Source organism: Ranitomeya variabilis, chromosome 2, assembly GCF_051348905.1.
Source record: "Ranitomeya variabilis isolate aRanVar5 chromosome 2, aRanVar5.hap1, whole genome shotgun sequence".
NCBI lineage: Eukaryota > Metazoa > Chordata > Amphibia > Anura > Dendrobatidae > Ranitomeya > Ranitomeya variabilis.
Genome location: NC_135233.1, coordinates 224,723,868 through 224,868,046, shown reverse-complemented (window position 1 = coordinate 224,868,046; position 144,179 = coordinate 224,723,868). Strand labels below are relative to the sequence as shown.

Below are 144,179 nucleotides of genomic sequence, written 5' to 3'. Positions count from 1 at the left end.
CCCATCTGACAAAGCATCATTTAGCTCAGATCTTGTATAATTTTTTTCAGTCATTCATTATTTGTGTGACTTTAGTCAGAATTTCCATTTTGCTTTAGTCTGTTGAAAATTTGGGCTAAAGTTTTAAGTTTGAAGAGCCCAGAAGTTAGAGAACTACTTGACGGGAATCAGTTAGCAGGTTTTTGCTATGAATCTGACACCACACCACCATGATGTAGTGACAAAAACCCTGATTGCAGCGATATGTCACTTACTGGGCTATGTGATACTGTTTGAATAAAATAGGCGTTTTGTGCTTCCTCCTGCTTCTTTATGTTACCCCCTCCCCCACCAAAGGTTGACAGCTTTCTGTCAATATACAGTGTGCACAGAAAAGCTGCCAATCAGTGGTGTGGGTGGGGTTATACAGGGCTCAGCATTCCGAGCTCTGCTGGATCTGCAGCAGAGAAAACCATGATTTTATCACAATTGCTTCACCCAGCAAACTAAGTGATACATTGCTGGAATCAGGGTCTCTAGCCCTACATCATCCTGCTCTCAAATGGAGTAGCAAAAACATGATCACATATTCCCTTTAACTTCTTATCTTTCGTCAGTATAGATGACTCTTTAGAAATAATGCTCGAGATGTTCATATGTAATTATCGGCATATTCCATCCCATAGCTGAGTGGCATGCACGTATGCAGTAGAGCACTATGATCGTCAGGTTTGCCCCTTCCCCATGGTGGACGTGTTGTCTGGTTCTGATCACCATCTTTTCAAATTTTTCACAGGTCATAAGGATGTGGATACGATTGAACATGTCAGGGACACTATGACCTACGGGCAATATGGAGAGTGAGGAGAGAGAGGAAGTGAGGACCTTGTGTGAGGCCTAAGGCAGCAAGGGACTACAACACAGCGCAGAGAGGAAGTCTTCCAACCCCACCTGGCTAGGGGGATTCCTGAGTCGCTTCCAAGCCGTCCGGACCACACCAGCACCTGTGATCCGTACCAGGGCCGGACTGGGACTAAAATTCAGCCCTGGCATTTGAAGTTACACAGGCCCACTTGTCACATGGTGACTGTATAATATCTTTGTACACTTGTAGGCAGGGCCGGTTTTAGGCAAAGTGGGGCCCTAGGCAAAGTTTAAAATGGGTCCCCAAATGCTAACATATTGCACATCACACAGAAGCCTTTCTGTTGTATTTACGTGCGCTGAGTTCAGGCCGCTAAACGAGTTTGATCGACAATACTGAAGTTGTTCAACGCTTGTTTCCCGGCCTCTTTCCACCAGCTGAGGAATAATGATGAGAAAGAACGATCACTAATAGATCACCATACAGTATCATGTTTTCAGCAGCACATCTACAGTTTACACTGGCAATGTGCTGCTGACAACAAGGCTTTTTGTTCCAGCAAAAACAATCCGAATATGCAGCATTTTACTTGTTTAGTAAAATACACCCCATAGTCCTCCATATATTATAATGTGCTCCATAGTCCTCCATATAGTATAATACACTCCCTATAGTCCTCCATATATTAAAATACACTGCTCAGTCCTCCACATAGTATAATACACTCCTCATAGTCCTCCATATAGCATAATACAATCCTCATAGTCCTCCATATAGCATAATACAATCCTCATAGTGCTCCATATAGTATAATGCACCGCCACAGTCATCCATGTAGTACAATTCACTTCCCATAGTATAATGCACCCCATAGTTCTTCATATAGTATAACGTATTCCCCATAGTCCTCGATACAGTATAATGCAGCCCACATATAGTATAATGCAGCCACCCCAGAGTATAATACAGCCACCCCAGAGTATAATGCAGCCACCCCAGAGTATAATGCAGCCACCCCAGAGTATAATGCAGCCACCCCACAGAGTATAATGCAGCCACCCCAGAGTATGTAACCCCCATAGAATATAATACAGCCCACCTCCCCATAATATATAATGTAGCCCCCCATAGAATATAATGCAGCCCCCCATAGTATATAACGCAGCCTCCCCCATAGAATATAATATACCCCCACAATAGTATATAACACAGCCACATAGTACATAACATGGCCTCCCCCATAGAATATAATATACTCCCCATAGTATATAGCAAAGCCCGCATATTATATAGCACAAACCGCATAGTATACAGCACAGCCTGCATACTATAGCACAGCTCGCGTAGTAGATAACACAGCCCACACAGCAGTATTCAGCACAGACCACACAGTAGTATACAGCACAGACCACACAGTAGTATACAGCACAGCCCACGTAGAAGTATACAGCACAGTCCACACAGTAGTATACAGCACAGCCCACAGAGTAATATATACAGCACAGCCCACAAAGTAATATATACAGCACAGCCCACAAAGTAATATATACAGCACAACCCACAGAGAACTATATACAGCACAGCCCACAGAGAACTATATACAGCACAGCCCACAGAGAACTATATAAAGCACAGCCCAGAGTACTATATAAAGCACAGCCCAGAGAGTACTATATACAGCACAGCCCAGAGAGTACTATATACAGCACAGCCCAGAGAGTACTATATACAGCACAGCCCAGAGTACTATATAAAGTACAGCCCAGAGAGTACTATATACAGCACAGCCCACAGAGAACTATATAAAGCACAGCCCAGAGTACTATATACAGCACAGCCCAGAGTACTATATAAAGCACAGCCCAGAGAGTACTATATACAGCACAGCCCACAGAGTACTATATACAGCACAGCCCACAGAGTACTATATACAGCACAGCCCACAGAGTACTATATACAGCACAGCCCACAGAGTATTATATACAGCACAGCCCACAGAGTACTATATACAGCACAGCCCACAGAGTACTATATACAGCACAGCCCACAGAGAACTATATACAGCACACAGTAGTATACAGCACAGAGCACAGCCCACAGAGAGCTATATACAGCCCACAGTAGTATACAGCACAGAGCACAGCCCACAGCAGTATACAGCACAGAGCACAGCCCACAGAGAACTATATACAGCCCACAGTAGTATACAGCACAGAGCACAGCCCACAGAGAACTATATACAGCCCACAGCAGTATACAGCACAGAGCACAGCCCACAGAGAACTATATACAGCCCACAGCAGTATACAGCACAGAGCACAGCCCACAGAGAACTATATACAGCCCACAGCAGTATACAGCACAGAGCACAGCCCACAGAGAGCTATATACAGCCCACAGCAGTATACAGCACAGAGCACAGCCCACAGAGAACTATATACAGCCCACAGCAGTATACAGCACAGAGCACAGCCCACAGAGAGCTATATACAGCCCACAGCAGTATACAGCACAGAGCACAGCCCACAGAGAGCTATATACAGCCCACAGTAGTATACAGCACAGAGCACAGCCCACAGAGAGCTATATACAGCCCACAGCAGTATACAGCACAGAGCACAGCCCACAGAGAACTATATACAGCCCACAGCAGTATACAGCACAGAGCACAGCCCACAGAGAACTATATACAGCCCACAGCAGTATACAGCACAGAGCACAGCCCACAGAGAACTATATACAGCCCACAGTAGTATACAGCACAGAGCACAGCCCACAGAGAACTATATACAGCCCACAGCAGTATACAGCACAGAGCACAGCCCACAGAGAGCTATATACAGCCCACAGCAGTATACAGCACAGAGCACAGCCCACAGAGAACTATATACAGCCCACAGCAGTATACAGCACAGAGCACAGCCCACAGAGAGCTATATACAGCCCACAGCAGTATACAGCACAGAGCACAGCCCACAGAGAACTATATACAGCCCACAGTAGTATACAGCACAGAGCACAGCCCACAGAGAACTATATACAGCACACAGTAGTATACAGCACAGAGCACAGCCCACAGAGAACTATATATAGCACAGAGCACACAGTAGTATACAGCACAGAGCACAGCCCACAGAGAGCTATACACAGCCCACAGCAGTATACAGCACAGAGCACAGCCCACAGAGAACTATATACAGCCCACAGTAGTATACAGCACAGAGCACAGCCCACAGAGAACTATATACAGCCCACAGCAGTATACAGCACAGAGCACAGCCCACAGAGAACTATATATAGCACAGAGCACGCAGTAGTATACAGCACAGAGCACAGCCCACAGAGAGCTATATACAGCCCACAGCAGTATACAGCACAGCCCACAGAGAACTATATACAGCCCACAGTAGTATACAGCACAGAGCACAGCCCACAGAGAGCTATATACAGCCCACAGTAGTATACAGCACAGAGCACAGCCCACAGCAGTATACAGCACAGAGCACAGCCCACAGAGAACTATATACAGCCCACAGTAGTATACAGCACAGAGCACAGCCCACAGAGAACTATATACAGCCCACAGCAGTATACAGCACAGAGCACAGCCCACAGAGAACTATATACAGCCCACAGCAGTATACAGCACAGAGCACAGCCCACAGAGAACTATATACAGCCCACAGCAGTATACAGCACAGCCCACAGAGAGCTATATACAGCCCACAGCAGTATACAGCACAGAGCACAGCCCACAGAGAACTATATACAGCCCACAGTAGTATACAGCACAGAGCACAGCCTACAGAGAGCTATATACAGCCCACAGTAGTATACAGCACAGAGCACAGCCCACAGAGAACTATATACAGCCCACAGCAGTATACAGCACAGAGCACAGCCCACAGAGAACTATATACAGCCCACAGCAGTATACAGCACAGAGCACAGCCCACAGAGAACTATATACAGCCCACAGTAGTATACAGCACAGAGCACAGCCCACAGAGAACTATATAAGGCCCACAGCAGTATACAGCACAGAGCACAGCCCACAGAGAGCTATATACAGCCCACAGCAGTATACAGCACAGAGCACAGCCCACAGAGAACTATATACAGCCCACAGCAGTATACAGCACAGAGCACAGCCCACAGAGAGCTATATACAGCCCACAGTAGTATACAGCACAGAGCACAGCCCACAGAGAACTATATACAGCCCACAGTAGTATACAGCACAGAGCACAGCCCACAGAGAACTATATACAGCCCACAGCAGTATACAGCACAGAGCACAGCCCACAGAGAACTATATACAGCCCACAGCAGTATACAGCACAGAGCACAGCCCACAGAGAACTATATACAGCCCACATCTCTTCTCTTCCTCCCCTCACCTCCTCCGAGAATGGCCCCACAGTCCAGAAAAAAAAAAAACTCTCCTCACCTCTCCTCGTGCCCAGCGTTGCTTCCTGGTTCCTGCTCCTGTCTCAGCAGCTGCAGTCTGCCCGGGACACAGCAGGTGCGCGATGATATGACGTCATCGCGCACCCGCAGTGTCAGAGGCAGAGCGGGGAATGATGGGAGAGGAGCGTCTGTAGACGCTCTCTCCTCCATCATTGCATTCAACTGTACCGGCGTCTATACGCCGGTATAGTTGAATGCGACGGCGGGGGCGGCGGATTGAGCGGCCCACCACTGGCACCGGCCCTTCTGGCATTTGCCAGAAGTGCCCTATGGCCAGTCCGGCCCTGATCCGTACCCTGTACTGTGGCTGCCTTACACCAGTAAAAAGGTAAAGAGACTGCAACCTTGTGTCTAATTCTTTCTGACACTACTCCATCTTTATCTACTACACCGGGAGCCTTGGTGACCCAGCTTCACCTGTGGGAAAGTATACCATCCCTGCTGCCATAACAACACCCCAGTGGACCCCTTTAAGCAGCATCGGTCATCCCTGACCGAATACCACAGGTGGCATCATGAACATATTTTATATACTTTAATTCCCATTTACTTCAACCCCTTTTATTGGACGCCCAGGGCCATGGACCTGGTCACTGCCACCGTGATACATCCCTTTAAAAACCGGCCCGGTACCGAGTACCCTAAGACCCTAGTGGGGCGCGCCAGTAGGAACTAATGATTGAAGAATTTACTAAGTGTCTTGAGAAGTCAAGATCCAGCGGTTTGAAACTCCTGGAAAAGCTCCTCAATCATCGTCATATTTACCCTGGTCGGAGGGTTTGTCATTGGAGGTGAAGTCATGGAAAGCAGCAGAATTGCACATCAGTAGGGCGGGAGGAGATGGAATTTCAGTCTTGGTAGCTCCATATCTCAAGGCTTCTTGCCACCAGCTGTGTTTCTTTGGGACATACACCTAACTGGCTGCGATATTAGACAGTTTCACCTGCTGTAAATATGAGAATGTTACTCCATGTGCAGATCAGATGGTATTGTAACTACTATCAAATGCATCCCAGGTGCCGGGACAGAGACATAATATTATCTCTGACAGATATTGGAGGAAAATTTGTGGGAAAGGGTGAGATGAGGAGATGTTCTGGTTTTGATATTGGTAGCATGCAACTGAGCGCAGAGTCAGGTGAGACCATTAAAATTTCCATGAAAGGTCTACCATTCTCTTAGGAGGCTCATTGTGAACTCTCTGATGAGGCAATTTTCCTTAAAAATTAACCTTTTTTTTATTTTGTCAAGTGTGAAAAGTTATGAAACTTTACAAATCACTTTATTAGGAAATTTGTCTACATTCTTGCAAAAAAATGCATGTAAGTGGCTTCCAAATCCCATTTTTCCCCCAGTCTATTTGCTGACTTCAGCTACACTGATATCAGAATGTACTCATGTAGAGTACAGATTATGGCAGTAATCGGTCAGCACCTGTGTACTCCTGAGTGTTCGGCTTCTGTACTGGAGGCCCGGAATAGTTTGTCACTAACTGAGAACGTCTATGAGCTAGAGGCCAAAGTGGTTTGTCTTTAATGGAACAAGCCTGTCTTTGAACCAGTCACGGAAGAAGACGTCACCCGGCTCCTCACATCTTCTCGCCCTACTACCTACACCAGTGACCCTATTCCCTCACATCTCCTTCAGTCCCTTTCCCTGGCTGTCACCATTCACCTAACTAAAATTTTGAACCTCTCTCTCATCTGGTATCTTTCCCTCCCGCTTCAAACATGAGAGTACATCACCATACACCCATTACTTAAAAAACATCCTTCTACCAAAACTGCGCTGCTAATTACAAACATTTCTCCAATCTTTCCTTCATCTCTAAACTCCTGGAACTCTTGGTCCACTCCCATCTAATCCACTATCTTTCTTCCTGACCATTTACAATCTGGTTACTGATCTTTTCACTCTACTGAAACTGCCCTCACTAATGTCTCTAATGATCTACTAGCAGCTAAATCTAATTTTCACTAGTCCTTGATGATTCTCCTGGATCTCTCTGTATCATTCAACATAATGGGTCACCATCTCCGTTAGGACCCTGTGAAGGTTTTGTTCTAGGTTCCCTCCTTTTCTACATATATACTGCCCCTATTGGACAAACCATCAATAGATTCAGTTTTCAGTACCTTCTATATGCTGATGACACCCAATTATGCACATTGTCTTCTGACATCACCCCTGCATTACTACAAAATACCAGTAATTATCTTTCTGCTGTCTCTAACATTATGTCCTCCTCTATCCAAAATTAAATCTGTCTAAAACTGAACTCCTTCTGTTTCCTCCTTTCAGTAACCTACCTATGCCCAATATTGACATTTCCGTGTGTGGTTCTACTATTACTATCCTGCAGCAAGCCTGCTGCTTTAGGGTTATATTTGACTCAAATCTTTCTTTCACCCCCCTGATCCGATCACTCGTTCACTCATGTCACCTACACCTTAAAAACCTCTCTAGATTTCGACTTTTTCTTACCTTTGACTCTGCAAAAAACTCTTACTGTCGCTCTTATTCATTTTCATCTGGACTCCTGCAACTCTCTTCTAATTGGTCTCCCGCTTAGTAAAACTCTCGCCTCTCCAATCCATCCTCGTCCTAAATACAGCAGCCAGGATCATATTTGTCTCCAACTGGTACACGATGCCTCCATACTGTGCCAGTCATTGCACTGGTTGCTCATCCGCTACAGAGTCCAATAGAAACTTCTCACTCACCCACAAAGCTCCCTACAGTTCTGAACCACCCTACATCTCTTCCCTTATCTCTGTATCACCCTGCCCATGTCCTCAGCTAATGACCTAGGACTGTAACCAGTTGGATAAACACGTAGGTTGGTTGCGCTGCTGTAGTGAATCAATTCTTCAGAAAAGATGAGAAAAAGGCTTTTTATTCACAATGCATTTCAATGTCGTACCAGCTTCTTTTTCAAGTGAAAAACATATTTATTTTATCACTTGATAAGACACAGATATGACGTTGAAACATTGAAGGTTATTTTTGTTCATGCCTATATAGGAGTGGTGCCTGTCACAACACCACCAGGTGAGCGAAACCAGCACTCTCCCTCCATAGGGTATCACCATATTGTGCGCTCTGTTTCCCAATTTTAGATTTACACAAATGGGCTAAGACTAACATCCTCAATAATCTGAACATCCCACTCTTGTCTCCAAGACTTCTCATGAGCTGCGCCACTTTTCTGGCATGCACTACCCTGGATAACTCCATTAATTCCCAATACTCACTGTTTTAAGCATGTCTTAATTCATGACCCAGCCTATTTTGGCCTTAATGACCTTGCCATTTTTTGCAATTCTGACCAGTGTCCCTTTATGAGGTAATAACTCAGGAACGCTTCAACGGATCCTTGCGGTTCTGAGATTGTTTTTTCGTGACATATTGGGCTTCATGTTAGTGGTAAATTTAGGTCGATAATTTCTGAGTTTATTTTTGAAAAAAACGGAAATTTGGTGAAAATTTTGAAATTTTGCAATTTTCACATTTTGAATTTTTATTCTGTTAAACCAGAGAGTTATGTGACACAAAATAGTTAATAAATAACATTTCCCACATGTCTACTTTACATCAGCACAATTTTGGAAACAAATTTTTTTTTTGCTAGGAAGTTATGAGGGTTAAAATTTGACCAGTGATTTCTCATTTTTACAACAAAATTTACAAAACCATTTTTTTTAGGGACCACCTCACATTTGAAGTCAGTTTGAGGGGTCTATATGGCTGAAAATACCCAAAAGTGACACCATTCTAAAAACTGCACCCCTCAAGGTGCTCAAAACCACATTCAAGAAGTTTATTAACCCTTCAGGTGTTTCAGAGCAGCAGAAGCAACAAATAGGGGAAAAATTAACATTTAACTTTTTAGTCACAAAAATGATCTTTTCGCAACAATTTTTTTATTTTCCCAAGGGTAAAAGGAGAAACTGGACCACGGATGTTGTTGTCCAATTTGTCCTGAGTACGCTGATGCCTCATATGTGGGGGTAAACCACTGTTTGGGCGCACGGCAGGGCTCGGAAGGGAAGGAGCGCCATTTGACTTTTTGAATTAAAAATTGGCTCCAATCTTTAGCGGACACCATGTCGCGTTTGGAGAGCCCCCGTGTGCCTAAACATTGGAGCTCCCCCACAAGTGACCCCATTTTGGAAACTAGACCCCCCAAGGAACGTATCTAGAAGCATAGTGAGCACTTTAAACCCCCAGGTGCTTCACAAATTAATCCGTAAAAATGAAAAAGTACTTTTTTTTTCACACAAATTTTCTTTTAGCCTCAATTTTTTCATTTTCACATGGGCAACAGAATAAAATGGATCCTAAAATTTGTTGGGCAATTTCTCCTGAGTACGCCAATACCTCATATGTGGGGGTAAACTACTGTTTGGGCACATGGTAAGGCTCGGAAGGGAAGGAGCGCCATTTGACTTTTTGAATGAAAAATTATCTCCATCGTTAGCGGACACCATGTCAGGTTTAGAGAGCCCCTGTGTGCCTAAACATTGGAGCTCCCCCACAAGTGACCCCATTTTGGAAACTAGACCCCCCAAGGAACTTATCTAGATGCATAGTGAGCACTTTAAACCCTCAGGTGCTTCACAAATTGATCCGTAAAAATGAAAAAGTACTTTTTTTTCACACAAAATTTTTTTTAGCCTCATTTTTTTCATTTTCACATGGGCAACAGGACAAAATGGATCCTAAAATTTGTTGGGCAATTTCTCCTGAGTACGCCGATACCTCATATGTGGGGGTAAACCACTGTTTGGGTGCACGGCAAGGCTTGGAAGGGAAGGCGCGCCATTTGACTTTTTCAATGGAAAATTAGCTCCAATCGTTAGTGGACACCATGTTGCGTTTGGAGAGCCCCTGTGTGCCTAAACATTGGAGCTCCCCTACAAGTGACCCCATTTTGGAAACTAGACCCCCCAAGGAACTAATCTAGATGTATAGTGAGCACTTAAAACCCCCAGGTGCTTCACAGAAGTTTATAACGCAGAGCCATGAAAATAAAAAAATATTTTTCTTTCCTCAAAAATGATTTTTAGCCCGGAGTTTTTTATTTTCCCAAGGATAATAGGAGAAATTGGACCCCAAATGTTGTTGTCCAGTTTGTCCTGAGTACGATGATACCCCATATGTGGGGGTAAACCACTGTTTGGGCGCACGGCAGGGCTCGGAAGGGAAGGCACGCCATTTGGCTTTTTGAATGGAAAATTAGCTTCAATCATTAGCGGACACCATGTCGCGTTTGGAGAGCCCCTGTGTGCCTAAACATTGGAGCTCCCGCACAAGTGACCCCATATTGGAAACTAGACCTCCCAAGGAACTAATCTAGATGTGTGGTGAGCACTTTGATCCCTCAAGTGCTTCACAGAAGTTTATAACGCAGAGCCATGAAAATAAAAAATTATTTTTCTTTCCTCAAAAATGATTTTTTAACCCACAATTTTTTATTTTCCCAAGGGTAACAGGAGAAATTGGACCCCAAAAGTTGTTGTGCAGTTTCTCCTGAGTACGCTGATACCCCATATGTGGGGGTAAACCACTGTTTTGGCACACGTCGGGGAGCGGAAGGGAAGTAGTGACGTTTTGAAATGCAGACTTTAATGGAATGCTCTGCGGGCGTCACGTTGCATTTGCAGAGCCCCTGATGTGCCTAAACAGTAGGAACTCCCCACAATTGACCCCACTTTGGAAACTAGACCCACAAGGGAACTAATCTAGATGTGTGGTGAGCACTTTGATCCCTCAAGTGCTTCACAGAAGTTTATAACGCAGAGCCGTGAAAATAAAAAATGTGTTTTCTTTCCTCAAAAATATTTTTTTAGCCCAGAATTTTTTAATTTTCCCAAGGGTAACAGGAAAAATTTGATCCCAAAAGTTGTTGTCCAGTTTCTCCTGAGTACGCTGATACCCCATATGTGGGGGTAAACCACTGTTTGGGCACATGGCGGGGCTCGGAATGGAAGTAGTGACGATTTGGAATGCAGACTTTGATGGAATGGTCTGCGGGAATCATGTTACGTTTGCAGAGCCCCTGATGTGCCTAAACAGGAGAAACCCCCCACAAGTGACCCCATTTTGGAAACTAGACCCCCCAAGGAACTTATCTAGATGTGTGGTGAGCACGTTCAACCCCCAAGTGCTTCACAGAAGTTTACAACGCAGAGCCGTGAAAATAAAAAATAATTTTTCTTTCCTCAAAAAAGATGTTTTAGCAAGCAATTGTTTATTTTCACAAGGGTAACAGGAGAAATTGGACCCCAATATTTGTTGCTCAGTTTGTTGTGAGTACGCTGATACCTCATATGTGGGGGTAAACCACTGTTTGGGCGCACGTCAGGGATCGGAAGGGAAGTAGTGACATTTGAAATGCAGACTTTGATGGAATGGTCTGCGGGCGTCACGTTGCATTTGCAGAGCCCCTGATGTGCCTAAACAGTAGAAACCCCCCCACAAGTGACCCCATTTTGGAAACTAGACCCCCCAAGGAACTTATCTAGATGTGTGGTGAGCACGTTCAACCCCCAAGTGTTTCACATAAGTTTATAACGTAGAGCCGTGAAAATAAAAAATAATTGTTCTTTCCTCAAAATTATGTTTTAGCAAGTAATTTTTTTTTTTTGCAAGGGTAACAGGAGAAATTGGACCCCAATAGTTGTTGCCCAGTTTGTCCTGAGTACGCTGGTATCCCATATGTGGGGGTAAACCACTGTTTGGGCGCACGTCGGGGCTTGGAAGGGAGGGCGCACCATTTGACTTTTTGAACGCAAGATTGGCTGGAATCAATGGTGGCGCCATGTTGCATTTGGAGACCCCTGATGTGCCTAAACAGTAGAAACCCCTCAATTCTAACTTCAACACTAACCCCAACACACCCCTAACCCTAATCCCAACTGTAGCCATAACCATAATCACAACCCTAACCCCAACACACCCCTAACCACAACCCTAACCCCAACACACCCGTAACCCTAAATCCAACCCTAATCCTAACCCTAATCCCAACCCTACCCACAACTGTAACCCCAACACAACCCTAACCCTATCCTTAACCCTAACCACAAGCCTAATCTTAACCCTATTTCCAACCCTAGCCCTAATTCCAACCCTAAGGGTACCGTCTCACATAACGATTTACCAAAGATCACGACCAGCGATACGACCTGGCCGTGATCGTTGGAAAGTCATTGTGTGGTCGCTGGGGAGCTGTCACACAGACCGCTCTCCAGCGACCAACGATGCCAAGGTCCCAGGTAACCAGGGTAAACATCGGGTTACTAAGCACAGGGCCGCGCTTAGTAACCCGATGTTTACCGTGGTTACCAGCGTAAAAGTAAAAAAAAAAAAACGTACATACTCACATTTCGGTGTCCTTCAGGTCCCTTGCCGTCTGCTTCCCGCTCTGACTGAGTGCCGCCATACAGTGAGAGCAGAGCGCAGCGGTGACGTCACTGCTGTGCTGTGCTCTCACTTTCCGGCCGGCAGACAGTCAGAGCGGGAAGCAGACGGCAAGGGACCTGAAGGACACCGAAATGTGAGTATGTACGTTTTTTTTTTTTTTTTTACTTTTACGCTGGTAACCACGGTAAACATCAGGTTACTAAGCGCGGCCCTGCGCTTAGTAACCCGATGTTTACCCTGGTTACAAGTGAACGCATCGCTGGATCGCTGTCACACACACCGATCCAGCGATGACAGCGGGAGATCCAGCGACGAAAGAAAGTTCCAAACGATCTGCTACGACGTACGATTCTCAGCAGGGTCCCTGATCGCTGCTGCGTGTCAGACACAACGTCATGGATCGTACCGTCGTAGCGACCAAAGTGCCACTGTGAGACGGTACCCTAACTCTAATTCCAACCCTAACCCTAAGGCTATGTGCCCACTTTGCGGATTCGTGTGAGATTTTTCCGCACCATTTTTGAAAAATCCGCAGGTAAAAGGCACTGCGTTTTACCTACGGATTTACAGCGGATTTCCAGTGTTTTTTTGTGCGGATTTCACCTGCGGATTCCTATTGAGGAACAGGTGTAAAACGCTGCGGAATCCGCACAAAGAATTGACATGCTGCGGAAAATACAACGCAGCGTTTCTGCATGGAATTTTCCGCACCATGGGCACAGCGGATTTGGTTTTCCTTAGGTGTACATGGTACTGTAAACCTGATGGAAAACTGCTTCGAATTCGCAGCGGCCAATCCGCTGCGGATCCGCGGCCAATCCGCTGCGAATCCGCGGCCAATCCGCTGCGTATCCGCTGCGTATCCGCTGCGTATCCGCTGCGTATCCGCGGCCGATCCGCTGCGTATCCGCTGCGTATCCGCTGCGGATCCGCTGCCGATCCGCTGCCGATCCGCGGCCGATCCGCGGCCGATCCGCTGCGTATCCGCTGCGTATCCGCTGCGGATCCGCTGCTGATCCGCTGCGGATCCGCTGCCGATCCGTGGCCGATCCGCTGCGTATCCGCTGCCGATCCGCTGCGGATCTGCGGCCGATCCGCTGCGTATCCGCGGCCGATCCGCTGCGTATCCGCTGCCGATCCGCGGCCGATCCGCTGCGGATCCGCTGCGTATCCGCTGCGGATCCGCTGCCGATCCGCTGCGGATCCGCGGCCGATCCGCTCTGTGTGCACATGCCATAACCCTACCCGTAACCCTAACCCTACCCCTAACCCTACCCCTAGTTCTAACCCTAGTTCTAACCCTAACCCTAGTGGAAAAAGAAAAAAAAAAATTCTTTATTTTATTATTGTCCCTATGGGGGTGATAAAGGGGGGGGTTATTTATTATTTTTTTTATTTTGATCGCTGTGATAGAACCTACCACAGCGATCAAAATGTACCTGTAAGGAATCTGCCGACTGGCAGATTCGGCGGGCGCACTGAGCATGCGCCGGCCATTTTCCAAGATGGCGGCGCCCAGCGAGGAGACGGCCGGACACCGGGAGGATCGGTAAGTATGAAGGGGTGGTGGGGGGGGGGTGTCGGAGCACAGGGGGGGTGATCGGACCACAGGGGGGCTTTATTCACACAAGGAGGGAGCGGACAGGAGGACGGGGGAGCCGGCAGGCGGACGGAGGGGACCGGAGGACTAACGGAGGACTGGGGGGGCGATCGGTGGGGTGGGGGGGGTCCACTTAAGTATTTCCAGCCATGGCCGATGATATTGCAGCATCGGCCATGGCTGGATTGTAATATTTCACCAGTTTTTTAGGTGAAATATTACAAATCGCTCTGATTGGCAGTTTCACTTTCAACAGCCAATCAGAGCGATCGTAGCCACGGGGGGGTGAAGCCACCCCCCCTGGGCTGAAGCACCACTCCCCCTGTCTCTGCAGATCGGGTAAAATCGGAGTTAACCCCTTCACCCGATCTGCAGGGACGCGATCATTCCATGACGCATACGCTGCGTCATAGGTCGGGAAGGCACAGACTTTCATGACGCAGCGTATGCGTCAAAGGTCGGGAAGGGGTTAAAGACGTAAGAAATGTGAAGATTGTTCCAGCTCCTTTCCGATTAAAAATCCTTTATTGATCCATATCCTTAAAAATCATCCCTGCACAGAAGGGAATGTGAACAGCGACAAAAACCTGCTAATAGCTACGCGTTTCGATCTAAAAGATCTTCATCATGGCTATCTACACACACAGATTCAGAGGAAGTATATATACAATGCTTTTAGCAAATCACAGTGAAGACTTCAGATCACATGATCTGATCGCAGGTCCTGCAAGCACAAATGCAGAGAAAGTATATATATATACAATGCGTGTTCTCTCCCTCTACAAACCTACCTTTGCCCGACATTGCCATCTCTGTGTGCGGTTCCACCATTACTCCAAAGCAACATGCCCGCTGCCTTGGAGTCATCCTTGATTCCGAGCTTTCATTCACCCCCCACATCCGATCACTGGCTCGCTCTTCTTATCTGCATCTCAAAAACATTTCCAGAATTCGCCCTTTTCTTACTTTTGACTCTGCAAAAACTCTTACTGTCTCACTTATTCATTCTCGTCTGGACTATTGTAACTCTCTACTAATTGGCCTACCTTTTACCAGACTCTCCCCGCTCCAATCTGTCCTGAATGCTGCTGCCAGGATCATATTCCTCGCCAACCGTTACACCGATGCCTCTACCTTGTGCCAGTCATTACACTGGCTACCCATCCAATCCAGAATCCAGTACAAAACTACTACCCTCATCCACAAAGCACTCCATGGCTCAGCACCACCCTACATCTCCTCTCTGGTCTCAGTCTACCAACCTACCCGTGCCCTCCGCTCTGCTAATGACCTCAGGTTAGCATCCTCAATAATCAGAACCTCCCACTCCCGTCTCCAAGACTTTACACGTGCGGCGCCGATTCTTTGGAATGCACTACCTAGGTTAATACAATTAATCCCCAATCCCCACAGTTTTAAGCGTGCACTAAAAACTCATTTGTTCAGATTGGCCTACCGCCTCAACGCATTAACCTAATTATCCCTGTGTGGCCTATTAATAAAAAACAACAACATAATCACGTTCCTCCATCATGTTCTCATACACTTCATGCAGTTAATAGCCTCTGTGTCTGTACTGTTACATACTTAGGCAGTTAACTGGTTCATGCAGCTTTACATGAACACCCGAGCCTTACACTATGGCTGGTCCAAATAACTAAAGCAATTGTTACCATCCACCTCTTGTGTCTCCCCTTTTCCTCATAGATTGTAAGCTTGCGAGCAGCAGGGCCCTCATTCCTCCTGGTATCTGTTTTGAACTGTGATTTCTGTTATGCTGTAATGTCTGTTGTCTGTATAAGTCCCCTCTATAAGTTGTAAAGCGCTGCGGAATATGTTGGCGCTATATAAATAAAATTATTATTATTATTATTATAATGCTTTTAGCAAATCACAGTGAAGACTTCAGATCACATGGTCTTATCAAAGGTCCTGCAAACATACAAAAAAACATATAATAACAATAAAAAGAAAAAAATAAATTAAAATTAACATTTTAACAATAATGGTACATAATTTCGTTCCTTTTGTTAAGTCCCAAAGGCAATCTAGTTTGTAAATTATATATCCAGTACGCCTCCCTTGTGAGGAGGCGTCTCTTAGTATCTCCTCCACGGACAGACTTCTTTAATAGCTCAATCCCCTGAATGAACATAGCGGAAATATTACCTTCATGGTGTGTTGCAAAATGTTTTGAAACCATAGATATATTTCTATTAATGGCATTAAAATTTGTAACATCTCTCAGGTGTTCCGATATCCTTGTTTTTAATTTCCTAGTTGTGCACCCAACATGTGCAACCTTACATTCCCTACACCCAATTTTATACACTACATTCTCAGAATGACAGTTGATAAATTCTTTTATGTTAAATTCCTTTGTATTATTATAATTGGTAAAAGTTTTGCCAGTCAAACTGTGAGCGCAAGTGGTGCAAGACGTAGTGCCACACTTATAAAATCCCTTGCAATCCAGCCAAGTTTGGGATCCAGGTCTGGACAGGAACAATCCTGGTGAAATTATATTACCAATTGGGGGGGCTCTACGTGAAACAATATTAATTCCCTTGCTTAAAATTTTAGCAGTTTCCTCATCTTCCAATAGTACAGGCAAGCGCTCATAAATAATAGACTTAATGTCTGAAAATTGGGGGCTAAATTGAAGGCACACAAATGGTTTTTCTTTTCTTTTGTCTATATTAGTTTTGTTCTTATTTTTCTATATTAACAAATCAGCCCGCTCCTTTTTATCCACTATTTTGCGAGCCCTATCAAGGCACCACTTGGGGTATTTACGTTTTATTAATTTATTTTCAAGGGCATCAAATTCTTTAATCCTTTCCTCTTCCTTGAAACAGTTTCTTTTAAGTCTTGTAAATTCCCCGATTGGTATAGATTTTATTGTATGCGTAGGATGGCTACTTTTAGCGTGCAGTACTGTGTTGCTGCTAATTGGTTTAATAAATGTTCTACTATTAATTATTTCCCCACCAATCCCACTCAATTCCAAATCCAAAAATGATATCTGATTTTTGTCGCATCTATGAGTAAATCTATTACCAAGCTCGTTAGTGTTGATATATTCAATGAACCTTGGTATGGCAGATACATCGCCGCCCCAAATAATGAGTAGGTCGTCGATGTATCTGCCATACCACACGAGATCCGCCAAATGGGGATTGTCCACCGAATAGATGTATTCTTTCTCTCAGAAAGACCTAGTTAAATTAGCAAGGGACAGGGAGTATCTCGCTCCCATGGGCACTCCAGTCTTCTGTGCAAAAATAGCATTATCAAATGAAAAAATATTGTGTTTTAAAAGAAAAAAGGTAACTTGTAACGCAAATTCAATTAAATCATGTGAATATAAATTTGAATTAGTAAGATGGTACTGTAACGCCCTCATGGCTAAGTCATGAGGGATACAAGTATAAGGGAAGATAACATCACAGCATAACCATGAAAAACTGTTATACCAAATTTTTTTTAGAAAAAATTCTAAGAACCTCACGGGAATCTTTAATATAACCTGGAGATCTGATTACAATGGGTTGCAAGAGCGAATCTACCCATTCGCACAAATGTTCCGTCATAGAGCCCATACCAGAGACTATGGGTCTCGTGGTCAATGGTCCATCTTTGTGCACCTTCGGTAAACCATACAATATGGGTAATAAAGGAGAAGAGACAAAAAGATAGTCGGCTTGTTTCTTCGATAATACTCCCAGATTGAGACCTTCTTCAATTATTTTTCTTATTTCGTCATTATATTTCTTAGTCTCTGTATCCACTAGCATTTCTTGTATTTTATCTCTATAATCATCTGCATTCATGACAACTATCATGCCTCCTTTATCACTTTTTTAAAAACAATATTCTTCATCTCTTTTAATTCACGTAAAGCCTTTCTTTGTTTCGATGTAAGATTGTGATTTTTACTTTTTTCAGGTTTGGAACTTAGTTCATACTTTAATTTCAACAAATCTTTTTCTTTAAGCTCCTGAAACCTGTCCATACTGTCAACCCTAGTTTGTATAGGGTAAAAATAAGGATTTTTTGACCTGAAGGTTTTAGATTGATTTATTTTATCTCCACTCTCTTCCCGTTCCATGGATAAATCATGTAGGCATACAAGTGCTACTTGGTCCCTGAAGTCCAGCTCTTCATATTCATTGATGATTACATTGGTTTCGTCCGTACACATTTCATTTCCTTCTTTCCCAAAAAATTTTTTTACAGTTAAATTCCGAATAAATTTGTTAATGTCCAAGATTGTCATGAATAAATTAAAGTTTGTATCAGGCACAAAATTCAATCCTAACGCAAGTACATTTAGTTGATCTTGTGTCAATGACTGCGAGGAAAGGTTTACCACACTAAATTATTTAGTTACTGATGTCTCTTCTTCCTTTGGCGTGTAGCTATTAGCAGGTTTTTGTCGCTGTTCACATTCCCTTCTGTGCAGGGATGATTTTTAAGGATATGGATCAATAAAGGATTTTTAATCGGAAAGGAGCTGGAACAATCTTCACATTTCTTACGTCTTCAGCTGTTACTACGTCTGGGTCAGGACGGGTTCACGTGCTCCTGTGGTCTGTTGGTGAGCTGACTGGGCCCTTGGCCCCCGCATTTTTCTATTGGTGTCTTAAAGACGCAATTGTTTAGACTGACCTATCTCCCCATCATATATCTATTCCAGTTTTGCCATTCCAAAACTTTCCTCTAAATCAGAAGCCTCGTAGCATCTGTTGACACCCTATGTGAACTTAATAGCACCTTACTATACAGATCCTGGCTGGTGGCCGGTTCATGTAGCGGTATTGGCATACCCTATTTATTATAATGACGTCTGGACCTTACAATACAAGCACTTTTTACCATTTACCCTTCCTGTCTCCCCTATTTCCTCCCAGATTGTGGCTTGTTGAATTATGTGTTTGCAGCGCCCCAGAGTCCTGGTCGTTGCAGTACTGGTGCTCCGCCGCTAAGGGGGGCTATGGTACGTCTGATGGCACTGAAGGAGTTCATCTGACCAGGTATCACATACACCAATACATTTCACAGTCGGGCCTCCAGGGGGAGCTAAGGGTGCTATTTATTAGGCCACTCCTCACCGTGTGGGTAAACTGGGGGTCAGGCAGGAAGTTAGTTCAGAAAGCTGACTGCGTTGGAACCAGGCAATACCTTGTGGCAGGGGGTGTTGTGGGGAAGATTCGGTAGGGTCCCTGTCAGGTTTGGGACCCTGACAGAGGCCTGGCAACAAGAAAGAACATCACGGGACCGTGCCTGCTCAGCATAGCGGCGGTGCCCTAAGAAAGGATCAGAAGCGAGATATATTGTGCTGAGTGAGAAACGAGATCAAAGCAAGAAGGAGATTACCAGTAGGAGTCGTGCTGTAAGACCGAGGCAACATCCTACTGAGGCGCACAACCGGCGGCCGGAACGCCGAGGAAGTATTCATATATCTAGCTCCAAGCAATACTTCAAACCAATGGCAGGACAGTCAGTCACAGGCGGGCTGTCTCACCTAAATCACCTATGCAGACTTGGGGGGCAACCTGTGGAGAGGGGCGACTCTAGGGTCCCGGAAGAGCTCCGAGCCTACCCGTCATACGGGTGCGTCCCAACCATAACACCGGGAAGGACTGAGGATTAGCAGAACATCATCTAATCGAGTTGTTGTGAGGGAACACGAGAAACAGACACAACAGTTGTGGGGACTATCCCGTAAGCACAGCAGGGGAGGACCACAACACATAGCGCTAGCAGGAAGGCACAGATTTCCACCTGCAAGGAGAACTCTGGAGGTGCCATCGGACCGGCCGGACTTGCGCAGCCTGGTGAACTGTATTCCGGACTGAGGACCCAGAGACCTTCAGTAAAGAGGTAAAGAGACTGCAACCTGGTGTCCTCGTTATTTACTGCACCGCACCACCACCACTATCTACATCTATCACTGTACGCCCCTCAGCAGGGTCACGGACCGGGTCTAGCCACCGTGACAACCCCAGAGCAGAGACTCAGAGGCCCGGTACCGGGTACCCCTCGGCCCTACGGCAGTGGGGGCGCTACATGTTCCTCTCTAAAGTCTTAATTTTCTGTACAAGTCCCCTCCGAAATGTAATGTGCTGTGGAATATGTTGGTGCTATAGAAATAAAAATTATTATTAGTATGAGATCTTTATAATTGAGCTGCCAATATTGTCCTCCCTGTAGTAAGGTTGGAATATTGGCAATGGTGGGCAGTCGGGGGACTCTTGATCTTCTTTATAAGGTCTACTATGCTTTTTAATACAGAAGGATCATGGAATACATTTCTACCATGCACAATATGCTCAGCTTAATTTCCACCATTTGTGACTACTGGGGCAATACTTAACTTTGTGGGTGCTATCTTGTGTTCACTGGAGTGGTCCGTCAGAGACCATACATCTAACATACCACCCTATACTTCAAAATGATCTTGACTTGCTGTAGTTGTATGCATTATATGGCAACTTCCAAGGGTTTTTTTTTACCATGTGGTAGGTATAATTAGGGAAAGAAATAATCGAAATGTTCAGAAGGATGACACTGAGAAATGTTGAGTGTTTGTTTTCGGCAAGCAACTGAGGTATAATTGCTCAATAAAAGGAAAGCATGAGAAAAGTTTCTAGCTCCCCAATGTTTGCGGTATAGTCCTATTGCAAGAGAAACCTTGAGCAGATATACATTTGGTAGAAAACATTAGGTTAGACAGGAAATTTGGTAATATTCTGAATGTATTTGTCATTGTTTCTTTTTATTGTCGGAATTAATGAGGGGCCTGATCATCCCCAGATTTTATGTAGTTGGAGCATGACATCCTATAAACTGTCTTGTATTAGTAAGCATCAGACCTCGCCGTCCCAGCAAAGAGAACATTAATTGTCTAAGCAGTTTTGGCCTCGATGGAGAAAGGATGGAGAATGAATCCATGGAGACCTTACGAGGAAGGTAACAAGCTTTACCTTTCATCTGGTATAGTGTTCACAGATGGTAGACATTTGGTGATCTAAGCCATTGGAGCTTGGCGAAAATGAAGGACCATTTCAGTGGTTGAGGTTCTCAAGCATAACTAGAGCTGGCAAGGTACCCCAAATCAGATCTTTGTGATCACCATCTAAACCTCTTCTCACATATTTCCTCATGCAAACAGCTCCTGCTCTGAGAATTACATTAATGTGGGGAGATGATGGGGACAATGGAAATAGTAACCATTCTGAAAAAAAAATTGGCTCAAGTGCACAATGGGCCTGTTTTCTCACTGAAGGCAGTAGGAAATTTCTACAAAGAGTGTTTGTAACGGCTTTTCATGGGGTTTTTAGAGTAGAATCTGCTCCAATGTCCACACTAGGAAAAAAAATCTCCGTGCAAATATACCCTGAAAAAAATAGCTGAAAGGGGGTCAATGCCATAAGATAAGAGAATCATCGCTCAACTGATTATTCTCTCACTGCTCCAGTTATCGAGTGGTGGGAGTTTTCAGAAATGTTTCATTTCGTTATGTTATGACATTTCTTCACTTTTATGTATCTCAAAAATCCTTCTTTAAGCTACAACTCTGCTGACAGCCCACATAATGAACTTCATGGGCTGGAGGTGGGATGTACGCTCCACAAGCCCTGCCTTGTCCCACCCCTGCTTAGTCAAACATTTCTATCTATTTTATATACTAATGCTACAATATATTTTTATATTCGATGTTTGCCTAGGCATGAACATAATTATTATATGACTTACCATGTCTCTATTCATATGTAAACGACTTATCTCAGCTATGAATTACTACGGTCATCGCCTCGGCACTCAGTATTGTGAGTATTGTTAATTACTTTATTAGCTGCTTAGTTAAAATCTATCATCTCTTACAAATTGCTCATCAGTAAGAAGTTGACCAAGTCAATATCATGATGGTACACTGGAAAATATAACATTAGGTCACATAAGAATGAGGATGAGAAAAAAGGCATTAAATTAACTAGCGCTACCTTTCTACAGTCATAAGAAGACAATCGAATTGTGCTGCTGGAGACTAGATAGGCAGGACGGAGACACAAATTTTATCTTCAAAATGGAAAAAAACCTCTCTGCCAAGAATATGTTTTTTATCCCATCTTAGGATAGAGTATGAATTTTTGCATAATTTTTTTATTTACATCGTAAATTTTCTATGGCAGTTAATTTTCAATCCTCCGACAAGCAACTTGTACAAGTGACCGGACAACATCTCTGTACAAACAGTTGTCTCAGAATGTACTTTATAAAGTCCAATCAATGAGTAGTTTGACATTGGATGGACAGTAGAGTTGAGTAAAAGATGTCGTAGGACCCTGGTCCAGCAGCCTCATCGGTTGTCCATGGTTGTTGGACCAGAGCCTCGCGAACCTTCTCCTACCTGCAGCATCCCTGGGGCCTCCTCTCATTTGTAGATCCTTCACTGTTCCTTCACAATGCACGTATGACATTGCACCAAGCCGACTTGTCAGAAGAGGCACCATGGATGCTGGCAGGTAGGAGAGGGCTTCATGTAGACTATCTATGTGAACACTGGATCAGTCTTGCAAATCTTTTTGCTCACCTCTAATGGACAGTTTTTGGTAAAAGTCCAATTTCCCTTCTTGAACACTATATTTTTTTATCTGCTCATGTTGAATCCATTTTGAGACCGGGATTTCCCTATTTTCAGGATCTTTATAATCTATAATATCCATGAAATTCTGTGCTACACCTGTTTTTCCAAACCATTTGCACACTTTGTTAATCACCTGTCCTGACTCCAGTGCCGGGCTTTGCGCCCTTCTCCTACTATTGGCTCCCTCTGTAATAGGTCACATCTGGTTTCTATAGGAGCACCTCTGATGTAGTCATCCAATGTATTTTAAGGCCGGCTCAAGCGGCTATGCGCTGCCTGTGTATTAAGGTAGTATAGCACTCTGCTGCCACATATCTATCTGGAGTTAAGACGCTCTTTCCACTTGGTTTTTGTTTAAGGTGCACCCCTAAAACATTTCTTTAGGTGCATTGTTGTATGGAATCCTTTTCCTAATTAAAAAGCAGATTAAACATAAATAGGTCTGATTAAGGCCGGTTTCACATTAGCGTTTGTAGGAGCTGTGGAGGGCTGCGGACTTTCTCCGTGAAGCCCTGCCCTCGGCTGCACCTCCGCAGCTAGCTCCGCCTATTTCTGCATGCGGCCGGCATGCGGCCTATGTACCTTTCTTTACCATTAGGTACGCAGGTCGTGCGGCTGTATGCGGATGCTTCCGCATGCGTCGTCTTGACGATGCGGCGACCAGCGTAGAACGCAGCTTGTAGCAATGTCTTTTTTTTTCCGCATCGTCAAAACGACTCATGCGGAAGCATCCGCATACAGCCGCACGACCTGCGTACCTAATTTTAATTTTAAAGGTAGGTACACAGGCCGCATGCCGCCAGCATGCAGAAATAGGCGGAGCTAGCGGTGGAGGTGCGGCCGAGGGCGGGGCTTCACGGAGGAAGTCCGTAGCCCTCCGCAGCTGCTACAAACGCTAGTGTGAAACTAGCCTCAGTCCCTAATATATCCTTATAGTGGTCAGCACTTCACTTTTCTGATATAAAGTTCAAAATCCTCTAAACAGACATTACAGTTAAATGATGAGATTTAGTATACCTGAAGCCACCACTAGATAGGGCTAATGTGTTTACTGCATACATATAATACATTGAAGTCAATAATAAACCAGTATGCAATGAGCTTCAAAGCTCCCCCTAGTGGTGACTAAAGTTACCGATGCAAGAAAAATGGAGCCCTGGATGCATAAAGATATATGAATAAATGTAAAGTAGCAATATATGCAATAAATTAGTAATATGGTGGTTTAGAGTCCACACTGCACAATGTTCAAAGGTACGATCACACACGAAGGTGAAGCATGAATGCGATTTAATATATCACAGCATTTCAAAGTTTTCAAACCTCTTCATCAGGACCAACCACAATGATCTTGAACCACCGTATTCCTCATTTATTGCAACTTATCTCCTTGGTGGTCCTGCTGCAGCTCTTACATGCTTCTAAAGGAGTTGTGACCGTCACAATCCTATCAGGTGAGCGGACGTATAATATTTAATACCACCTGGTCATCAGATAAGACCCTATTTGCACTTTTTAGTCTCTCCAGTTTTACCATTTGAAGTACCGATATATGAGACACATATTGACGAAGCTGTCCTATCTCATCTGCTCACCGGGCCCCCTACAGGCGTTGCGGCACGCTATTGACGTGCGGGCCCACGCCCGCACGTCAATAGTTAACAGCCGCCAGCCAGTCGGAGGCTGGCAGCTGACTTGAGCCGCAGTGCACATGTCACCGGCATCTGACGTCATTGTCAGCCGCCGGCGAGTGCGTGCTTCACCTGCGTGGAGGGAGTGAGCTTCGCCCGCCGCAGGAGCTCGGCCAGGTAAGAACTCGTGTTTTGTTTTTTTTTTTTGAGAGCAGCAAACCAGGGGGCCCCGGGGCAGAATGCTGGACACGCTGGGGCAGAGATGCCGGACACGCTGGGGCAGAGATGCCGGACACGCTGGGGCAGAGATGCCGGACACGCTGGGGCAGAAATGCTGGAGAAACTGGGGGCAGAAATGCTGGAGACACTGGGGGCAGAAATGCTGGAAACACTGGGGGCAGAAATTCTGGAGACACTGGGGGCAGAAATTCTGGAGACACTGGGGGCAGAATGGAGAAACGGGCATGAATGGAGACACGGGGCAGAATGAAAGACATGGGGGCATGATTGGAGACACTGGGGGCAGGATTGGAGACAGATCGTGCAGGATCATGGGACAGGATGGATACGATGGAGACAGATTGGGCAGGATGGGGCAATCATATGGGGCAGGATAGGGAGATCATATGGGGCAGAATGGATACTCATGAGGGCAGGATGGGAGAACATATGGCTGGAGCCAAGAATGAGACACACAGGGGCCAGGATGGGGGATAATATTATTACCATAGGGGCTAATTAAGGGATATTATTACTGCAGTGACGTATTTATTTTATTTTTTGAGTATACTGTTTTAAATGGGGGTGCGGTCCTGTTACTGTGTAGAGTGATACTATGTCGCCTTTTTTTCTTCATGTGGTGTAATGTAGAAGTTGGGAAAAATTAAGTAATGTGTTCTGCAAGCAGAGCTCGAGATAACTGTTATTTCCTGCAGAGACAAGTCCTGGCTGGAAGAAGTGATGGCGGTCTGTGCTGGATGAAAGTTGAAAAATGAAGGACTTCACCTAGAGACGTCACTGGTGAGTCAGTGTGTTACCTATACACTGACACTATACACTATATACAGAGCTCCTGTATAATGTCACCAGTGATCACTGTATTACCTATACATTATATCATTATATAGAGCTCCTGTGTATAATATCACCAGTGATCACTGTATTACCTGTACACAGACACTGCATACTAAGTACAGATCTCATGTGTATAATGGCACTTATGGCGATGGTATTGTGGTTTTTTTTATTACTGATCAATATAGTAGTATTCGGTCACTTTGTGGTGGTAATATGTGGTCTGGTCATGGTGCGGTGGTATTTGTCCCTTGTATGTGCTATTTGGTCACTATGTGGTAATAATATGGTGTCTGGTCATGGTGTTGTGGTATTTGTTCCTTTATGTGATGTTATTCGTTCACTGTGGCGGTAATATGTGGTCTTGACATGGTATAGCGGTATTTGTTCCTTGTATGTGATATTATTGGTCATTTTAAAAATTGAAAAATAAATAAAAATATACCTAAATTGTATTGCATATTTTAACAAATATTTAATAGGCTACAGCAGAGTAGGGCCCAGCCTAAAGTGTCTACCGTGTTATGGCGGCGGCTTAAAAAATCTTTTGGCCAAAACAAAAGCTGCCGGCTATATGTGCGATCTGGTGATGGGAACTGTTAATGTGTGATAGGTGAGAAGTGGAGTTTTTCCAAGAGAGAGCGGTGGGACTGTGGACAGTTCGAGGGGTGGAGCGTGGAGGTGGGGCTGGGGTGGAACCTGGGCAGAGTCTCAAGGGGGCCCAAAAAAATTTGCCAGTATGGGGCCCCGAAATTTCTAGTGGCAGCCCTGCTGCTAGAGCTGTAATTGACAGCATCTGGGAGAGAAGGGTTAAAGTCTAAAAGACTCAAAAGAAACACCCAGTTGGTCTGCAAACAGAGATTTCACATACTGCACTCCAAAAGCAACAAATGTGAATATCTCTGCAATGGGACAACGGAGCTTGAAATGGTAAAAAGTGGCAGAATCAGTGTAGCTCAGGGATTTTTGTAAACTATTTAATTTTTTTTCAGCAAGTAGCAGGTCCCCTTTACTTTTGAACATCCTTTTACACTAGATAATAGATTGGGTTTGCAGTAAGCTTCCCTAAATGGTGGCCCACACAACAAGAAGCTTATTATTTATGGGTTGGGATCTGTGTATGTAAAAATAGATACAGAATAACCTATGAAATAAGAATCTTCTCCATAGTCACTACCGAAGCTATGTTTTCCTATACAGAGACACCACGAAAAATGTGGGTTCCTGCGTGACAGGTGTCAGTGAATGGCTTCCATCCCAAGCATCTGTCAGAGGTTTATGTCCTAAGCTTATACGTCCGACCTCTGACTTGAACATAGGTATAACGAGCCAGACAACCTCTTTAAGTCTGAGCTCATATCTCAACTGATACATTGCAACAAAGCCAGCAGCAGCGTGAAATGGATGGATATACTGTATACAAAGAATTGGGGGTATTCTGGCTCAATTTGGTGCACATATTTAGCATTTATTTGGTGTTTTAGACATTTTGTATTCATCTCCTCATAAGTGGATATGATTTTGGATGGAGAAAGGGTGAGATTTAGTGGGAAGACTCATGACCCAAAATAATGGTGGGGTTAAGTTTGCAAAAGTTTTTAAACATGAGTCAAATTTTTCATCCAGCTCGAGCCAGCGTGATAAATTTGGCACATTTTTAACCCCTTTCCGACATTTGGCGTAATAGTACGCCCACTTCGGACTTCCTCCCTTTGATGTGGGCTCCGGCGCTGAGCCCACATCTTTCCCGGCACATGTCAGCTGTTTTGAACAGCTGACATGTGCCTCTAACAGCCGTGGGTGGAATCGCGATCCACCCGCGGCTGTTAACCTGTTAAATGCCGCTGTCAACCTCTGACAGCGGCGTTTTACTCGCGTTTCCAGCAAGCATGCCGGAAATCCCATCCATCGGTGACCCCGACACATGATCGTGGGTCACTGATAGGTTGGCATGACAACCAGAGGTCTGCAGCAGATCTCTATGGTTGTCATAGTCAGATTGCTATGAGCCGTTGGACAACGTTCATAGCAAGTGAGCATTTTTTCTACATACAGGCAATCTGATCATCGCCTGTATGTAGCAGAGCCAATCGGACAACTCAGGCTTCTAGTCTCCCATGGAGACTACTGAAGCATGCAAAAAGTTAAAAAAAAGTTTTAAAAAATATAAAAAAAAATTGAAGAAATAAAAGTTCAAATCTCCCCCCTTTCGCCTCATTCAAAATAAAACAGTAAAAAAAAAAATCAAACATACACATATTTGGTATCGCCGCGTTCAGAATCCCCTGATCTAACAATATGAAAACAGAATTAACCCGATCGCTAAACGGTGTAGAAAGAAAAAAAGTAAAAACGCCAGAATTACGTTTTTTGGTCACCACTACATTGCAATAAAATGCATTAACGGGCGATTAAAAGATCATATCTGCATCAACATGGTATCAATAAAAATGCCAGCTTGGTATGCAAAAAATAAGCCCTCACCCAACCAGAGATCGCGAAAAGTTGAGACGCTTCGGGTATCGGAAAATGGCACCATTTTTTTCCCCATTTAATATAAAAGAGCCTAGACATGTTTGGTATCTGTGAACTCGTAATGACCCGGAGAATCATAATGGCAGGACAGTTTTAGCATTTGGTGAATATGGTAAAAAAAAAGAAAAAAAACAACTGTGGAATTGCAATTTCTTGCAATTTCACTGCACTTGGAATTTTTTTCCCATTTTTCAGTCATGATATGTTAAAACCAATGGTGACATTCAAAAGTACAACTTGTCCCGCAAAAACCAAGACCTCACATGGCCATTTTGACTGAAAAATAAAAAAGTTATGGCTCTGGGAAGAAGGGGAGCAAAAAATGAAAACGCAAAAACGGAAAATGGCCTGTGGGTTAAGCGGTTAAATTTTGGACAAAATTGATAAATTGACCCTGTTGCATTCAGCCACCAGCAAGAAATCCAAGTCACAATAAATCTTTATTAATATCTTCATAGGTAAAGTTGTTGGGCGTGAGCACCAGCACTCAGCCCTCTGTACTACGTTTCCCCATGTGCCGTCAATGGCCGTGTAACAATATGGTACCAGTATGGTTGCCCGCACTCATGCTCAGTCCCCTTTAATAGGTCATGCTCTGGTTTATAGGACTTCCACGTCTTTAGTACTCCTCGTCTTCATATTCCTCATGCTGAGGTCGCAGGATGACGCTATAGTAGGTTTTGATGCAGGACAGAGCGGTTGGTGGGATGAGGCGTCGGTTGATGTAGTTGTTTTCCAGGTGCACGGAGACCAGGTTGGAGTCTTGGGATATTCTGGTATCGCAGATTGAATTCAGAGGCACGTACCTGTGGATTATCAAAAAATAAGGTTATTTCTATGCAAAAAGTTTGTGCAGTTTGCTCAGATTGCTGAGGTTAGAGGTCAGCTCATGAGCCCGCTCCTTGAAAGTACCTCCGACATCTGACATACATACAGGTGCTTCTCACAAAATTAGAATAGCATCAAAAAGTAAATTTATTTAAGTTCTTTAATACAAAAAGTGAAACTCATATATTGAGTCATTACACACAGAGTGACCTACAGTTAGGTCCATATATATTTGGACAGAGACAACCTTTTTCTAATTTTGGTTATAGACATTACCACAATGAATTTTAAACAAAACAATTCAGATGCAGTTGAAGTTCAGACTTTCAGCTTTCATTTGAGGGTATCCACATTAAAATTGGATGAAGGGTTTAGGAGCTTCCGCTCCTTAACATGTGCCACCCTGTTTTTAAAGGGACCAAAAGTAATTGGACAATTGACTCCAAGGCTATTTCATGGACAGTTGTGGGCAATCCCTTCATTATGTCATTCTGAATTAAGCAGATAAAAGGCCTGGAGTTGATTTGAGGTGTGGTGCTTGCATTTGGAAGGTTTTGCTGTGAAGTAAACATGCGGTCCAAGGAGCTCTCCATTCAGGTGAAACAAGCCATCCTTAAGCTGCGAAAACAGAAAAAAACCCATCTGAAAAATTGCTACAATATTAGGAGTGGCAAAATCTACAGTTTGGTACATCCTGAGAAAGAAAGAAAGCACTGGTGAACTCATCAATGCAAAAAGACCTGAGTGCCCACGGAAGACAACAGCGGTGGATGATCGCAGAATAATCTCCATGGTGAAGAGAAACCCCTTCACAACAGCCAACCAAGTGAACAACACTCTCCAGGAGGTAGGCGTATCAATATCCAAATCTACCATAAAGAGAAGACTGCATGAAAGTAAATACAGAGGGTTCACTGCACGGTGCAAGCCACTCATAAGCATCAAGAATAAAAAGGCGAGACTGGACTTTGCTAAAAAACATCTAAAAAAGCCAGCACAGTTCTGGAAGAACATTCTTTAGACAGATGAAACCAAGATCAACCTCTACCAGAATGATGGAAAGAGAAAAGTATGGCGAAGGCGTGGTACAGCTCATGATCCAAAGCATACCACATCATCTGTAAAACCCGGCGGAGGCAATGTGATGGCTTGGGCATGCATGGCTGCCAGTGGCACTGGGTCACCAGTGTTTATTGATGATGTGACACAGGACAGAAGCAGCCGAATGAATTCTGAGGTATTCAGAGCCATACTGTGTGCTCAGATCCAGCCAAATGCAGCCAAACTAGTTGGTTGTCGTTTCATACTACAGAAGGACAATGACCCAAAACATAAAGCCAAAGCAACTCAGGAGTTTATTAAAGCAAAGAAGTGGAATATTCTTGAATGGCCAAGTCAGTCACCTGATCTGAACCCAATTGAGCATGCATTTCACTTGTTATAGACTAAACTTCAGACAGAAAGGACCATAAAAAAACAGCAACTGAAAACCACTGCAGTGAAGGCCTGGCAGAGCATCAAAAAGGAGGAAACACAGCGTCTGGTGATGTCCATGAGTTCAAGACTTCAGGCAGTCATTGCCAACAAAGGATTTTCAACCAAGTACTAGAAATGAACATTTTATTTACAATTATTTAATCTGTCCAATTACTTTTGGTCCCTTTAAAAACAGGGTGGCACATATTAAGGAGCTGAAACTCCTAAACCCTTCATCCAATTTTAATGTGGATACCCTCAAATGAAAGCTGAAAGTCTGAACTTCAACTGCATCTGAATCGTTTTGTTTAAAATTTATTGTGGTAATGTCTAGAACCAAAATTAGAATAATGTTGTCTCTGTCCAAATATATATGGACCTAACTGTATTTCATGTTAGACCGCACATGGAGTACTGTGTCCAGTTTTGGGCACCGGTGCTCAGGAAGGATATAATGGAACTAGAGAGAGTACAAAGGAGGGCAACAAAGTTAATAAAGGGGATGGGAGAACTACAATACCCAGATAGATTAGCGAAATTAGGATTATTTAGTCTAGAAAAAAGACGACTGAGGGGCGATCTAATAACCATGTATAAGTATATAAGGGGACAATACAAATATCTCGCTGAGGATCTGTTTATACCAAGGAAGGTGACGGGCACAAGGGGGCATTCTTTGCGTCTGGAGGAGAGAAGGTTTTTCCACCAACATAGAAGAGGATTCTTTACTGTTAGGGCAGTGAGAATCTGGAATTGCTTGCCTGAGGAGGTGGTGATGGCGAACTCAGTCGAGGGGTTCAAGAGAGGCCTGGATGTCTTCCTGGAGCAGAACAATATTGTTTCATACAATTATTAGGTTCTGTAGAAGGATGTAGATCTGGGGATTTATTATGATGGAATATAGGCTGAACTGGATGGACAAATGTCTTTTTTCGGCCTTACTAACTATGTTACTATGTTACTATGTTACTATGTGTTTATTTCTGTTAATGTTGATGATTATAGCTTACAGCTAGTGATGAGCGAGTGTACTCGCTGCTCGGGTTTTCCCGAGCACGCTCGGGTGACCTCCGAGTATTTGTTAGTGTTCGGAGATTTAGTTTTCATCATAGGAGCTGAATTATTTACTATTAGCCAGGCTGAGTACATGTGGGGGTTACCTGGTTGCTAGGGAATCCCTACATGTAATCAAGCTGGCTAATAGCTGTAACTCATGCTGCTGAGGCGATGAAAACTTAATCTCCGAGCAACGAGTACACTCTTACAGCCAATGATAACCCAAAAGTCATTATCTCAGTAAATTAGATTACTTTATAACACCAGATTGAAAAATGATTTTAAAATCCGAAATGTTGGCCTACAGAAATGTATGTTCAGTAAATGCACTCAATACTTGGTCGGGCTCCTTTTACATCAATTACTGCATCAATGCGGTGTGGCATGGAGGTGATCAGCCTGTGGCACTGCTGAGGTGTTATGGAAGCCCAGGTTCCTTTGATAGCAGCCTTCAGCTCATCTGCATTGTTGGGTCTGGTGTCTCATCTTCCTCTTGACAATACCCCATAGATTCTCTATGGGGTTAAGGTCAGGCAAATTTGCTGGACAATCAAGCACAGTGATCCTGTTGTTTTTAATCCAGCTTGCTGGCAGTGGGTAGCATGAAGTGCTCTAAAATTTCCTGGTAGTTGGCTGCCCTGACTTTGGTCTTGATAAAACACAGTGGACCTACACCAGCAGAAGACATGGCTCCCCAAACCATCACTGATTGTGGAAACTTTGCATTAGACCTCCAGCAGCTTGTATTGTGGCCTCTCCACTCTTCCTCCAGACTCTGGGACCTTGATTTCCAAATGAAATGCAAAATTTACTTTCATCTGAAAACAACACCTTGGACCACTGACAACAGTCCAGTTCTTTTTCTCCTTGGCCCAGGTAAGACGCTTTTGGCGTTGTCTATTGGTCATGAATGGCTTGACACAAGGAATGTGACACTTGTAGCCCATGTCCTGGATACATCTGTGTGTGGTGGCTCTTGAAGCAATGACTCCAGCAGCAGTCCACTCCTTGTGAATCTCCCCAAAATTTTTGAATGGCCTTTTCTTAACAATCCTTTCAAGGCTGCAGTTATCCCGGTTGCTTGTGCACCTTTTTCTACCACACTTTTTCCTTCCACTCAACTTTCCATTAATATGCTTGTATACAGCACTGTGAACAGCCAGCTTCTTTAGCAATGACCTTTTGTGGCTTCCCCTCCTTGTGAAGCATGTCAATGCCTTCTGGACATCTGTCAAGTCAGCAGTCTTCCCCATGATTGTGGAGCTACTGAAATAGACTAAGGGACCTTTATAAACACTTAGGAGCCTTTTCAGGTGTTTTTTGTTAATTATTCTAATTTACTGAGATAATGACTTTTGGGTTTTCATTGGCTGTAAGCCATAATCATCAACATTAACAGAAATAAGCACCTGAAATAGATCACTCTGTTTGTAATGATTCTATATATGAGTTTCACTTTTTGTATTGAAGAACTGAAATAAATTAACTTTTTGATGATATTCTAATTTAGTGAGAAGCACTTGTAAGTCTGCGATAGATATACAGTATCACCGATGTCTGGTAGGGGATAAGGGACGCTCTCCATTCACTCTGATCCGATTCAAGTTTCACAAAGTCTTGTTTTCTGCCTACACATACCTGTCCGCTGCCTTCATGCCATCTACCATCGTGAGAGCACCGCTTGCCTTCTACAGATTCTATGTTGCACTGTCTTTTGCTGGCTGCAGAATGAGCTAACTGAGAATATGTCAGTGAGCTTGCTGTGACAAACTGACAGAGAGTTTGTATCTGTCTTTTTCTCAGCTGATTTATGACCAAATTTGAATGTGCAGACAAACTGGAAAGGTTTTTATGGAACACAATTGTAAAAATTATATTTTTTTTACCCAAATACATGGATTTAATTGAAAAACAAATTGTCCCGAAAGGTTGATAACTCTTTTAAACTAAATGCATTACATGCTCTTTATGGCTTTGCTCTTTGGTATTTTTAGCTTCGGGCTATTATCCGCTCTTTGACTTGTTTGTTTTGGTGTTGATTGATAGGAGCCAGATCCTGCATGGGATTAATCTGTGTCTGCAGGGGGCCATAAGGTCCAACCCAGAAGAACACGACAGAACAGCTTTGTGCACTGGCTGAGATCGCTCGACAACCAAGAACCAAATATTTAGCAAAACTGCATGACACCATGTGTAGGAAGACGACTCGAGACATCTGAAGGTGGTTAGACGCTGCATTCCCTCTAAAGAGTAATCATCGTTCTACTTTTTTCCCCCATAAATCATATGGGTGAAAAAAAGAAACTTTGTAATATATCTTAACAGAGAAATCTTCTCCTTTCTCCTCCTAGACTGATCCTTCATAAACACAATTCTCAATTTACCGGTAAAATGGGTCTTAAGTGAAAACAGATTTCCCCATTACTGAGATAGGAGACGACCGTTGATGCTTATAAAGTTCTATGAAGAACTGTAACTGTCACTTCCGGATGAACTTGCAGCAGAATGTCTGTGTAGCTCCTCCATAGAACTTCAAAAGCACCAACTGTCATCTCCTCTCTCTATAATTGAAAAATCTACTGTATACAGATTTTACCTATAAATTGAGTGTGAAACATCAGTCCAGAAGGAGAAAGAAGCTGTTTTTTTATATAAGATATACTATAAAGTTTCATATTTTCATGTGTAATATTGATTTATGAAATAAAAATTAAAACGACGGGGACTCATTAAAGATAATTTTTCCTATCATGGTCCAAAAAGTTGCATAAAGCATCTGTTTAGTGCATTGCGCTTAAGGTCGTTGCCTTCTGCCTTCATCCACTTGGCCTATGTCTCTAGGAAAGGTCACAGCTGGACGTGCTGCAGCATTCGTTTCCTTTAAACAAGGCACTAAAACAAAAAAGCTATAAAAAGAGTTTCTGGTGTCCTATACACACACAAAGTGTGTAGGGAAAGTATAGTCTTAGTACTAAAGATGAAGTCGTGGTCACGGAGCAGATATTCTTCTGGACTTCCCATCAGGAATCCTGTTGAGGAACAGATGGGTAAATATCTCTACAGCCTGCAATGATGGATGACAGGGAATAACTTGCACTTATCTGTACTGGAGACTAGTAAAAATCGGATTTAGGTTTAGTGTGCCTTAGGGTATACCGGCTTGATCTCACCCATGGGTCTAGTTTTACACCTTTCCATTTCCGCACAATGGATTTAACAGTGCTCCGAGCGATGCTCACGGCTCCACAACCTTCTCGAACACTTTCCCATTCAAGTTCCTTCCAGAATTGAGATCTAAAAATTGCCAAAGTGCCAACATTTTGCTTTACACAGGTTTTGCATCTCAATAAGAGCGAGTGGCTTGGTGGAAAAAAAGGACATCTTATGTTGTGCCAAAATTTTTGCCCCCAAAAGTATGCCAACCAAAAGATAGCGTGAACTTAGACAGAAGGGGTAGAAGGTGAGATGTAAGCCTGAGCCACCGTAATAGAGTTGGTGCATCTGTAAGGAGTTAAAAGCACAAGAAGAGTCTGGGGGCGGTTACCTTCTCGGCTCTGTGCCCGAAACCATTGAGCTGTGCTGTGGGTTCCCTAGGGAGAGACTGATAGACTGGGACAGAAAGGAAGCAGCCAGAGGGCGGGAAAGGGACGCACGCAGGAGACAGAGCAGCGTGCAGAGCAGCGTGCAGAGCAGCGTGCAGAGCAGGGTGCAGCTGCGCTCCGGAAGAGAGAGAGAGAGCTCCCAGTCTGAGGACAAATAGAGAGAGACTGCCCAGAAAGACTGTATCTCGTGAGTACATAAAGCGGACTCTGCTGTGACTGGAGAGGGGCGCTTTGAGACCCGTTTTAGAGACTACGACACCCTGGTCCCCGCGGTATCAGTACAGAGACTTAACAGTACAGAGCCCCTGACTCCTGGTACAGAGACTTAACAGTGCAGAGCCCCTGTTTTCCGGGTATAGAGACAACAGTGCGGAGCCCCGATTTCCTAGTTGTGCTGTAAAAGTTAAAGACTCAGAGCCTGTGCATACCACATTAACTCCCGAAACCCCAGGCAGCAGGCTCTCAGAGACTACTCTGCCCACGGACAACAGAGGGACGACAAGTGCCGCTGTTTCTCGGCGCCTACTTTGGAGAAGACGACCCTCCAAGCAAGTCATCTTCAGACTGATAAGTGTTCTTTTCTCAAGGAATCCTGCTTAATTCTGTTATATTGTTTAACTCCCGTATTTTTGCATTGTTTTATTGTTAGTTATTTTGCATTGCTTCCTCCCTGCGAGGAGAACCTTATTCCTGTTATTAAACCCCTCAACTGTTGGTCTGTCTGTTCCGTGGTGACATACTCAGTACCTGCATCCTATTACATTTGGCGTAGTCGGCAGGATGTCACACGGTAGCGCGGACAGGGCAGACCAAGCAGCTGGGGAAGTTCCCAGGTCTAGCATTTCCCTGGGAGCCATGTTGAATAATTTGCCAAGGTTCACTGGGAACAATGTAATGTTGTGGAGTTGGACAGAGCGTATCCGGGGAATGATGCGTATGCACCCCATGACACCAGCCCTGGATGCAGAAATTGCATTGATGGCCCTGGAGGGGGAGGCGCGTGATTCTGTCATGCATAGGTCCCCCCGGGAGAGAGATACCCTGGACAAAGTGCTGCGCATACTTGAGGAAACGCATGGGGACCCCACTGACGTAGGGGAACTTCGCATGCGACTGTTTCACCGGGTACAACGGGAGGGGGAGACCGTGACCCAATTCACGAACGCCCTGCAAGAGCTTCACACTGCTATCAGACGAAAGGACGGTGTAGGAGTAGGGTCAGTTGATGTGGTGCTCAGAGATCAGCTAGTGACAGGACTGCGTGACGCAATGATGAAACAGGCACTGCGAGATCGCATGCGAGTAAAGCCAGACATGACTTTCTCTGAGGTTGGCAGTGAGGCGCGTGTGTGAGAACAAGAACAGGGAGTGACGGGGCTGGTAGGAAGGGTGCAGAGCGGGAGGTAACCACCACCGCAGGCAATATTCCCCAGTGGGTGGAGGACCTGAGAATGGAGATTAGACAGGTCTGTGAAGAAATGGCGGCCACCAGAAGAACTCTGGCAGAGGGGCCCGGCCCTCTGGTGCGAGACAGAGAAGCTGCCCCCCGAAGGGAGGGTGAAACTACCAGGAGAAGAAGCCCTCTTACATGCTACACTTGTGGAGAGTCCGGCCACATTGCTCGATGGTGTCCCCGGCGGAGCCGACCATCCCCACATCCTCCTTTGAACTAGGTGGCTCAGGGCTTGAGGGGCGCCGCTCAGAGCGTGAAGAACAGAGGAGGAGGAGTAAAAGTCCCCACAGCCTTGTTTCCATGTGCCCTCTGGTCTGGGCAGAAATCAATGGAAGAGCAGTGCGATGCTTGATGGACACCGGCTCACAAGTGACCACCATGCCTCAGAGATACTTCCGCCATCACTTCACAGAGGCGCTACGGCCCGAATGGGGCCCTGTGATCAAACTTATGACGGCCAATCACTTGCCCATCCCGGTCACAGGGGTGGTATGGATGAACATAGAAGTCTGCGGAAAAGACCTCGGGAGGAGAGGAGTGGTACTGGTGGATGGAGAGGTAGCTAAAGACCATACCGTGACCCTGGGCATGAATGTGTTAAAAGACCTCGGAAGCCTCGTTTTCAACGAGTCCCCGGAACAGTTCCTACAACAATGGAGCGAACAAACCCCCCAGAGAAGGGTCTTCCAACAACTGATACGGACCGCCCAGGTACGGGAAGCATACAGCGACAGAAAGGAACTCGGCAAAGTCGTCGCCCCCGCCTCCGTCAATCGAGTGTTGCCCCCTGGACAGACAGTGCTTCCCCTGCCTGTACGAGCTGGCATCCCGCTGGAGGGGGTCGAAGTCCAAATTGAGCCCAGCAGAGCCGACCAGCTGCCGTCAGGAATATTGGTCGCACGGTCCCTGGCTACAGTGCGGGATGGAACTGTCCTTGTGCGCTGTATCAATTTGGGGGAGACAGATACAACTTTGCCCCCTAGAAGCGAAGTCGCTCAAGTCCTGGGCCTTCCAGACGAGTTGGTCCCCACTGAGGCGGTACAGCTGACAGCAAGGCCAGAAGACCCGTGGCTGGTGACCGTCAAGGCAGAGGCAGCTCCGGACCCCAGATTAATGCAAGAAGGGCGCCAGATACTGGAACGCATGAGGGCGGAGCTCTCGGAACTTACTCCGCAGCAGGTACCTCAGGTAGAAGCTGTATTGGGGAAATTTCAGGATGCGTTCGCCAAAGATGAAGATGACTTTGGACGTACCACGGCCATCACCCACGAGATACTCACCGGGGATGCGGCACCAATCCGGGAACGGTACCGCCAAATACCCCCACAGATGTACCAGGAGGTGAAGGGAATGCTGTCACACATGCTGAAGAAGGGAGTTATACGTGAGAGTCAGAGCCCGTGGGCTGCCCCTATCGTCTTGGTGAGAAAGAAAGATGGGTCCCTGCGGTTCTGTGTGGACTATCGGCGGCTCAACGCTTGCACAGTGCGGGACTCGTACCCACTGCCTAGGATAGAGGAGTCCCTGACGGCACTAGGGAATGCCAGATATTTCTCCACGTTAGACTTGGCCAGCGGCTACTGGCAGGTGCCCATGTCTGAGCAAGACCGCGCCAAGACGGCTTTCATCCTTCCGATGGGACTGTATGAGTTCGACCGGATGCCCTTCGGCCTAGCAAACGCCCCAGGAACATTTCAGCGACTCATGGAGAGATGTCTGGAAGACCTGAACTTTGAAGCCACTTTGATCTACTTGGATGATATCATCGTCTTTGCCCCCACCTTTGAGGAGCATCTGCAGAGACTAGAGCAAGTTTTGAGTCGGCTACAGAAGTATGGCTTGAAAGTGAAACCCCAGAAATGCCACCTCTTCCGTACCGAGATTGAATACTTTGGACATGTTGTCTCCGCTGAGGGGGTGAGGCCTTCCCAGGAGAAGATCGCTGCAGTACAAGAGTGGCCAACTCCAAAAACGGTGAAAGATGTGTGTGCGTTCCTGGGACTCACGGGATACTTCAGACGCTTTGTAAAAGACTTTACCCGCCTTGCTAATCCACTCCAGGAGTTGTCGAGGGGAGTGCCCTCTTGCGCCAAAAACAGGAACATACAGTGGGGGAAGCATCAGGAGGAGGCATTCTTGGCTTTGAAGAAGGCTTTGACGGAGGCCCCCGTGCTGGTCTACGCTGACTTCACACAACCGTTCATCTTGCACACTGATGGGAGCCTGCAGGGCCTCGGGGCTGTACTGTCGCAGATGCAGGACGGGAAAGAGCGCGTCATCGCATACGCCAGTCGGTCTCTGCATGACTCAGAAAGGAATCCAGAAAACTACAGTTCATTCAAGTTGGAGTTGTTGGCGCTGGTGTGGGCAATGACTGAGAAGTTCGCGGAATATCTGGCTGGCTCAGAAGTTCATGTACGCATCGATAACAATCCGTTGGCCCATCTCGAGAATGCCAAGTTAGGCGCCCTAGAACAACGTTGGGTAGCCCGAATGGCCAAGTTCCGATACAGAATTTCGTATAAAAGAACTGAGAATGTACATGCGGATGCCCTCTCCCGAGTAAACTATCGCAAACCAGCACCCAGCCAGGATGAAGAACTGGAAGATGTAGAGGTTCCAGGTTTTGGAGAGACTGCCAGGACGGTGGCAGCGGCGCGGGAAATTGAACAGGAAGAGGCCTGTGTGAACTTGCTGGAGCAGCCTCTCGATGAGTGGGTCCGAGTACAGCAGAAGGATCCGGAGCTAGCTCAGTTGAGAAGGTGGGTCGTGTCTGAACAAATGCCCAATCGACATGAGAGGAGGTCCATGTCACCTGAAGTACTGAGATGCTACGCCAGTGGGAGAGGCTCGAGTTGCGGGATGGTATCCTGTACCGGAAGGTATTCCTGCAAACAGAACTCAGTCTTGTATGGCAGACAGTGATTCCCTCGTCCATGATAGACCAGGTGGCTAAGGAAGCACATGAGAAAGGAGCACACTTTGGGCCAGAAAAGACTTTCCAGTGGTTACAGTGCCTATTTTATCACCCCCACTTAAGGAACACTGTGGATAAAGTATGTCGGCAATGCAGAAGTTGTGAGCTGGTCAAACCACCAGAACAACGAGCTCCCACAGAGACGGTGAGGTCTTCTGGCCCGATGGACCTACTGGCAATAGATTACTTGACAATTGGACCAGCACACCAAGGTTATGAGCATTGTTTAGTGATGATAGACCACTTTACTAAATTTGCCGTAGTGACGCCCACGCGGGACCAGACTGCCGAGTCTGCGGCTCACGCAATCTGCAAACACTTCATTCAGGTGTACGGGTGTCCCAAGCGCATTCATTCTGATCAAGGGGCCTGCTTCCTCGGAAGAGTGATGGAGGAGCTGCACGAGCTGTACAAAATCGATAAGTCCCGGACCACCCCTTATCATCCACAGGGGAATGGGGCTTGTGAAAGATTTAACCGCACTCTGATTCAAATGCTGAGGACCCTGGAGGAGGACCAGAAGGCGAAGTGGACTGAGTCCGTCCCTGAATTGGTGTGGGCGTATAACAATCGTAAACACAGCACCACCGGATTCACCCCCTACTCTCTGTTCTTTGGCCGACCCGGGAAGGGACTGGCAGAGCTGGCGCTGGAACCCGAGGAGGACTACCCACGGACGGGGGTGTACTCCTGGGTTCAAGAACATCGTCGTCGGCTGCGGACAATTCAACGTCTAGTGCAGGACCGGCTGCAAGAATTGGAGCATCCCCAGGTAGCTCCTCAAAAGGGGACAGCCCTGCGGCCTGGAGACCGAGTCTTAGTGAGGGAAAAGCGCCCACACAACAAACTAGAGTACCGGTGGGAGAAAAGGCCGTACCGAGTGAAGCGGCGGCTCGGCAATGGGGGTCCCGTTTATGAGGTCCAGCCCGAAACGGAAGAAGGGACTCCCACCCGAACGCTGCACAGGAATATGTTGCGTCCATGTTTGTCTCGAGATCCTGAATCAGTCCAATTGACTCCAGCACCCCCACCGGCGGCGCCAGTGATCAATGTAGATGTGGAAGACGAGGAAGACTCCAAATCTCTTACAGTGAACCCAGGAACAGGGCTGGTGCCAGATTCTACCAACGTATCGGAGGAAGCCTCGACTCCTCCCACAGCAGCTGACACCACCGCCCCTGCTGGTTTGAGACGCTCTGAACGTTCAACGGCTGGTGTACCCCCTGTTCGCTACAATCAGGACGAGTTCATCTGGCAGCAGATTGTGCAAGGACTGGAAGATTGCCAACAGGAACTCCTGAAGATCTCGCCCGTGGAATGGTGAGCAGAAAGAGGGGGGGAATGTAAGGAGTTAAAAGCACAAGAAGAGTCTGGGGGCGGTTACCTTCTCGGCTCTGTGCCCGGAACCATTGAGCTGTGCTGCGGGTTCCCTAGGGAGAGACTGATAGACTGGGACAGAAAGGAAGCAGCCAGAGGGCGGGAAAGGGACGCACGCAGGAGACAGAGCAGCGTGCAGAGCAGCGTGCAGAGCAGGGTGCAGCTGCGCTCCAGAAGAGAGAGAGAGCTCCCAGTCTGAGGACAAATAGAGAGAGACTGCCCAGAAAGACTGTATCTCGTGAGTACATAAAGCGGACTCTGCTGTGACTGGAGAGGGGCGCTTTGAGACCCGTTTTAGAGACTACGACACCCTGGTCCCCGCGGTATCAGTACAGAGACTTAACAGTACAGAGCCCCTGACTCCTGGTACAGAGACTTAACAGTGCAGATCCCCTGTTTTCCGGGTATAGAGACAACAGTGCGGAGCCCCGATTTCCTGGTTGTGCTGTAAAAGTTAAAGACTCAGAGCCTGTGCATACCACATTAACTCCCGAAACCCCAGGCAGCAGGCTCTCAGAGACTACTCTGCCCACGGACAACAGAGGGACGACAAGTGCCGCTGTTTCTCGGCGCCTACGTTGGAGAAGACGACCCTCCAAGCAAGTCATCTTCAGACTGATAAGTTCTTTTCTCAAGGAATCCTGCTTAATTCTGTTATATTGTTTAACTCCCGTATTTTTGCATTGTTTTAGTGTTAGTTATTTTGCATTGCTTCCTCCCTGCGAGGAGAACCTTATTCCTGTTATTAAACCCCTCAACTGTTGGTCTGTCTGTTCCGTGGTGACATACTCAGTACCTGCATCCTATTACACATCTAGTCTGTTTCTCGCTAGAGTTAGTGCAAATCGGTTTACTTGTCCCAGTCCATTAGCGAAAAACAGTGGTCAGGAGAAGGACGGGAGAATCGCCTCTGGGTGTCACATGTACATCACACCACAATGATGACGTCACACCAGGCTGGCTAATAAAGATAAGAGCTGCACATGCCATAAGGTAAGAGGTGGTTCTCCTGCTCCCATCGGCAGTCACAGACCACTGTCATGGCCGATGGCCTGGAACGTGCCAATCGATTCGCGACAACTCTAAATCAAACTGGTGTAAATCTAACATCATATTCACTGCTGGGATTTATGAGTGCAATTTATTCACTGCTGATATATATTTATGGTCATTTTTGGCAAAGCCAGCTCACCGCTTTAAAGAAACAGGAATACATCCAACCTGTGGTTACAGTTTGCACAGAAAACGGATTGGGATAAATCCACACATGTAAAGAAAAAACGTTTTAATTCTCCAGCGATCAGTCCAATGGTAGAGTTAAATGCACCTTTTATTTATCCATTAAAAAGTTCCAGATTTCTTCAATAACAGTATTGCATACATTCAATCCCTTATGGACGACATGTCTCCACACCACATGTGTCTTCCTCCAGGTCCAAATGATCAGGGTTTAACAGGAGCTTAACCTTCATGAGTACTCCCGGGACAGGGATACTTTGGGTCCCAGTTCCAAGGACAGATTGAGGCCCCCCTATCTTACCAAAGAACGTCACAGCGTGACAATCTCCCTCCCACTGTGTCTGAAACCTCGCAACCAGGAGGTCTGGTGGTAAAATTAGTAGGGAGTATGAAAAAGACAAGGTGTGCCTCAGAGGTCCTGCACTTGAGCAAGCTGTCTCTAAAGTAATTTTCTCACTATTAAAGAAGGATCTTGGAGGGAGTGACTGGAAAAAAAATGCAACAGGTGACATACTATTCATGCATATGAGGTGAATAGTTAAGAAATACCAAGGAGATGATCATTTAAAGGCCAAAGGAGTCTTGCTCCAAAATGACAAACTCAGAAATGGCCATAATTTATCCAAACTCGTAAAACACAGGCATCGACACCCAGGGGGAAGAGTGGATTGCCCAAAATGGAAAACATGTAAGAGTATTATGTGGTCACGCACTACAGGAAGGGAACAGCAAGCCATAGTAACCCCAATTGAGGGATGTGTTTTAAGTGCTTTGAGCAAAGAAAAGTCCAACCAGGGGGCAGATATGAAACTGATATTTGTAAAGCTTTATAGCACCCCCTTTTGACAGTATCATGGCTTGTAAACACTTTTTGTAGCCAGAAAATAGTAAATTTTTGTTTGACGGATTTTCATCCATTCTTCCGCTTCTGTGAGATCCCTGGGTCGTCTTGCATCCTCTGCTATTTTGAGATCTAGCCACAGATTTTTAATGATGTTCAGATCAGGGGACTGTGAGGGCCATTGTAAAACTTTCAGTTTGCGCCTTTTGAGGTAGTCTATTGTGGATTTTGACATGTGCTCATCCATTTGTAGAAGCCATCCTCTTTTAAATTTCAGCTTTTTTACAGATGGTGTTATGTTTGCATCAAGAATTTGTTAAAATTTCATTGAATCCATTCTTCCCTTTATCTGTGAAATGTTTCCTGTGCCATTGGCTGCAAAAAAAACCCAAAGCATGATTGATCCACCACCATGCTTATTGTTTGGTGAGATGTTCTTTTCCTAAACTTCTGTGCCTTTTTTTCTCCACACATACCTTCGATCATTGTGACCAAAGAGTTCTATTTAAGCTTTAGCGGTCCACAGGACTTGTTTCCAAAATGCATCAGGCTTGTTCAGATGTTCTATTGCATACTTCTGACACTAAATTTTATGGTGAGGACGCAGCAGGGGTTTTCTTCTGATGACTCTTCCATGAAAACCATATTTGTGCAGGTGTCTCTGAACAGTAGAACAATGTACCACAACTCCAGAGTCTGTTAAATTTTTCTTAAGGTCTTTTGCAGTCAAGTGGGGGTTCTGATTTGCCTCACTAGTAATCTTACGAGCAGCTCTCATTGAAATTTTGCTTGGTCTTCCAGACCTTATTGTGACCTACACTGTTTCTGTTAACGGCCATTTCTTAAATACATTTCAAACTGAGGAAACGGGAACTTGAAAATGCTTTGTATGTTCTTATAGCCTTCTCCTGCTTTGTGTGACTCCACTATTTTCATTTTTAGAGTGCTAGGCATTTTCTTAGAATAATCCATGGCTGCTCTAAAGCTGAGAAATTTGCATCACGTGGCCTTTCCTAACTTGCTTGACTGATCACAATAACAGTAATTTTGACCAGGGGTGCCCAAACTTTCACTTGCCACTGTGTATGTATTTGTATCTGTGTGTATATATATATATATATATATATATATATATATATATATATATATATATATATATATATATATATATATATATATATATACATATATATATAATTAGTTTATTAACTTCTGGTATGTATTTATGGTAGTATGTTATTCACTGCTGGTATATAATTGTGCATACAGCTCAAAAGGTTGTTGCATTTAACATATGGAAGTAGAATTTTAGATTTTCTTTACTGACAATGGTGCAAGTTCTCATGGGGCCCTAGCAATTTTATTGAATGGGGCACAGAAATTTCTGATGGCAGTCCTGATATGGAAAGAAACATTGGAAAAAACAAAGAAAACAGCATAGATGTACCTCACCTTATTTTATTGAAACTGAGACGGAGAACCTGCAAGGACTTCAAGTTCAGGATGCCACGTGGGATGCTTTGAAAGTTGTTATTATCCAACAAGAGTTCGTTAAGGGATTTGTAGAGGCCAAAAAATGATACGGCATGGACGCCATCATCTCGCAAATGATTGTGTGACAGATGAAGAAATTCCAGTCCAGGTTTCATGTGAGCAAATACATACCCGGGAATAAGCTCGATCTGGTTATGATGTAGGATGACTTGTTTTGCTCCCCGAGGCAAAAATGATGGTACATGAACCAATCGATTATGGGACAAATCAAGAGATTCCACATTCCTGGGGAGACAAAAATAGAAGTTTAGCCTGATAGTAGGGGGTATGGGGTCAAATAGGTCTCCTTGGACCCAGTTGTTGGCTCCAACTCTTTTCTTGACCAAATGTAATCTCCATATACTTTAATCACCAGTCATAGGTAGGACCAACCAGGTAGAAGACCACTTTTCAATGCTTTTTCACAGGTTTATTGCATATCATGGTTTTGCATTTGATTTTTGAGACTTTACATATTTATTGGCAACACCATCTTTATTAACTGCTTTACTTATAACTGTTTGATTCTTCTCCCATTATGTGTTAGATGGCGGAGGAACTGGGGCATTTTACGTAAGAGAATATTCTCAAAGTTGATGTTCCTTTCAAAGTATTTCTTCCAACGAGGTAAGAAATAGTGCATGTATCTCCACTTGGTGGACGTAGAAAATGTTAGTGGGTAGTAACTGTGTGTCACCAAGTTTTGAGAATTTTCTTCCGATTGCATATGCTTTTTGATTAAAGGGAATCTGTCAGCAGGTTTTTGCTATGTAATCCGAGAGCAGCATGATGTGGGGGCCAAGACCTCGATTCCATCAATACGTCACTGTTTGGGATATGTGTTTCTGTTTCAATAAAATCAGTTTTTTATCAGCAGGAGATTATCACTACAGGACTAGGTGTCTTGTGCCTTCTAGTCCTGCTTCCCTACATAACTCTGCCTATGTACAGTGTACAAGAGGGCTCAGCATTTTCAGGACTTATACACCCAATTTTAGCTTCGTCTCTCCCAATATGTAAAGGTCCCAAACATGGAACCGCCCACCTCTTCTTCTTTAATGGTTAAAAGTCTCTATATGGCATATATTTATTTTCAATTAGAAATCCTCACATCATGACTTGATCACATCAATGGTGGGAATTAACAATTACTTGTCTACCCTATAGATGTTCAATATGAAACGCCATAGTAGTGACAATATGGCTAATAGTCACTAAAGGGGTTGTCCATCCACAAATTAATCGAAAAAAAAGCTTCAATGAATTATGGCCCCCAAGACTCAGTGTTCCCAGTCTCTGTGCATCTTGCTGCAGCGATGACATCATGACATGGACATGTGACCACTGCTGACAATCATTTGCTGTAGGCTACGGCCAGTGATTACCTGCATCAGTCCCATATCCATATCCAAATGCAAGAGATAAGAGGATGAATGGCAGATCAGAAGGGTGACTATTATTCAACCAATTTTGAAAATCTTCTTGGCTGAAAGTAAGCCATAATTTTTCATGGTCATCTCAACTATGGGTAAGCAATAATATCAGGTCCGGTATGGTAAAAGAGGCTATGGTTTCCTAAAAAAAAATATTTGTGTGCCACTCAGTAGCCCTGAAGAAATCCCAGTATACTCACATGAGGTGGATCCAAGCCCGAGGGGCAATGCGGTCTTCCTGAAGCCGGTTGTTGCTCAGCACGATTACGCTCAGGTTTAGAGTTTTGTTGAGGATTCCTTCCGATACGACTTCAATGCGGTTATTGTCTAGATGCAGCTCCTGCGGCAAACAGAACACTAAATCTGAGCACTTGATCAGTGGACACACATCTGTCATGTATTAACGTGATTTCTGGGAGCCGCTGCTTGGATTTAATAGCTTCATCTCTTCTAGATTAAAGTCAGACATAGAGAGAAAGTACAGATGAGATACACAAATCCACTTAGGATCAGCCTCGCATGGATGAAAGCGATACCGGCAGGGAGGTGTACCGTCGGAGTCTCTCTAAGGCCGGGATCACACACAGCGAGATACGGCCGAGTCTCGCAGGTTAAAACCAAGCTCTGGCATCGGCACTCCAGAGCGGAGCGTGTGGCCGCATAGCAATACATGGAGCCGCACGCTCCGCTCGAGAGTGCCGGTGCCAGAGCTTGATTTTAACCTGCGAGACTCGGCCGTATCTCGCTGTAGTGTGACTCCGGCCTTAGAATCAGGATCTCCAGATTTGTTGGCAAAGACTTACGACAACCTTTATTTCACACGTGCAGTCTTAATTATTGCACTTCCACCCACAGATGCAGGAGCAGACCTCCTCCACCTACATAGCATGAGAATGAACTCTATTGGAAAATATATAGTAATAGAGGTAAAATTCATTCAAATTTTGGTCCTTGAAGAATGGTGGCTGCAACCGGTGGGACTCCTGGATGTTTGTACCTAACCTTGGTTGGTTACATTTCTTATTGTGATGGTCTCTAGAAAACTGTCTCAACAAGTGTACAAGTATTAAGGAAAGATCACGATAACCCAAAAACCACACAAACATTACAGTTAAAGATGTTGTTTTATTAGACAATGGCTGAAGCTTTCAGTCCTTAAAGTGAATCTTGTCAGTAGGATCAACTCTCCTAAGCCGTCTATATGGGCATGTAGGTCATGGAAAGTTGAATAAAATGATACCTTGATATCTGTGATCCGATGTCTTATTTCAGAGAAATCAATGTTTTCTTAATATGTAAATGAGCTGTAACAATCTGTGTCTAGTCCATTGATCTTAACAGCTCATTTACATATTAAGAAAAACGTGGCTTTCTCTGGAATAAAACATCAGATCACAGATATCAATGTCTCATTTTATACAACTTCCTATGACCTGCATGCCGATATTGACAGTTTAAGAGGGTTGATCCTACGGACAGATTCCCTTTAAAGTGCTTATGCAAATCAGTGCTGGTCCGACACCTGGCATCTCCACCAAATGGATATTGATGAACTAATCTATCAAACAGCTTAGTCCTGGACAATACCTGCAACCTAAAGACGGGGTTCTTGATTGCTGAAAAAGTTTCCACCAAACTTAAGGTTAGGTGGCACTGTTATCTTGTTCTACTGTGCCACTATAGATGTCTAAAATGTAGGTTCTACCACAGCTTGCCCTGACTGGTTGCACCAGTAACTTAGTCTGGATTTATTTGAAACCTCCATGGATCCTTGTTTCTGACACTGAGCATCTGCTGCACCGCCCAGCATTGTGATACATGTATTATTGCTTGTGGTCTGAGAAGTGGGAATCACGGGAATGGGAGTCCTAAAATCCGACCACCACTCAGTTCACTGTATATAGGAGTGGTGGTCGCACATGCTCACTGCCCCATTTAGAACATTGGTAGGACACCCAGGGATCATACTTTTATCTTCTATCCTGCAAATAAATGTCGTCTGTGATAAACCTTCTGAGATGAGTCCAGGTATATACCATATACACTCACCGGCCACTTTATTAGGTACACCATGCTAGTAACGGGTTGGACCCCCTTTTGCCTTCAGAACTGCCTCAATTCTTCGTGGCATAGATTCAACAAGGTGCTGGAAGCATTCCTCAGAGATTTTGGTCCATATTGACATGATGGCATCACACAGTTGCCGCAGATTTGTCGGCTGCACATCCCAAAGATGCTCCATACAAGGCAGGATGGATCCATGCTTTCATGTTGTTTACGCCAAATTCTGACCCTACCATCCGAATGTCGCAGCAGAAATCGAGACTCATCAGACCAAGCAACGTTTTTCCAATCTTCTACTGTCCAATTTCGATGAGCTTGTACAAATTGTAGCCTCCGTTTCCTGTTCTTAGCTGAAAGGAGTGGTACCCGGTGTGGTCTTCTGCTGCTGTAGCCCATCTGCCTCAAAGTTCGACGCACTGTGCGTTCAGAGATGCTCTTAGGCCTACCTTGGTTGTAACGGGTGGCGATTTGAGTCACTGTTGCCTTTCTATCAGCTCGAACCAGTCTGCCCATTCTCCTCTGACCTCTGGCATCAACAAGGCATTTCCGCCCACAGAACTGCCGCTCACTGGATTTTTTTTCTTTTTCGGACCATTCTCTGTAAACCCTAGAGATGGTTGTGCGTGAAAATCCCAGTAGATCAGCAGTTTCTGAAATACTCCGACCAGCCCTTCTGGCACCAACAACCATGCCACGTTCAAAGGCACTCAAATCACCTTTCTTCCCCATACTGATGCTCGGTTTGAACTGCAGGAGATTGTCTTGACCATGTCTACATGCCTAAATGCACTGAGTTGCCGCCATGTGATTGGCTGATTAGAAATTAAGTGTTAACAAGAAGTTGGACAGGTGTACCTAATAAAGTGGCCGGTGAGTGTATATCTCATCTATATGGAAGAGACCTATGTAACCCTCCAGCCACACTTGCCCCCACTATTTTACCACGTATGTTAGAACAATATACAGCACAGTTTTGCTAGAAAACTAAAAAAAATCCTAAATGCAGAGTTGGCTTTCCGGTGAGACATCATGGGATACGTAGACTCTGCTATTTAGACTCGCAAAGGATGCCTGTTCTGATACCATCCAAAGACAACAGAAGACGCTTTCCTCCGTGAAAAAAATAACCCTTTGCTCTGATTTTTTGGATGTGAAATACAATTCTTGTGGTTTGTAGACTTCGGCATGACTGTTTGCATTTATGCACACTCATGTACTGTACATCCACACGTAAGATGCGCCAGTTGGCAAAGGAGATAATTACTAACCAGGATCATGTGTTGATTCCTTTGGCCAAGACTTAAGGCTCGGATTTGGCCACAAAAGAAAAAGTCATTCTATAAAGAGTACGGGACTATAGAGATTGCAGGGTTGTGCATGTACAGAAGCCATGTGTGGAGATCCCAATATAAGGATGGCGTAAACCACTTACATTCTTCCTCATTATTTTACTTCCCCTTGAGAGAAATTTGGGGGCATCAAACAACACAATTGGCCAGTTATTCTTAAGTCCCCCATTCACACTAGAGAAACATTGGCCCCGTTATTGATGAGGGCTCCTGACAGATGACGTTGGGGAAGGTAAGGATCCAGAATGTCTGATTTTGAACTTCTGATTATTTTACTCTCCGAGAGGTAAGCTTTCAGCACAGAGCAGCACTCTGGTAGAGAACATAGGAGAGCTCGGCACAGCCAGCGTTCTTGCGTAAGGGAAAGATCGTTGTTGGCCAATCGTACAGTCCGGCATCTATCTAAGGTATTGTCACAGAGAGACTAGGTGAGCGAGAGCTAATAACCCGGGCCCCTGCAGTTTCTCTCAGACTAGGGAAATCCTGACTGACCCTCTACCTGGAGTTTATACTGAAGGTGTGCATGTCCAGGCCTCGAACCTCACCCTGTCTCCTGAGCTCAGCCCTAGGCTGAAACCTCCGCCCACCACCCAGTGAAGATGTTATTCCCCAATACCCACAGTTAGCACAGACAAGGATAAAGGAAAATATACACCACGCCGCAGTCACTCAGGAATACACTATAAATGTGCAGGGCAAAATAAATACAAATATAGGAAGGAGTAAATAAGACAAAGGAAAATACACCACCAGCAACGAATCTCCAACCACCAGCTCTCCTCACCAGACCGAGATAACGCACAAGACAGAAGCTATAATCGGCGACGCCCAAAGATCAGGAGAACTATTTCAAGGCAGTGGGCATGGCCCAGCTTCCAATCCAAGGATTAGGTAAATTAACCCCGAAACAGCTAGATAAAATCTAGCAGACGCCAATGAGCAAATAGTGGTCAAAAGCGGAATTACCGCTGTCTGACGACCTGGGGAGTGATGAGGAGTGACGACTCCTCATCACTGCCAGCAACAAAAACCTTAGCAGGGAGCATGCACTGAGAAACCACCATGGAGGATATACATAAGCTCAGACTGGTCTCCTCCACACTCTCTGAGCCTAGAAGTTTTCCGCCGTTGCGTTTTTTTTAGGCAGCAGAGGACAGATGTTAATAAAATGACCCGTTTTACCACAGTAAAAACAGGCTCCCTGCTTCCTGAGCTCAGGGACTGGACGCTTCACATGTGACACCCCTGCGATTTGCATAGGCTCCGTGGGCTCACCTGCAGCAACCTCACGTGAACCTAAACCCTCTCCCATAGGCGGTGTCACATGCTCCCCCTGACGCAAATGGCGATCAATGCGGACAACCAGACTCATGGCGGAATCTAGAGAAGCAGGAGTCTCGTACATCAGAAGGGTTTTTTAACCCTTCCAGAAATCCCATGTATAAACTGACTCCGCAATGCTGGATCATTCCATTGTGTATCGATCGCCCAGCGACGAAATTCAGAATAGTAATCCTCTGCAACTCGCTCCCCCTGGCGAATAGAGCGTATCTTAGATTCTGCTAGAGCCATTTTGTCAGGTTCATCATAGATTTTCCCAAGACAGGAAAAAAAACTCTCCAAAGAGTCAAATGCAGCTGAATCAGATGGCAAAGAAAACACCCATGTTTGGGGATCCCCACTCAACAATGACAACACCAGGCCCACACGCTGATCCTCATTACCTGAAGATATTGGGCGCATACGGAAATATAGTTTGCAAGCTTCACGAAAAAAAACAAATTTACTGCGTTCCCCAGCAAATTTTTCAGGCAAAGGAAATTTAGGCTCAGCAACTCTTCCGGTCGCTCCAGCTTGCACATTAGACACTGCTAGTCCCTGTTGCTGTACTGCCCCCCTTAACTCCGTGACCTGTAGGGACAGTGCCTCCAACTGGCGGGTTATGGAAGTCATGGGATCCATGACAAAACACAAAAAAAAGAACCCCTTTTTTTTTTTTTTGTGTGTTGTTGGGCCGATTATAATGTCAGAGAGAGACTAGGTTAGCGAGAGCTAATAACCCGGGCCCCTGCAGTTTCTCTCAGACTAGGGAAATCCTGACTGACCCTCTACCTGGAGTCACTCAGGAATACACTATAAATGTGCAGGGCAAAATAAATACAAATATAGGAAGGAGTAAATAAGACAAAGGAAAATACACCACCAGCAACGAATCTCCAACTACCAGCTCTCCTCACCAGACCGAGCTAACAACGCACAAGACAGAAGCTATAATCGGCGACCCCCAAAGATCAGGAGAACTATTTAAAGGCAGTGGGCATGGCCCAGCTTCCAATCCAAGGATTAGGTAAATTAACCCCGGAACAGCTAGATAAAATCTAGCAGACGCCAATGAGCAAATAGTGGTCAAAAGCGGAATTACCGCTGTCTGTCGGACGACCTGGTCTGAACAGCGTCCGACATGACAGGTATATGGGGGGTTTAGTTGTGAATTTTTACAGTATTTATGGAGGGAGCATAAAAAGCTGCACAGAAAAAGAAAGGACTATTATGGTTAGGTTCCTGGCGCGCAAACCATTTAAGAGCCCTATTAGTCTATAAAAAAAGGGGCTTTCCAAGACTCTAATATTTATGACCTTAGGCTCGATCACCACTGACAGATCTGTGAGGTCTGCCTCTCGCCACCCCACATCCATCATCTGATTGTAGGAGCCATGGCACTCTGGTGATCACTTTGGCCACATAATTGCCTGTGCCATGTCCTGCAACTACTAGGCACAGCCATTACTCATTGCTTGACGCTGTGCCACAACGACAAATAGGTGGAGTCTGACCACCAGCACTCTTTAATCTGCTGAACAGTGGGGTTGCTGGGATTTACATGCATATAGATGATTTAGCCACAGATAAGGTAATGAATATTAAAAATTGGAGATGTTGTGAATCGATTCACAGGACCAGAACCTGGTCCACTGGCTAAGTCGTTAATCTGTGCTCGTTGGACCGGAGCCCTGAGGACCTCCTCTTGCCTCCTGACATTATCAGCTCTTCTTTGTATTAGTCAGCCTGGTACAAGGCCACATGTGTAGCATGCCGCTATGATGATATCACACCGGCCAGCCAGTCAGATTACTGAAATGGCCAATGGACCTGGAGCTGCGAAACAATTTGCACCAACTCTATTAAAAACCTATTTAAAGTGTAATTCCCCAAATATAAAGTTACCACAAATTCACAAGATTGGTCACAACTTGCTTATCACTGGGGCTCTGAGAGTGGGGACCCTATCATTCACAAAAACAGGGCTTTGAAGTGCCCTGTCGGAATAAAGCACTTGCCACTCAAGTTTATCCCCACTCCATTCATTGTCTGTGGAAATGGAGAAAGCAAAGCACTGTACTTGGCTATCTCTGGCGGTCACAGAGAATGAATGGTATTTTATCCATCCTCCCCTCCCTTATTGAGATAGTTGGAGGACCCACTGGTCAGACCTCGACTCGATTACTAAGTTATCACTTTGACTAGGTTATAACTTGAAATGATGATAAACCCCTAAAGTGAAGTCCATAGTTTTCCCCCTTAAATCAATAGTACATAAGAAAATAACATAAAGAAACATTGTAATATATGTTATGAGAGAAATCTGCCTCTTTCTCCTGGACTGATCATTCATTGTCAAAATTCTCAGTTCAGAGGTAAAATCTGTTTCCACTGAATACAGACTTTCCCATTACTGAGAGAGGAGATGACAGTTGAAGCTCGTAAGATTTCATGGACAGCTGTAATTGCAATTTGTGAAGAACTTGCAGCAGAATGTCTGTGTGTTCCTCTAGCTCCTCCCTAGAATGTTTGTGTGTTCCTCTAGCTCCTCCCTAGAATGTTTGTGTGTTCCTCTAGCTCCTCCCTAGAATGTCTGTGTGTTCCTCTAGCTCCTCCCTAGAATGTCTGTGTGTTCCTCTAGCTCCTCCCTAGAATGTCTGTGTGTTCCTCTAGCTCCTCCCTAGAATGTCTGTGTGTTCCTCTAGCTCCTCCCTAGAATGTCTGTGTGTTCCTCTAGCTCCTCCCTAGAATGTCTGTGTGTTCCTCTAGCTCCTCCCTAGAATGTCTGTGTGTTCCTCTAGCTCCTCCCTAGAATGTCTGTGTGTTCCTCTAGCTCCTCCCTAGAATGTCTGTGTGTTCCTCTAGCTCCTCCCTAGAATGTCTGTGTGTTCCTCTAGCTCCTCCCTAGAATGTCCTTGTGTTCGTCTAGCTCCTCCCTAGAATGTCTGTGTGTTCCTCTAGCTCCTCCCTAGAATGTCTGTGTGTTCCTATAGCTCCTCCCTAGAATGTCCTTGTGTTCCTCTAGCTCCTCCCTAGAATGTCTGTGTGTTCCTCTAGCTCCTCCCTAGAATGTCTGTGTATTCCTATAGCTCCTCCCTAGAATGTCTGTGTGTTCCTCTAGCTCCTCCCTAGAATGTTTGTGTGTTCCTCTAGCTCCTCCCTAGGATGTCTGTGTGTTCCTCTAGCTCCTCCCTAGAATGTCTGTGTGTTCCTCTAGCTCCTCCCTAGAATGTCTGTGTGTTCCTCTAGCTCCTCCCTAGAATGTCTGTGTGTTCCTCTAGCACCTCCCTAGAATGTCTGTGTGTTCCTCTAGCTCCTCCCTAGAATGTCCTTGTGTTCCTCTAGCTCCTCCCTAGAATGTCTGTGTGTTCCTCTAGCTCCTCCCTAGAATGTTTGTGTGTTCCTCTAGCTCCTCCCTAGAATGTTTGTGTGTTCCTCCAGCTCCTCCCTAGAATGTCTGTGTGTTCCTGAATGCAGCATAGGCTGCATCAATAGTAAAAAGTTGGTTGCACTTGTCAAACACTATGTTTGACAAGTGTGACCAACCTGTCAATCAGTTTTCCAAGCGATGCTACAGATCACTTGGAAAATGCTAGCATTCTGCAAGCTAATTACGCTTGCAAAACGTTAGTGTTTAGCGGGAAAACGCATGTCAATTCTGCATGCGTATTTCCCGCAGCAGGGAGTTGCGGAATTCTGCACATAGCCTGGTGTTTGTGCAGGGTATTTGAATTTCTGCATGAAAAAAACAAGACGCTGACCTCCATTAAGAATATTAAAAAACATCAAATTTAAGATTGGTGGACCTGCACTTTAAGGCTTTTAAATATAGCACCGTATAAAAACAAAGGTGGACAATCCCACTAACATCCTACCATCAAAGTCACTGTCAATCATCATCCCAGAGACATGTGGTGGGCTCCTCAGCCTTTTTTTAGCACAGAATAAGGAATTAGAAGTACGGTACTTAAAGGATAAAGACAAGAAGTGAGTCATGGAGCGCGATCCTACACACAGCCATTATTGCAGGGGAAGTCATAATGATTATGTTTATTACCGGCATGTGAATGACATTCCCACATTTCTCCAAACTATGAATATGTGCTTGCTATAGGTATCATTTATAAAAGGTCATGTCGCTTATGATGTGGTGGGCGGCACATACAATGGCCTAAGCATCTAAATGTACCAGGCGGCAGCGTAAATCTGCACTGGGAAACGGGCACAAGGTGGGATTCATTTAGTATTTATACAGTATGCTCAAATAAAAGGACAAGATTGATCAAAAAGATGGATAGATAGATAGAAGGATAGATAGTGTCAGGGGTTTACTGCAACAAAGAGGGTCCAAAAGACCACGCTGTCTGATTTCTCCTACTCCTGCACGGATTAGAAACACTTCACCATTATATTAAACAGTGCAGGTTTCTGCCAGCAGTGCAGGGGTTAATTTGTTCTGCTGAGAAATCGTGGAGGTTTTTCTGCTTCGATGGTCTCAGCTGTTCAGTGCTGACCACTCCCCTCTGCTATATACACTCGCTTCTGGCAATTGGGCATTGCCAGTGTTAGTTTCTTCCTGCCTGGTTCTGGAGTTGAAGGTGTTGGTTGTTTGAGGACGCGTTTAGAGTGTTGTTCAGAAGACTGTTGCTTGATGATTTCTCTGGGTGCATATCCTTATCCTCTCATATTTGTTTTTTTCCTCCATTTACTTACTGGTGTTCCCTTCTGTTGTCTGTGAGTGCATATTTATATGATCGATATTTTCATTTATCCCTGTACATCTTCCCTTGTTAATTTGGTTTGTGTATTCTTATACACTACAACTCCTCACTTCCCTGGGTGAGGGAGAGGACAGATAAGGGCTGATTTAGGAGTTCAGCAAGGAACGTGGCCCCGGCTTCTTCACCATCCGAAGTAATCTGGGTTGCAGGCATAGCTAGGGCACCCATAGCTTTATGGATAGAGAAGGATCCCCTAGCCCTGGGATATCAAACTACAGTCTTGTGACAGATAGATATTGAATAGAAAGATACGTATGAGATGGATAGATTATATTCCAGATGTCCTAAACGGTCTGAAGGGGCTTGATCAAAGAAAATAACTTTGCAGGAAGTACAGGTATTGGTCTGCAGAGAACGGTTATTCTCTCTGATAAAACCTCTGTAGACTGTTTGGGGCATCTGAAAGAACGATTGTCTGGAGAAGAACTGGTGAGCACTACCATGAGTCCTGTGTCTGCCACCAGTCAAGCATCCTGAGACCCTTCATGTGCGGTGGCTTCTCATCCATGGAGGGGGATCACTCACAATTTACATAACATTACTGCCATGAATAAAGAATAGGATCTAAACAACTTCCAATAGCAATTTTTCCTAACCATGCAAATGAAATGTGGTGATGTTGCTTTTTTCAACATGATGGAGACCATCTCACAGGGCAAAAGTTGATAACTAAGTGACTCTGTCAACAAAACATTGATATTTTGGGTCTATGGCCAGGAAACTCTCCAGATCTCAATCCCATTAAGAATCTGTGGTCAATCTGCAACAAACAGACACAAAAATTGTGATAAACTCCAAGCTATGATTAGACAAGAATGGGCGGTCATCAGTCAGGATTTGGCCCAGAAGCTGATACCCAGCTACAGGGGTGAAGGGTAGAAAAATTTGACAAAGATGGCTAATTTGAATTAAAACAATTCTTTAATCTGTAGTATTTACACATTTTAAACTTATATTTTATAATTTCACATACAAAAATAGAAAGACCCTCATGCCTGAGGGGGGCAAAGACCCCTTTACCACATGAGGGGACACCAGTAGTATTACTGGAATATGGTAGCTACAGATTTTGCATTGGGGCCCAGGAGATTTAAGCTTTACCTCTGAGTCTGTGGTCCCAATGGTATTGGCCGTATAATTATATAATTAATTGAGAATATCTCTGTGAATGTACTGTATCATCTGTCCAGACAAATCTAGAGCTCCTATTCTCAGCCAAACCTATTTTCGCACCCCTGTTATTTGTGTTATTTGACTTTTTGGCAACTTGAGATTTAACAAACAATTTTCCAAGTCAGTCTCAATTAGTCTTAAAAAAAAGTTCAAACCCTGCCCATTGGTATGATCCACCTGAATAAAAAAAGTGAGCTCCAAAGAAGGAAACCGCCACGTCATTTACCCGATTCTGGCTACAGCCCTTTACAAACATTGAGAAGCCAGGTGGAGCATTTGCTCAGACTGAGCTTAGGGTGAGCAATGAGCTGACAACCTGCACTTTCCATACTACGGTGCTTCAAAGTCTTTATACAAACAGCAAATCTGTGAAAGAGCCCCCTGTGTGAGAGCAAGGAACCAGAGGAAATCTGAAAACACAAGATTAACTACTAGTGTGGCGCAAAGCGACTCTACTACTAGGGGGTTGGTGAAAAGTTCTTAAAGGTAAAATTTGAAAAAGATCTGATAAACTGGATAATCCAGCAATGTCCCATTCTGAGTAATGCAAAATTAAAGGAATTCACTAGTCAATAGATGGAATGTATGACTTTATTATGAAGGATGCAATTTTAAGAGATACAGGGTCCTACTTTACCTCTGTATACTTCCAATTTTATGTAAAAATCCAATGTGAAATATTGTGATACATTCCATTGGTAGCTCCATATTTCAAAGCCCTACAATGGCACCGAAAAGTCCCCGTACGGTAGTTACCCTAGATGCCTAGACCAAGGTCTACCATGACCACGGCATTGATCCACTGAAACCAATTATTTTTTTACCAAACACACTTAAGTTGACCATACAGAAGATAGCTGTTGTACAAATGTTCTCTATCAAGTCCCTTATACACATGAGTGAACAGCTTGGCCAACAGGGAAAACCTTTTAGGCAGCGACTTACCTCCTCTGAAAACAAAAGATCAGGAGTTGAAACTCCAACTGCCCAATCCTTCTCTCCCTCGACTTCATCGGCCGGGAGAAACTCGTGAGGGGCCCATACACATCAGATAGTTAACCAGGTATACAGAAATTGGCAGGTTAGGCCATCTTTCATCAATTGTTTATGGAGGCTTTTAGACCTGATGTCTTCAATTACCAAGGCACTGATCCATTGATGCCCCTGTTTTTTCTCCTACACACTTAGACAAATGATCTTCTATTACTAAAGCGTTAATCCATTGACATCCTCTGGTAGTTATCCCTACACAGATCAACCAAAGGTCTTCCAATGCTGAAGTGCTTATCTACTGATTCATTTACCCCTACACATCTAGACCAAAGATCTTTCATGGTCAAGACACTGATTTTTTTTCTGGTAGTTACCCCTACTCTTCAAGACCCAAATTCTTCCAATGGTAAGGTGCTAATCCATCTTCTATTGCCAAGACACTAATACATACTGGTAGTTACCTTGCACACCGAGACCAAAGATCTTCCTTTTCCAATGCACTTATCCACTGATACCCCCTGGAAGTCACTCCTACATAAAGAGACCAGAGGATCGTATGTGGCCAAAGCACTAATTCCATGATACTCACTAGTACTTACGCACACTCAACTAGACCAAAAGTTTGCCAAAGCCCTGGTCCATTTGGTCTACCACACAGGAAAGAACTGAGGTGGCACATGACTAATTCATCGCTCACTCTAGTCAAACTTATTCACTATAGTTATGTGGTTATTCCAGTGGATGTATCACCGGAGAGGAGAAAAAAAATCAAAGCTCGCACTGCTTTCGTGGCCAACTGTTCATTCATAAGCCTTCTTCCTATGATTCTACTGGTGATGGTATGGAGGATTGTGGTTTCCAGTTCTGGTAACTGATGAGGCTCACATCAAAGAAATCCAATCCCATCTCACATTCATCAGTGATCTAACTGGAGAGGGCTTTCCACAGAATGCCATTTATTTGATATTCTGTAAATCCTGAACTAATCCTCAACATGAGAGCATCCACTTCTTATTCATGTGCCTGGTCACTTTCCATAAAACTCTAGTGGAGACACATAAACTAATGGGAAGTGCAAGTGGTGACCTCAATGAGGGAGGAGGTACATACGGTAGCTTCTCCCCCAATCTGGGTTTCGGGATAAATAAATAAATAAGTTATCTTAAGATATGGCGGTGCTCTATTTCCCGTCAACTAAGTCATGTTTGACTAGAGATATGGAAAAAGCTAGGAAGTGCAGTTCAATGGTGACCTCATTGAGGAAGGAAGTAGCTAGCTTCTCCTCATACTCGAGACATAACAGCATGGAAAGAAGTACTAGTGCATATGAAATATTTCACAGTTTTGCTGTATACCCTCCATAGTGACTTTCAGTACCTGAATGGTGGTCGGGAGTCCTGATGGGATAGCGCGGAAGTGATTACGGTTAAGGCGTAAATATATCAGCTTCTTTAATGGCTTAAAGGTCATAGGGGAAACGTTTCCATCATGAAATTCATTACCCTCCATTTCAAGATTTAGCAAATTTCCTAGACCTAAAGGAAGAACAAACACAGTATTATTATTATTACACCTTTCAGTTCTTGAAAAAAATGTCTAACTTTTTTCTTTCATTTAATGATTTTCTTGTGATTTTATTAACAGTTAAAACAAAACTGAAGTTTCTACTTTTGGATAGTCAATAAAGACCCCCTCCCATATCTGGTGACATGTCTCTTTGTATGATGTGAATATTGATAACAACCACCCTGGGAAAGAATTGAATTGTTTAACCTTTCACACTTCTTAGTTTGACCTGGACTAGTTTTTGGTACTGTCATGGATGTGTCTGAGGCTGCAGACCGTTGCACTGCATCGGTCTGCAGAAGGTCTCAGCGGTTCACTTTGCAGACAAGTGACCACCTCCCCCGGTGCTAATGGCCACACCTGGACCTGAATGTTCGTATACTTCCTGCTTATTTTCTATTTGCATTTCCCTGTTGAGGCTTGGAGCAGTAGCAGTTGGCTATCGTCCTTTTGGAGTTTGGAGGACGTTGGTGTTTCTCTCTGAGTCTTCTCAAGCTAAGTGTTGCCTTGTTTTGTTTGTCTATCCTAGTTGTCTTTAGCGGTAGTGAGGATTCACTAGCGCTCATCCTGTCCTCCCCGATGCAGGGCTTATTGCCAGGGTAAGGCAGGGATTAGGTATTCTGCTCAGCGATAGGTGCGGAACCTATATAGGGATGATAGGACAGACAGGGTGACGTTAGATCTGTCTAGAGGTCTCCACTCCCCTAGTGTTTCTTTCTTCTTCCCTTATCCCTTTGTGTTGCACTTAGTCTGTCCTACTCTCTGCATGACAGGTACATTATTGATGTGTCCCTTTGCCCGGGTATTAGATTACCTCTGCTACTAATATTTTCTTGCTCCTCTATTTTTCCACTCCCGTACTACACAGAAAATTAATTTCATGGTAATCAACTCAATTACAGGGGTCTCAAGGATGGACCTTGATAACATATTGGAAAGATGTGCCCAATGTCTAATCAGTCCTAATGCTGTGACCCCCACTGATTAGTAGAAAGAGCTGGCAATGCCAAAAGGAAAGTCCTGTTCCCCTTTCTCTCTTGTTATTCTACTTTCTTCAGAGGTGGCATGGTTCATCTATTATAATAAATGGCCAACAAGCAGTCACCTGGAAAAACTCAAGCAGGGCAGATATAGACAGAGTGACATGGTATTTTTCTGTCACCATTGACACTTAATTCTAGTAATCATGGTGGTCACAGTTTTTAGACTCCTTCGATCAGAGATGTTTATGTCAATACTTATCCTGAGATTATCAGTCCTCGTACTAAAGCTTGAACAAAGTCTCAGGAAAAGGAACATGCAATATTTCTAAAATGTGACATGTGTTTGCCACATCTCAACCTGGACCTTTTCCTGGGACACCAGCTTCCATCACCAGGTGTCACCATGTTCCATTCTGTGACTGGTGATGGTGATGGAGGAGATGCCAGGACCAGGTAGTCCATGCCTTGTCCAGCTGCAGATACTATTGTGAATGGGACCTGTAGTGGCACCCAGTCTGGTAATGTGAATGTGTGCTGCCTAGCTGAAGTATTTATTTCCATGCTGTGGTCAATGGAACAGCATCAGACTCTACTAAAACGTCTGCTGGGAGTTGCCAGTTATAGTTTTACTCGCCCTGGTTCAGTCCTGTTTTTTAGCTCCTGCTCAATACATTTGATTCCCTCTTTTTTTCTTTTTTTTTTTACCTTGGCCGTTGTAGTGACTGATCTTTAGCCTGACAATTCTGTTCCTACTGTATCTCTATCCTCCTGGTTCTTATCTGACGACCTGACCATGCTTGCCAGCCCGCTCTACCAGTCAGCCAGGGTACTCCGAGGACTCAACCCAAGGGCTACTGTGTAAATTTACTTTCTTGTAGAGGGGTTAAAGGATAAAGATATTGCTCCCCTGGGACCTGATAATCAGAGTAGCTGTTTGTGGCAGCACTATTTAGAGCTACCAGGCGACCACCAAATGAGCCTGTTACAGTGGTTTTCTGGAGATCATGGAACCAGGCTTCTTAGCATGAAAAAATGTACTTTTAGTAAATAAACCATTGCAGCCCCTTCATCATGTTGTATAGACATGACGTTCAGCCTCTGTATTTGACAGTCCCACACAAGTCGTCGCTGGGACTGTCTCAGAAGTGGTGCCAGAAGACATGAAGCATATGCTACAACAATATGAGGATGTACGGCAATATATGGTGTAATGGATTCTTCTACAAAGCGTATTTAATCATCAAGTATCTGCAAAGTGTAAAGAGCAACTATAAACGGCATCCTGGAGCATCTTCAAGAACGTCTCGGACTCGAGAAACACAAATTGTCACATGAACACTTGATAAACCACCATGATCTGTAACAAATGGGCTGAAAACCTCAAAGCAACATTGCACAATCCCAGCAGCAACTCGAGGAGATTATGCCTCCAGAAAACTAAAATAAAACAACAGAATTTATTAAAGAAAACTCAACATTTTATTTTTATTTGGAAAAATAGGAAAAAATGTTTATTATAAATTCAGTAAAAGGTTTATTTCATCCAAAATTGGAAGGTCAGGGGTTGGATACAGTTGCTGCGGGTGTAAGAATTGGACAAGAGGCTGTGAGATGTTCAGTAAGTAAGTAACGATAACTAGTTATTGCGCTGTACTTGTGTAGATGCATCTTCTACATTTTTCTTTCTCCTTATTTCCCTATGTGTTTATGGTTACATATAAATATAATTTTACCTGGACACATGGATTGGGATGGGTGAGTAGATCGGTCCTGTCATTTTACCAGATACCGTTGTTGGGCAATCTGGAGTTTCACTTAGTCACTGTACTTCAATGTATTTTTTTTCTTTAGTGGTGATGTTGGAGGCACCTAGTAAATACATGTGCCAACACATAGGCAATTGGTCATCAGTGGCTAGTGAAAAGTGTCCAGAGGAAGTCTCTAGATTGGCCCAGTTGAGCCGGAGTCCATCAGACAAGGTGCAGGCTGACAGATGAGGGAAGTAGAAGTTGCGAAGGATTGGCGGTGAATTGTGGTCAAGGAAAGAAAGAGACTGTATGGTACTGTGACTTGTCATTATCCAAGTACATAACTCCAGTAGCAGTAGGATGCATAAAGTCTACAAACGAGTCCGGCAGATATGTAGGGGAACACCACCCAACATTAGAGAGACAGTGCTAAAAGTATTGAGATGCAAAATTTACTGTGATTCCTAAAGCTCCAGTACGGAGCAATGCAATGCTCCCAAGAAAGAGTGATCCAGAGAATAAGTGTTACGCCCACAGGGCGTGGGGAAATATAGTGGGCTCACTAGACCACTGGTGGAGCAGTGGTAGCTGTATACCCGGTACACAAGAGACAGGAGAATGGCTTCCAAAAAGCAAAGGTATTTATTTAAATGAAGCTTAAACAAACAGAGGTGCCTGAGAGAAGAACCCTCTGGACCACAACACTGAACCACGTAGTGGAGCTCCGGGCAAGGTGTACCCCTATACAGGGATTCCCCCGTCACAACACCAGATGGCCTAAATGCCGCGGTACCCGGACCAGAGGGACGACCTGTACAGACCGTATTAACAAGACGGTGGAATTCAGGCTCTATCAGTGAAGAGAATCCTGGAAGCTCTGTGTAGTTTCGGAAAGGCTGATCCAGCCGGCAGCAATATCTCTATGGTTCTGCGAGGAGCAGCTTAGTCAGCCTGGAGTGGAAACCGAGGAGTCCAGAAGGATCCAGAATAGGGAACTGCCAGCGGAGGATACTGAGGAAACAGAGGGGTTAGAAAACCAAAAGTAACAAACTACACTTTGCAGAGCACAGCAGAGTGTGGCCTGAGGAGAAGGCCACAAACAATAGAATTAACACATTGCCCAGGCACCTCCCATAAAGGAAGGATGCCTTTTATGCACAGAGCATCATAGCACAGAGAGCCTTAATAGAGAACAGGTGCTCTGCTGTTTTAAGTATGTGCAGGAAGCGGGGCACGCCTCCTAAGAGCATTTCCAGGAGACCTGCCAAGAGCATGCAGGTTCTTAGCAGAGATAGGAGCCGCTGATCGTCTGGAGCCACAGACAGGGTGAGTAGTACCAGTGGAGCTGCATGAAAGGTGCCGGTCTCCCTTCGCAGCAGAGACCGGACCTGCAGCTGAGGGCATGACAATAAGGCTTGTAATTTGGTAGAGTTGGCTGCAGGTAGTGAAGGTTACATCATGAACCATTTTCAAAAATTGGTATACAAGACCCTATGGAGTCCAACATGGGATGCATAAAATAGAAATGTCTTATATGAAAATAAAAGTGGTCCCTTTCCAAAATGTTCATGTCAGTTCGGGACGTTATTGGTGGAGTACAACCATCCCAGTAGCAAGACCAATCCTATGACAAAAGCAAATTGGAGCAACCACACCAGACTGGATCTGTCCTTACTCCTTGTGGATATAGCTGATGCAATGGCACAGCCAAGACTAGATCCAACAGCTACTTACACCAACACTGGGGGCTGAATTACCATTTTTAAAGACTACGTGCAAAAATATGAAACATTGAGTTATAGAATACCACTCATTACATTTGATAATTGAGATCGTAGACTATGAGGACTCATAAAAATTGTCGTCCCTTCAAGAAAATTAGCAAATGTGGTTTGTAAGATGTTTGGTACAGTGCTATAGTATGTGTAAAACAGTCAAGTTTATGGACACTTGGTGAAAACTCATCCAGTGTCTCTAAGGTAGAACCCTACAACCACATCCTTTAGTGGGTCCAAGTTCCCTTCCAGACGCTGCTTGGCATCATCACCATTGAAAGCTTAACATTACCGTCCAACAGATTAATATTGAGTATTATCGACCCCAAACAACTTTGGACCTCACATTAAAGCATATCCACACAAAGTATGAAATGATAAAGTGTAGCCCAACCAAGGATTATTATTTAAGCCTTATGGTAATACCAGTTTTGGGGTTTGACCCCTTTTTATCGTGTACCAAAAACTACATATTTGTGAAAAAAAAGTCCAGTAATTTAGTCCTTACCACGGAAACTGTGTCTGTTCAGTTCCAGAAGTTTATTGTCATTGACTTTCAGTTCTTGGACAGATGTTGGGAGTAGTGGCAACACGGTCAGGCGGTTTCCATCCAAATTAAGTCGTTTCAATTTTGTCAAGTTCTAAAATACAGGATTTGATTATTATTTCTGCCATTGTTTCTTTGCCAAGTCATTTCAAGACCATAATATGTTACAAAAAACCATTGAACTGTCACCAGTGAAATCTCAGAAGGTTCACATGACTATCTAGATAAATGAGACATTGGGTTCTCCACCTAACTGTGTTTCTACCATGGCAGTTAAAGATAGAGATAGTCTTGGTTTGAGCCCTGCTAGGTTTCCTTGCCCTCAACATATCGCCATATCGACTGGTTGGTACACACCTACCGATCAACTACACGGAAGACCGTGAACAATCCAAAGCTTCAAGGCACCGAGTAATCTCCTTCAAAAATATTTTATTGACACCTGTGTACACATCGAAAAACTGAGTGGAGGGTTGTACAGAGTCTGCAAGGGACATGTAGCGGTGCACGGGATATATACCCTTTTTAACTCTACGGAAGACAGTGGTTTTTAGGCAATGCACTAAAAAAAAACCCAGATGGTTAAATATGACTCAAGTGTCAAGCCCAAAAGTAAAGCTAGGTGGAAAACCTCTTTATAGTAACAGTCCAACTTGGATCAACTTAAGTGTTCAACCCAAAAGTAAATCTAGGTGGAGAACATGTTTATAGTAACAGTCTGGAGCAACTTCCCTTAGGTTACTTTCTAATTGTAGTGAAACCATTTTTTACCCTTGTGCTTTCTATACGGAAGTTATCTCACGAAACATATTCAACAGCTGTCCACAGGATATCTGATAAATGTATGATCCCTTATATCAGGGGTTCCAAAACTTCACAGGAGGAAGGAGTTTAAGTGGAGCAAGATCTGAGGACGTGCTCTACTGTTAGTCTATGAAAATGATGGAAAAAGTCAAGTACTGCTGTGAAGAGGAATAAGGTACTCAAGACCTTAATGCTAATAAATAGTGAAGGACCCAGCAGTGGAATACCCAGAGATAACTGCTACATGGACCGAAAATTTGCATGTGAAGCCTGCTCCTACCTGATCATTGAATCCCCTACTACTCTTTCTGGCAAGAGGAGATGACTCTACCGTATTTTCTTTCATTAAGGTCAACATATGTACACATCATCCACTTGTCCTACAGACTTCTGAAATTGTCATCCCTCAATGGGGAGCTTGGTTGGTGTACCCAGCCTATCCTTTAAATCCTACTGCATAAGTCTTAAATGTCAGTCTGGTTCAGTAAGAGAACATGTAAATGTAAATCCAAGCCTCCAAAATTCTTACCTTGAAGACATCATTTGATAGGCCAGAGTCGTCCAGTTTATTCTTACTTAGGTCCAACCACTCCAGATTTGGGAGACCAGCAAAAGCCCTAGCTGGAAGTTTGGAAATCTCATTTTCTGTAGGAAAAACATAACAATAAAGCCATTCACTATAACATGGTTTATGCCATGGACTGCCTTGGATTCCTGATTGGCTTTAGGGGTGTGCAACTGGCCTTGATGACCTGGGTACCTAGAGCTTGTTCTATGCATCTCAAATTTGGTGCCGAAACCTATGAAAATGTAGGCACACTGTGTGACTGTATTATTGGGGGTGTTAATAGAAGGTATTATGCATGGCACTAAGCATCCTAAGGCCAGCCCTGATGAAATTTTTCATATTTCTATGTATTAGTCAATGTAAGACATATCCATTGGGATGCTACAAATAATTTGAATCAGCTGTTGGCTCATTATTCTGGCACATGTTCACGAGACATCCTAATGTCTACATCTCTAAATCTGTATATATGATGTCCTTTACGTATTCCTTCATGGATTTCTTTGCCAGATTTCTTCATAATATCATAAGTTTCAATGATATTGCAGAGGGGAATCGCCTCATTCCGTTGGGCTCTTGAGATATTCTTTTGTGCTAATATTTTACACTGTTTTTTTGAAGGTTTTATTGGGAGTCTGGAGGTATTCCAACTCTTCTGGGAGTTTGGGAAAAAAAATTTTTCCGGGAACCTCCCAGATGTTTCAGGAAATGTCGGCAACTATACGTTATTGCTAAATAGACAGTCAATGCTTCTTACATACAAATCAGGCTCCGTAGAATCAAAGAGAAGTCAAGTATGGAATACATGGTTTATAATGGGGCATAATGTAAAGACGTTCATTGAAATATCTCCTGTATAGTGTTACACACTGACCTATACACATTGTATTCCCATGTATATGAACCCAGTAGAAATGCTACTAGTATTTACAGTATAGTCAAAACATCTATAAAAATGACAAGAACGTACCAGGTCCCTATTCGTAGTGCCCTTTGGTTAGATAAAAAGTCCTAGTATTGCTCACCTCTCCTGGATCCAGCATCAGGGGCTACCTTTTCCTCCTCCTCCAGTCAGCTCTCTCTGTCTCTGAGCGCTCTGGATTGCAACCCGATGCACACCTTTATCATCACGGCTTTAAAGGCTGGCTCAGTAGGTGGGACACCGCCTGAGTATTCAAGCAGCTGAACTATGAACTGCTTCCTTGTTCTTGCATCCCTAGTACTACTTGACAAACTCAACTTTGCTATATTGTTAAGTCAACTCTGTGCTAGCTGTGCTTTGAACTCTTTGACAAACCGAGCTCTGCTACCTCTGATAGTTCGCTGGGAAACTCTATGTACACCTCAGCTTTGCTTCACAGTTCTGGGTTAATCCTGCTAAGTCTCCAAACTAACTCTGCGTTAAACCACCTGTATAACTCCCCTCCACTTCACTGGTTTCTCATTGCAGAGTCTCCTCTGCCCACCAGTGCATTACAGCTCTATTACATCTTTGGCCATAATCTCCACTCTGCTTCATCGGATCCAGTGGTTCCAGTTTGCTTCTCCTGTTGTCACAATAGCGTCTCCATATTCATCTGTACATTTTTTGTGGATAACACCTAGGAACCATGTTGGAGGACAAGTGCTGCTACCTTCTGAGCCACCAAAAGCCCTAAAGACTCACTGTTGTTTTAATTTTCATTTCAGAAATCAATAGTACACACAAAAAATAAGCAACTTTGTAATACATCGTATCAGATGAATCTGTTTAATTCTGTTCCTGGACTGATCTTTTCCTGTAAATTTAGAGGTAAAAATCTGCAAACTTCATATTCATTGAAGACATCTTTCCTGTGACTGCGATATAAAATGACAGTTGGTGCTTGTAAGATTCAGTGGAGAAAGGAGGAGCTAAAGGCAGACACAGACATTCTGCTGCAAGTTCTCCTGAAATGACAGTTACATTTTAGTTTTTTAATACCATAGATTTAAAGTGTAACTGTTGTTTCAGGGGAACTTGCAGTAGAATGTCTGTGTCTGCCCTTAGCTCCTTCTCCCTCCATAGAATCTTACAAGCACCAACTGTCATCTCCTATCTCAGTAATGTGAAGGTTTGTCTTCACTGAATACAGATTTATAACTTTTAAAATTCAGTTTATAGTAAAAGAGGAGGCAAACAAAGCAGATTTCCCTAGTGAAACAAATTACAAAGTTCCATATTTTAAATTTTAATGTGCACTATTGATCTATGAAATAAAAAAAAATTAGAACAAAGGTTATGTTTTAAATCCTATAGTGCAATTATGACTATTCTCATCTAAATCCCCAGGGGTGTAATTACTAAGGCTGATCTTTCACTGGAAGATGCAAGTGTTATAAAGGCACGGTTTCCGAGCATTCGTAAATTCCTGGACAATCCATAAAAAAAGAATAAAGTCGTTTTTTTGTAACTTTTGGATAAGTGATCTAGTAAAAAAAAAAAAGGCTTTTTTGTAATTTTTGGATAAGTTATCTTTTAAAAAATAAAAAAGTCAGGTTGGTAACCCTTATAGTAAGTGGTGACTGGGACCTGGTAGCTTCAAGTTTCTTCTTTGCTGGGTTCATATCTGATGGAAAATTCTTGGCACATCATTTTTTTTTTCAGTTACAAGATTTCTCCATGAAAACAGGATGGACTGTATAAGGATTTACTGCAATGTCCTGAAAGGGTCCAATTTCCTTTGACCCTGAGGAAGATACAGGAGTACATACGTTTGGATGGACTTGAAAGCAAACCATGGAGATGAAGAGAGAGACCGTGCCCTGACCTTAGATGGTAGAAGTCACATGAAAATTGTTAGGACAAATAAAACCTTCTTGGCTTCTCAAATAAAAGACTTTCAAAAACAATTCACGAAATGGAAAACTCACAGGTTTTACTTATTACAAATCTCCCCGAATGAGAAGACAAAGGTCTACTGATCACGTAAAAAAAAGAGAAATGTCCTATCAAAAGTCACCATGGCCATCTTCACCTTAATTGTTCTGTCACCTTATCAAAATAAGAACAGAAATAATGTCATAAAATATAAATAGCCAGAAGACTCGTCTATATAAAATGGACCTCCATAAATATCTGGGCAGCAGATGGCACCCAAATGGGCGAGGGACAAACACGAGCAACAACTGGTTTCAATCAAATTCTTGTCGATTCGGAGATAGCAAAAAGTGGGACGGGAAAAATTTAATATTTCCAAGCATGGCACACCACGTATAAATAATTCAGGAACGTCGAGTACAAATGCCCTTATCGTTCTGGGTCTTTAATACTAAATGTCCAATGTCTTTTGACATTTCTTAAAAGGAATTTGGCAGCAGGTTTTTGATATGTAATCTGAGGGCAGTATGATGTAGAGGCAGAGACCCTGATTCCTGTCATGTGTCACTTATTAGGCTGCAGTTTCAATACAATCAATGTTTTATCAGCAGGAGATTATCACTGCAGGACTAGGTGTCACATGCCAGGCAGTCCAGCTAATCTGTGTAACCCCGCCCCCAGCACTGATTGGTAGCTTGTTGACAATGTCCACAGGAAACTGCCAATCGGGGTGTGGGCGGGGTTATACACAGCTCAGTATTTGAGCTCTGCTAGATCTACAGATTAGCCTGACTGGCACCTGATGCCTATTTCTGCAGTGATAATCTCCTGCTGATAAAACGCTGATTTTATTGAACCTATAATAAAGTAAGTTAAAATGTAATATAAATTTTGTATCAAATCTGCACAGTTATCAGGATCTCTGCATGACGCCAAGCAGCTCTGATTACGGTACTGTAACGAATTGAATACCCCCGTCCCCATTACATGACCAATACAGGTTTTCCACCTCCAAGCAAGGGTCTTGGATTGACGAAAGGATACAAAAAAGTATATTACAAAATGTAAAAAATAACCTTTATTTACCGAAATTGGAACATCCCTTTAATGGGGAGGGTGAAAGAACTGAACTGCCTACTTGAAACAATGTTATACCCATCACATACTTCCTGCTGCCTCAAGCTGCTGATAATTGGTCCTATCGGGCCGATTCATTGCTGCATTTGCGTATTTTTTGCTTCGTTTTTGCTGTTTTTCATTCAACTTTTTAAATGCTTCAAAGGCTTTTCCTATTCATTTCTATGGTAAAAACCACTATGCTGGTTTTCACTGTTTTCCACATTTTTCCCCTTTAAGGGGTTGCCCATTATTGGACAGCCAGAGCTTTATCAATTCAGGACCCTAATTAAAGGGGTTGTCCTGGCTTCTGCTAAAAGTCTGGAGTCACACCATCAGGATTCTCCAGTACTCGCGAGATCATGTGTCTGCAGGTATGAGATTTGCGTACATGCGATCACATTCCAACTAGACCTGCTCAGCCACTCTCCATGCAAGTGAATGGAGGGAAGCCGGACACGTCTAGTGGGAATGTGGCCGGAGATCTGCAAATCACAATCTTACTTTCACGTGACTTCTTGGACTAGCCAGCAATACCGGGGAATGCTGACAGCATGCGGTGCGGACGCTGTAAGGATTCAGAAGTCTGCAGAATCATAGAGTGACTGCAGACTTTTAACAGAATATTGGGGAATCCCTTTAAAATAAGAACAATGGATACTCACCTTCTGTAATGGCGTCATTCCAGCGAAGTTGACCCCGCTGATCCAGGAGAGTGACGTGACCTTGTTGTCTCACATACACGTTGCAGCCAAGGAGCGGCCACTCGCAGATTTTACTTTTTCTTTAAAGCGGACTCTACCCTAGTGGAATATTGATGAACTGCAGCCAAAGAGCGGCTTCTCATAGGCTTCAGCCTATGTGTGAGACAACAATGTCAGGTCACTCTCCGAGAACACCTGCACCGACATCTCTGGAATGGCGCCACTGCAGGAGGTGAGTATGGACTGTTTGTATTTTACTCAGGGTACCTGAATTGATGAAGGTGGAGTTGTTCAGTAATGGACAACCCCTTTAAGATTTCAAAAAATGTCTGCTGGAAAAAAAAAGTGCATATTACTTTTTTTGATACGGTCCCTGATGGAATCTGCACCAAAGATGTCATAGCTCACCTGCTCCTACCCCTCTCTTCACTATGACCTTTTCACATGCTCATTAGATGTACATGTATTGTTTCCTGAAACAACAGGAAGTTAGAGTCTAAAAAGGCCCCAGTGGCCGGTGTGAGAATTGCAAGACTTTTATTTTTTTTATTTTTTTGGGGGGGGCCCTCACTCCTCTTGGTATCTGTTTATGTGATTATTGTTATGCTGTTATGTCTTTTTTTGTCTGTTCAAGTCCTCTCTAAATTGTAAAGTGCTGTGGAATATGTTGGCGCTATAGAAATAAAATTATTATTATTATTACTGATTGTAATATGAAAAAATATAAAAAATTACAAAATAAAATACACAAAGATATATATTCCTCTTAAAAACTACCTTGGCGGCCAGAAGGGTGATGGTTGATTCTAAATCCTTTATGTGCTTGTGTCATTTGCCATATTGAAAAATAAATATAAATACATTTTAGTTCCAGGAGAAAGTTGACGGGCTTCATCCAAATGCCAGATGTACATCTGGAACAGGCAGGCCATATGGTTTGCAAAAAATGTCCCCTTTTTTTGATCTGTTTTTGACCGCAGCAGATATAGCTAGGCCAGCTCCACTCCGGGGCAGTCACGGCTGATGCTGCGCCTGTGCTGTTCTGCGTGTTCTCATGTGCTGCGTCACGTGATTAGTTATGTGGATTAACCCCTACTTCTCTGGGCTTCTGCTCTAGTTACAGCCACTTTTTCTGCACCTGGTCACATAACTGATGCCAGATGTAAGGAGACTGATCTCGTGGAAAGCTTCTTCTTCACATCTACCTTGTGAGTACATGAAGCCCGCATAAATATTTCCAGCACCGCCCTAAAATGACAAGAAAAGTGTAGACAGCGCAGCTCCATTATTTCTCCGCATCGATTTCATGTCTAACCCAACTCGGTAATAACGTCTCCACCCTGTGTGTATTCCAATGCCACAACTGATGCCACCCTGTGCCAGCCACGCCAGCTGTTTCCTTGATGCCTGGGCAGCAAAACATGACTTAAAGGGTTACATCCCATCCTTATAAATAAATATTGTCTGATAGAGCTAGAAAATACAACCAATTTTGCAATTTACTCCTTGTTAAAATTTTCAGCCGTTCTTGAAATATTAACACTTTTCTTTTGATTACAGCTCGTTGCCTTGGAGACCGACCACCACTGCTAGACTGCCGAACATGCACTGCACTTACAAGATCTTTTCTATTCAGCTTGTCAGCGCTGTTTTGAAGCTGGATTGCGCTGTTACTGTACCTGCTAATCACCACAGCCTCAGTACAGTGCTTACCTGCTGGACAGCAGTGATGGTCGGTCTCCTAGGCCACAAGGGGTAACCAGATTGTTTGTTTTTTTTCCAGCCTTTTGATTGGACAGTTCCTAGATTGGTGTAGATTCCGTAAGAAACCAGTTCAAAGAAGTAACATGCACCTTATTCTTACTTTAACTGCAGTTCATCAATATTCCACTAGAGCGCACGTCTGCTTTAAAGAAAAAGTTAAGTCTGCAGCTGACGAGTGGCCGCTCATTGACTGTAGCCTGTATGTGGACAACTATGCCACGTCAGTCTCCCAGAACAACGTGGCCGACCTCTGTGGAATGACGGTGATATGGGAGCTGGTTATCCATTGTTCTTATTTTAAAGGGATTGTCCAGTATTCTGCTAAAATTCGGCAGTTACTCTATGACACTGCAGACTTCTGAATCCTTACAGTGTGCGTGCCACAAACCAGACTACCCTGGAAGGTGGCGTGACTAGGACAGCTGCCTCGGTGTTCACTGGAGCCTCTGATGGTGAGGCTTGTGCTGCAGGAAGCTGCAGGTGCCACTCCAGGGTGGTGTCTGGCTGTGGCTGCTGATCCCACTTGGGAAACAGGAACACTCGGACAGGTGCGGGCGACAGGCAGGACTGGCAGATGAGCATGGCTGAAACTCAGATGAGTAGGCAGGCAGGTACGGCTGAGACACAGGGCAGGCAGGCATGGCTGAGACACAGGGCAGGCAGGCACGGCTAAGACACTGGCAAGCAGGCACGGCTGAGACACTGGGCAGGCAGGCACAGCTGACACACAGGGCTGGCAGGCACGGCCGAGACACAGGGCAAGCAGGCATGGCTGGGACACTGGGCAGGCAGGAACAGCTGAGACACGGGGCGAGCAAGCATGACTGAGACACAGGGCAGGCAGGCACAGCTGAGACACTGGGCAGGCACAGCTGAGACACAGGGCAGGCAGGTGCGGCTGAGACACAGGGCAGGCAGGCGCGGCTGAGACACAGGGCAGGCAGGCGTGGCTGAGACACAGTGCAGGCAGGCGCGGCTGAGACACAGGGCAGGCAGGCACAGCAGAGACACAGGGCAGGCAGGCACGGCAGAGACACAGGGCAGGCACGGCTGGGACACAGGACAGGCAGGCACGGCTGAGACACAGGGCAGGCACAGCAGAGACACAGGGCAGGCAGGCACAGCAGAGACACAGGGCAGGCACGGCTGAGACACTGGGCAGGCAGGCACAGCTGAGACACAGGGCAGGCAGGCACGGCAGAGACACAGGGCAGGCAGGCATGGCAGAGACACAGGGCAGGCAGGCACGGCTGAGACACAGGGCAGGCAGGCACGGCTGAGACACAGGGCAGGCACAGCAGAGACACAGGGCAGGCACAGCAGAGACACAGGGCAGGCAGGCACGGCTGAGACACTGGGCAGGAAGGCGCGGCTGAGACACAGGGCAGGCAGGCGCAGCTGAGACAGGGCAGGCAGGCATGGCTGAGACACGGGACAGGAGGGGTGTATGGATTAGGTAGTGTCCTGTTCACACAGGGGGTGCAGATACTGGTACTGATAGGAAGGAATGGTGTATGGAGAAACAGGTAGAGTCATGTTCACACAGGAGGAAACCCGCAAGGCTGCGGATAAGAGCTGTAGAGCAGCAAAAGGTTCTGCAGCAGCAGAACCAGAATGAAGCAGAACCGCAGGAGTACGGAGAACACGCAGAGCCGCAAGACTACAGAGCAGGCAGTGAGACAAAGGTACAGAGCAAGCTGAGCCGCAAGAGTGCGGAGCATAAGCAGAGCTGCCAGAGTACGGAGCACAGGCAAGGTCACAAGAGTACTGGGCAGGCAGAGCCGCAAGAATGCAGAACATAAGCAGAGCTGCAAGAGTATGGAGCACAGGCAAACAGAGAGGACACAAGGAAAGACACAGCAGGGAAAGAAGCCACAGACAATGAGACAGTGAGACAGAGGTAGGACAGAGTTCAGACAAGGTAATGGTACGAGACAAGGTACAGGAATAAAGACACAGGGACCAGGATATTCTGCCTCCTGGAGGGTGGACAGACTAGTTCAAGGCAAAGCTAGGAGAGAAGCCTCCAGAGAAGAACACAGAGCAAAACCTGTAGTGAGACACTAACTGAGTTAACACATTGCACAGGCGAGTTCCACAGGGTGGGGTTGCCAAAAATACTAGAGGCCTCTTGGTAATTGGTCAGGAACACGTTAGACAGGTGCACCCTGATTCCATAAGAACCAGAGAGTTCTGGTGCCGCCCCCTATGCACACAGCCAGGAAACATGCAGAGAGCAGGCAGAAAGCAAGAGGCACAGAACATGGAGCCCGTAGCAGACAGAAATCACAACATGACCTGGAGCAGTGAGTAAGACGGTGTGTGAGGGATGAGAGGCTATGCAGTGATGCCGGCAGAGTTGTTACAGAGCGCACCGCATGATGTCAGCATCCCCCGGTATTGCTTTTGAGAGGAAGAGGTCACATGACCGCAAGTATACAGTTTGCATACTTCCGGACACATTCCAACTAGACGTGTCTGGCCTTGCTCAATACACTCACATTGAGTGAGACTGATCATGTCTAGTCAGCATGTTGCCGCATATATGCAAATTGCATACAAGTACCAGAGAATTTTGATGGCGTGAATGCAGAATTTTCAGCAGAAGCCTGGACAATTAGGGTATGTGTCCACGTTCAGGATTGCATCAGGATTTGGTCAGGATTTTTCATCAGTTTTTGTAAGCCAAAACCAGGAGTCGAACAATTAGAGGAAAAGTATAACAGAAACATATGCACCACTTCTGCATTTATCACCCACTCCTGGTTTTGGCTTACAAATACTGATGAAAAATCCTGACCAAATCCTGATGCAATCCTGAACGTGGACACATACCCTGAGGGTATGTTTCCACGTTCAGGATTGCATCAGTCTTTGGTCAGGATTTTATGCAAGTAAAATCCTGACCAAAACTGCACCTGAGGTCACTGGCAGGTCACCTGTGGTGTACCTGCGTGTTTTGCTCATAGTAGCAACATGCAGCGTTTTGAAAAAACGCACAACGCATGCGTTTTCGCGGCAAAAACGCATGCGTTTTTAAACGCATAGTGGAGTCTGGATTTCATAAAATCCCATCCACTATGCTGTAACATCTGGACGCTGCATTTTTGACGCAGCAGAAAAACGCAGCGTCAAAAACGCAGCGTTTCCTGAACGTGGAAACATACCCTTAGGGTCCTGAATTGATGAAGTTGTGGCTGTCCAGTAATGAGAAACCCCTTAAGGGTATGTGTCCACGTTCAGGATTGCATCAGGATTTGGTCAGGATTTTTCATCAGTATTTGTAAGCCAAAACCAGGAGAGGAACAATTAGAGGAAAAGTATAATAGAAACACATCACCACTTTTGCATTAATCCCCCACTCCTGGTTTTGGCTTACAAATACTGATGAAAAATCCTGACCAAATCCTGATGCAATCCTGAACGTGGACACATACCCTAAAGGGGGAAAATGAATGAAAAACAGCAAAAACTAAAAGAAAAAGGTGCAAATACAGCCATGAATCAGGCTTCTAGGATCTGCAGCTTGTACCATCAGGAAGTATGTGATGGTTTTTACATTGTTTCTAGGAGGCAGCACAGTTCCAAATGTTCAGCCATTATCCCTGTCATACAATCTGAAAAATGTTCAGAGTTTATCACATTTTTGTGGATTTCTTTTAAAATTAGTTTCAGGAATTCATTTATTGGGAGAGAAATGTGCACCGCCTTCCAGCTCCAGCTGCTGCTATAAACTGTACGTTACCGCGGTGTTATACATGGATCTTGTTAATAATAATGGAGGTTATTATTACGTGTTTTATTTGGCGATAGTTATAGTTAGATGGCGGCTTTATATGCTGTGCAATCACATTTTTTTTATGAAAAAAAAGAAATATTGGGAGTGGATTTTTCTGTTAGATTAATGATTGTATATAATTTCTTGTGTGGTCAAATTTTTTAGCATGTGCCCCATTTTCACACCGGCCGTTAGGGATTTTTTAGACTCTAACTTCCCGTTGTTTCAGGAAACAACAAATGTACATTAGCAGCAATGAGAAAACTCTGACCCTATCTTATGTATTGAAGCATCTAATGAGCGTGTGCAAAGGTCATAGTGAAGGGAGGGGAGAAAGTGAGCTGTGACATCGCCTATTGTGGATCCTGTGTTATCAGTGACAGTAATCCTCTGATGATAAGGAAACAATGAAAAACTTTTCCTGAAACAACCAGAAGTATGACTCTAAAAAGCCCCTAGTGGTCATTGTGAAAATTACAAGATTTCAGCTCTCAGTTATATATGAGAGCTGTCACTCCGCAGCAATGCCCACGATGCTAGCACCGATCGCGGGCGTTTATCCACTCTGATGCCGCTGTCAACAGTGACAACGACATCGCGGGGCACTGCAGAGGAAGTGAGCTCCCTCATATATTACCGTATTTTCCGGATTATAAGGCGCACATAAAATGTTGAGAATTTCTCAGAAATAGAAAGTGCGCCTTATAATCCAGTGCGCCTTATATATGAACCAAGAGAGAGGTTCATACAGGATCCTTTACCTCTATCGTGGGCGGCAGGGGTCGGCGGCGGCATACCACAGCACCACCACTATTGGTATATATAAGACCAACTGGCTGCGGGCCCGAAGTGAAAGTGAAAGTACAAATAAAGTGCACGCTTATATTACGCCCCTAATTGGCACCTGGTTCCACAGCACAATCTAGCTCCAACAGTATTAAAGGGAACCTGTCACCCCGTTTTTTCAGATTGAGCTATAAATACTGTTAAATAGGGCCTGCGCTGTGCGTTACTATAGTGTATGTAGTGTACCCTGATTCCCCACCTATGCTGAGAAATACATTACCAAAGTCGCTGTTTTCGCCTGTCAATCAGGCTGGTCTGGTCAGATGGGTGTGTTCACAGCGCTCTTTTCTTCCCCAGCTTTCCGTTGGTGGCGTAGTGGTGTGCGCATGTCCAAGTTCCGAATTCCCTGCGCCCACGTGAAGACACAGCGCGCGATCTGCGCTGTCATCCCTTTCATCGGTGGGGGCGGCCATCTTCCTGGGGCCGCGCGTGCGCAGAAGAGTGCTCTGCAGCGTGTCTGCTGCACGGGGCTTCAGGAAGATGGCCGCGGGATGCCGCGCGTGCGCACAAGAGATCGCGGCGGCCATCTTTCCAAAGCCGAGTTTGCATCTCGGCTTTGGGAAGATGGCCGCCGCGATCTCTTCTGCGCACGCGCGGCATCCCGCGGCCATCTTCCTGAAGCCCCGTGCAGCAGACACGCTGCAGAGTTGATGAGGCTGGCGTGCAGGGGTCCCGTGACGTTCCTATACAGCAGGTGGGGCGGAAGAGCTTTGGCCGCAGGGTGGATGTGACCGGCGTGCAGGGTTGCTGTGATACTTACAGCTCTGTGCGCAGGATCCTTGCAATATATCTGTGCTTTAGCGTTAACTATATCCACTACCCCAAAAAATGCCTCCTGTTAAGAGACATGCTTATGATGCAGGTTTCAAGCTTAAAGCTATAAGTTATGCAGTAGAGCATGGAAATAGGGCAGCTGCAAGAGAATTCAACATTAATGAATCCATGGTGCGTAAGTGGAGATTTGCAATTACAGCTGAACCAGTTTCAAGTTATTGTTAAAAAGTGTAATAAATCTTGACTTGCAGTCTGAGCAATGGTTTATTTAACGGTAATGTGCTGCGCCTTATAATCCAGTGCGCCTTATATATGAAACAAAATTGCTTATGAGGCGCTCATAGAAAGTGCGCCTTATAATCCGGTGCGCCTTATAATCTGGAAAATACGGTATATAGAGTCATTACAAACAGAGTGATCTATTTCAAGTGTTTATTTCTGTTAATGTTGATGATTATGGCTTAAAGCCAATGAAAACCCAAAAGTCATTATCTCAGTAAATTAGAATACTTTATAACACCAGCTTGAAAAACGATTTCAAAATCCGAAATGTTGGCCTACTGACATGTATGTTCAGTAAATGCACTCAATACTTGGTCGGGGCTCCCTTTGCATCGATTACTGCATCAATGCAGTAATGAATTTTTGTTCATTCCCACTCCAAAAAATCGGAATATAAAGAGATTAAAAAAAGTCATGACCCCAAAACGGTACCAATAAAAATGTCAGTTCGTCCCTCAAAAAACCCTCACATGACTCTGTCAGCAGAAATATGGAAAGATTATAGCTATCTAAATATGGTGATGCAAAAACTAATTTTTGCAATAAAAATAGTCTTTTATTGTGTAACAGCAGCCAAACATAAAAACCCGATATAAATCTGGCATCGCTGTAATCGCACCGACCTGAAGAATAAAGTCGCCTAATCACTTATACCGCGCAAGGAACGGCGTACAAAAATAATAAATCCAATTCTTCACCTGTTGTTGATTTTTGATTCTGCCTCCCAAAGATTGCAGTAGGGCTCGGCGCACATTTATCCTGCGCTCTTTGCTGAGCGCTTATAAAGGGGTTTCCATGTAAATCTCTGAAATACGTGATTCAGATGGAACCCTCGGCGGAAGATTCCCTATAACAATGCAGTTGGAGATACTGTGAATTCCGTCTGGCCTGTGATCTGGCGGTATCCATCTTTTTAAGCATGCATAAAAGCGTGGTCCACCACAATTTTGTGAACTTCTAAAAAGTACACCGCTGAACAGAGGCCAGACAGAGTCCAGAGTAACTCTGCTGCCTCATTATAATGAATTAGATGCAAACCCCAATGTAAGTGCTCAGCGTAGAGAGCAGGATAAATGTGATCTGAAATGTTCCTGACAAAAGCTTCAACTCAATCCACAAAATAATCAAGTCCCCATTCAGGTCCATCATCCATCAAAGGAAATATAGGGGCTTCCACGTTATTGGTAGTACAAAGGCTCTGGAAAAGCAAAATGGCTCCTCACCTCCCAAAAGAAATCCAGCTAATTTTGCGCTACCAAATCCAAATTCCCCTTCCCTTCTGAGCCCCGCAGTGTGCCTAAACCACATTTAGAGTTCACATGTTGGGCATTTCTATAGCTATGAGAGTCAGCCTAATTTACGGGTGCGTGTCTCCAGAAGCATGAACTGGGCAAAACATACTGGTGACTGCAATGTACTGGTCACTACAATGACATTCTGCAATTTTCAGTCAGCAACATCCACTGCTGCTTGTTTTTGGAAAACATCCATGGAGTCAAAATAGTCACTACACCTGTAGATAAACTTCTGAAGGGGTATAATTTCCAAAATGGGGTCACTTAAAGGGGAATTTTGCTCTTGTTGCACTTAGGGGTTCCGTATATGGAGTCCATAAACTGTTTTAGGAAAATCTGCTCTCCATTAGGCAAATAGCGCTCCATCCCTCCAGAGTCCTGCCCTCTGGCTAAGCAGTACTATACAGCTACATATGGGGTACTTACACATGCAGCAGAAATTGTGGGACACATCTTGGTGCCATTTTTACCCTATTCTTCACTGCCAAATGGTATACAATTCTGTGACACACTTATGGTGTCAGTATGATCACTGTAACCCTAGATGAATTCAGTGCTAGGTGTAGTTGGTAAAATGGGGTCACTTATATCTGCTGTTCTGGCACCTCAGGGGCTCTGTCAATGTGACATGTCACCCACAAACCAGTCCAGAAAAATCTGAACTCCAATATGGCGCTTCTTCACATCTGAGTAGTTTCTGACCACATATGGGGTAGTGGTGTATTCACGAGGAATGTCACAGCACTTTTTAGGGTTAATTTTCTTCTGTTACCCTTGTAAAAATAAAAAATAGGGGCTAAAAAGAACATTTTAGTAGGGAAAATGTGATTTGTGTTGTTTTTTTTTTACAGCTCAACGTTATAAACATCTATGAAGAACCTGGGGGTTCTAGGTGCTCACCACCATCTAGATAAGATACCTGAGGGGTCTAGTTTCCAAAATGGTGTCACTTGTGTGTGTGGGGGGGGGGGTTCCACAGTTTAGGCACATCAGGGGCTCTCCAAATGCGACATGATGTCTGCTAATATTTCCAGCAAATTTTACATTCAAAAAGTCAAATGGCGCTCCTTCCCTTCCGAGCTCTGCGGTGTGCCCAAACAGCAGTTTTTCTCCACATATTGGGTATGTGCGTACTCAGGAGAAATTGCAGAACAAATTGTATAGTGCATTTTCTCCTGTTACCCTTGTGAAAATAAAAAAACTGGAGCTAAAAGAATTTTTTTTGTGGTAAAAATTTTAATTTTAATTTTTACAGCTCAACGTTATAAACTTCTGTGACGCACCTATGGGTTCAAGGTGCTCACCACACATCTAGATAAGTTCCATGAGGGGTCTAATTTCCAAATGATGTAACGTGTGAGCGATATCCACTGTTTAGGCACATCAGGAGCTCCTCAAACACGACATGGCGCCGGTAATTATTCCAGCAAATTTTACATTCTAAAAGTCAAATGGCGCACCTTTCATTCCAAACCCTGCTGTGCGCCCAAACAGTGGTTTTCCCACACATATGGGATATCGGCGTGCTCAGGAGAAATTGCCCAACACATATTGGGGTCTGTTTTTCCTGTTGCCCTTGGGAAAAAAACTAATTTGGGTCTAATGTAAATTTTTGTGAAGGGTTAATAAACTTCTTGAATGTGATTTTGAGCACCTTCAGAGGTGCAGTATTTAGAATGGTGTCACTGTTGGGTATTTTCTATAGTACAGACCCCCCAAAGTCACTTCAAATGTGGTGTGGCCCCTAAAAAAAAATGGGAAAAATGACAAATCGCTGGTCAACTTTTAACCCTTATAACTCCCTAAGAAAAATAATGTTTAAAAAAATTGTGCTGATGTAATGTAGACATGTGGGAAATATTATTTATTAACTATTTTGTGTGACATATCTGTCTGATTTAAGGGCATAAAAATACAATTTTGAAAATTGCTAAATTTTCCACATTTTAGTCAAATTTCCGATATTTTCACAAATAAACATAAGTCATATCGAAGAAACTTTACCACTATCATGACATTCAATATGTCATGAGAAAACAGTCTCAGAATCATCAGGATCCATTGAAGTGTTCCGAGTTATAACCTCATAAAGTGACAGTGGTCAGAATTGTAAAATGTGGCCTGGTCAGGAAGGTGAAAACAGGCTTGGGGGGTGAAGGGGTTAAAGAAAATGCCTTTTTTAAAATGCATGTAATGCAAAAATCGGATTTACGGTAAACAATAACTTAGTCAGCAACTATGAGACCCCATAAATAGTACATACCTCCTAAACAAATAGACCCAGACCCCCTGAACCAACACAGACTCTGTTCCAGATCATGTAAACCATAGTTAATTAATACAGACACAGATCAGACCCCCCAAGCTAACGCAAGACCCCAGACTCTACAGATATTCACGTCTGCCCTATCCTGCAACTTGTAGTCCTCTACACATCCTAACATTGCATATGGCGGAGCCCAAGAGTAAAGAGACTAAAGACTCTGATTTTTGGGGATATCAATTGTAAATCTATGAGACTGGCAGGGGACCAGGCCAGCAGGTTGAGGGTAGTTGGGTGGGTTTTTTCCCATTTTTTTTTTATTTGAATTGTCCTCCACTCATATATTAATACAGATACATACATTTCACAAAGTTTGTGCTGGCTGCAACATTCCCTAAAATGAAAAAATGTATTGTATTTGCAATAAAATCCAAACCGTCGTCATAATAAAGAGTTACCGTACTTATTCTGCAGCCAGCAATAGACAGTGCAACACAGGGGCTATAGAAGGCAAACGGTCCAAAAACTGGCACAAAACTCTTGATAATTTCCCTCTATTTAAAAAACTAATTTTTACTACTGAAAAGGCCCCATTTTTTTTTCATATAAGCAAAATTGTGGCCTTTGTCTTACCGGCCAAATAGAGAGTCTTCAATCCTGGGTCAGTCATGAGAGGCAGGTAGGACATCTTTGTGTTGGCGCAGGCGATGGTGAATTCAGAGAGGAGACACCCGCTAGGTAGGGAGGGAATGTGAGGTAGTGTTGGTCGAATGAATGATGGCACACTGGGCATGGTTGGAGTGGATGGTAATAACTTTATGTCCTCCTGCTTGTTCTTCGTTTCCACGTTTGGCATTTTTGGTTTCATCGTACTCAGGATTTGTGTTGCCCCCTTTTTTATTGCTTTGTCTCTTGGTTTCACTAAGGATATGAAAGAATTATGGAGTTAGAATAATTATGACCAGTTATTTAGACAGTCTATTTCCAGAACATACTCCATGTCTGTCGGGGGCACTATAGAAGTTATGTTCCATATAATTAATATGCAAAACATAATATATAATGATATAGAATTATAATATATATTAATGTTTATGGTGGCACAACCCCTTTTAGGCTATGCTCATATCATTGTGCAGTGCCGCACAACAGGTGCCACGGGAACACAACCGTCGACTCAGAATATAATGGGGGCCACTGGGTTCCTATGTGGGGTATATTGTTTTGTCTGTTTGCAGCATTACGCTTCATGTTAAATTTGATCAACTGCCATCAAAGCAAAAAAAAAATCTGCTGTTGCTCTTATTTTATTCCCGCTGTTCCCCTAAATACAATGTTTTTTTGTTTTTTTTAAATCCATCATAAGTTTCTAGAGATGTGATCCATTACATTTAGTGCTAATTTTTATGGTCTTTACTAAGGGGGCGTGACTAACAGGCTCCTCTGGGGCGTGTGAGCCACACCCCCTCGTAAAGACCATAAAAATTAGCACAAAATAAATAGGCCCATATCTCTGGAACCGTATGGCGCATTCTAAGACTAAAATTTAAAATCTTAGGGTAGAAGTGCAAATGAAATAAGAGCAAAACCTGTCCACTTTTGATGGCATCTTTAACGCCCATGGGGTGACCTCACAATATATTGGGAAATTACTATTTAGGTCATTATATAATCTGACGGTTCCCAACCTGTGGCTCTGTAGTTTTGCAACAGTAGAGAGCTACAGATTGAATGACAATCCTTGAAATTAAAGACCATTGACCACTACTTGGTGTTCATATCTAACCCTCTGTTGGCTGCTTCTTCTCAGAGGTCTTCAAACCTTCTACATGAGAATTTTTCTCCCTGTTTGCTTCTTTTTTTGGATTAGAAAGCGTCACTTCTTTCTTCTGGACATTAGTTTCTTGTTTTCTATTATTTATTTCCTTTTTTGCTGGAGATTTCCCTTGGGTCATATCACCCAGCCCGTTTACTGGTGTCTTCTGTGATTTTGGTGGATTTATGGTCGCTGGCTTAATATTCGTTGTTGTGTTTGATCCCAAGGCTGGTCTGGATATTATCTTTGTAGGATCTCCTTTGACTTTCATCCGCTTTGTGTCCTTTTTAACGTCCTTGTGTTTTTGCATTGTTATTTTTCTTTGGTTGAGCGTTGCTGCTGACACAAGTGGAACATGAGTAGTTTCTGCAAGGTACAATATCTAGATTACAGGATAACTGTGATATATTTAGGTACAATAATTGCTGTCATAATATTCATAAGTGTAACGGGAGACATGCCAATAACCATAAGTGACTTAGAAATCACAATGAAACCCACTGCTTTTCCCTTCCACAAGTCCTTGAAGTCCTGCAGACATGACCCTCAGGCCCCATAATATGGGTACATTTTGGACATAATACTCTAAACCTTCAAGGTTCCACTCAACCTAAATAAGATCACTATAGCATCTAGTCCTCTTGGATATTCCTCAGGAAGACTCGCATGTTCCATGCTTATCTACTCATATAGCTGACCAATAGGGTCATGCAGTCCTTAAGATTGTATGTCCTATAGACATGTTCTCATAGAACCTATATAGCTGCATTAGGGAATATAAGTAAGAGCAACAATTCTGTCTCTTTTTTTATGAACTTTGTAAATCTACACATGGCCTCTCTTCTTCATAGTCATTTACAAATCCATAAAGGAAAAACTGTCCCACTCATGGGCCCTTTGCAGCTATCTAGGCTCAATGATGAAAATGTCTTTCGCATGTATGACCTTGTCCCAAACCATAAAAGAGGATGACTCTTAAGGGTTCTTTGTCCTGTAATGGGACTAAAATGCTCAACTTTGCACAACAATGGCCCAAATAACACCAGATTCACACTTGAAAAAAAAGAAGCCACAATAATGCTGCTGGGTTTACCTGGTGAGATGGATACACAGTCATGGGTCTGGGTGAACACATGGACTGAGAGCAATAACACTGCAGGGAGAACTAGGGCTACGCTGGATGGCAAATGAACAAGTGGAGAAGGACACAGCAGAAGCCACAGGAGACTTGAGTGGATTGCTACGTAATATAAATAGCTTGTAAATGACAGTTTGTAATGCTTATAGCAAATGATAGGTTGACCAGCATTTCTGAGGAGCAAATTGTAGAAACCACAGGAGAATGAAGAAATGGTTGCAGTGTAATGTGAATAGTCTCTAAATAAATTTGTAATGCTTACAGTAAATAATGGATAACTAGAGGTCTAACAAGCAGTAGGTGCTAGAAAAAAACACAGGAAAATGCAGAAATGATTGCAGCATAATGTTAATAGTCTCTAAATAACAGTTTGTACTGCTTACAGCAAATGATGAATAAATTTGCAGGTCTGAGGAGCAATAGATGCAAGTTGTAGAAACCACAGGAGAATGAAGAAATTATTGCAGTGTAATGTGAATAGCTTTTAAATAAGTTTTCAACGCTTACAGCAAATTATGGTTAACCAATAGATCTAACAAGCAGTGGATGTAAGTTGAAGAAAAAACACAGGAAAATGCAGAAATGATTGCAGCATGATGTTAATAGCCTCTAACACTTTTTAATGCTTCCAGCAAATAATGGATAAGCCAGGTGGTCTGAGGAGCAATAAATGTAAGTTGTAGAAACCCCAGGAGAATGTAGAGATGATTGTAACATAATGTGGATAGTCTCTAAATAACAGTTTGCAATGCTTACAGCAAACGATGGGTTAACCAGTAGGTCTGAATAGCAGTGCAAGGTGTAGAAAAGACAAGAGTTTGAAGAGTTGATTGCATCTGAAGGAACTGGATGGTGGCACAACTCCAAGAGTTTGGCAACTGAATATTACACAGATTGAATGCTCAGACTCCAGATGTGTGTCTAAGTAGAGCTTAAAGATTTTGAATGATGTCAGAAAGGTACGCCAAGCAACGTGTTAAACCTAACGTAAACAACAGTCGGAGGTGTCTGCCATAAGGGAAGGGAGCGGAGCCTGACTCTGGAGTCGAAACATGTATGTAACAATAATCCAGATATTTAGATAGAGAAGTATGGAAAGCATGTGCCATTATGGATGTCAAAGAAACTGACTTCCTAAACATGTTTCTTTAATTTCATGGGTCGGAGGATTGGATGAGATGTGTCAGGTCTGTCTGATGGCTGGCAAAGTGTGATAGCATGCACCAGTAAGGGGCCCTGTTTTTATTTGATGCTGTGGACTTGGCTAGATAAAATGTACTATAATACTTATCAATATGCTTATTAATACTAGTATCAATGCACCATAATGCTTATGTACACGTCTTCAAGTCAACTTGATGACTGTCAACATTTCTCCAGTGATACAACCATAAAACAGAAAATATAGATCCCCCATTGGAATCAAAGATTAATTTCTCCAGATGGGTACATACCTGTCTTCACACAGACTGGGCAGCATTCACCCGGAGGTATTTGTAATTTTCCACCCGGACAAGTGATATCCTCTTCACAATCAAGAGGCTCACATACTTTCTTTCCTTGGTCACATACACATATGGTACATTGCTGAGGGGACCAGGCTGCTCCATTGTACATGATCATCCCATTCACCAAGCACTGTCCTTTTCCTGGTAGAAAATTGACATTGACCCGTAAGACACATAATTATTCTCATAAACAACGTAAAGACAAAGATATGTCCATAAATAATATGTCTTTTTACTCTTTCTGAAGCTCAACTCAACTCAATAAATCACAATTTTTTTGTTACTAGGTGAGAAGCAATATATATATATATATATATATATATATATATATATATATATATATATATATATTTCAAAAGAAGAGGCAGCACTCCATTGTTTCAGTGAGATAATGTGCAGGATTTTAATCAACCCACATGTCTGGGATTTTAATAAACCCGCTGATAAGAGGGGTGCTGTCATCGTCATGGACAGGTCAATGTATGTTACCGAGATTATGAGACAACTGGAAGATGAGAGCGTATATTGTAGAATGGATGGAGATCCAAAATTTAGTATAATGAAAGAAATCAAGATGTGTTTAAAACAAGCATTGGAATTATTTATTAGATCAAGACTTGCATGATTATCTATTAGTTGAGTCCCCTCGAACTCCAGTATTATATGTAACTCCTAAAATTCATAAAACTTTGATTAACCCCCCTGGGCGTCCGATAATCTCAGGAGTAAACTCAATTTTCAATAAAATGGGTATCTTTTTAGATAAAATATTTAATCCCATAGTGAGAAAAGGTAAATCATACATAAAGGACACAACTTACTTTCTCAATAAGTTGGACGTTGGACGCAGTACATTTGGACAAGGAGGTAATCCTAGCGTCTTTTGACGTAGTATCTTTATACATGTCTATTGACCATCAACGTGGTTTAAATGCAGTAGAAAAAAGTTGGATATGGAAAAATATACGGTTCAAGGTAAAACATTTTTGCTTAAACTGTTAGAAATTATACTAAAACGGAATTATTTTTTATTTGGTGATGTTTTTTACACACAAAAACAGGGAAGAGCAATGGGGGCCAATATGGCCCCCTCGTACGCAAATCTGGTAATAGAAGTCCTAGAGGAGGACTACATCTACATATCTCGCCATTTCCAACATGTGTTGGTATGGTGGAGATATGTGGACGATGTCTTCCTCATTTGGACAGGATCCCAAGAAGCATTGGATTATTTCCTTCAATTTCTCAATACCATTGATTTAACAATAAAGTTCACATTAGTATCATCCACAATGAAGATACAATTTCTGGGTGTGTTGGTCAAGCAAAAAGAGGGGAGGTTAGATACAACTCTCTTTGTGAAAGAAATGATAAAAATAATTTACTTATATATGATAGCCAACACCCCCGCAGTATGGTGAGATCCATACCATTGAGTCAGTTACTTAGAGTACGGCGAATAGTGCAAGACAGAGAAGAGGTTGATGTGGTGATGTATTCCCTAATTAATAAATTTCAGGATAGGGGATACCCTAAGAGTTTATTGGAAACCACTAAAGAGAAGGTGTTAAAGCAAGATAGGAGGGAATTAATCAATAACAAAACAAAACAGTTAAATCGGATTCCGTTGGCAACAACATATGTTGAAGAAAGCAGGGAAGTGGCCAATATAATAAAAAAACATTGGGGCATGTTGGGAAAATGTCTCCTAGAGATAAAAGAATTTGAGATGACACCATTGTACTCATATAGAAAAAACAAGAACATTAGAGATTATTTGATTAAATCTGACATAGGGCCAATGGAAAAAAGTACCCAAGTTACACTAACTGGTAAGATCAAAAAAGGATGTTTCCCGTGCTTAAATTGTGTAAATTGTGTACATATGGTTAAGGGATCTACGTTCCAGCACCGTGAAACAAAGAAAACTTATGACATTAAACAATATTTCTCATTTGTCCGTGTAACTTATGGTATATCGGTGAAACAACCTGTGAATTTAAGGTTAGGATGAACCATCACCGATATACCATAAGGAAAAAGAGAATGGACCTACCAGTCCCTAAACACTTCATTGAATGTAATCATTCCGAAAAAGAACTCAAGTGTAAAATAATTGATGCAGTCCCAATGCAGAGGAGAGGAGGTAATAGGGAACAGATTTTGAAAAAGAAGGAACTTATGTGGATCTACGAGCTTGGTACCCTTAACCTAGGGGACTAGATTTTAAGATACATACTGTCATTTAGACTAGAGTATATGTTTTTCGCTACACAGAAGATATGAGGACTTCTGAGTAGCAATTCTGTATTTTATTGTTATTATTGTTACTTTTAAAAAGGGATATAATGCTATATATCTCTAATTTGAAATGATTTATTTGCTTTTTAGATGTACGGCTGCACAATATCGGAAGACACTAGCCCTGGGGAAACGTGGTTACGTGGAGGACGAAAACATTTTTTTTGTAAAAAGAAAAAAAAAAAAGGTTTTTTGTAAAAAAAACTTTGTATCTCCTTTTTAAATTTTTTTTTTCCTTAGTGTGACCATGAATGTAGTATAAGGGTTTTTTTCCCTAAACAATATATATAGATTATAGCTGATTTTGGTTATTCCTTTTTGAAACGAATGGATTACTGAACAATAAAACAATAAAAAAATAAATACAGAAAAGAAAACTCTGAGAATTATTTTATTTAAGTGCATGCAATTAGACAGGTGCAAGTGAATAACCAGGACGGTGGTGTTACTACCTTTAGTGGTTGCATTTGTGACATTTTGATCCGGAAGGGTTAATTGTAACATCTGAGCGCTATGTGACTTCCGGAGACAGCCTGAGTAAGGTGTCGTCCGGTGCGTCACCAGCAAACTTGTCTGGAAGCGGGAGACGGGATAAAGTCGGAGAAGGGGTGGCAGAGGAAAAACTGGCTGCAGCTACACTGGCTCAAGAGCCGCCAACCTACCCTCCAGCTGCTGGATGTACCGCTGTAGACGCTGACTGTCTGCCTTTTACCAGCCAGACCCTGGCGCTAGTATACTGTTAGGGCTGGCGGAACACACCGAGTAAATATAGAGATGTTATTTGGTGCATTCGCAGCCCAGGGTCCACCGTGCAGGAAAAGAACCTGCTGCTGGCAAACGGCGGCACTATATGGCGGTAGAAGCGATCTCTGTTGCTTCACAGAGTTGCTATAAAGAAAGGAATGTGTCCTGTTAAACTCCACAGGAATACGCAGTAACTGCTGAGCAGATAGCAGCTTGTGGTCACGCAGTCAAGGAGGCAAACATACAATCTCCTCACCGGACGAGCCGGTATTCTAGGTGGCTTATTTCAGCCGGGGCCCTGAAACCATACACAGAATCTCCTCACCGGAGGTGCCGGTATTCTAAGTGGCTTATTTCAACCGGGTCCCTGAATCCACATTGGCGCAAAACTCATAACATGCATTGATACTAGCGCATGGCCGTGCCGCCATGCGAACCTTATATAGCTGCAGCAAGTACAAGACCTTCCTAGAAGGACCAATGAGAGGCTGCCACATAGCCTGAGTACCTTCAGGACCTTCCTGGAGAACCAATGGGCTTTGCTGCAGTACCCAAGCATGTGACCCTCGATCTCCAATGAGAGATCTTACCCTGGGCATGCTCAGAAGGAGAAAAGCAGGACTTAGTCCCAAAAGCGTCTGCTCACTGCTGCCCAGCACTGGCTTCAATGGCAGAAGATGGAAAAGCAGCAGTAACCCTTTGCACAGAGTCAGACTGAGCGAGACACTGGGACCGACGTCTCCGATGAGCAGGCTCCACTGCGGCAGGAGAAGAATGGGAGAGCGCAGCGGAGATGGCCCGAGATTCCCCCTGTGCAGAGGTGGGAACTCGACCCCTAACACATGGTAGACCTGTTACGGCTTACGTTTTCCCAGTTGATGAATCTTGTAGTTCATTTCACCAAGCTTTTCCATCACCTAATAAGGCCCTTGCCACTTGGCCATGAACTTACTCTCCATGGTGGGAATTAGTATGAGTACTCTGTCCTGGGCTTAACTGCCACCCTGGTTGACCAGTTGTAGACCCTAGCTTGAGCTTCTTTTTCCTTGAGGAGATGTCCTTTTACTATGGGCATCATCTATGCAATCCTCTCTTGCATCTGAGCAACATGCTCAATGGTGCTCTGGTGGGGCATGACTTCAGCTTCCTAGGTTTCCTTCGCTATATAAAGGAGACCCCGCAGATGTCAGCCATACAGAAGTTCTAACAGAGAGAATCCAGTAGAGGCCTGTGGAATCTCCCGGATAGAGAACAGCAGATATGGTAGTAGACAGTCCCAGTCTCAAGTGTCCTTTTCTATGACCTTCCTAAGCATACTTTTCAATGTTTTATTGAATCTTTCCACAAGGCCATCCGTCTAGGATTGTACATTGACGTCTTCAGTTGTGTAATTTGCAAGGTCTTACACAGTTCCCTATTCACCTTACTTATAAGGGGTGTTCATTAGTTGGTCATTATCTCCCTTGGTAACTCGGTCTTGGAAAATACGTTAGCCAATTCGTGGGCCATAGTTTTCACAGAAGAGTTTGTCGGGAGAAACGCTTCAGGCTACAGCATAGCATAGTCAAGGATGACCAATATATATTGATTCCCATGAGTAGATTTAACCAGGGGACTGACCAAGTCCATGGCAATTCTCTCCAACAGTACTTCTATGATGGGCAATGGCACAAAGGGGCTTCGAAAGTGAGAGGTGGGGGGCAGTTAGCTGGAAGGTGGGACAGGACATGCAATACTTTAAGATTTCCGGGTGACATCTGGACCAATATAACCTCTGCATGACCCGTTGTTGAATTTTGTTCACCCGAGATGGCCATCCAAGACGTGTGAATGGACCGTGTCCAACAACCTCTGTCTTTAGAGTCCCAGTACCAATACCTGTTCCACTATCTCTTCCCCCACTTTCGTAACCCAGAACAATAAGTCTCCATATAACATAAAGTAGGGAAACATCGTGTCAGTGCAGCACCCCAGAGTCCTGGTCGTTGCAGTACTGGTGCTCCGCCGCTAAGGGGGGCTATGGTACGTCTGATGGCACTGAAGGAGTTCATCTGACCAGGTATCACAGACACCAATACATTTCACAGTCTGGCCTCCAGGGGGAGCTAAGGGCACTATGCATTAGGCCACTCCTCACAGTCTGGTAAAACTGGGGGTTGGATAGGAAGTTAGATCAGAAAGCTGACTGGGTTGGAACCAGGCAACACCTTGTGGCAGAGGGTGTTGTAGGGGAAGATTCAGAGGGGTCCCTGTCAGGGGTGGGATCCTGACAGAGGCCTAGCGAACAGAGAGAACGTTACGGGACCGCGCCTGCACCTGATCACGGCGGTACCCTAAGAAAGGACAAGAAGCGAGGTATATTGTGCTGAGTGAGAAACGAGATCAACGCAACAAGGAGAAATACCAGTGGGAGTCGTGCTGTAAGAACGAGGCAACATCCTACTGAGGCGCGTAGCCGGTGGCCGGAACGCCGAGGAAGTATCAGGCTCCAAGCAATACTTCAAACCTACGGCAGGACAGACAGCTATAGGCGGGCTGTCTCACACCAATCACCTATGAAGACATGGGGGGCATACTAGGAGAAGGGCGACACTAGGGTCCAGGAAAAGCTCCGAGCCTACTCGTCATACGGGTGCGTCCTAGCCATATCATCTGGGGGACGAAGAAGAACATCAGAATCTAGTTGTGAGGGAACACGAGAAACAGACACAACAGTTGTGGGGACTATCCCGTAAGCACAGCAGGGGAGGACCACAACACACAAGCGCTAGAAGGTAGGCACAGATTTCCACCTGCAAAGGGAGCTCTGGATGTGCCATCGGACCGGCCGGACTTGCGCAGCCTGGTTAACCGTATTCCGGACTGAGGACCCTGAAGCCTTCAGTAAAGAGGTAAAGAGACTGCAACCTGGTGTCCTCATTATTTACTGTGACCAGCACTGCACCGCACTACCACCACCATCCACACCTATTATTTGGGCGCCCCTCAGCAGGGTCACAGACCGGGCCTAGCCACCGTGACAACCCCAGAACAGAGACTCAGAGGCCCGGTACCGGGTACCCCTCGGCCCTGCGGCAGTGGGGGCGCTGCATCAGAGCCTCAGGAATGTTGGCCTCAGAGGATACTACCTCCTCATCCCTCATAAGGACATAAAAGGGAAACCTGTCAGACTCTGTGTGTGGTGATACTTCTTTAGGGACAACCCATCTCTTATACTAGCAACTGAGCCCCGTCCCCTTCCCTCATAGGTCCCAAAACAGACAAAAGTCCCAGTCTATGATAATGGGGTGCAATAAGTCCTGAACCACATGGACCTCATGAGACTCAATACCTTTGGCTGTTTCAATGTCTACTCTGTCCACTGGATAGTCTTTAGCATCCCCATGAATGCAGTTGTCAGGATTTGAACCTAGCAGCTCCTGTGCACCAGTCGGCAGCTCTTCCTTCTGAGCTATTCAGCTCTCTCGAAAGTTCCGTGCTTATCCAAATACTTGAACCTATGTTGTTGCTGATTTCTCCTTCCTTAGTTTCCTGTTGGTTACCACCCTGAGTTTATGATTGGCTCATTTTGATTGCACACCCTATTTAAACCTGGCCTCGCTCTCAATTCCTTGTGTCATTATTGAGCTACCTGCCTTTAGTCAAGCTTCCTTCCACCTTCAAATGACACCGCTGCTCCTGATAAATGACCTCTGTTTTCCTTGACTACAATTCCTGCTTATTCCTTCAAACGACACTGCTGCTCCTGGTAAATGATCCCTGGCTGCTTTCTTGACCACGACTCCTGCTTATTCCTTCAAACGACACTGCTGCTCCTGGCAAACGACCCCTGGCTTCCTGGACTAAGTTTTCTGCTTATTCCTTCAACTACATTGCTTTTCCTGTGTATCGACTCCTTGGCTATTCCAGTCTACACTACCTGCCCGGTGCTGCCCCTAGTGGTTGCAATATCACTACTCCAACCAGGTCAGTCCATCACAGCAGTAAACGCGAATCTCCTTCCCAGGGAGCAGCTTGATAGGAAGTGTGGCCCTCACAAGAGTAACCAAGCTCCCTGAGTCTCGCAGTCCAGTCACTTGCCAACCATTCACCTTTACGGGACAAGCTTGTGGCCCCTCACTGGGTGGTGAGTTAACACTACATGCCAGATACCTATAGTATGAACAGCGTCGTCCCAGGTTACAGTCTAACTGCTCAGAGGCCAGGAGACAACAGGCGGCTATATGGTCTGGGCCATGACATTTCTAGCATATAATATTGCCAGGTGGGACCTTCAGCATTACCTCCCTCGCTCCTTTGGACCTTGGATGTCCCACCACCTCTTGGATCTCCGCCCCCCTGTTGGGACCTCCAGTATAGAGTGGGTTGCTTCCTCAAGGAACTCTAGACCTCTGAAAGCTCTTGAACTGTCTAACCAGGTCATTGGCATTCTAGGAATCACCCTGGGCAACCCATCACTCACTCCACCATCTGCGCAGGCATAGAGGACTATGGCTGCAACCATTTTTGGACCAGGTGCAGATGAAACATGCGCCCCAATAGTCATTGTCACTGCCAAGTGCGCCAAAATTTCCGTTTTCAGTTTGACATACTCCTTTCCTTCTTGTAAGGCTATGTCATAGTAGGCCTTCTGCCCATTGCTCTGGCGGAAGTTTCTCCTTCTCGATGAACCTTTTGAAAACTGTTAAAAAGGCCTCTATGTCGTCATCCTCAGTCATTTTCTGCAGGGCTCCTCTTACTGTCTTCTGAATGGAAAAATCATCAGTCAACCTTTGAGTTGGAGCTGCCGCCATGCCACGAACCACCTCTGTGATTAGATCAAACTACTGCTGTTGCAAAATATGTAGACGGGTAGTGTGGCGAGCACTCTTGCCTGGAGAGTTCCGAGGTGCTGGTGAAGTGGGATGGCAATCCCCGTTGTAGAGTAATGTTCAATCACTGCACACTTTTGATAGATGCTGTATGTAAGTTTTCCTATGATGGGGTTTATGCTGAATGAAATAAACCAGCCGTACTTTTAAATAGAAATGGTTACTGTGATACCTCATCCTGCTCCTAAGTGAGTAGCATTGTTACATTTGGTGAGGAATTCGGGCAGAGTTCCCATGGAACACTTGTGACTGTTACAGAAGTACTGCATGTCTTGGATGAAGGCGGCTATAAGCCAGGAAGCAACGTTAGACAGAATGGAGGACCTGATTAAACAGCTGTTGCAAGCGCAGCTTCAGTAGCAGCAACACCTGGCTCACAGGAGACAAATAAGCTGTTTGTGCAACAGCTCCAGCAGAAGCAACAGTTCCAGCAGCAGCACCGACAACAGCAGCAGCATATTGAATTACTCGCAAAGGCAGTCGTAGCACAGCGGCAGCTCCAACTCCAAGGTCAGCTAATGACTTCTCTGTCTGGAAGGCAGTGAGGAGGGCCTTTCAGAAAATGACCGTGGGTGATTACAGAGGCCTTTTTAGCCGTGTTTGAATGGGTCGCAGATAGGGAGAAATTACTGCCAGAGCAGAAGTCCTGGCGCCATACTTAACAAGGGAGCCACAAAAGGCATACTATGATTTAGCCTTTCAAGACAAAGAATATGCAAAATTCAAAACAAAAATGTTGGCGAGCTTGGTGGTGACAATGACTGGCGGGGCACAATGCGTCCACCACTAGTCATATCACCGGGATAGACCCCATTGCTCCCAAATGTTTGATCTACTGCACCTCATCCAAAAATGCTTGCAGCCAGAATCGTCTACCACAGAGCAGATAGTAAAGCGAGCTGTAATGGATCGGTTAATTTGCTATCTTCTGAACCGATGCAGACTTGATGTCACGGGAAGCCTAGGTAGGCAAGAGCTAATAACCCAGGCCCCTGAGATCTCCCTCAACTCTGGGAAACCCTGACTGACCCTCTCCCAGAGTTTACACTGATGGTGTGCATGTCTGGGCCTCCACCCTCACCCTGTCTCCTGTTTCAACCCTAGGCTGAAACCTCCACCCACCACCCAGTGACTAGACCACTCACCAATACCCACAGTTAGCACAGACAAGGATAACAGAAAATATGAACCACGCCGCAGTCACACAGGAATACACTATAAGTGCACAGGGCAAAACAAATACAAATAAAGGAAGGAGAAAATACGACAAAGGGAAATACACCACCAGATACGATACTCCTTCTCCTAGACCACCACTCCAGACCAAGATAACCAAGCACAAGACAGAAGCTATAATCGGCGACGCCCAATGTTCAGAAGAACTATTTAAAGGCAGTGGACGTGACTCAGCTTCCAGTCCGAGCACCAGCTAAATTAACCCCGGACCAGCTAGATAAAAACTAGCCAACGCCACTGAGCGCATAGTGGACAAAAGCGGAATTACCGCTGTCTGTCGAACGCCCTAGTATGAACAGCGTCCGACATGACACTTGGGTTGCCCAGCGAGATCACCGGAACGCCGATTACCTGGTTGGACTGGTCAAAAGGTATAAGGGAGTCGAGGGTTCCTTGGGGAGGCAACCCACACCATTCTTGGGGTCCCAATAAGAGGCGGTCAAAAGGGTGTGGGACGTCCAAGGTCAAAAGGGGCGATGGAGGTCATAACGAAGGTCTCAGCTGGGTATGTAATCGGCTGGAGATGTCAAGGCCCAGGTCATATAGCCACCCATTGTCCCCTGATCACCAAGCAGATGGACTGTAGCACGTTTAGCTTGGGACACCGGTATTCATACTATGCATATCCAGCCTGCAGTGTGGACTTCCCACCTAGTGAGGGGCCCAAAGCTTATTCCATAAAAATGAATGGTCTGCAAATGACTGGACTACTAGACTCAGGAAGTTTGGTGACCCCCGTAAGGGCCACACTCCCTCTCCAACCGATCCCTGGGAAGAAGGTGGGCGTTCATTGCATTCATTGGGATGCCAAAGACTATCTGGTGGCCAGAGTGGTCATTGAGATAGCCCGAGGTACTAAGTCTCATGAGGTCAACATGGTCCAGAATTTATTGCATCTAAATATCATAGGCCACGACCTTGTGTTGTTTGGGACTTGTGAAGGAAGGGCAGATGCTTTGATTGCTCTGATAAGATGGGTTGACCCTAAAAAGGTATCACCACACCCACAGTCTGACAGGTTTCCCTTCTGTGTAATGGTGATGGATGAGGACGTAGTATTCCCTGTGGCCAATATTCCTGAGATAGGAGTGACCTGAGAAAAGTTTGGTTCTAAGAGAGGCGTTCAATAATGTAACTGTTATAAATGCCATAGCACAGGAGCCAGGGGATGACACTGGTCGTCCCACTGGTTGAGTCTGCTCATCGGCATCAAGATATTTTGGTTGTCCTCGACTCTGCTACGTGGAACCCTGAAGCGGTTCCCCACAGAAACTCCTCTGCAAAAAGTATAGCCGGCGAGTTGGTCCACATCTTTGCCCAGATAGGACTAACAAGTGAGATCCTGACTGACCAAGGAACACCCTATATGAGTAAAGTGATGAGGGAACTGTGTAAGGCCTTGCAAATTGCACAACTGAAGACATCAGTTTATCATCCACAGATGGACGGCCTTGTGGAAAGGTTTAATAAAACTTTAAAGAGTATGCTTAAGAAAACCATAGAAAAAGACGGAAGAGACTGTGACTGTCTCCTCCTGTATCTGTTATTCTCTATCCAGGAGGTTCCACAAGTCTCTACTAGATTTTCTCCATTTGATCTCCTCTATGGCCGACATCAGCGGGATCTCCTTGATATAGGGAAGGAAACCTTGGAAACCGAAGTCACACATCACTGGAGCATTGTCGAGCATGTCACCCAGATACAGGAAAGAGTTGCAAAAGTAATGCCTATCATGAATGAACATATCCTCCAGGCACAAGAGGCTTAATCCCGGTTCTACAACTAGTCAGCTAGAGTGAGGCAGTTCACCCCCTGGGACCGAGTCCTCATGCCTATTCCCACGGTAGAAAGTATGTTTTTGGTCAAATGGCAAGGCCCATATGAGGTGGTAGAGAAGCTGAGTGAAGTGAAGTGAACCACAATGTTCAGAAACAGGGAAGATGACAGCTGTACCAGATCTACCATGTCAATCTTATATAGGCATGGCAAGACAGGAACCCCGTTGAAACGTCATGTTTGCTGCTTAAGCCAGGAGGAAACATTGAAGGTAGCCGAGACGCTATTAAAGGCCCAAAAAATGTGTTCGGAGTTGCTGCAGCAAAACTGGGACCTGTTCTCAGATTTGCTGGGGTGTACAAATGCCATAGAACACAAGGTTCTGATGGAACCACATGAAGAGGCCAAATACATATAATATGTAGTAGGTAGAGGAAAGATCAAACCTCAGATCGGTAAAGTGGTCTCAAACCAGAACTGTACGAAATCACTCTCGAAGACACAAGTTAGGGCCTTTCTGGGAATCCTGGGATACTACAGGAGGTTCCATCCAAACTTTGCCATGATGGCCGCACGCCTGACCGACCTAATTAAGGGGGCAAAATCATTTATGGCCAAATGGACTTTGGAGGCTGAGACAGCCTTCCAAGATCTGAAAGTAGCTCTGTGTAAGCAGCCAGTTATGGTAGCCCCTAACTTTAAGAAGGAATTTCTACTTCAAATGGATGCCTCAGAAGTTAGATTAGAAGCGGTCCTTTCTTAGGAGAGACACGAAGAGAGGCACCCTATTCTCTACCTGAGTAGGAAACTGTTGACATGTGAGAAAAATGTTTACGTAGTAGAAAAGGAATGCTTGGCCATAAAGTGGGCTGTGGACACATTGCAACACTATCTGTTAGAGCGAAAATTTAAAGTAGTTTCAGACAATGCCCCACTCAGGTGGATGAGGGAATAAAAGGGGAAAAATTCTTGTGTTTCTGCTGGTTTCTAGCCCTGCAGAATTTCCACTTCCATGTGGAACATAGTAATGCTGATGCTCGCTTGAGAATCACATGTATAGTGGTAAAAGGTGCCAAGCCCCACGGCTTTAGGCAGAAGGTGGAGGTATGTAAGATGACTGCCGAACACATAGTGTTTGGGAGATATATATCACAGAGGTGGTTGTCCTCTGTGATATAAACCTGGAGTAATCTTCTAGTACACATAGTACTGAGAGGTGTTAATCGGCCATGTCAGGGCCAGGTTTATAGTGAGCAGCTGAAGACTTGGGCAGGACAGCTGCTCACCATGTTATCGTCTGTGTATGGAGATGTGCAGACCTCCAGGATTGTGTGCCTTTGCTAAGGGACTAAGAAGCTAGAAGCTTACCACCATCAATCCAATGGACAAGTAGAAAGAATCAACCAAATTCTGACTAGGTTCCTGCAACACTTCACAAACGCACATCATAATGATTGGGTCAAACTCTTACCTTGGGCAGACTTCTCCTATAACAACCATGTAAGTGAATCTTCTGCACATTCTCCATTTTTTCTTGTTTTTGGGCAGCAGCCAGGAGTTGTTCTTCCAGTGATGGTCGCTTCGGGCATACCAGCTGCAGATGCCCTTTCCAAGGATTTATCAAAGATATTGGTGGACACTAAAGCTACTCTAGAGAAATCATCTGAGCGTATGAAGAAGAAGGTAGAGAAGAGACTCTTGGATCCTCCGTGCTGTCGGCCAGTGGTTAAGCTATGGCTATCCTCCAAGTGCATCCATCTCAAGATCCCATCCTACAAGTTAGGTCCTCGCTTCATCGGTCCCTTTAAAGTCATCAAACAAATTAATGCAGTAACTTATAAGTTGAAGCTGCCAGCCTCCTTACGATTACCTTCCATGTGTCCCTCCTGAAGATGGTCATCTTGAATCCCTTCTTTGAGTGTCCTGGTGTTATGCCTGCTCCCATCAGCTCAGAGGATGTCTTTGAGGTGAAGAATATCCTAGCCTTGAAGAGGTGAGAGGGAAGACTTTTGTCTTAGCTGTTTGGAAGGGATTTGGCCCTGAATAAAGGTCTTGGGAGCCCCCCAAAAATATTCATGCTCCACTTCTTCTTCAGAAATTTCTAACAGGCTTGAAGAAGAGGGTACATAAGGGGGGGTACTGTTAACGCAGCACCGGCATCCTTACACTTGTCTCCTTCCTTCCCCCTGCAGGGACGCCTGCGTATTTATTCACATGTCCACGCTCCCTTGGTGTCTGCTTCCTGCCAGGACCTGCGCACTACACGCAGGTATCCTGGAAGTGTGCTTAGGGCGCACACACTCTCCCGGCCTTCTAAAGGGCCAGTGCGTTAAAATAATAATGGAATAAATGGCGCTATAAAAATGAATAATAATAATAATAATAATAATGTCTACCTGCCACATACATCCTGATAACCAGTTTCTGGCTGGTGCTACTTCCCTGTCCCCTTGGAGCTCCGCTGCCGTGGCTCCGAGAGACTATCCTGGAGTAGCACCTGGAGTCGACCTAGGTTCAAGTCTAATGTCACCATCAGGTGTTTTGTGAAGAACCAGGTGTTCACTTTGTTACGCCCCTCCAGGCTGTCCCCGGACTGTGGTACAGTAGTTCCACAACATGCGTAACACTGTGGATGTCACTTGTACAAATCCTTCTGTTTCTTTGTGTTATCCCAAACAGACTGGATTTTGTCAGATCAGGGATCTTTGTGGCCGGATCATTACTTTCAGGACTCCATGTTCTTCTTTACACTGAGGATGATTAATGACTTTCGCTAGATGTTTGGAATCGTTGTTTTGCTGCAAAATAAATTTGGAGCCAATCAGATGCCTGTTCTTCTCAGTACTGAGGACACCAAGACATGGGAAATATTGAGAACTGTAGATGCAGTGGTCAGCTAAGGAAACTTAGTGCAGCAGATGAAAGATACATCAGCTTACTTGCCTTTAAAATTGTAAGATGTCCAGTAGTGCCATCAGCTGAGAACTGGCAACAACCAGTGGGACCCAGATATACCCATCTACTGTTCAGAAAAGTCTGGCCAGACGTGGTCTTCAAGGAAGAATTGCAGTCAAAAACCATTCCTTCTCCATGAAAATAAGGCCAAGCCACTCAACTATGTTAGAAAAAAACAGTAACTAGGGTGCAGAAAAAAGTGTTGGAAATGTGAAATATCTGGCTATAAGAGAAAGGAGTTTATTCTCTGAAAGGACTGGAGAGCGGCACAATAATGAGGTGAAGGAACAGTGAAGATGGTGGAGGGGGAGGGTCCTGCAAGTTAGCAGGTTAGGGGCTGCATTTCAGCAAATGGAGTTGGGGATTTGGTCATGATTCTTGGTGTTCTCAATGCTGCAAAATACAGGCAGATAATTATCCATCATCAATGTAAGGAGATGGATAGGTAGACTCACACAGTTAGTGCTTAACCCCTTTACCTCCTGACCACTGTCCCTTCATGAGGTTATAACTCTGGAACGCTTCAACGGATCCTGGTGATTCTGACATTGTTTTCTTGTGACATATTGTACTTCATGATAGTGGTAAAATTTCTTTGATATTACCTGCGTTTATTTGTGAAAAAAATGGAAATTTGGCGAAAATTTTGAAAATTTCGCAATTTTCCAACTTTGAATTTTTATGCAATTAAATCACAGAGATACAGTACAGACCAAAAGTTTGGACACACCTTCTCATTTAAAGATTTTTCTGTATTTTCATGACTATGAAAATTGTAAATTCACACTGAAGGCATCAAAACTATGAATTAACACATGTGGAATTATATACTTAACAAAAAAGTGTGAAACAACTGAAAATATGTCTTATATTCTAGGTTCTTCAAAGTAGCCACCTTTTGCTTTGATGACTGCTTTGCACACTCTTGCTGAGCTTCAAGAGGTAGTCACCGGAAATGGTCTTCCAACAATCTTGAAGGAGTTCCCAGAGATGCTTAGCACTTGTTGGCCCTTTTGCCTTCACTCTGCGGTCCAGCTCACCCCAAATGATAGAAAATAACCAAGTGTGACACCATTCTAAAAACTGCACCCCTCAAGGTGCTCAAAACCACATTCAAGAAGTTTATTAACCCTTCAGGTGTTTCACAGGAATTTTTGGAATGTTTAAATAAAAATGAACATTTAACTTTTTTACCCCAAAAATTTACAGATCTCGGAAGGGAAGGAGCGCCATTTGACTTTTCAATGCAAAATTTACTGGAATTGAGATGGGATGCCATGTTGCGTTTGGAGAGCCCCTGATGTGCCTAAACATTGAAACCCCCCCACACAAGTGACACCATTCTGGAAAGTAGACCCCCTAAGGAACTTATTTAGATGTGTGGTGAGCACTTTGACCCATTAAGTGATTCACAGAAGTTTATAATGCAGAGCCGTAAAAATAAAAAATCATATTTTTTCACAAAAATGATCTTTTCGCCCCCAATTTTTTATTTTCCCAAGGGTAACAAAAGAAATTGGACCCCAAAAGTTGTTGTCCAATTTGTCCTGAGTACGCTGATATCCCATATGTGGGGGTAAACCACTGTTTGGGTGCATGGGAGAGCTCGGAAGGGAAGGAGCGCCGTTTGACTTTTCAATGCAAAATTGACAGGAATTGAGATGGGACGCCATGTTGCGTTTGGAGAGCCACTGATGTGCCTAAATATTGAAACCCCCCACAAGTGACACCATTTTGGAAAGTAGACCCCCTAAGGAACTTATCTAGATGTGTGGTGAGCACTTTTGCCCACCAAGTGCTTCACAGAAGTTGATAATGTAGAGCTGGAAAAATATAAAATCATATTTTTTTCACAAAAAATGATCTTTTCGCCCCCAATTTTTTTATTTTCTCAAGGGTAACAGAAGAAACTAGACCCCCCAAGGAACTTATCTAGATGTGTTGTGAGAACTTTGAACCCCCAAGTGTTTCACCTCAGTTTATAACGCAGAGCCGTGAAAATAAAGAAAAAATTTTTCCACAAAAATTATTTTTAGCCCCCAGTTTTGTATTTTCCCAAGGGTAACAGGAGAAACTGGACCCAAAAAGTTGTTGTCCAATTTATCCTAAGTACGCTGATACCCCATATGTGGGGGGGAACCACCGTTTGGGCGCATGGCAGAGCTCGGAAAGGGAAGGAGCGCTGTTTGGAATGTAGACTTAGATGGATTGGTCTGCAGGCGTCATATTGCGTTTGCAGAGCCCCTAATGTACCTAAACAGTAGAAACCCCCCACAAGTGGCCCCATATTGGAAACTAGACCCCCCAAGGAACTTATCTAGATGTGTTGTGAGAACTTTCAACCCCCAAGTATTTCACTAGTTTATAACGCAGAGCAAAATAAAAAATCATTTTTTTCCCACAAAAATGATTTTTTTAGCCCCCCAAATTTTTATTTTCCCAAGGGTAACTAGAGAAATTGGACCGACCCCAAAAGTTGTTGTCCAATTTGTCCTGAGTACGCTGATACCCCATATTTTGGGGTAAACCCTTTTGCGCGCATGGGAGAGTTAGGAAGGGAAGGAGCACTGTTTTACTTTTTCAACGCAGAATTGGCTGGAATTGAGATCGGACGCCATGTCGCATTTGGAGAGCCCCTGATGTGCCTAAACAGTGGAAACCCCCCAATTCTAACTGAAACCCTAACCCAAACACACCCCATAACCCTAATCCCAACCATAACCTTAACCACACCCCTGACCCAAACATGCCCCTAACCCTAATCCCAACCACATCCCTAACTCCAACACACCCCTAACCCTAATCCCAACCATAACCCTAACCACACCCCTAACCCTGACACACCCCTAACCCTAATCCCAACCCTAATCCCAACCGTAAATGTAATCCTAACCCTAACTTTAGCCCCAACCTGTTGTGAACTCTATTTTTGGGCTCCCTCTAGTGGTCACAAGCGGTACTGTGTAGTGTTGTCTTTCTGGTTGGCTGCATCAGCTGGTTCGTTATCCTTGGTTGGTTTCCTATTTAGCTCACCTGGAGACTCAGTTCCTTGCCTGCTATCAATGTATTCAGTGCTCTTCAGATTCCTTGTGGCTACCTTGCTCCCAGTCTCTCCAAGACAAGCTAAGTTTTTGTTTGATCATTTTTTGATTATCAGTGTTCATTATGTTTTTAGTCCAGCTCGCTAAAATGTGATTTCCTCGCTTGCTGGTTGCTCTAGGGGACTGAGTTTCTCCCCCCACACCGTTAGTTGGTGTGGGGGTTCTTGAAATCTCAGAGTGGATATTTTGTAAGGGTTTTTTTACTGACCGCATAGATTCCCTTTTCTATTTTCTGCTATCTAGTATTAGTGGGCCTCATTTGCTGAATCTGCTTTCACCCCTGTGTATGTGCCTTCCTCTTACCTCACCGTTATTATCTGTTGGGGGCTTCTATATCTTTGGGGATTATTTCTCTGGAGGCAAGAGAGGTCTTTCTTTCTCTCTAGGGGTAGTTAGTTCCTCAGGCTGGCTCGAGACGTCTAGGATTTTTAGGCACGTTCACCGGCTACTTCTAGTGTGTTTGGATAGGTTCAGATTTGCGGTCAGTCCAGTTTGCCACCTCCCTAGAGCTTGTCCTATGTTTGTTACTTAGCTGGAGTAATTTGTGATCCTCAACCACTAAGGATCATAACAGTATAGCAGGCCAAAAAGTGTTTAATGCATCACAGAAGTGGGATAAAAAGAAGACCTGAGGACATTTTTTTTTTTTTTCCTCCCGCTTTTCCTTTGCTGCAGTCTGTTTAGCTTCTTTCATCCCCTTGAACTCTGGGTGGTTTTGAGCTCAGCTGCAGACATGAATGTTCAGACTCTGACTTCTAGTGTGGATCATCTTACTGAACGGGTGCAAAGTATTCAGGATTTTGTTATTCGTAGCCCTATGTCAGAACCAAAGATACCCATTCCTGAGTTGTTTTCTGGAGATAGATCTAGGTTTCAAAATTTTAAGAATAATTGTAAGTTATTTCTATCTCTGAGACCTCGTTCCTCTGGTGATTCCGCTCGGCAAGTTAAAATTGTTATCTCCTTGTTGCGTGGCGACCCTCAAGATTGGGCTTTCTCTCTGGCGCCAGGAGATCCTGCTTTGCTTAATGTAGATGCATTTTTTCTGGCTCTTGGACTGCTTTATGAGGAGCCTAATCTTGAGAATCAGGCAGAAAAAGCGTTGCTGGCTATCTCTCAAGGTCAGGATGAAGCAGAGGTGTATTGTCAAAAATTTCGGAAATGGTCGGTGCTTACTCAGTGGAATGAGTGTGCCCTGGCTGCAAATTTCAGAGAAGGTCTTTCTGAGGCCGTTAAGAATGTTATGGTGGGGTTTCCCACCCCTACAAGTCTGAGTGATTCTATGGCTTTAGCCATTCAGGTTGATCGGCGTTTGTGGGAGCGCAAATCTGCTCATCCTTTGGCGGTATTTTCTGGACAGAGACCTGAGTCTATGCAATGTGACCGAACTCTGACCAGAATTGAGTGACAAAGTCATAGACGTCAAAATGGGTTGTGCTTCTACTGTGGTGATTCTACTCATGTTATCTCAGCATGCTCTAAACGCTTAAAAAAAATCGCTAAACCTGTCACCATTGGTACTATACAGCCTAAATTTATTTTGTCTGTTACTTTGATTTGTTCTTTGTCGTCCTACCCGGTTATGGCTTTTGTGGATTCGGGTGCTGCCCTGAATCTGATGGATTTGTCGTTTGCCAGGCGCTGTGGTTTTGTCCTGGAGCCTTTGGAATTTCCTATTCCTCTGAGGGGAATTGATGCTACGCCATTGGCTGAGAATAAGCCTCAGTATTGGACGCAAATGACCATGTGCATGACTCCCGTACATCAGGAGGTGATTCGCTTTCTCATTCTGCATAATTTGCATGATGTTGTCGTTTTGGGTCTGCCATGGCTGCAAGCTCATAATCCAGTTTTAGATTGGAAAGCTATGTCTGTGTCAAGTTGGGGTTGCCAGGGAATTCATGGCGATACTCCGTTGGTGTCTATTGCTTCTTCCACTCCTTCTGAGGTCCCTGAGTTTTTGTCTGACTACCAGGATGTATTTGATGAGCCCAGGTCCAGTGCCCTGCCCCCTCATAGGGATTGTGACTGTGCTATAAATTTAATTCCTGGTAGTAAATTCCCTAAGGGATGACTTTTTAATTTGTCTATACCAGAGCATGCCGCGATGCGGAGTTATATAAAGGAGTCTTTGGAGAAGGGACATATTCGCCCATCCTCTTCCCCTCTTGGTGCAGGATTTTTTTTTGTGGCCAAGAAGGACGGTTCTTTGAGACCTTGTATAGATTATCGTCTTCTGAATAAAATTACAGTCAAATTTCAGTATCCTTTGCCACTATTGTCTGATTTGTTTGCTCGGAATAAGGGTGCCAGTTGGTTCACCAAGATAGATCTCCGTGGTGCGTATAACCTTGTGCGCATTAAGCAGGGAGATGAATGGAAAACAGCATTTAATACGCCCGAAGGCCATTTTGAGTACTTAGTGATGCCTTTTGGACTCTCCAATGCTCCTTCTGTGTTTCAGTCCTTCATGCATGACATCTTCCGAGAATATCTGGATAAATTTATGATTGTTTATTTGGATGACATTTTGGTCTTTTCTGATGATTGGGAGTCCCATGTGAAGCAGGTCAGGATGGTGTTTCAGGTCCTGCGTGCTAATGCTTTATTTGTGAAGGGCTCAAAATGCCTCTTCGGAGTACAGAAGGTCTCCTTTTTGGGTTTTATTTTTTCTCCTTCTACTGTGGAGATGGACCCAGTCAAGGTCCAGGCTATTCATGACTGGACTCAGCCCACGTCTGTTAAGAGTCTTCAGAAGTTCTTGGGGTTTGCTAATTTTTATCGTCGTTTCATCGCTAATTTTTCTAGCGTGGTTAAACCTTTGACGGATTTGACCAAGAAGGGTTCTGATGTGACTAATTGGTCTCCTGCGGCCGTGGAGGCCTTTCGCGAGCTGAAGCACCGGTTTTCTTCAGCTCCAGTCTTATATCAGCCAGATGTCTCTCTCCCCTTCCAGGTCGAGGTTGATGCTTCTGAGATTGGAGCAGGGGCTGTTTTGTCGCAGAGAAGCTCTGATGGCTCTGTGATGAAGCCATGTGCTTTCTTTTCAAGAAAGTTTTCGCCTGCCGAGCGGAATTATGATGTTGGTAATCGGGAGTTGTTGGCTATGAAGTGGGCATTTGAGGAGTGGCGACATTGGCTCGAAGGAGCTAAACATCGTGTGGTGGTCTTTACTGATCACAAAAATCTGATTTACCTTGAATCTGCCAAGCGCCTGAATCCTAGACAGGCTCATTGGTCGTTGTTTTTCTCCCGTTTCAACTTCGTGGTCTCATACCTGCCTGGTCCGAAGAACGTGAAAGCTGATGCACTTTCTAGGAGTTTTGTGCCTGACTCTCCAGGAGTTTCTGAGCCGGCTGGTATTCTCAGAGAGGGAGTGATTTTGTCTGCCATTTCCCCAGATTTGCGATGAGTGCTGCAGAAATTTCAGGCGGATAGACCTGACCGTTGTCCACCAGAGAGACTGTTTGTCCCGGATAGATGGACCAGCAGAGTTATTTCCGAGGTTCATTCTTCGGTGTTGGCGGGTCATCCTGGGATTTTTGGTACCAGAGATTTGGTGGCTAGGTCCTTCTCGTGGCCTTCCTTGTCGCGGGATGTGCGTTCCTTTGTGCAGTCTTGTGGGATTTGTGCTCGGGCTAAGCCTTGCTGTTCTCGTGCCAGCGGTTTGCTTTTGCCTTTGCCTGTTCCGAAAAGGCCTTGGACACACATTTCCATGGATTTTATTTCGGATCTTCCAGTATCTCAGAAAATGTCTGTCATCTGTGTGGTGTGTGATCGTTTTTCCAAGATGGTCCATTTGGTGCCCTTGCCTAAGTTGCCTTCTTCCTCCGATTTGGTTCCTCTATTTTTTCAGAATGTGGTTCGCTTGCACGGCATTCCTGAAAATATTGTGTCTGATAGAGGATCCCAGTTTGTGTCCAGGTTTTGGTGGACTTTTTGTGCTAAGATGGGCATTGATTTGTCTTTTTCGTCGGCCTTCCATCCTCAGACTAATGGCCAAACCGAACGAACTAATCAGACGTTGGAAACTTATTTGAGATGTTTTGTTTCTGCTGATCAGGATGATTGGGTGACTTTTTTGCCTTTGGCCGAGTTTGCCCTTAATAATCGGGCTAGTTCTGCTACTTTGGTTTCACCTTTTTTCTGCAATTCTGGTTTCCATCCTCATTTTTCCTCGGGTCAGGTTGAGTCTTCTGACTGTCCTGGGGTGGATTCTGTGGTGGATAGGTTGCAGCAGATTTGGAACCATGTGGTGGACAATTTGAGGTTGTCACAGGAGAAGGCTCAGCGCTTTGCCAACCGCCGCTGCGGTGTGGGTCCCCGACTTCGTGTTGGGGATTTGGTGTGGCTGTCTTCTCGGTATGTTCCTATGAAGGTCTCCTCTCCTAAATTCAAGCCTCGCTTCATCGGTCCTTATAAGATCTTGGAAATCCTTAACCCGGTGTCTTTTCGTTTGGATCTCCCAGCATCGTTTGCCATTCATAATGTGTTCCATAGGTCTTTGTTGCGGAGGTATGTGGTACCTGTGGTTCCTTCTGTTGAGCCTCCTGCTCCGGTGCTGGTCGAGGGCGAATTGGAGTACGTGGTGGAGAAGATTTTGGATTCTCGTATCTCTAGACGGAGGCTTCAGTATTTGGTTAAGTGGAAGGGCTATGGTCAGGAGGATAATTCCTGGGTTGTCGCCTCTGATGTTCATGCGGCCGATTTGGTTCGTGCCTTCCACGCGGCTCATCCTGATCGCCCTGGGGGTCTTGATGAGGGTTCGGTGACCCCTCCTCAAGGGGGGGGTACTGTTGTGAATTCTATTTTTGGGCTCCCTCTAGTGGTCACAAGCGGTACTGTGTAGTGTTGTCTTTCTGCAGGTTGGCTGCATCAGCTGGTTCGTTATCCTTGGTTGGTTTCCTATTTAGCTCACCTGGAGACTCAGTTCCTTGCCTGCTATCAATGTATTCAGTGCTCTTCAGATTCCTTGTGGCTACCTTGCTCCCAGTCTCTCCAAGACAAGCTAAGTTTTTGTTTGATCATTTTTTGATTATCAGTGTTCATTATGTTTTTAGTCCAGCTCGCTAAAATGTGATTTCCTCGCTTGCTGGTTGCTCTAGGGGACTGAGTTTCTCCCCCCACACCGTTAGTTGGTGTGGGGGTTCTTGAAATCTCAGAGTGGATATTTTGTAAGGGTTTTTTTACTGACCGCATAGATTCCCTTTTCTATTTTCTGCTATCTAGTATTAGTGGGCCTCATTTGCTGAATCTGCTTTCACCCCTGTGTATGTGCCTTCCTCTTACCTCACCGTTATTATCTGTTGGGGGCTTCTATATCTTTGGGGATTATTTCTCTGGAGGCAAGAGAGGTCTTTCTTTCTCTCTAGGGGTAGTTAGTTCCTCAGGCTGGCTCGAGACGTCTAGGATTTTTAGGCACGTTCACCGGCTACTTCTAGTGTGTTTGGATAGGTTCAGATTTGCGGTCAGTCCAGTTTGCCATCTCCCTAGAGCTTGTCCTATGTTTGTTACTTAGCTGGAGTAATTTGTGATCCTCAACCACTAAGGATCATAACACTAACCCTAACCCTATTGGGAAAATGGAAATAGATACATTTTTTAAATTTTATTATTTTTCCCTAACTAAGGGGGTGATGAAGTGGGGTTTGATTTATTTTTATAGCTGTTTTTTTAGCGGATTTTTATGATTGGCAGCTGTCACACATTAAAAGACGCTTTTTATTGCAAAAAATAGTTCTTGCGTCTCCACATTTTGAGAGCTATAATTTTTCCATATTTTGGTCCACAGAGTCATGTGAGGTCTTGTTTTGTTTTTTTGCGGGACGAGTTGATGTTTTTATTGGAACCATTTTCGGGAACGTGACATTTTTTGATCGCTTTTTATTCCGATTTTTGTGAGGCAGAATGAGCAAAAAACAGCAATTCGTGAATTTCTTTTGGGGAGGCGTTTATACTGTTCCACGTTTGATAAAATTGATAAAGCAGTTTTATTCTTCGGGTCAGTAAGATTACAGCGATACCTCATTTATATTTTTTTATGCTTTGGCGCTTTTAAAATAATTATTTTTGCATCGCTTTATTCTGAGGACTATAACTTTTTTAGTTTTTCACTGATGATGCTGTATGGTGGCTCGTTTTTTGCGGGACAAGAAGACGTTTTAATTTTCAGCGGTATCATGGTTTTTTATATCCCTCTTTTTGATCGCGTGTTATTCCACTTTTTGTTTGGCGGTATGATAATAAAGCGTTTTTTGCCTCGTTTTTTCTCTTTTTTTTTACGGTGACCACTGAAGGGGTTAACTAGTGGGACAGTTTTAAAGGTCGGGTCAGCGATCACACAGGCACTGAAGGAGGCTTGCCGGTGCCTGCTCTGAACAGGCGCTTGCAAGCCACCTCCCTGCAGGACCCGGAAGGCCCCCCCGTGGCCATTTTGGATCCGGGGCCTGCAGGGAAGAGGAGGTAGACCTCCGAGGGTCTCAGGGAAGCATGCAGGGAGCTCCCTCCCTGCGCGATGCTTCCCTGTGCCGCCGGTACGCTGCAATCATGTTTGATCGTAGTGTTCCGGGGTTAATGTGCCAGGAGCGGTCCGTGACCGCTCCTGGCACATAGTGCCGGATGTCAGCTGCGATAGTCAGCTGACACCCATGAGGGCGGCTGAATGGTGATGACATACTATCCCTTCGGTGGTCATACGGGCCCATACCACCTCGATGGGATAGTACGTCAGATGTCAGAAAGGGGTTAAAAACTGTGAGCAAGTGATGAGAAGAATTGATGCTTTGATGCTGTTTTGAAAGTAAAGGGTGGTCTCACTGAATAGGGATGGGATTTAGATTTCTGTTTTGTTCATTCACTTTTCTATTTGTTAATTGATAAAAATTAAATTAACGCTTCTAATTTTTAAAGCTTCTTACTGTGCAGCATTTTTGTCATATTTGCACAAAATATTTCACAGCATAAATATTATTATTGTTATTATTATTGTTATTTATTATTATAGTGCCATTTATTCCATGGCACTTTACATGTGAGGAGGGACGTACAAAATATAATAAATAATGCATTTAGCACACATATGTATACGTATATAATGATAACATTTATTCTTTGTCATTTTTTCAGAATTATGGGTTTTGCCTGACTGATGCTAAAACTAAAAACCGAACGCAACATCATGTTATTTCCACTTTTTATTTGCAGTCTGCTACATGTAGGCATAACCCGATTTTTAAAATACAGACATATTCCTATATTCCACATCACCGACCGCCATCCTTTAATTTCTCCTGTGAATTACCTACATTTTTTTTTCTGAAGAACTATATATTGAAGCCTCTACTTGCTGCTCCCATAGCAATAAAAATGTCACCTATCAAACATCAGCTCCTACATATAGACAGCAAAGCTGACACTTACATGGCCCCTCCACATACTTGCATTTCACATCCGCCATTGGGAACATTGATCCATATAATTATATATATTATGGCACTTTTTTGTATTTATCAGATAAGCTGCTCACTCATCAGATGACTGAAGTTATTAGGACTGGGCTATATATAATCTGGAAATGGAGGATCAGGAGAGAAGGGAACGGTTTGTGCCAACTCCTTGGCTTAGTGATGCCAAGAGTCGGATAAACAATATTATAAGATAAAAGAGGCAGCGGAATAATTCTCACTGAATTACTGGGCCTTGTTATTATTAACACTTTCCTCGTGAACAGAACAAGCTCTGAGGAAATCGCAAAGATGTTGGAATTCTTCAAGGATTCCCAAGAAGGATCGAAATTAAGTTTTTAGGAAAAACTGGTAACCTGACAACCCAGGACATCTTACTAAAGGGTTAATCACACAACAACTTCTCAGACTTTATAGAATATGCTTACGTTTAGATTATATTGGCTGTTTCTGCTTAAATGCCAATTCCCAACACCTGTCTCCTGGTCATTCATTTGATTAAAATGACTTTAGGAGCCAAAACTGGGCAGCGGTCCTTACATAAAGAAAAAATCCCATTACAGTATATATGAGAATGAAGCCCATTCAGCCTTGAATTAATTTTATTGTCTAAAATCTGATAGCAACAGAAGTAATTTTGCGGTCAGTTGCAGAGGGAATGTGAGCTTATGGATATTAGATGCTGTGATAGGATATGGAACCAGGGAACTAGTCAGATTGCTGTTTGTAGAGTCAGGATGGATTTTTTTTCACTAATATCGAGCAGCAAAGGTTTTTCTGAATCAACATGTTAGTTTATAGGTTGATCTCGATGGAACCTTCAACTTTAAAAACTATGAAAGTATGAAAAACCATGAGTGGGGCAGAGCTATACTACCTGTCAGAGACTGAGACTTCTAAATGAGGGCACATCTGAAGTGGTGTGTCACTCAGATTACAGAGGGGAGATTGCCTCTGTAACTGTCCCAGATCGAGGAAGTCATACCTGTCTATAAGGAGAGGAGGAGGAGACCACCCAGAGAGTGAGGGCGAGTAGCTTAGAGAGGGCGCTGTCTGACGTAAAAAGACAAAGAGACACTATTTAATCTTAGACGAAGGGAACCTGTGCCATTTCACCATGGAGGCCTCTTTGTACGTGGACAGAGAGGAGTTTGCCAGCGAGAACGTGAAGTATGTGGATGGTGAGTAGTTTGACAGCAAGATCATGACGTACATGGATGGTGAGGAGTTTTCCATCGAGATCGTGAAGTACATGAATTGTGAGTTTGCCAGTGAGATGGTAAAGTACTTGGATGGTGAGGAGTTCATTGGAACTGGGACTCTAACTATCCCTGTCCCAGGGGTACTCTTGAAGGTAGAGAAGCCTGAGCCTCTGACCTTACTATGCTCCAGTTAAACCTTGATATTTCCCCTTCCCAACCCAATGAGCCATGTGACAGAAATGTAAGGTAAACAAAACATAACGAAAGAACAGGAATAACGGAAAACCTCTATCATACAAAAGCACTAACCAACAATAGGGAGGAGGATAGTGACAGGGAGGAATAAATTACGTGGGACCAGGAGATAAACACATGCATACTACAGCAAACCACAGAACACTACTACAACAATTCTACTCCAACCACTTAGCGTTAGCACACAGCAAAGGAAGACAAATCTTTCACCAGCAGGGACAAGAAGGTCTGGACAGTTTTTAAAGGAAGAGATAATGATGACCAGATCATAAGCAGCTGAAATGGAGCTGCATGTTTCTGACCAGCATAGAAAGTGTAGTTAATGTCATGATACAGGCCAGGATTTGCTTCAGGCTATCTCTTTCCTGACCTGGTCATGCACGGGTTAACCTTTCCTGCCTCTCTTTGGTGTATGTTTGGCTATTTCCCTGCTCTGTTGCTGGCAGCTGATGTCAGTGATATTTCATGTCTTCCGCTAGAGCAGCTGACCTAGCGTACCCTGAGTGTGTCCTTTGCTACCCATCTGCCCGTGTTTGTATTTGTCCCGTACCTGACCTCTGACTTGGTGTGTACTGTGTATCTGTTCCCCGCTGTGTATGACCTAGCTTGATTTCTGACCTGCACTTCCATCTTGCGTTCCTGTTTTGGACTGTCCCATCTGTCTCTGATCTTTGGCGTGCTTCTGGCTGTGTTTTTGTCTCGTCCTCTTGGTACCGCGCTCCCGACTGGCTTCTGACCCCTGGCTTAGTTCAGACCTTGCTTCTGTCTTCTCCTCTGATACTGCATTCTCGGCTGTTGCTGATTTGGCTTGTCCAACCTCTCTACTGCCCCCTAGCGGAGTTTTGCCCAACTCTTCAGATCTTCACTTAAGGTGAGCTCCTGTTACCTCCCTTCCAATCCCCTTGGTGGTTGTTCCCTTATTGCACGACATTTAACCTCTTCAGCACCAGAGGAAACGAAATCCATTTAATATGGGACACAAATCAAACCATCTCTAAAGAGGACCTGTGATTCATTACCCGTGACCGGCTAACTACAGGTCTTCCAGGGGGACGTGACACCATCATGACAGTATGTGGATGGGGAGAAGTTTGCCAGCAAGATCATGACTTACATGGATGGTGAGGAGTTTATCAGAGAGACTGTGAAGTACATGGATGGTGAGGATTTTTCCAGCGTGATATTAACATACATGGATGGTGAGGAGTTTGGCAACAAGATTGTGACATGTGGATGATGAGGCGTTTTCCAGTGAAAACATGAGACCTACTGACAGTATTTGTGTGACGAAAGATATTGAGGGATAGAGTCTCACTGACAGCAGAGGAAGAAGCCCAAAGCGAAAGATCTAGAGGATCGGACAGTTGTAAGTATGAGTTCGAGTTATGTTGGGGTGAAGTGACTAGAAGAGACCTGTTTGGGACAAATGTCTATAAAGTGACTGTAAATACGTTGTTGCTGTAAACTTTAAGCCAAGTATCTCACCTGAGCAAAGATCTTTTTTGCTATTGTTAAAAGAGACTGTGTGATGTCCATGCTCTTGCGCCGTCCCGAGAGGCAAATCCCCAGTTAGGACTGTCTTGTAAGTCATTCTGAGGTTGCAGCCTACCACACATGTTTTGGTTGAAGGACCATTCCCGCTGATGGCCTTTGAGCGGAGTACAGACTGCTCGATGACAGCTGGCAGTCTGTCTTATTCAAAGACATTATGTGTATCATGGACTGCAGCCGGTACTTAGATGATGGATTTGCAAGGCCGGTGTGAATATGTCTAAGTTACTGTAAGTTATTATTGAAAAGCAAAAAATGTTGTGATTCCTAAAGATGTACGGTAATTTTCCAACACATTCCCATTCTCCTCCTACAATTTGAATCCCCATTTCAAGAGTCCTTGTCAAAACCTTGCAGAAATGCCTACTTTGGCATCATTATACATAAGTCCTGGCCTTCTGAGGTCCACTTTGTCAAAACTTGATAAAAAGATTTGTGGGTTTTTGTCATAAATTGGGATATAATGTCATTGCTTTAGGACACGGGACACAATCATGTTCCTACCTAAAGTCACGTGTGGAGGAGAAACATTGACAAAGCTGAGACAATACAGCCCTTATTATGTTATTCAGGCAATTAGTCAACAACACAATTTATACAGATTCATGAGAGGTGAACATCCTATAACTACTACTCCAAGTGGATGAATTTTTACAATTGCTCATCAGTTTGGTAACGAAGGGACTTGCTTAAATATCAAATTCTCAATGTAGTGCACTGAATTCTTTCCATTATCTTTGGGAGAGATCCAAAGTGGCCGCAGGGTTGGCGAGGGATTTTCAAATTTCCTGCGGCTTTGTTGATATCCTTCACTGAACTATAGACTATTATAGGACATCTGGTGATAGATAGATATTAGATAGATAATAGTAGATAATCTATAGATAATAGATAGTAAAGAAAGGAAATTGGGAGGCACTCAATGGCAAATTCCATGCAAAAAAATAGTGAATTTATTGGTCCATGTGAACAGATTTCAATGTTCTTTGGCCTTTGTCTAACTTGCCACCTGTTCACATGGACAAATACATACGGTACTATTTTGCATGGAATTTGCAAATGAGTGCTGCTTGCTTTTTTTTGCTTCTTTAGGTACCATAGGTTGGTGGGTTGCAACCTATGGGCTGGCACCTGTACATTGATAGATGGAAAGATAGATGGATACTGTATAAGCATAAGAAATACAGATGGATCTTTTGATTATTATTTTTGTACTTTCTACGGTCAACCGCTCTTATTTTGCGCTAGATAATACCAAAAACTAGGAAATATGACTCTCGGATTTAGTGCCAGGTGATGCACCAAGTGCACATATGGTGCACCAACCAATTCAGATTATAGAAAGATAGAAAATTACCTGCAACTAAGGGACTGCTTGTCGCGGCTGCATCTCCTCTCCTTTGCCCGGTGGTCTTGTGCTCAGGAACCATCTTAGTTGGTGAAGATCGTTCTTCTATAATATTGCTTGTCCTTTGAGCCTCTTGACGAAGGCCCGTCCTAAAATTCTCTCGAGACTTTTGAGCCCAGCCGGTGGACACCAAAATATTGAAAGCTAACAGAGTAAGAATTAGATTCATTGTGTGTAACTTGTCCCCTTAAGTTCCTACAGTTAGATGTTGGTATCTGCTCCTCTGACCTGCAAAGTGCCTGCGAGAAGTTTAACCCAAAGCCTTCTCCAAGAAAATATTCCCGGGAGGGCTTAACTCAAACACTAGGTGAACTTTTTTCTCCTTCCCCTTCACAGAATTTATTTTCTGTCCAAACAAACACTTCCATCACTTGTGATCCCCTTCTACCAGGGCTTGCAAACAGCTCCAGACCGACTTTCTATGCATTGAAAGCATTTGTTGAACAAACCTGATGTTTTTTTTTTATCAAACTTGGGAGAGATTGGATGTTTCGGAGTGTTTGGAATATAAAATTAGCGTAGAGCATGTTGCAGCGAGGTCTGCGGCCTGGTCTCTATGAATAGGACCTCTGTTTGTTCACAAGCTACGCTCAGTATGGTTGGGAGGGGTCGGGATTACGCTCAGGTTCACACACAGAAGCCTTTCTCTGCTGTTTCCTGTGTAGAGTTGCTATGTAGACAGAGTGTTTTCAAGATCCAGCATATGGAAACATAACACATCTCCAGTTTACCGATACGGCTTCAAGGCTGAGAAATGTATGCCTCGGGGGGGGGGATGAATTAAGGCATTTTCTTACATTTCTGTAAGCCTTAATTAAATATAATGATGAATTTATTTATGTATTTGTGGATATTTATACACTTTCCCTCCCAAAAAAATCCTCTTTTTCCCACTTCACAGGGCTGTCAGCAAAACGTGATCTCCTTAAGTGTTCACCTTATATAAGGCTTATGGAGATATAAGCTCATTCATATGTACACAGATGTTGGTTGTTCCCAGTAGATACGGATAGACACTAGGCCGTATGGTATTGAGAACACATTTTAAGGTGATATGTGATATATAGTCATGGTTTATAGCCTCTTTTTAGCTCTGACGATTATCACCTTAGACAATCCTCTGTAGCGCACACCGTAGAGGCAGACTAGGCAGCTGTTATGGGGCTCATGGAGAAGGGGCTCAAGTGTAACGTGACTATGCCAATAATGTACAGTGGAGAGTGAAAACTAAGTTGCTCATATACCATAGATATCTGCACACTGAACACTCATTTGGTCAAGAGATACATGATGTAGAAAAAAGTATGTGCCCCCTCCATATTACACCTAGAGGAGCTCTTCTGACCTTCCATTCTAAATCCATAGATATTAATGTGCAATCGGCCCCTTTGCAGGTGCAACTGCTTCCTCTCTACTGGGAAGGATTTCTATAAGAATTTGCCCCTTCATCTACAAAAGCATTTATGAGGTGACACAATGTTGGGGGGAGGCCGGTCTGACAATCTCTGATCTTATATGGGGCTGAGGTCCGGGCACTGTGCAACTGCTCAAGTTCTTCCACCAATCTCCCCCTCCATGTCTGTATGGAGCTTGTGTACTGGGTGCAGTCATGGGGAACAGAAAATGGCCTTCCCCAAATTGTTCCCAAAAAGCTGGAAGTTACAATTGTTCACAATGTCTTGTGCTGAAACATTAAGATTTCCCTTCATTGGAACTAAGAGGCTGAGTTGGGCACCTGAAAAACAAGCTCATCTCATAGTATTACCCATTCTCCTCCACCATCTGTACAGCGGGCACAGTGCAGTCAGGGGGTAACGTTCTTCTGGCATTCACCAAACCCAGACTTGTCCATCAGATGCCAGATAGAGAAGTGTGATCCGTCACTGCACAGAACACGTCTCCTCCAGAGTCCAGTGATGGCAACTTTACATCACTCCATCAGACGCTCAGCATTGTGCTTGGTGAGGTAAGGCTGCATGCAGCTGCTCTGCCATGAAGCTCCTGGTGGGGGCGCATTGTTTGTGCTGATGTTATACCAGAGGAGGTCTGGACTTTGCAGTTATGGAGTTAGCAGAGTGTTGGTGACTTCTCTGCTCCTCATACTCGACCCCCCGCTCTGTAACACTACAGGGTTTCCACTTTGTGGCTGAGTTGCTGCTCTTCCTTCCACTTATCAATAATATCACTCACAGGAGATGAAGGAAGATTTAGGGGTCAACAAATGTCATTAACGGACTTTTTTACCCCATTGGCTTCTATTACAGGACCTTACTGGTATCAGTGAGCTCTGCACCACCAGCCATGCTGTAACATGTTCGTAAGGGCAGACTGCACATCATGGGGGCCGGAAGTTATACACTGATTGGCGATGGGTCAGATGTTATACACTGATTGGCGATGGGTCAGATGTTATACATCAGGAGGGTATTAGCTGGATGTTATTCATCGGGGCGAGGGGCCAGATGTTATATACAAGAGGGTAAGGCTAGTTTCACACTAGCGTTAACTGCAATACGTCGCAAATGCGTCGTTTTTGCGAAACGCCGCATCCAGCAAAAGTTTTTGCTGGATACGTTGTTTCGTCATAGAGTAACATTAGCGACGCATTTGCGACGCATTTGCGACGCATTTCCAAACGGTGAATGCGTTTGGCGGCGTTTGGGCGTATGGTAGCGGTCCGTCGGGAGAAAAAAACGTTACATGTAACGTTTTTTGCTCCCGACGGTCCGCTTTTTCCGACCGCGCATGCGCAGTCGGAACTCCGCCCCCACCTCCCCGCACTTCCCCGCACATCACAATGGGGCAGCGGATGCGTGGGAAATATGCATCCGCTGCCCCCGTTGTGCGGCGGAGACCACACTAGCGTCGGGAACGTCGGCCCGACGCGCAGCGACGGGTTGTTCCCGACGCTAGTGTGAAAGTAGCCTAAGGGGACAGATGTTATACACTGGGGACGAGGTGCTGGATGTTATCCACCAGGGTGAGGGGCCAGATATTATATACCAGGGGTGAGCAGATGGATGTTATAAACTTGGGGCAATGGGGCCAGATGTTATACACCGGGGGGCAAGTGGCAGGGTGTTCTACACCAGGGAATAGGGGCCTGGGTGTTATATACTGGGGGCAAGGGGACTGCATGAGAAACCTGAATTCAATGATTAAGATTAGTGATGAGCGAATATACTCGTTACTCGAGATTTCCGGAGCATGCTCGGGGGTCCACCGAGTATTTTTTAGTGCTCGAAGATTTAGTTTTTATTGCCGCAGCTGAATGATTTACATCTGTTGGCCAGCATAAGTACATGTGGGGATTCCCTAGCAACCAGGCAATCCCCACATGTACTTATGCTGGCTAACAGATGTAAATCATTCAGCTGCGGCAATAAAAACTAAATCTCCAAGCACTAAAAAACACTCGGAGGACCCCCGAGCGTGTTCGAGAAATCTCGAGTAACGAGTATATTCACTCATCACTAATTAAGATGTTTGTCCCAGTTTTTTTCTCCATATCTCTCTATAGGCACATTTTATGGCCAAGTGTTTGAGTGTTTTCGATAAGTAGAGGGAAGAAAACAGCCGCCATACAGCTCTTGTTGTAGCTTACCTTCTGGGAGAATAAACTGACCAGATTTTTACATTTAAACCACCTTATGATTATCTCCTCCAACATCATCTGTTGGTCGGCTGTTTAAAGTCAACAACCCTTTTAAGTATAACTCCCATGAGCACTATAGGGTAGCAAAGAGGTAGACGTATTTTAGGGTCATGGTAAAAGGTATAAGACTAAGGCAAACAATCACCAAGTCCTTCATGCTTCAGATAGGGTTTGCGTCTTGGGAATACTAAGCTCCAAAATGGGTCTGATCTGGAGAATCCCAATAAATTTGCACGTTTAAACTACATGAATGTCATGGGAGGTGGTCCCTGCTCAGGACCCACCTCTATAACCCACAGCAGAGGTCCACTGCAAAGAGTGGCTGTGAGGAGCAGACTTTGTTCTATACAGGGGCAGACACAGACAGCTTGGGGCCCCTGTGCAAGAAATGTGTCTGTGCCCCCCTCCTTATATCGTGAAAAATTTACATATACAGTACAGACCAAAAGTTTGGACACACCTTCTCATTTAAAGATGTTTCTGTATTTTCATGACTATGAAAATTGTACATTCACACTGAAGGCGTCAAAACTCTGAATTAACACATTTGGAATTATATACTTAACAAAAAAGTGTGAAACAACTGGAATTATGTCTTATATTCTAGGTTCTTCAAAGTATCCACCTTTTGCTTTGATGACTGCTTTGCACACTCTTGGCATTCTCTTGACGAGCTTCTAGAGGTAGTCACCGGGAATGGTTTTCACTTCACAGGGGTGCCCTGTCAGGTTTAATAAGTGGGATTTTTTGCCTTATAAATGGGGTTGGGACCATCAGTTGTGTTGTGCAGAAGTCTGGTGGATACACAGCTGATAGTCCTACTGAATAGACTGTTAGCTGCTTTTTTCTTGCCATAATACAAATTCTAAGTAAAGAAAAACGAGTGGCCATCATTACTTTAAGAAATGAAGGTCAGTCAGTCCGAAAAATTGGAAAAACTTTGAAAGTGTCCCCAAGTGCAGTGGCAAAAACCATCAAGTGCTACAAATAAACTGGCTGACATGAGGACCGCCCCAGTGAAGGAAGACCAAGAGTCACCTCTGCTTCTGAGGATAAGTTTATCAAAATCACCAGCCTCAGAAATCGCAGGATAACAGCAGCTCAGATTAGAGACCAGGTCAATGCCACACAGAGTTCTAGCAGCAGACACATCTCTACATCAACTGTTAAGAGGAGACTTTGTGCAGCAGGCCTCATGGTAAAATAGCTGCTAGGAAACCACTGCTGAGGACAGGCAACAAGCAGAAGAGACTTGTTTGGGCTAAAGAACACAAGGAATGGACATTAGACCAGTGGAAATCTGTGCGTTGGTCTGATGAGTCCAAATTTGAGATCTTTGGTTCCAACCTCTGTGTCTTTGTGCGACGCAGAAAAGGTGAACGGATGGACTCTACATGCCTGGTTCCCACCGTGAAGCATGGAGGAGGAGGTGTGATGGTGTGGGGGTGCTTTGCTGGTGACACTGTTGGGGATTTATTCAAAATTGAAGGCATACTGAACCAGCATGGCTACCACAGCATCTTGCAGAGGCATGCTATTCCATGCGGTTTGCGTTTAGTTGGACCATCATTTATTTTTCAACAGGACAAAGACCCCAAACACATCCCCAGGCTGTGTAAGGGCTATTTGACCAAGAAGGAGAGTGATGGGGTGCTACGCCAGATGACCTGGCCTCCACAGTCACCAGACCTGAACCCAATCAAGATGGTTTGGGGTGAGCTGGACCGCAGAGTGAAAGCAAAACGGCCAACAAGTGCTAAGCATCTCTGGGAACTCCTTCAAGATTGTCGGAAGACCATTCCCGGTGACTAACTCTTGAAGCTCATCAAGAAAATGGCAAGAATGTGCAAAGCAGTCATCAAAGCAAAAGGTGACTACAGGTAGTCCTCGGTTTACGACGGTCTCGGGTTACGTCGTTTCGTGTTTACGACGCTTTATACAACGCCTCATTCCGACTTACGACGTTTTGCGTCGTAAGTCGAACTACGTGCAGGGGCGGAACTACTGTACACTGTACCCGGTTACAGAGGAAACTGAGCCTCCTGCACACCATAACACACTTCATTATGGCTCCCAAACGTAAGGGTACTGTCACACAATGCAATTTTGAGCGCTACGACGGCACGATCCGTGACGTCGCAGCGTCGTATGAATATCGCTCCAGCGTCGTAGACTGCGGTCACACGTTGCAATCACGGCGCTGGAGCGATGCCGAAGTCCCCAGGTAACCAGGGTAAACATCGGGTTACTAAGCGCAGGGCCGCGCTTAGTAACCCGATGTTTACCCTGGTTACCAGTGTAAACGTAAAAAAAACAAACGGTACATACTTACATTCCGGTGTCTGTCCCCCGGCGTTCTGCTTCTCTCCACTGTGTAAGCACAGCGGCCGGAAAGCAGAGCGGTGACGTCAGACGTCACCGCTGTGCTCGCTTTCCGGACGGCAGGCGCTCACAGTGCAGAGAAGCAGAACGCCGGAGGACAGACACCGGAATGTAAGTACGTACTGTTTGTTTTTTTTACGTTTACGCTGGTAACCAGGGTAAACATCGGGTTACTAAGCGCGGCCCTGCGCTTAGTTACCCGATGTTTACCTTGGTTACAAGCGAACACATCGCTGGATCGCTGTCACACACAACGATCCAGCGATGTCAGCGGGTGATCAAGCGACGAAAGAAAGTTCCAAACGATCTGCTACGACGTACGATTCTCAGCAGGATCCCTGATCGCTGCTGCGTGTCAGACACTGCGATATCGTAACGATATCGCTAGAACGTCACGAATCGTACCGTCGTAGCGATCAAAATTGCACTGTGTGACAGTACCCTAAGGTAGACTCATCTGACACCAGCAGTGAATCAAAGAAAAGGAAGGCCATCACCATGGAGGTGAAAGTGGATATCCTAAGGCGATCTGATAAGGGGAAAACACCAACAGAAATTGGCAGGTCATTAGGACTTAAGGCCCCGTCACACATAGCGAGATCGCTAGCGAGATCGCTGCTGAGTCACAAGTTTTGTGACGCAACAGCGACCTCAGTAGCGATCTCGCTATGTGTGACACGTACCAGCGACCCGGCCCCTGCTGTGACATCGCTGGTCGTGTCGGAATGGCCTGGGCCGTTTTTTGGTCGTTGAGGTCCCGCTGACATCGCTGAATCGGTGTGTGTGACACCGATCCAGCGATGTCTTCACTGGTAACCAGGGTAAACATCGGGTTACTAAGCGCAGGGCCGCGCTTAGTAACCCGATGTTTACCCTGGTTACCAGCGTAAATGTAAAAAAAACCAAACAGTACATACTCACCATCTGATGTCCGTCAGGTCCCTTGCCGTCTGCTTCAAACACTGACTGAGCGCCGCAAAGTGAAAGTGAAAGTACAGCACAGCGGTGACGTCACCGCTGCGCTCTGCTCTCACTGTACGGCGGCACTCAGTCAGAGCGGGAAGCAGACGGCAAGGGACCTGACGGACATCAGATGGTGAGTATGTACTGTTTGTTTTTTTTGGTAACCAGGGTAAACATCGGGTTACTAAGCGCGGCCCTGCGCTAAGTAACCCGATGTTTACCCTGGTTACCCGGGTGCTGCAGGGGGACTTCGGCATCGTTGAAGACAGTTTCAACGATGCCGAAGTCGTTCCCCTGATCGTTGGTCGCTGGAGAGAGTTGTCTGTGTGACAGCTCCCCAGCGACCACACAGCGACTTACCAGCGATCACGGCCAGGTCGTATCGCTGGTCGTGATCGTTGGTAAATCGCTATGTGTGACGGGGCCTTTAGTCGTTCGACTGTTGCTACAATTATCAACGATAAAGATACTGTGTTAGGATAGGTGTTTGGATAGGCAGCACTGTACTTTTATTATGGTACAGTACTGTATGAACGTATGGTTCGACTTACGTCGAAATTCGGTTTACGACGACGCGTAAGAACGGATCAACGTCGTAAGTCGAGGACTACCTGTACTTTGAAGAACCTAGAATATAAGACATAATTTCAGTTGTTTCACACTTTTTTGTTAAGTATATAATTCCACATGTGTTAATTCATAGTTTTGATGCCTTCAGTGTGAATGTTCAATTTTCATAGTCATGAAAATTCAGAAAAATCTTTAAATGAGAAGGTGTGTCCAAACTTTTGGTCTGTACTGTACAAATATAGCCACATAAACGTACAGTATATATATCTTACATAGTATATTGCCGTACCTTATTACACAGTGTCCTTTCTTGTTATGTACAGTACCGTCCCTTACCTATCGGATTAAATAGAGCCCTGTGTTTATTATATACCATCCTGTCTTGTTAGATGTATAATGCAGTGATGCCTGATGGAGCATGGGAAGGTTTCTTTTCGAATGTAGGCGGCTGATGGACTGGTCTGCTGGTCAGATGCTGTGTGAATGGACCTATAAAACTTTACGTGTCCGTGTGCCATTCGATAAAAAAAATTTTGGCATCACACAGTCATATCACATGAATGTGAGCATGCAGTCTAAGGGTACTGTCTCACAGTGGCACTTTGATCGCTACGACGGTACGATCTGTGACGTTCCAGCGATATCCATACGATATCGCTGTGTCTGACACGCAGCAGCGATCAGGGACCCTGCTGAGAATCGTACGTCGTAGCAGATCGTTTGGAACTTTATTTCGTTGCTGGATCTCCCGCTGTCATCGCTGGATCGTTGTGTGTGACAGCGATCCAGCGATGCGTTCGCTTGTAACCAGGGTAAACATCGGGTTACTAAGCACAGGGCCGCGCTTAGTAACCCGATGTTTACCCTGGTTACCAGCGTAAAAGTAAAAAAAAACAAACAGTACATACTCACATTCCGATGTAACCGCTGTGATCTGCTTTCACTTTACGGCGGCACTCAGTCAGTGCGGGAAGCAGACGGCAAGGGACCTGAAGGACACCGGAATGTGAGTATGTACGGTTTGTTTGTTTTTTACTTTTACGCTGGTAACCACGGTAAACATCGGGTTACTAAGCGCGGCCCTGCGCTTAGTAACCCGATGTTTACCCTGGTTACCCGGGGCCTTCGGCATCGTTGGTCGCTGGAGAGCTGTCTGTGTGACAGCTCTCCAGCGACCACACAACGACTTTCCAACGATCATGGCCAGGTCGTATCGCTGGTCGTGATCGTTGGAAAGTTGCAGAGTGTGACAGTACCCTAAGGGATTTTGCAGATAACATTATCACTCCACATCACACAGTGCAGATACAGAATAATATCTACATCCAGGTACTTACCGCTAACGTCTCATCTTATTAGAGACATTTTCTGCTTCTTCTCCTTCAGGTCAGACCCCCATGTTGACATTTTCCAGCCACGACTCATCATGATGATCACCGCAGCCCTGAAAATAACAAGGTCATATATATTGTATATTGTATGTGTCTCTCCCCACACAGTACTACAGATATTGTTCTCTCCCACACATCCATCATTGTCCTCTCCTCCACATCCCATCATTATCCTCTCCCCCCACATCCCATTATTGTCCTCTCTCCCACATCCCATCATTGTCATCTCCCCCACATCCCATCATTGTCCTCTCCCCCACATCCCATCATTGTCCTCTCCCTCACATTCCTTCATTGCCCTCTCCCAGATATCCCATCATTGTCCTCTCCCCCACATCCCATCATTGTCCTCTCCCCCACATCCCATCATTGTCGTCTCCCTCACATTCTTTCATTGCCCTCTCCCACACATCCCATCATGGTCTTCTCCTCCACATCCCATCATTGTCCTCTCCTCCATATCTTATCATTGTCCTCTCCCTCACATTCCATCATTGTCCTCTCCCACATCCCATCATTGTGATCTCCACATTTCAGCATTGTCCTCTCCCACACATCCCATTACTGCACTCTCCCCCACATCCCATCATTGTCCTCTCCCTCACATCCCATCATTGTCCTCTACCACACATCCCATCATTGTCCTCTGCCACACATCCCATCATTACCACACATCCCATCATTGTCCTCTTTTCCACATCTCATTATTGTCCTCTCATTCACATTCCATCATTGTCCTCTCCCACACATCCCATCATTGTTTTCTCCTCCACATCTCATCATTGCCCGCTCCCCCACATCCCATCATTGTCCTCTCCCTCACATTCCATCATTGTCCTCTCCTTCCCATTCTATCATTGTTTTCTCCTTCACATTCCATCATTGTCCTCTCCTTCACATTCCATCATTGTTCTCTCCTTCACATTCCATCATAGTCCTCTCCTTCACATTCCATCATTGTCCTCTCCTTCACATTCCATCATCGTCCTCTCCCTCACATCACATCATTGCCCTCTTCCCCACATCCCATCATTGCCCAATCCCACACATCCCATCATTGTCCGCCCCTAGTTCTAAAAATTATTTGACCAAATGAATGTAAAATGGAATACATGGCTTTAAGAGATTCAGGCTTTTTCCAGCACTGAGCACTGATTACGTCAAACTTATTGTGTATTTTAATAGAGATTTGCTTACTTGTCAGTTTAAGTGCACTGATTTCACCTGGGAAGTGTTCAGCCTCTGGAATCAATGTTTCCATTCAGTGACAGTAAGAGATCTAGTTCTTATGTATACATAAGGTCAGACAGGAGATTGTTATAGGCAAATTTAAAAGCAATCATTCCATTATTCTCCTCAGTGTCTCATGTTCCTTAATTACGCCATTGTTTTCCCAGTCAATACTCTCCTTGTGTGGATATGGGGTAGTAGACCCAGTGGAGCGGTCACCAGTTCCGCCATCAGGACATTACTACCCTTACTGCTGTATGGGGCCTGGGGACCTGTCCAGGCTCTCCCTCTTGCGCTTCTGCTCACCAGGCCCCAGGATATAATGATTAAATGTGGCGCGCTGCAGAGAGCCTTCCTTGAAGCTCCACGGAACAGCAGTGCAGCTCCAAGAGAGTCCTTTCGCCTCTTCTGTGATATTCTGTTGACGGCACGTACGTCATAACGTCATCGCGTACGCATCAGCATATACACGTTTCACTCTCCAGGAGGACACTAGAAGGTGAGCTGCGCCTGCAGGGGATCTTGAGAGGTAAGTATGAAAACTTTTTTTTTTTTATAAAATTAATTAAATGGGTTGGGGGGAACAAGTGATGATGAATTGATGTTGTGGGATAGGGACAGTAAATTGAGTAGGGGGAGTGCAAATAATGATGAATTGGGGTGGAGGACAGCTAATGATCAAATGAGGGTGGAGGACAGCAAATGATGAATTGATGGTGGGGGATCGAGGACAGCGAATGATGACTTGAGGGTGGGGAGAGCAAATAATAGTAAATTGGTGTGAGGGATAGCAAATGATGACTTTAGGGGGGTACGGAGAGCAAATAATGATGAATTTAGAGTGGGGGAGAGCAAATTATAATGAATTGGGGCTGGGGAGAGCAAATAATGATCACTTGCGGTGTGGGACAGCAAATGATTTCTTGAGGGTGGAGGGCAAATAATGAAGAATTGTGAGGTTGCAGCTAATGATGAATTGAGGGTGGGGAGAGCAAATGATAATGAATTGAGGGTTGGGTAAAGCAAATGATAATTAATTGAGGGTGAGGGGAGAGCAAATGGTGAATTGAGGGTGGGGATGGGGAGAGTAAATAATGATGAATTGGGGGTGGGGACAGCAAATTATAATGAATTGAGGGTAAGATAAGAGCAAGTGATAATGAATTGTGGGTGGAGGAGGAAGAGAGAGAGGACATGACATAGTTAATTGGGGTGGAGGGGGTGCATGTAAATATAAGGAATCGGGGGAGCGGGAGGTTCAGAGTGGGGGGCATTAACAATGCAGGAGTGTGACTGGTAATAAATTGGGGGAAAGAGTATAGGTTCTGAACTAATTTATATATTTATGGAGTGGGGAGTGTGGTTATTTATACTTAGTGGGCTCACACTGATGGATTACAATTTATAGTCCAAAACAGAGAAAAAAGGTGGCACTCGCCATTCGGTAAAACATCCCTTTATTTAGTCCATAGCACAGGTACAGCGGGAGAGGAGTGGATACCTTCAGTGGACGACGGGGAACCTGTCATTTCCTGTTAGCATAGAACCTCTTCAAGCGCAGCTAGCGCGAAACGGCCATCCTCCACAGAAGGTATCCGCTCCTCTCCTGCAGTACTCGTGTTATGGACTAAGGAATGTTTTACCGGATGGTACTCAGCCACCTTTTTTCTCAGTTTTTGGACTATAATTGATTCATTTTTTGGTGTGCACCCGCGTTCTCTCAGTTGTCTGGTGTCCAGCCTACACCCAGGTACAGTATATTTCAATCTCAGCTGAGATAGTCACAGAAGTGCCGGGAACAAACCTCTTTTCAAACGGATTACAATTTGTATTAGAAATAGTGGGTTGCAAATAACTAATCATATATTAATGGTGGGTGCACGTCTGTATTCAGCTGTGCAGTATACAAGTTGGGGAAAAATTGAGGAATGTGCTCTGAAAGTGGTGATCTAGTGTTTTATGCAGAGACGAGTCATGGCTGGAATAAGTTATGGCAGTCTGAGCTGGATGAAGAAGAAAAGCAAAGATGAAAGACTTCAACTAGAAAAGTCATCGGTGACTCAATGTTTTACCTGTTCACTGACACTATACACTGTATACTATATACCGAGCTCCTGTGTATAATGCTACAGATCACTGTATTACCTGTACACTGATACTACAGTATATTCTATGGGGTGGCTGCATTATACTCTGGGTTGGCTGCATTATACTCTGGGGTGGTTGCATTATATTCTGTACGGTGGTGGCTGCATTATACTATATGTGGGTAGCATTATATTGTATTGAGGACTATGGGGAATATGTTATACTATATGAAGAACTATGGGGTTCATTATACTATGGGAAGTGAATTGTACTACATGGATGACTATGGCGGTGCATTATACTATATGGAGCACTATGAGGAGTGTATTATGCTATATGGAGGACTGAGCAGTGTATTTTAATATATGGTGGACTATAGGGAGTGTATTATACTATATGGAGGACTGTGGTGCACATTATAATATATGGAGGATTATGGGGTGTATTTTACTAAACAAGTAAAATGCTGCATATTTAGATTGTTTTTGCTGGAACAAAAATCATTGTTCTCAGCAGCACATCGCCGGTGTAAACTGTAGATGTACTGCTGATAACATGATACTGTATGGTGATCTGTTAGTGATCTATTAGTGATCGTTCTGTCCCATCATTATTCCTCAGCTGGTGGAAAGAGGCCGGGAAACAAGCGTTGAACAACGTCAGTATTGTTGATCAAACTCATTTAGCGGCCTGAGATCAGTGCATGTAAATACAACTGAAATGCTTTTGTGTGATGTGCAATATGTTAGCATTTGGGGCCCCATTTTAAACTTTGCCTAGGGCCCCACTTTGCCTAAAACCAACCCTGCCTACAAGTGTACAAAGATATTATACAGTCACCATGTGACAAGTGGGCCTGTGTAACTTCAAATGCCAGGGCTGAATTTTAGTCCCAGTCCGGCCCTGCCTAGGGCCAAGAGTTCCACTGCTCCCTTACCAGGCGATACCCACTGTATCCCACTTTCTAATAGGCCTACAGCTTTTGTATCTCCCCCTAGTATAGTCTGTAGTCACAGTCCATGCTCCCTGCCACAACCATAGCGCATGTCTGCTGCTCAAGCCGGCAACAACTGTCCTTTAAGATAATTCCTCACATTTAGCTGATAGATATCATGACAATAGCACGTGTATCAAGCTCCAGCTGGCAACCGATCTCCAATTTCCATAGGCCATCCATGCAAGGACACCTGGACCTCACCAACAGATCCTCTCCCAAGGCCTCATACTGGCAAAATTTTCTGGCCTCCTTGAGACTACATCTCCACCCCTCAAACCTTCCACAGTCCCACCGCCCACGCTTGGAAAAACTCCACTACTGCTCCACGTCCTCACCGATCACACGTTAACAGTTCCCATAAAACAACATATCGCACACATAGCCAGCAGCTTTTGTATTGGCCAAAAGATTTTTTAAGTCGCCACAACAACAAGGCAGGCTTTTTTGGTCGGGCCCTAATCTACTCTAACCTATTAAACATTTCTTAAAATATCCAATACTCTTTTTAAGTATATTTTTATTTATTTTTCATTAAGGGAATGCGTCTCATACATTTTTAAAAAATGACCGATACTACCATATGCAAGGGACAAATACTATCACACCATGGCTGGACCACATATTACCATCATATAGTGACCGAATAATACCACACAAGGAAAAAATACCGTGACACCATCACCGGACCACATATTACCCCCACATAGTGACTGAATAGTACCACGTACAAGGCCCCAATACAGCCACACCATGAACAGATCACATTTTTCCACCACATAGTGACCGAATAATACCACATACAAGGAACAAATACCACCACACCATGACCAGATCACATATTACCACCATATCAGTGTACAGGTAATACAGTGATCACCAATGACATTTTACATAGGAGCTCAGTATATAGTATATAGTGCACAGGTAATACAGTGATCACCAGTAACATTATACACATGAGCTCTGTATGTAGTGTCAGTGTACAGGAAATACAGTGATCTCCGGTGACATTATTCACAGGAGCTCTGTATATACACTGTGTTCCAAATTATTATGCACATAGAGTTTAGGAGTGATAAGGTTAGAATTTTTTTGTTTGTCATTTAAACTCATTGATGGTGATGTGTGTCAGGGCTCTTTATATCACTGAAAGCAATTGCAGATACCTGTGCAAATTAGTTTGGCAGGTGTGTCCAAATAAAGGCAAGACTACTTAAGAAGGCTGTTTCACATTATTAAGCAGCCTACATTTTTTGCCAAAATGGGAAAGAAAAAGGATGTGTCGGCTGCTGAGAAGCAACAAACTGTGGAGTATTTAGGTCAAGGCATGACTACAATCAACATTGCCAAGACACTTCATCGTGATCATCGCACAATCAAGAAGTATGTAGCTGATTCCCAGCACACCGTGCGTGCTGATAAAGAAAAATTGAGGACTCTTTCCAACAGGCAATTGCGTAAGGTTAAAAGAGCAGCTGCAAAAATGCCTTGTCATAGCAGCAGACAAGTTTTTGAAGCTGCTGGTGCCTCCAACGTCCCCAGAACAACAAGATGCAGGGTCCTTCAGAGGTTTGCAGCTGTGCGTAAGCCATCCTGTTGACCACCTCTATCCACTGCAACAAGCAGAAACGGCTCCAGTGGGCCAAACGATACATGAAGACTGACTTCCAAACGGTTTTGTTCACCGATGAGTGCCGTGCAACGCTCGATGGTCCAGATGGATGGAGTGGAGGATGAACACCCCATGAAAACACGGCTAAGGCGCCAACAAGGAGGAGGTGGAGTAATGTTTTGGGCTGGAATCATGGGGAGAGAGATTGTCGGCCCCTTTATGATCCCTGAAGGGGTAAAGATGAACTCCATAATCTATGTGGAGTTTCTAAAACAACACTTCCTGCCATGGTTCAAGAGGAAGAACCGTGCTTTCCGCAGCAAGATCATTTTCATGCATGATAATGCACCGTATTATGCTGCAAAAAACACATCTGCATCTCTGGCTGCTATGGGCATAAAAGAGGACAGACTTATGGTGTGGCCACCATCTTCCCCTGACCTCAACCCCATTGAGAACCTCTGGAGCATCATCAAAAGGAGTGTCTATGATGGCGGGAGGCAGTTCACATCTAAGCAACAGCTTTGGGAGGGTATTCTGTCCACATGCAAAGCAATTGAAGCAGAAACCTGTTATGAACTGGTGGCCTAGGAGCAGCATGGACGAGCACTGGAGTAGGTGGCCTCTATACTGACCGCAGACCCTGAACTTAACACATCAACTAGAAGTAGCCGTGGGATGTTCCTGTCACTCCCTTGACACCTCGTCACGGCCGGAGGACTAATTACACCTAAAGAAAGAAACAGGAATACTATCTTGCCTCAGAGAAAATCCCCAAAGGAAAGGCAGCCCCCCACAAATATTGACTGTGAGAGGAGAGGGAAATTACAAACGCAGACTGAAAACAGAATTTAGCAAAGGAGGCCACGCTACCTAGAAAGAAAAGACAGGAAAGAGTACTGTGAGGTCAGTATAACAAATACTACAAAATCCACCACAGAGAATACAAAAATCTCCACACCTAACTAAAGGCATGGAGGGTAACTCTGTGACTCCAGAGCTTCCAACTTGGCTGAGTAAATCTTAACACAGACAAAGCTGGACAAGAAAAAACATAGCAATTCACAGAACTATTAAGTCCACCGCATGTGGACTGCAAAAACAGAACCAGGACTTATCTTTGATGATTTGGACAATCCAGAAGGAGAAACCAAGCAGAGATGTGGATCCCTAGAAAACAATGGACAACTGGCACTCACTAAAGGAAGGAGCCAGACTAACTAGCCCCATCCAAAGTGAAAGCAGCTGATGACTGTTGTGAAGGACAAACAGCAGCACTACCACTTATAACCACCGGAGGGAGCCTAAGAGCAGAACCCACAACAGAATTCACAACAGAAACCATCCAAAAACTGACAAATTCAATGGACGAGAGAGTTCAGAAGCTTCTTTCGAACAAGGGGTCCTATGTGCAAATGTAACATCACCTAGAATAAAGTTTTCACTTGAAAACTGTTTGATTTCATTTTGTAATAAGCTGATAATGCTTATAACTTCACAATTGACCATTTTTTTGTTCAAAATAAAAAAAAAGGTTGAAAACTCTGCTGTGCATAATAATTTGGAACATGCATTTTGAGTGTTTATTTTTTTTTTTAAATATACTGTTTTCATAGGCAGTTTTTTCCAAAACATAGCAAATATACTAGAATAGTAGATGACTGGAAAATAACAATGACTGCAATTCATATAGGTAATTTAGAGAAAATATGAGGAAATATTATTTGCATAATAATTTGGAACACAGTTTAATGCAGCCCCCCTCATAGTTTAATGCAGCCCCCTCATAAAGTATGATGCAATCACCCCTCAAAGAATATAAATATAATACAGCTCCCCATAGAATATAATGTAGCCCTGAATAGAATATCACACAGCCCACCTCCCCACAGAATATAATGCAGCCCCATCAAAGAGTATGATGCAATCATCCCTCATAAAATCTAATACAGCCCCACATAGAATATAATACAGCCCACCTCCCCATAATATATAATGTAGCCCCCATAGAATATAATGCAGCCCCCATAGTATATAACACAGCCTCCCCCATAGAATATAATATACCCCATAGTATATAACACAGCCTCCCCCATAGAATATAATATACCCCCACAACAGTATATAACACAGCCACATAGTATATAATACGGCCTCCCCTATAAAATATAATATACCCCCAATAGTATATTGCAAAGCCTGCATAGTATATAGCACAACCCGCATAGTATATAGCAAAGCCCGCATAGTATATAGCACAACCCACATAGTATATAGCAAAGCCCGCATAGTATATAGCACAACCCGCATAGTATATAGCACAACCCACATAGTATATAGCACAACCCACATAGTATATAGCACAACCCACATAGCAGATAACACAGCCCACGTAGTAGTATACAGCACAGCCCACACAGTAGTATACAGCACAGCCCGCACAGTAGTATACAGCACAGCCCACACAGTAGTATAAAGCACAGCCCACATAGTAGTATACAGCACAGCCCACGTAGCAGTGTACAGCACAGAATAGGTAGCAGTATACAGCACAGCCCACGTAACAATATACAGCACAGCCCACGTAGCAGTATACAGCACAGCCCACGTAGCAGTATACAGCACAGCCCATAGTAGTATACAGCACAGCCCATGTAGTAGCATACAGCACAGCCCACGTAGTAGTATACAGCACAGCCCACACAGTATTATATAGCACAGCCCACATAGTAGTATATAGCACAGCCCACATAGTAGTATATAGCACAGCCCACATAGTAGTATACAGCACAGCCCACACAGTAGTATATAGCACAGCCCACATAGTAGTATATAGCACAGCCCACACAGTAGTATACAGCACAGCCCACACATTAGTATATTGCACAGCCCACATAGTAGTATACAGCACAGCCCACACAGTAGTATATAGCACAGCCCACACAGTAGTATATAGCACAGCCCACACAGTAGTATATAGCACAACCCACATAGTATACAGCACAGCCCACATAGTAGTATATAGCACAGCCCGCATAGTAGTGTACAGCACAGCCCGCATCTCTCTCCCCCCCCCCCCCCCGACAATGGCCCCACAGTCCAGTAAAAAAAAAAAACACTCATCACCTCTCCTCGTGCCCACGTTGCTCCCTGCTCCTGTCTTGACGGCTGCAGCTGCACTGCCTGGGACACAGTGAGTGCGTGCGCACCCATAGTGTCAGAGGCAGAGCAGGGAATGATGGGAGAGGGAGCATCAGCAGACGCTCTCTCCTCCATCATTGCATTCAACTGTACCGGCGTCATAGACGCCGGTATAGTTGAATTCGGCAGTGGCACTGGTGGTGGGGGGTAAGTCAGCGTGCAGCGGCCCACTACTGGCACCGGCCCTTCTGGCATTTGCCAGAACTGCCCGATGGCCAGTCCGGCCCTGGCCCCAGGATAGGATCTTGTGGACTGGGGACATTGTATTGTGACAATCTAGTCAGAATTGCTATAAGACCATGGATGTAAGGAATAAAAAATAGTTGCATTGTTAACCTGCCTAGGTGATTATTACAACCCCCAACCTCAGATCCTTCTCAGGCGGACATATAATGCCCCAGTCCAGTAGGAGCTTCTTAGTTTGACAGACTTTAGTACCTCATTGTCCTTATTGATGAAGATTTCAGTAGAAGTACATCCACCGATCATACATTTATGTGGCTAGGTAATACAGTACATTTTGTTCAGAGGATAACCCCTATGGAGGAAGTTGTATATGAATAGAAAAAAAAATTCATTGGCAGAATTGGCGTCAATCTTGTTTATTATTTCTGACTAATATTTAATCTTCCATGGGGTGAAGTTACAATACCAGATATGGCATATATACAATGGGGTTGATGTTTTAAAAAATCAGGCTTTTTTCTGGCTCTAAGTAAAATGTTCATAGTCGTCATGATGTGCAGCGACCACAATTATGAGATGACTCTCTGAAGGTTGACCCTCCACTGACTCCCACATGGTCTTCCCATTACGATGAGCGCTCCACAGTGCTAACAGTTACCTCAGCTATGATTTATACGTAATTCCTGTCAAACTTCCATCCACGTCACGTAATTCTATACCTAAATATCTTAGAAAATGCCGGCTTCTCCTCATAAAACATCTGTTCTCCAACTAACATGCAAAATAATCTATTTTGGTGAAACCAGGAAACCGTGTTTATAGCAACTGGAGGTTTTTAACAACAGTTTTACAAATGTTCCTGATTTTTTTCTTGTTTTTTGTGCTGGAAGTAACTTTTACTCCCAGGTCATCATGGTTGGGGACAGCCTGGGGGGCAGTAAATACCAGAAAGTTTCCCAGCTGTGTGTCGGTTGGACGGTACCATCATTAGCTTTATTATTCCTTAATGTTCAAGAGGCACCTGTGAGATTGGTTGTCTCCAACCAGGGGCTTTCAGAAACTACAACTCCCAGCATGCCCAGTCAGCAATTTATCTCAAACAGACACCTGATCTAAATATGTATATGCAGCACCCCAGAGTCCTGGTCGTTGCAGTACTGTGGCTCCGCCGCTAAGGGGGGCTATGGTACGTCTGATGGCACTGAAGGAGTTCATCTGACCAGGTATCACAGACACCAATACATTTCACAGTCTGGCCTCCAGGGGGAGCTAAGGGTTCTATTTATTAGGCCACTCCTCACAATCTGGTAAAACTGGGGGTTAGGCAGGAAGTTAGAACAGAAAGCTGACTGGGTTGGAACCAGGCAACACCTTGTGGCAGAGGGTGTTGTAGGGGAAGATTCGGAGGGGTCCCTGTCAGGGGTGGAATCCTGACAGAGGCCTAGCAATCAGAGAGAACGCTACGGGACCGCGCCTGCACGATATAGCGGCGGTACCCCAAGAAAGGACAAGAAGCGAGATTTATTGTGCTGAGTGAGAAACGAGATCAACGCAACTAAGAGAATACCAGTAGGAGTCGTGCTGTAGATCGAGGCAACATCCTATTGAGGCGCATAACCGGTGGCCGGAACGCCGAGGAAGTATAGAGCTCCAAGCCAAACTTCAAACCTACGGCAGGACAGTCAGTCACAGGCGGGCTGTCTCACACAGACCCAGGAAGACACAGGGGGGGTAACAACAGGAGAGGGGTGACGATATAGCCCAGGAAGAACCTCCGAGCCTCCCCGTCATACGGGTGCGTCCTAACCGTAAGATCAGGGGGACGTAGAAGAACATCAGAATCGAGTTGTGAGGGAACACGAGAAACAGACACAACAGTTGTGGGGTACTATCCCGTAAGCACAGCAGGGAAGGACCACAACACACGAGCGCTAGCAGGTAGGCACAGATTTCCACCTGCGAAGGGAACTCTGGAGGTGCCATCGGACCGGCCGGACTTGCGCAGCCCTGTTAACCGTATTCCGGACTGAGGACCCAGAAGCCTTCAGTAAAGAGGTAAAGAGACTGCAACCTGGTGTCCTCGTTATTTACCGCGACCGGCACTTCACCACACCATAACGACATCCCATACCACCACTTTCATTGTGCGCCCCTCAGCAGGGTCATGGACCGGGCCTAGCCACCGTGACAACCCCAGAGCAGAGACCCAGAGGCCCGGTACCGGGTACCCCTCGGCCCTGCGGCAGTGGGGGCGCTACAACTTGGCGTCACGAACAGGATCTACTTAAGCCTGAAGAATCAGGTCATGTGTGCCTTGGAACTGTGATTTATTATACTTGGACTGTGACTTATTGCAAAGACTGTGTATTGCTACTTGCCGCCAAAAGTTCCCGCCAAAACCCGCCGCCATTGCAGCGCCACAGGGAGCGCAGGGGGAGAAGGAGGGCGTGCCATGGGAGGAGACTACCAAAGCGACGCCAGGAGTAGCGACCGCCCCCTCCGACTTCTGCTGCGAGATGACGACTTGCCCAGCAGCAGAGGAGAAACACCCCCTGATTTGCAACGGCGGGAACGAGGTGAAGGAGGAGCTCGACCTCGGAGAAATGGCGGAGCCAGGTGCATGCGTTGCCGCCGAATGCCAGACAGCGACGAGGAGCAGCAAGTGCCCAAGCCACGGCGAAGCGATCCCGGCTTGCCCTCACCCATCAGAAGCGGACTCGTGTCCACCGCCGGTGAAGGATCTGAACTCCCTGGAGCCGCCGACGGAGGAGCTGAGCCTACCTATCCCGACCACGGAGCCATGGAGGACGGAAACACATCAAGAGACCACCTCGGAGGAACCGCAGTCCGGGCTGCGGCCGATTCCAGCGTCCTTGTCAGCGGGACAGATCGACATCGGTGGAACCACATCAGGCGAAGACTCCCCTGACCGATCCTGCTCCCCTGACAGATCCCGCTCCCGCGACCGCGCCTCACCCCAACAATAACTGTTTCCTCTCGGCGGGGTTGGCGGTGCTCACCCCCGACATGATGGGGAAGCTGGTGCCCCCGCTACCGACCAAGATGGGAGAACCCGTAGACATGGGCCCAGACGGGGTGATCCTCCGGTGGGACACCCCCTGGATCGAGCCGGATGGAGCTCGGAGGGACGGCCTCACCCTTGCTGTGCTCACTTGGCAACAATATAGACAATGCCTGATCCTACATTGGAAAAACCGAAAAGAGACTGGGCAGACTGATCCGCTAATAGTACGACGCCCAAAGCCTGCATACGGCAGGAAAGACGTGGTAAAGCGGGGTACTGTGATGGCCTTTCACCCAAAGCGGGGCTGGGGCTCTATACAGGAATCGGGGCTACCGACTGACGTCTTCGTTACTAGTTACAACGTGAAAACTCCCTGCTGCAACAGATATGGTGACCCATTGCAAAGGGGGGATCAGGTGACCTACACCCGCCACCGGAGTGCGCAAGGATGGTGCGCTCGGAACGTCCAACGATGCGGGCCCGAGGAAGTGTCACCTGTCGCCCCGATCATGACTGATCCGGACTTGACAGATCTTGTTAATATCGCCACTGTACGCCTTGTTGCGGCTACTGAGCTTGCAGCCAGGGTTAGCCTTCGAGTCCAGACACCGGGTGATCTGACTGCACCCGAGAGAGCAACCATTGTCACTGACACTACATCAGTCGCAGACCAGGGGCCGATACCTGAACCGTCCAGAGGTGCCCACTATCGGCTGATGTCTTGCAACTCACTATGAAGCTCCAAATGCTTGAATCTGCTGAACACTTTGCCAATGTAAATAGTTAACTGTTTCTACTGTTTTGCTGCTAAAACCCGTCGAGGGTTATTTTTAAAGGGATCCCTTTGTTGACCCGGGATCCCTATTGTTTTTGTTTGATTTCTACTTTGCACAGTTATCAAGAGACTGCCGAATCATGGACGGTGAATGATTCAAAAACTGATGTTGTAAATAGTTTGCACCTTCTTAAAGGTGCTCTCTACTGGTTTTAGGACCGAAAGGACTCTTTGCGAAGACACTGGTCGCAGAACCAGCACTGGAGTCCTTGCTGCGTACGGACTTGCAGCTTGAGAAGTTGCATTACCTCACAGAGACTTGGTCCCCTCTTAAAGGGGATGTTCATCAAAAGCACTTAAAGAATGATGATGTTTTGAAAGAAAGTATTGATAATGTTGACATGTGAAAGTTATATATAGCTAACTGGTTGATTGTAAGGAATGTTTAATGATGTTGATAGAAGAATGAGGACAGAGAGTGAGCCCATACGGGGTTAGTTAGTGAGTCCTCCTAGGAGCCGCACAGAGATGGCTCAGTGATCTTGAACTGAAAGAAAAATGATATGTTCTATACTGTGTATAGTAGTGGAAGGACAGTAGGCCCGGGCAGAAAGGGGCGGTCCTGTAACAGAAAGGAGAGGCAGTAGGTCTGGAGCAGTTAGGACAGGCGGTCCTGCCGATGTAAAGAAGGAGAATGTATAAGAGTTGATTAGCCTTATAATGTGATTATAAGAAGGTCTTTAGTGGATTTAGCGAGTACGTCCTTAAAGGCAAAGTTAAATTATTGTTCACAAATTTTGCACTTAGTAGAATACCCGGTTGGGTAAGAGAAGTTATTTATAGTCTGTTATTGAAAGTATTTAACCATGTTTGTAACGTTCAAGTGTCCTCACCTCCCATAAAGGGAAGCTCTGATGAAAAGTTTACTTGTACTTGCATTTCCAAAATTGTATGTCTTTTTGCTGACATGTATTGTTGTTTTCTTCCCAGTCCAGGAGTACTGGATTTAACCGGGGGGGAGTGCAGCGCCCCAGAGTCCTGGTCATTGCAGTACTGTGGCTCCGCCGCTAAGGGGGGCTATGGTACATCTGATGGCACTGAAGGAGTTCATCTGACCAGGTATCACAGACACCAATACATTTCACAGTCTGGCCTCCAGGGGTAGCTAAGGGTTCTATTTATTAGGCCACTCCTCACAATCTGGTAAAACTGGGGTTAGGCAGGAAGTTAGAACAGAAAGCTGACTGGGTTGGAACCAGGCAACACCTTGTGGCAGAGGGTGTTGTTGGGGAAGATTCGGAGGGGTCCCTGTCAGGGGTGGAATCCTGACAGAGGCCTAGCAATCAGAGAGAACGCTACGGGACCGCGCCTGCACGATATAGCGGCGGTACCCCAAGAAAGGACAAGAAGCGAGATTTATTGTGCTGAGTGAGAAACGAGATCAACGCAACTAGGAGAATACCAGTAGGAGTCGTGCTGTAGATCGAGGCAACATCCTATTGAGGCGCATAACCGGTGGCCGGAACGCCGAGGAAGTATAGAGCTCCAAGCCAAACTTCAAACCTACGGCAGGACAGTCAGTCACAGGCGGGCTGTCTCACACAGACCCAGGAAGACACAGGGGGGGTAACAACAGGAGAGGGGTGACGATAGAGCCCAGGAAGAACCTCCGAGCCTCCCCGTCATACGGGTGCATCCTAACCGTAAGATCAGGGGGACGTAGAAGAACATCAGAATTGAGTTGTGAGGGAACACGAGAAACAGACACAACAGTTGTGGGGTACTATCCCGTAAGCACAGCAGGGAAGGACCACAACACACGAGCGCTAGCAGGTAGGCACAGATTTCCACCTGCGAAGGGAACTCTGGAGGTGCCATCGGACCGGCCGGACTTGCGCAGCCCTGTTAACCGTATTCCGGACTGAGGACCCAGAAACCTTCAGTAAAGAGGTAAAGAGACTGCAACCTGGTGTCCTCGTTATTTACCGCGACCGGCACTTCACCACACCATAACGACATCCCATACCACCACTTTCATTGTGCGCCCCTCAGCAGGGTCACGGACCGGGCCTAGCCACCGTGACAACCCCAGAGCAGAGACCCAGAGGCCCGGTACCGGGTACCCCTCGGCCCTGCGGCAGTGGGGGCGCTACATATAGAGCCGCTGATTTGTAGCTAGGCCTTATGTAATTTTGTCATACCAGTTTTTGGCACCACCCTGGTCCCAAGTACTAGGATGCCACCCTTGCCCCATGCTATTCCCCTTCCACACCTAACCGCCATACTACAGCTATATACAAACTTCCATGTTTGCTGCCATAAATGTAGCGGTATTACACGTGCGCCCTCTGCTTTATTCACTTCTACATGTATGCCAACTGCTCCCATATTCAGTGACAGCAGTCATCTATGCGCTCTACCACTCCATGCTCTTAATTGGTGGGGGTCACAATGGTCAAACCCCCAATATAGTGCTGCGTAAATTGTCATTTTCAGATTCTGGTCCATTCACTGACAGCAAGCAGAGATCTCGAAAATGACAAGATAGTAAAACAGTTTAAAATATGACGCGGGAGCGCAGTTTGTCCTGCTCTTTCCAGATGTCAGCTCTCGGATTCTCCTTGCATTCTGTAGACAGATTGTCTGTTTTTGCCTCGTGTTTGACTCATAACCGGCTGACAATCAAAGCCGCGGCTGTCGTCATCTAATGAGCTGTCACTTAATGCGCCTGTCTCATAAAGAAGACCCCCGATACTTCTTATACAATTACTTCTCCCCACTTTGAGAGGTTGGACTCTGAATTCTCCCCGTAACTCACTCATCTTCATCGGTTCCAGATGACTCGTAAGAATTGGAGATTTTGATTTTTCCCTAACCACAAACTCTCTTTAAATGTAAAACGACGTGAGAAGTGATGAAACTGCAATGTGGGATTTATGCCACGGTACCCACCAGTCCAGGCATCATGTATTGTGGTAGTTAGTAAGAGGGTTAAAATAGACCTTCCTGCAAGAGATGTTTGGGCATTTTTGCCGTTAATCCGTTCCGCCCTTGACGGTAAAAATCTACGGTAATTTGCATAGTGCCATGTTGGTTCCCCTTTATGTAAGTATACATATTCTTGATCCTACACTTATCTCTGTGTGTTCCACTGTTTTGGGGAACATTGGGAAGTGTGTCATGGGTGTTCCCTGGTCATGGTGTCTCCAGATAGTTTTCCCAGAGGAATGATGGAAATGGTCTGGGAATTCCTGTTAGGGGTGACGTGCATGTGTAGGAGGGTGGTGCTGTTATGGACAGTATGGAACACGCTGTTACTTTAAGAGACAGCACCCCCTTGTCTGGCAGGATGGAATGTTCTGCTTCTCCCCTGGGATATATTGTGTTAATGAACTGGACTGTGCAGATGGCAGGGGTGGAGCCTGAACAGCGTGTGTGAGCTGAGGCTGCTGCAGAGAGAACTTTGTGCTTATAGCTGCAAGAGAGGAGAACTGTGTCCTGATATAGCTGCAAGAGAGGACCCCCAGCCTGTAACAGAGTGGACTTGTGAGATTTCACAGACTTTTCTGTGTGCAGCGACGGTGGCTGTCCTGTGTTAGTTCGAGGAGCCACGAAGATACCGAGAAAGGGATTTACAGTTTCCAAGAGCACCTACAGGATCCAGAAGCAAGGAGAAGACCGCGTTTCACGGAGCTGGCAGAAAGCCATGCGCACCACCGTACTAGACTGCAGGGGGCCCCCTGGGACTGGATCTGAGTCCCCAACATCACCGTGAGTTTGTTCCTGTTTTGTGCACATGTCAGGGCCTAGTGTAGGCTTCAATAGTCAGAACACGGCAGCCGTGAGGCCTGCTTAGTAAGGGCCAGGGAGGTTATACGTAGAGTAGCATCATTCTTTGATTATTGTTTGCATTTACTTGTGTGACATATATTGAGTCTGTAACAGTTGGAGCACCGTGCTATTTTACGGACAAGCTAAAGAATATAACTCTTGTAAATTATCTTTTGCCATTGCATACCCCTGTTTGCATCTTCCTCACCCACTTCATTCCTTGCCTTCCAATAAATCTTCCCTTTTTTGTTTGCACCTCATCTTGTGTACAGTAGTCTTCCTGGACCGTGGTGGTCCCCCAGCCATCGCTTCACATGTTGCCTGTGAAGCTATTGCACAAGTGAGTTAACAGTGCCATTAACCTAAGAAACAAAACAGTACATATGGGGTAGCATGTCAGAGGGGATGAAGGCCTCTGTTTTTCACCACAGGGTCAGTTGCAGAGGGCATGTGAATCAGATTGGAGCTACACTACTTGATATAGCCTGGGACTTGTAAGTGGGGCACGGGCACATTTGTAAGGACGGTGTGCCATCCCGGGTCACATTACAGAGGGCAGATTGCCTATGTGACCATCCCAGCTGAAAATATTAATTGCCCATAGATGCGGAGACATTGCCACCCTTGCTGAGTGACAGTGCTCGGGGCGTAGATGTTATTGCAGCACGGAGAATTTCTGGAGCAATAAAGACATGCTTGGCTGTAGAGAAGTAAATGTCCTGTGACCGTGATATCTGAACGGCTCATAGAGGGGCAAAAGAGAAAAGTCGAAGTCCTCCTGAGTCGGAAGTGAGAGAGGGTCTGAAGGTATGAGGTTACTAAATGTGATAGGAATCCCAAAGGCTTACTAAAAAGATGGTAACAAATTGCAAGCTTTCCAGACTACTCAGGTCCCTTCATCAGGCATAGACTAATACAAATTCTGAAGAATCACATTAGTCTACACCTGATGAAGGGGCCTGAGTAGTCTCGAAAGCTTGCAATTTGTTATAATCTTTTCAGTTAGCCATTAAAAGGTATCAACCACTGAGGACTCTCAGTTGTAAATATTTTTCTTTCTTCTGGCTAACATGGTACAAAGATATATATCTTTCCTGTATAGGAATCCCAGACATCGAGAAGAATCAGGTCTGATGGGGTGAGAAACAGAGAGGAAGACCCTGACTGTGCAATGAGGACAGACAGGCCACAATATGAGCGTGATAGTGTGAAGCTGTGTCGGAAGAAGAAAGTTTAAGTAGCAAGGAGACTAATAAGATCATACTTGTATTCCTGTAGTAATGTTCAAGCGTGTTCCTACTGTCAGAAAAAAAATGTCAGAAGAAAAATTAATCGGTTTCCTGTGAGTCATTGCCCTTCCGTTGGGATACCTGATATTTAGCGCTGTGTCCAACACCCAGAACAAATTGGTGAGCTACTGTGTCCTTCTGTCACAGGCATAATGCAATTGAGAGGGGACAGAAGATTTTAGCATCTGGCTACCCAAACTCCTGCACTTATGAGAACTGTTTCATCACCCTATTAAACAGTGCAGTTTTTTTGGCTCTGTCATGGCAAGGGTTAATCAGTTTGGTTGATCTCCTGGAGTGCTCCATCCTGAATTGTCTCAGCTGTTATGTGTTGGCCACTCCCCTCTGGTATACATGCTCGTCATTGGCACTTGGGAGTTGCCTGTGATAGTTGTCCTACTTCCTGGTTTGTTGGTTAAGGAGAGAGTTCAGTGTTTGGAGTAAGGGCTGCAGAGTTTTTCTGGAGATTGCTGCGTGGAGTTAGTTTGCGAGTTTATCCTCATCCTCTCACATTTGGCTTCTCCTTCCTATACCTCCTATTTCCCACTATGTTGTTTTGTGAGTGTATTTGTATGAATGCAGTTTTCTTTCATCCCTGTCTGTTTACCCCTGTTTGTTTGGTTAGTGTTTTCTCATACACTTTGACATCTCCCTCCCTGGGTGGGGGAGAGATCACATAAGGGTTAAGTTAGAAACATACCTAAGTATGAGACCCCAGTGTCTTCACCATCTGGAGTAATCTGGGGGATATGGATAGACTAGAGTGCCCATAGTTTGAGGAATTGGGTAGGTGCTCATTGTCTGACCAGCACATCACAACTAGTGTGAATAAGTGCCAGCTAACATAACAATTATAAGAAAATATAAAGCTGCCCTCTGGATTGTTTAGAATGGTACATCTAGAAAATTGGAACTGTATTACTGCCACAGAACATTGGTTATGTTCTATATTATGTACATATGAAATTTTGAAAAATTGGAAAAATCATATATTTTTTACAATTGTTATGTTAGCTGGCACCTATTCACATTAGTTGGGATTTTCTGGTCAGTTCCTTCCTGCCCCATATATTGTAGGCTTTTTAGTCCAAGAGCGGTACCATGTCAGGACAGGGACCTGTCCTAACTATAAGGTACGCATTGACGTTGCAGTTGGGCTCATATACATTGGCCAATCTATGTGCTAAGTACCTTCTTTTTACTGTAAATTTTCCTATAGCAATATTGAATTTCCAATTTTCCAAAATTTCACATGTACAGGTCCTTCTCAAAAAATTAGCATATAGTGTTAAATTTCATTATTTACCATAATGTAATGATTACAATTAAACTTTCATATATTATAGATTCATTATCCACCAACTGAAATTTGTCAGGTCTTTTATTGTTTTAATACTGATGATTTTGGCATACAACTCCTGAAAACCCAAAAAACCTGTCTCAATAAATTAGCATATCAAGAAAAGGTTCTCTAAACGACCTATTACCCTAATCTTCTGAATCAACTAATTAACTCTAAACACATGCAAAAGATACCTGAGGCTTTTAAAAACTCCCTGCCTGGTTCATTACTCAAAACCCCCATCATGGGTAAAGGCCCCGTCTCACATAGCGAGATCGCTAGCGAGATCGCTGCTGAGTCACAAGTTTTGTGACGCAACAGCGACCTCAGTAGCGATCTCGCTATGTGTGACACGTACCAGCGATCAGGCCCCTGCTGCGAGATCGCTGGTCGTGTCGGAATGGCCTGGACCTTTTTTTGGTCGTTGAGGTCCCGCTGACATCGCTGAATCGGTGTGTGTGACACCGATCCAGCGATGTCTTCACTGGTAACCAGGGTAAACATCGGGTTACTAAGCGCAGGGCCGCGCTTAGTAACCCGATGTTTACCCTGGTTACCAAAAAAAACAAACAGTACATACTCGCCTTTCGGTGTCCAGGTCCCTTGCCGTCCGCTTCCTGCTCTGACTGCCGGCCGGAAAGTGAGAGCAGATCACAGCAGTGACGTCACCGCTGCGCTCTGCTCTCAGTGTACAGCGGCACTGTCAGAGCAGGAAGCAGACGGCAAGGGACCTGGACACCGAAAGGCGAGTATGTACTGTTTGTTTTTTTTGGTAACCAGGGTAAACATCGGGTTACTAAGCGCGGCCCTGCGCTTAGTAACCCGATGTTTACCCTGGTTACCGGGTGCTGCAGGGGGACTTCGGCATCGTTGATGACAGTTTCAACGATGCCGAAGTCGTTCCCCTGATCGTTGGTCGCTGGAGAGAGCTGTCT

At 44.7% G+C, this 144,179-nt stretch overlaps 1 protein-coding gene and 1 long non-coding RNA gene across 8 annotated transcripts; one reads left to right on the top strand and one right to left on the bottom strand.

The window, feature by feature from the left end:
* Window positions 1-27,559: 27,559 nt before the first annotated feature.
* LOC143805040 (extracellular matrix protein 2-like) lies at window positions 27,560-123,718 on the bottom strand. 7 transcript variants are annotated; one of them, XM_077283785.1, is made up of 11 exons: window positions 123,615-123,718; window positions 114,657-114,851; window positions 85,791-85,985; window positions 83,169-83,564; window positions 82,016-82,303; window positions 65,683-65,798; window positions 64,311-64,443; window positions 59,108-59,265; window positions 46,251-46,390; window positions 44,537-44,863; window positions 27,562-29,041 (listed from the first exon to the last, which is right to left on the bottom strand). In XM_077283785.1, exons 2-11 carry the CDS (start codon window positions 114,727-114,729, stop codon window positions 28,855-28,857), a joined length of 2,013 nt encoding a protein of 670 aa, XP_077139900.1. In that variant the 5' UTR covers window positions 114,730-114,851; window positions 123,615-123,718; the 3' UTR covers window positions 27,562-28,854. The 7 variants fall into 7 exon arrangements, with proteins under 7 accessions (XP_077139902.1, XP_077139903.1, XP_077139899.1 ...); XM_077283787.1 differs by lacking the exon at window positions 123,615-123,718 and having other exon boundaries at window positions 27,560-29,041; window positions 44,750-44,863; window positions 114,657-115,230; XM_077283784.1 differs by lacking the exon at window positions 123,615-123,718 and having other exon boundaries at window positions 27,561-29,041; window positions 83,205-83,564; window positions 114,657-115,230.
* On the top strand, window positions 33,169-88,486 carry LOC143805041 (uncharacterized). Its single transcript, XR_013221164.1, has 3 exons — window positions 33,169-33,816; window positions 45,165-45,244; window positions 88,236-88,486. It is a non-coding gene; the product is annotated as an uncharacterized LOC143805041 (long non-coding RNA).
* Window positions 123,719-144,179: the final 20,461 nt, after the last annotated feature.

What these genes read in the sequence shown, in the direction of transcription:
- LOC143805040 (XM_077283782.1), bottom strand. Translation starts at nt 114,876, where the DNA reads ATGAATCTAATTCTTACTCTGTTAGCTTTCAATATTTTGGTGTCCACC. An exon ending in GAACAGACACAGTTTCCGTG is followed by an intron (nt 59,266 to 64,310) that starts GTAAGGACTAAA and finishes TTCTTCCTTTAG; the next exon opens with GTCTAGGAAATTTGCTAAAT. An exon ending in GACTCCCGACCACCATTCAG is followed by an intron (nt 46,391 to 59,107) that starts GTACTGAAAGTC and finishes TGTTTGCCGCAG; the next exon opens with GAGCTGCATCTAGACAATAA.